This window comes from Plectropomus leopardus, chromosome 3, assembly GCF_026936395.1.
Source record: "Plectropomus leopardus strain MGB_pleo_1.0 chromosome 3, ASM2693639v1, whole genome shotgun sequence".
NCBI classification, from domain to species: domain Eukaryota; kingdom Metazoa; phylum Chordata; class Actinopteri; order Perciformes; family Serranidae; genus Plectropomus; species Plectropomus leopardus.
Genome location: NC_142178.1, coordinates 21,139,681 through 21,283,859, shown reverse-complemented (window position 1 = coordinate 21,283,859; position 144,179 = coordinate 21,139,681). Strand labels below are relative to the sequence as shown.

The following is a 144,179-nucleotide window of genomic DNA, read 5'->3' as shown; positions in this document are numbered from 1 at the left end:
GCAATAGTGTTATGAATAGTGGTCATATTTTGCAGACATCAATTCGTTTCCAATGGGGATTATGCCCCCAAAACTGGGAATTTTAAGCCACAACATGATCTTTTCCTAACCATAACCAAGTTGTGTTAGTGCCTAAACCTAACCACACATGAACAATTGCAACGTTAAAACGTTAAGTTTCAACGTATCCTCTACATAACAAGTTACAAAAGTAATGTGGTTTGCATAAATGTACAATGCCTTACTCTCCTTTCAGGAGATAATATTAGATAATAAGCACACAAAAAGGAAGAGGGTGAAATCTCAATGTTTTGTGTTGTACTGATTACCGGATCTATATGGCATCACATTAAAGTATGCTCCAGTGAGTGATTGTGGAAAGTAAGAATTTATGCGAATAAGCAGAGCTGCTAAACCCACACACCTGAAAAACCACAGGAAGCCTATAGACACCTGCTGTGAGAAGCACAGGGTGAGTCAATATGACGCTAACTCACTTTGCAGTAACTTCCATTTCTCACACAGACACTGAGTTTCCTTTGCCGTTTGTCCTTTCTCTGGTAGCAACTAGAGCAAATGAGCTAAAATCGCTACGGCCAGTCCCACTCTATGGATTCTTTTAGGCCTAAATAAGCTTGGACAATAATGATGTCCTTGTTCCATAATTTGTAGTATCCCTGTGCCATGGACACAGAGAGAGCAATCTCAAAGGGCCGTTAGCCAGAGAAAATATGATGAATATTGCATGGCTTGTTTTGAGAGGCCTTTTAGGAGGTAATTGTTCTAGCAAAACAACTAATGTGTCTGCTTAAATCTGAGACAACCAATGTCCGTTTAAGGTATTCCAAGCATGCAAATGCCCATCGCTAATGCATTAATAATTATCTCACTTCACACAGTGCCACCGTCTCAATTTACCATGCAGCAATGTAAAATGTCCGACCTTGGTATCTCTCAAACAGGGCGAACAATAATTTGTATTTTTCTCATTGGCACAGTGGAAATGTATGCTGCAGCTGATAAGTCAGAACTAATAAATTATTGTCCTTTTTGAAGTAACTGCTGGAGGAAAATAGTGCTTAAACATGTAAAACAGTGGCATTTATTTTTCAGTGAAAGACAATATGTTACTAACCAAAGATATTAACCACCATTTTTTGAACTGGCAGCCAATGTGAGTCCACGGGCTAATTTATATGACCTTTACGTATGAAAATGGATATGTCTGTTTCATATGTTATAAATGCTGTTGCCCTCATACTTCCATGTGTCTGTTATGATGGCACAGATACAGCCAATAGATGACACTGAAGAGTCAAAAATTTCACACAACAAACCTGGTGAAGTTGGAAACGGTCACCTTTTGGCGGTGGCATAGTGGTAGACGCCGGTGGCCTGTAAGGCCTTTAAAATACATTGTGACATGTAGATGGGGATTTCTGTTCATTTAAGTATCAATTTGTTCCAGTGAGCCATTTTTAAAATGTTTTCGTCGTCTCCTATGGTCATATCTTGCTTGAACTATGCTACACTGCCCCCACTTCTATGTTTCATCCCTATCCATACACCTTCAGAAAACATACACAAATAGGGACAAAATGAAAGCAGGGTACAGACAAAGGGTTCCATCCATCTACATATATGCATCTGAGCTCAAAGGCTCAATGAGCACATCTCAACAAGAAGGAACCAACCAAATAGCACAAACTGAGACAAATTACAAAATAAAACTAGTTATAAAAATATAGCTTTTAAACTTGGTTAGAGTAATAAGTCTACAACTACAGAAAGCTTTCAAAATTCTGAAGTTAACGCTGAACTTTTACTGTTCAACCCAGAAGGAACATTTGATTTGTTGATACTGTAATAAACCCCACAGTTGGGCAACATTGCTACAAAGATGTACATTATCTCCAGGAAGGGCTCTCTTGGTATCGAGCATAAAAACAAACTGGAGTGGCTGTGAGTCATCTGTGTTAAGTACAGTACACATTCCTCAGAAAATGAACCACACGGGTATAAATCAGTGTGACTGTCCCTCTATACCGACCCGCAGAGCTCCCACTCATCACATCACTACACTGCGGGGGTCATAACACACAGGCTTTGGTGGGGAATTAACAAAAGCACTACATGATAGGGTACCTGCCACAATGGTTTTAACATTGCAGTGGTGAACAGCTATTTTCTTTGAATGCTCTTTGGTATCGTTTTAGATTATGACCCACAAATTGTAATTATTTTGTACTTCTGGGGTATCAAAAAATGACTCACTGGACACCTACACAAATAAAGGGATAGAGGACAAAAGGTTAGGGAATAAGGAGACATCATGGTGGATTTATAGTCTTGTTATATCAACAAATAATGAACATTAAGGGGATGAATCCATACTCTCCCTCGGGTATGAAGAATTACATTGACATATCTTATGCCAATTCTCTCTGTTTAAAACAACTTTTTGCCATCAAACCACCTCTTTCACTGAAATTACTATCAAAAAAGGGTCTGAATGGATGATTATACTTATAGCAACAAGAATAAGTAAATATGTGACTTGTAGCATTTAAAAAAAATCTGTAACCAATTAACCTCCACACTCAAAATCTGCTTCCTGGTTTTCACTTAAGTGTACAATATGAGGCTATTGTTTCCCTTTTGGGCATATAAAGCAACTCCAGTTATTTCTGTGTTCATCATCTTCCCAAATGCATAGGGGAATATCAAGACGATGAGTCTTGATAAAGATGCCAAACTGTTAAAAAAAACTTGGCATCAATGGCAAACATGTAAATCTAAAATAAGTTTTTAATTAGTACACAGAACTTTGGCTCAGATTATATAAGTCTTCTTGTTATCACTGTTATCATATCAGCCTGTTTGATTATAGATCATATGCAGTTTGTCTTCCTTTTTAGTAATTTTTTGTACAAATAAAAGTGATAGGAGTTTTTTCTTGTTAGTATTGATTTCGGGATTTTTTTTTTTTTGAAAGGGGACTGACGAGCTGAGAAAAACTGTTTCCTTTTTTCTCTTCTCAAAAGTTGACATAAGAACACGTTTACACAGTAGAGCTTGTTGGATTCTGGTAACCCCGTCGCAGCAGTACACAGCCAAAAACGCCTCTTTGTACAGTCACCTCCAGGTTAATTAACACATGGAGAAGGAGCCATCTCCCCTGACTGCCACTCTCAGAATAGTCTCCTGCCAAAAGCAGCTGCAGGTGGGCCAACCAATGAGCACAAACAAATCCTGCCTTTGTAGGTTACATTAATTGCATCCCACTCGAACAGAACATACCAACACCAGGTGCTGCTACCAGATGGGCGTGTGAATACCATCTCACAGCCTGGCGTGACACCAAAATTCAAATGCAGCCTGGGTCATAATCATTTGTCACTCTCTTTGTATCAAGAGAAATTTTTTCTTGACAGGGTGCCAAGAGAGCTGCTGAGGTGACGCCACTACCAAACAAAAGCATTCAGCCCTGTTTAATGTTGTACACATTTGCACTTTTCTCGAAAAAGAAAAAGTGAAAAAGCCTCAAATTGAAGTGTTTTGTTCTGTCAGTATTACCTTATCCAACAATCTACTGAACCTTGTCTGTCCTCTGTGTGTTTGACCTCAAGGTCGTGTCTCATTTTTGATGTGGGACTATGAACGATGCTCCCCCTTCCTTCACCTTACTCCCAGTGTGACCACTGATGCAGTAAATCTTTTGCTGGGGGAGTCCCTATAACAGAGCCGGCCAGTCTGCAGGCTGTAAGGTGGGAGTGCATAAAGAGGACTCATGGAAGGTTTCTATCACTGCACAGTCAGTTCTTATCATTTCTCCCTTTGATGAGAGAAGAGTGGGGGAAGATAATGTCTGAAGGTCAACTTTCAGCACTGGGCAACAACCTGATAAGGACTGAGCTTATACTGAGTAAAGAAACCTTCCAGCCCTGACCGACAACTGACATCTACAGCGCTCAAAAAAAGAGTGAATAGCTTTTTGAACACAGAATCTAACGCTAAGATAAGCAGTTACTGTGTGGATAAAATTATCTTGGACCTAGCATCTGTGGAAACTCTTACGATGGGCATTTCCAACAGCATGTCATAATTTGTGCATTTCTACCGCACAGCACATGACCAAAATGCCTCAGGCTCTAGTGAAGGGACTCAGCGATTCTAAAGTGAGAGCCAATCTGTGAAAACAGTAGACGCCAACGCCTTCTGACCAGGAACAGTGACCCTGCTCACAGAGTAATATTTAGGCAGCTGTTCAGAGTTCCCACAGTCTGAGTGGACTGACTAAACCCTATTAATGATGCAGTCTGTTTTCTTTTGTTTGACAGTATATTGATTTTCTAAATATCCCACAGATTTTTTTTCTATTGTCAATAGTTATGAAGAATGATACAGTTACAGGTACTGTGTATTGTCACATATGTAATTAAATTCAACTTTTATTTAAAACATGCAGAGCCAACATACAATAGCAAATCCACCAGAACCAATCAGCTGTTATAAAGAAAATAAGCCTGTTATTCAGTACTTATTGTATCCATATTCAAAGATGTGGGCTGTTCTCCAGTGATAACAGATAGTGCTGGAATAATATTATCTCTCCCCTTTGTATTTGAATTTAAATGTATTTGAATTACAATGGAATGTACGATATGCCATTTCTAAAAGATATAAAGGACATTTCAAAACATTCAGATTTGTGTTTGTTAGCCGCATCTAATTTATGCATGCATCTCGATGAATTACTGAACTTTTTTTTAAATTGGTGATGCTTCAATCTGTCTGTCACTCACATTTGTAATTGCAATAACACATTTCTATCAATCATGTCTTCTTTTTTTCTTCTTACAGTGCCTGAAATGCTTTCGAGCCAAACAATTGTGAATTCAATTAAGCTTGTGTTATCATATTTCTTTTAATGTTGTCTTTTAGTCCTCACACTGCACATTGCAGCAGTAGTCCTAAGCTGTTGAGGCTAATAATCAGTGGACCTTCCCATAGAGAAAACTTCAGGATCAACTCGAAATTGTAGCCAGTGTTAATAATAAAGTAAAAGCAACACTAACAAGTGCAAATTCCGAGAGGGTGCTATTAATGTCGTATATGACATTTTGAAGTCCAAAGATGTTACAGTAAGTATTAGGTATTAAACCCATCCAACTTAATACCAACTTGTCATTAAGTATCATAGATTAGATAGACAAACACTCACTGCTCCACACTCCTGTCTCTCCGAAAATGCACACTCTGCAGGAGTTTCAGTTTCCTGGTGGCATTTGAGCCACCAGACCTGAATGTTTTTCACCAGCCTGCCCGTGCGGTTCCAATCACTTTTGTGGCACCAAACATGGGTGTTGTCATTCAAAACATGATCCTTTTCTAACCTTAAAAAAGTATTTTTTGTGCCTAAATCGAACCACCCATTTGCCACAGCATTATTGACAAATGCAGCATAGCCGTGGTTTACGTGAAACATGATATGCAAACATTTTTCCGACAACTGGGTTGTTTAACTGCAGGAATTGTGTATTTTTCGGAGGAATGGGACATCAGAGCAATGGATGTTTGTTTTTGTAATAACAGGCTGTTGGAGAAATTGGCTTATAGTCTAATTGGATATTTTTCTGATTAACAGAGCTTCGGAATTTTGTACCGTTGAAACAGTGGGCAGTCCCCATACAACAGACACCTAACAATGCACCAACAAGAGTTATCCCAGGTTACTCAGAGAGCCCAGGTTTACATGGATAATTGGATGGGGTTCAGATGGGGTTATTTTACATATGAGGATATACCGCTCCATGTAATTATCTGATATTAGCCAGGTCTATCATTACATGACATGTAAGAAATCAGCTCACAGAAGAAGGCTGTCTGTAACTTGACGCCTTAAGTACATGTAAACACACTAATGAACAATGTACATAATAAAATGTTGAACAACACTGCATTTAACATATGTGAGTAACACCAAATGTTAACATAACTTTTGTTTGATTTTAGAAAACTTAACTGAGCACCTTAAGAACACATTTGCTGGTAATTACCACAAGTGTTTCTGCAGCATTGTTGTGTGTTTTTCTTGCTGTCTAATAAGATTTGTATCATGACTCAGGAACAGTTTCTCAATATTGATGTGCTTTAAGCTTGACCTTTTAAGGATCATCATTCAACTAAATATGTCCACAGTGTATCCACCAGTCACAATTGATCTACACTGTAATCAACTCAGTGTTTTTATAATGCCATAAAGACAGCAGGGCTCCATTTTGTCATTCAGACATGAGCACATAACACAATTTGTGTGAAAGTGCAGCATCCAAACCATAATATAAACCGGAAAAGATGATGTTAAGGGATGACTTTTTTTTTTGCCGTGTTGCATAGAGCTGACCATTTTAAAGTCTAATATAAAAAATAAAATGGCATTCTGGCCCTGTTTACACTATTTGCACTAAATACAAGCGTAAACAACCACCAAAACACATTATGAGCCGTTCAATCAACCACTTACAGCAGTGGACTGGGATACATTTGACCATGAATCTTCTGTAGTGTAAACATAACCGTGTCCTGATGCATCCCCAAAAAAGACTACGTGATCAGTACAGAATGTGGTAGATGTTTTGGTGACAGGAAGCAAGTTGAAGAGTGTTCGTAACCATCCATCATTTTGACCTACGTGAAGAAATGTGTTGAATTCAGCTAACAGCAATATCTCCAGCTGTACCACTAACATGACAAGGGAGCATGCGAGAAAGAGGCTAAAGAAAGCAGAGACATAATAAATGTGCACAGGGCCTCTTGACCCTCTAGCGTAAGTGACATAGGCAGAAACAAAATCTGAACACACACAGAATGAATAAGTCTTTGCATTCTTGATTGTATGTGATATTTCTTACCATTGACTCTTATTTCTCTGACTTTTGTCTCTCGTCTCATCTCTCTCTTGTGTTAGTATCTCACTCACTTTAGTCGTAACGCACAGATTTGATTTGCTGAGTAGTATCACATGAGATGATTTAATGCATGCATTTGGTCTGTGAGTTTCCTGGTCGCTAAATCTGTGCTACAATGCTGCAAATGCTAAACAGTCTGTCAAAATGTAATGATCCTCAATAATTTATCACTTACAAATCTGGGTCCAGATAGGACGGTGTGTGGGTCAGCATGTGGGGAATGGAGAAGGATGACAGGGGACACTTTTTGGTCATTTTGCTAACAAGAAGGATGGCATTCCTCCTGGTCCTATCTCAAATCCATCACTACCTTCTACATGACAGTATCCATTATAATTTCCCCAAGACCCTACTGTTTGTGTTTGTATGCTTGCTTTTTGTTTGGTTGGTTGGTTGGTTGGTTGTTTTGGGTTTTTTTTTGCTCATACCTGATTCAGATTTTAGTCTGATTTTCATTATGTCCAAATAACTGCCAATAATTCCTCATCTATTATGACCGATGTAGTCCAGATGTGGACAACAGTGGTCATAAAATGTGAAAAAAAACAGCACCTGAAGTTGACATTTAAGCAGCAGTAAAACTTCAGAAGTAAAACTCTTGGCAGGAAACAACCACCTATCTGTGAGGGAGTCGGGACTGTGTCTGCTTTCTTACCAGGTAGACAGTTTTTTTTTATGGGCTGGATGCTGGAGTGAAAAATAGAGTAGGACGAGGGAGGAACAAAATACCAATACTTGGACAGACTGAAGGAAATAAATGAGAAAGAAGAGCAAAGACAGGGATACAGTGAACAAGAGAGCCAGATAATACCTTATCTCAGTGCAGTCAAGGGTACTTGCACCGCAAAGTCTGACACTGCAAATAATCCCAGCTGGTAACTCTTTAAAGTTTCAACTTTCATCCATGAAACTTTATTATTCTCCTTCAATCTATTTTCTTTTATTTACATAGACATTCTTAAAACTGACCTTGCAGTTTTTGCTGCGTGCTGTGTGATGAAATTGGAATTGATTTTATTGATCTGAGGTCCATATGCATCTGAGTTTCACTCTGCTGCAGTTACCATGGACTGAGCTGCAGTTTCTGATTTAAACTGGAAAACTTTTGTGGGTAATGATCATAATATAGATCAACTGATGAGCATGAGGCATCCAATAATTGAAGAGTCCCACATTAGCATTTTACCAGCCTAATACACCCGGCAAGAAATTTTTGGGTTCTCGAAATGTTCTTAAAAAGTTACAATGATATGTTCCAGTAATGTTTTCAGCGGCAAGTTTTCTGTTAGAACATAATGCCCTTATATTCCTAAATGTTTTTAGTGTCAGGTTTTTTAATGTTCACAGAATGTCTTTTTAGAGCAGGTTAACATGCTTTTAACACATGCAAATAGAAATGTTTTGTGTTTTTTGTAACATTGTTAGAAATCCATGCTGTAACATTCTGAAAACATTTTATAGAGTAAGAGTTCTTTCACTGTTAAATAGCTTTACATGTTCAATGCAACATTTGACAAGTGTGAGGGATACACAATATTTAGTTTACATAGCAAGTGTGTCATTCAAAGTAATATTTGTTATTTTAGCCAAACAAAAACAAATAACCCGCAGTATTCCACACACTCTTTTGTTTTGTATCAGTATGAATGTATATAATTCAGTTAGTCATACAATACTAGTCTAAATATGTGTAGGCCTAGTGACAGTAAACGCCACCCCACAACCCACTGTGCATCAGCGCTTACACATGCCACGCCTCCAAACATGCAATATCTAACGTTAAAACTCTCTTTTGACCATGGGTAGCATTATCTAGATTATTGTTAAGATTAGCATTTCCCAGGCTAAATTCAGGACAAGCTATCTAACATTAGTTATGTAAAACACGGAAGACGTGCTAATGAAATAATATCTGTTGCTGAATCTGCATAATTTCTAAATGTTTACATACAGTGAGTTACATCATTAGCCTATCTTACCCTTTTGTAGTGTGTGGCCAGGTCCACAGGGAGAAACATAATAAGCCTTTCTCACAGCTAGCAGTTTGACTTGTCATAGTGGGCACAGGTGTCACTAATAACACTAACGATGGCTCTGTAATATCACAGTGTTCAGTGAGAGTGACAGTGAGCAGGTATGCAGGATACAAGGATCCTGAAATCAAAGCAAATAGAGGTCAGCCGTCATAAATTTCATTATTTACACCTGTGCTTTTTAGTTCATCAATATTGATGAAGTTAGTATTGTTTTAATATAACGTAAGCATTGTGTATGGCAATTGAACACTGATGTAACTCACTTTACATCATGTTATGTAACAAACGTACCTATTTTAGCCCCAAACATGGTCTTTTTTTTCTTCTTCTTCTTTTTTTTTTTTAAACCTAACCAAGTAGCTTTGTAGCCCAAACATAAACATGACTGTTTCACAACATTTACCACGTCTTACGGTGTGCATCTACTGTGTCTCACACAGAGACACTAATGGGTGCCCTTTGCATCGTTATGAGATGTATTTGACAGTATTTGACAAACTAGGAATGACATAAGGTTGGGAAATCATAAGAGTGATACTGAATTTCATATCATTTTTTAATCAGCTGGTAGGCTCCTGTGGGGCCAACATAGTGAGCACACTGGCTGGTGATGACAGCCAGCTCACATGACAAGTTACATTTGGGATGTCTAACTTCCTTAAATTTGAAATGTTTGTCATTCGACCTCCTCTACACTTAACTATCTGTCCCACACAAAACTGTGATATCTGACAAGCCTGGAAAAAAATCTGAAATGCAAATTATTTTCAAATGTTTGCAATTTACAATATCTGCCCATGACTGCAACTATAGGGTTACGGTAAAGGAAAGACTATGGTTAAGGCAAATAAATTCTTGTCAAGGTGAGGAAAAAAAGCAAATGATACTGGCATCTCTTTTGCAGCTCCGGCCTCACACCCCAATCTCTATACTTCCTGCATCGGCACTGAATGATGGAGATTGTCCTCCCCCAAAACACAGCAGTATCAGTCATTTGAGCAAGTGCCCCAAAACAATATTTATTTTCAGGTAAGAAAGCCCTCTAGTGGCTGTGGTAATTACAACATGAGCAATAGAGCTGCAACAATTACACGACTGATTGGCTGATCGAAAGGATGTTAATGGCCAACCATTTTGATAATTGATTTCCAAACCTGTCCTTAAGTACCCCTTGTCCTTTGGCAAACAAAGCAAAAGCAGAGATGGGATCCATAGAAGGCAATAGAACTACAGAAAGCCACACTGGACAAACAACCAGAAAATACGGAGCTATCCAAGGTCGGATATGTTTATATATGCCAGAGATGCGGACAATATCCACAAGAATACTACTAATTGAACTAATTATAACAATAACAATAATGATAACGTTATTTATAGAGATACACTAACTGCACTTCACAATTTTCCTTGTACAATGACCATCCCATCTCCAACAGACTGACATTTCCGTATTTGTACCCGTAAATGTTGGAAAAATGGTACAGACATGTACTTTTTCTCAGTCTGGTACTTATATGTACCCTTTCAACCTAGAAAAGGTATATGATAGTATGTTATGGACCAACTATGACCCGTTGACGGTACATCAACTGCAGTTGTACCTTAAAGAACATGAATGTACCCCAACCGTACCCCTTTTTCTGACAGTGTAGTATGGTTGTATGGGTACTGGAATGCACTGACAGCTTATGGTGAAAACCAAAAAGAACCGAAGCCCTAATGGCTTGAAGCGCTCACTATGTAGCAGCTGCATCTCTCTGACATCCGTCTACAATTATTGACATGCCTACAGGTCCTGTGTGTCAATGTGTGTATTTTTGGTGTAACTCTGTATGTAAGGATTACAAGAGTGAAAAAAATGAGTTTTCCCATTGAGGGATTAAGAATTAAAAATATATTATTGTATCAATATTGATTCAAGCTAAAAAAATATAGAAACATAAAACACAACAACGACAGGAAAAATAAAAATGGCACTTACTTTTTGAACATCTTGCTGGGCAGCGATTGCTCAGTCTGCAGGGACTTGACGTGGAAACTGGAGGATTGTGCCCTTGAGCAAGGCACTGAAGCTTTCATTGCTTGGAGCTCTGACCATTTTTCAGCTCCATCAGTCTGACATATCTCTACAACTAATGCATGTCTGTAGGTCCTGTATGTGTGCGTGTGTGTGTAATAATGTAATGGCAAAATGTAAATGACATCTCATGGCAAGATAGAGGATATATAAAGATATAGTCAGGGCACGGCGGCCATATATAGATAAAGAGGAATGAGGAATAGAGATCAACAGAGAGATAGAGAGGTAAAACCAGCGATAAGGGATAGTTACAGTGATGGGAGATGGATAACCATGGCACGGCGGCCATGATTAATAATGAAACAGATCAGTCGACACGGCGGCCAACCAAAACCACAACACAGACTTAAAGAAAATAAAAATAGCCCTTACTATTCGTAGATCTTGTTTGGCGGCAGTAGCTTGGTCTGGTGTGGGAACCAGAGGGTAGCAGATTGGAGTCCAGAAGTCCAGCATGGACCATGTCTCTGAGTGTGGACTGGGAGAAAGACAAAGAATAAAGAGATTAGAAGGGCAAAAACACAACACAGACATAAGGCCCATTCGCACGGGACTATTATTACCTAGGGACCTCATGTTATGTCGAAATGACCCCCCTATATCTATTATGCGATGGCTGTGTTTTACCCAAATTTACTGTCAATATAATGCTAAATTTGTAACACAGTAAATGTATAATCATAAATTCATGGCTGATTTGCATTTCTTGACATAACAAACAAAATGTGTCTATTTAAAACTATGTATAATAAAGAGAAAGCAACTTTATGTATCCCCCACTACATCAGCTGAAGACAAAAACAAAAAAGGGGGAAAATCAACAAAATAAACATCTAAAGACAGACTGGAAGAAAAAACATTGGTGTCTGTTTAAAAAACGGAGAATTTCTGTGTCATTCAAATGTATATTTTATATATATATAGTGTGATTGACGTGCACTTAAAACAGCTTGTTGTGTTAACTTCAACACATGCTGCTAACAGCCTATGTTACATTACAACCAGAAGACTTATGTTCTTTCTGCGGGCAGGCTGATGAGACTTTAATCCTCTTCTCTCTGTGTAAAATAACAATGAATTTTTGGTCTTATTTAAGTTCTCATGTTGCCAATAACTGTAATATCACTCATGATTTTACTCATACATATGTAATCTGTTACAACGATTTGAACTATGTTATTATATTTGTTATTTCAGTGGAGAAATTCTTTATCCATGAACAAAAAAAATTAGGTTCACATCCCTTTTTCAGTCTTGAGTGGATGGATTTAAACTCAACACTTTACTCTTGCTTTTAAATTTTTTTAAAAAGAAAGATTTTTATCCTATTACAACATTTTAGCTGGTGAAACCTTGTGATGTGATGAGTGTGAATTTTTTGTTTGTTTGTTTGCTTCTGTCAGTGTCCATTATTTATTTATTCTTTGTTATTTTATTTTATTGTAAGAGTTTTACTGATTTATGTGTAGATACTATTGATATTGATATTATTCATTCATCCCTCAGCCTTCCTGCTCACCAAAATAACCTCCATTAGCTAATGTAATTGAATTAGTTAGCCAGTAATGTAATTTGCAAAAGCTTCTTTGACATAATATTTATAATATCTTCATGACCAGACTTATTTACCTACCACAATTAAAACAATAGCTAACGTTAGCTAACTGTTAAGAAGCTAACGCTACACTGACAGATTTAATTTGGAAACAAAGGCTTGGTAGCGGGAACGCGCATCAGGCACGCTGAACGTGAACGCTCCCCACCCCCACTAACAGATACATATTGGCATCTGTGGGAAACACTGTAACCCTACTTTACAGTCACATTAGCTCGATAGCTAGCTATCTAAGGTTAGCTTAACTATGACGCAGCACCGCATCAAGCAGGCTCACGTCAGTGGTACTGAAGTTACTAAAATAGTTTCAAATTGTCCGAAATATACTAGTTTTCCAATCACAGAGAAACAGCCTGAAATACATCAGTAACACATCCAAAAAAAAATAATACTGCCTTTTTCAACCGCAATAATGACACCGAAAATGCTCTAAGATTTCTGAAATACTCACCGAATGAGAAGGATTCCTTTAGAATGTTGGCGGTCCAGAAAGTCAATGGTCCACTTAGTTAAAGTCCAGAAGGTTCCAGAACGTTAATGGTCGGAACATTCAAAATCTGGCGGTCCGTATCTCTCTCACTGACATACGCAGTAGGCGGGGTCAGGCTGGGTTGTTATTGCGCAGTTTAGATTTGTTCCATAAAAAAACACACACACATCTGGATATCAAAACCCACCAACTTTAGCATCCAGCCTTTGCCTCTTCTTAAAAGAATAGTCAAATAAATACTTAACTTTATGCTAGTATCTGTGTTGACATATGAATAAATCAAAAACAAGTGATATGATTGCTTTGTCGCTGAGCCTGTGACGATGACGATGAGTCATGTGACCGTGAGAATTGGAAAGCGCCAAGACCGAGAAAATGGATAACAAATGGCGGACCGGGGGAGCAGCATATCGAGGGCAAAGAGAGAACAGGACAACAGCTTAAAATACGGGAAAATATTTGCTCAATTTCAGCTTCTTTTTCACACTCGCCTCTCTGGAAACGAGAGAAAAGAGGAGTATGGCGGCGAAGAGGACGTATGTTTTTGAGCCTGATAGGGTGGATGTATTGCCGGATACTAATGTGGAGGACCAGACGGACGCGGAAGCGGATGGCGGAGACCCGTTGGCAGGTAGGCAAGGAGTTTAACAACCCCACGATTTATCATTTTAGCGCCAAATCACAACGAAGTCATATAAGGGCATTCTTCATATAGAATAGGTCTAGACCATGTTTTTTTAGTGATTTGGGGACCTGGTGCCCAGGCCCAAATGCTTTGCTTTGATTTCACCCATTCTCCAAGTGGGAATGATGGTGGGCTGTTAGCAGCTGTAGAGGAAGTTATGCTGTTCTCTACACCCTCAATGCAACTAATATACACTAGTGCAGGTGATGAAGAGTTGAAGGAAATTTGTTTTAAATCACATTTAAAACCTAGGACTCAACACAGAATGACAGGCTTTTTCCAACTTGGCAGTCAGAGACTCTTCCTGGCTCTACAAGACTGAACTTGGTAAATTGATTAATTAATTAATGCAAATACAGTGTGTAAATCCTGTATGGCAGATGATATCTACAGGTGTTGTCATTAAGGTTGAGATCACAGGCAGCAGCCTATGATCACAATTTGTGTGTGTAAGTCCTGTATAAAGTACAGGTGTTTCCAACAGATTATACTCCATGCAAAAACCTGTACTAGTAACATCATAGTACAGTGTGTGTGTCTATGTGTGTGTGTGTTTGTGTTAATGTGTGTGTATAGTGGAGGGGGGGGACTCCAAGATTTTTAATCGGTGCCTGCTGGATTTAATTGTATAGAATTGGAATGACCTAAAAAGACCTAAAATGTTCATCCAAAGATGTCCATAAGCAGTGTTTATATTTATATTGTATATTTAGCCTATGTATTTATAGTGTTCAGAAAACTTACACATTTGCTGCATAAGACCGTATTTTCATTGGTGTATTTAAATTAGGACATAAACAGAAAGTCTAAACACAGCCCAATTTTTAACGTCTATTTTTGGGCTGCACAAGGACCGAGTCAGACGGTCTACAGATAGACCAATTTTCAACTTCTTTTTTTGGGCTAAATTAGGACCAAGTATCAAAGTATTGTTATTTTTATTGTATTACTTGTAATTTATTGTATTCCATTCTGTGAAGTATTTCTCTGAGCCCAGTTAAGTTTCTAACATTTTTTAATGTGGTGAATAAATACAAATAATAGAAAATGAAATAAAAGTCAGACGGTCTAAACACAGCGCAATTGTCAGCATCTATTTTTGGGCTCAATTAGGACCAAGTTAGACCAGTTTTTAAAGTCTTTTTGGGGGCTAAAATAAGCCGACCAGATTTAGCCAAAAAAAAAAAAAAAAAAACGTCCAAATGACACCTGGTGCTTGATGGGTAGTCCTCTGCAAATAGGGCTTTAGAGAAAATAAAAACTCACTTACACTTCCCTGAACTAAACAGTTTAGTGTTTATGCTCAAATATTAAAGTCCACTTAGCTGAAAACATATAAAATAGCTACATGTTTTGCTTATGTTGCAAACCAGCATATATAAATATAAATATTTAATTACTATCCAGCATTGCATCTCACTAAGTCGTTGATAACATAGTCCAGCTCAGACCACATTACAGAGTGTGGACTGGCAGCTGGAGAGGTATGACTGGTATCTTATAGGATATGTGACTTGAACCCGCGGCCGCTGAGGCACGGACAGTGCCATTATTCATGGGGCGCCTGCTTTATCCACTAAGCCACTGGACGCCCCGCAACATTAGCATCTTTGACAAATTAGTTTAATGTCAAATATGTAATCCCTAACATGGTTGTGTAGAGATCTGTACTCCACCATAGATGATCCGATTTTTTGGCCAGCTGAGACAGTATTACAGATCCGTGAATATGTCAGTCATTTTTTTTTTGTATCTGCAGTTCCCTGAAAATCTGTTGATGGTATTTTTTTCCAGATCTTTGATCTTTGTGATATACAAATCTGCTATCCTAACGGATATGTCACAGATATCATATGCGTAAAACATCATATTTATGGATCTGCTACGGATCAGATCTTCCAGGATAATCTCCGAAAGTGTTATGGATATGTGGCAGATCCAAAAACGTATATACTGTTGGATCTTTTCAGATGCAGGTCCTTTTTCGTCCAGTGACAAACAGTCCAACTGAACACAAGCGAGACAAAACTAGGATAGAGTTAAGACCTCTGCCTGCTGCAGCACAGCTGAATTAAATGATCAGCTTGTATTGAAGCAGCTCCTGGAGTTCATAATAAGTTGATCATTTGGATCAACTGTATTGGAACAAGGAGACATCTTAAACATGCAGGACAAGTGGTACTTGAAGTGAGGTTTGGGACATGCTGGATTAGTCATTTCAGTCATTTTTCAAACAAAATGTAGCCCTAATGAGCACTGACTTTATTATAGAGCGTTTAAGTCTGCAGAGGGAGGTCAGGGTGCATGGATGGGTCAAGGAAACATAAAGACACAAGACTGTTTCTTATTTTCATTCGTAAGTCAACGTTTTTTTTCTTTCTTTTTTTTTTTTTTTACTTTTTTTAAGCATTACCATGATCGCCCCATGTTCTATGCACAAATGATTTATTCATCTGTAATGAGTCTTCAAATACTCAGGAGTAATGACATCCCACTCTGCTGAAGAGTCATTCTTTATCTACCACAGTAAGTTCAGTTCTAATTAATTTGCAGCTCATATTCTGCCCAGATGGTCTTCTACATTATTAAGGAAAACCAAGGAGAGAAACCACTGAATGAGGAACAACTAAGTTTAAAGTTGCTAATTAAGCTGCTTTCTGTTCTGAGACCAGGGAGCTGTATGTCACTGATATTCACAAGATCTGTAGGAACCTTTGAGATGACAACCACTCAATAAAATGTGTGTATGTGAGCACATAATTGACTGAATGCACGACTTTCTAATATTACAAATTCTTTTTTCCTATTAAAGCGAACATTGTAGCTTTTACAACAGCCATCATGCCTCACTACGACTTTGCTTCACTGTCTTCAGGAATGTTTCAATTCAATCTATCTGCTCAACTGCCTTACCGCCCCTCCCCAAACCATTTGCATGTGCACACACCCACACACTTTTTTCCATCAGCGGTGAGATAGGAAGATCACTTATAAGAGGCTCTCTGCGCCCCCTCATCCCTAATATCAGCCTGCTCTGTCTCCACTTGATTCGAGTAGTCGGTGGCTGGCAGCGAGGAAATTTTCTCTGAGCCTGGGGTGATGCCAGAGATGCTCTGCGGTGGTTCCGTTTTCAGTTTTACCACAGCAGCCTATTAGGTCGTACATTTATTACTCCTGACAGGCCAGGGGGGAGAGGAGCAGTAGGAAGAGATGAGTTACCCAAAAGTTAAAAATTTCTTATGAGGATAAAATCGACAGAATATAGTAAGAGAGGAATAATGCAAGAATGCGTCTCCTCTTGCCTGATACATTTTCCATGTTTCCCTACTGGGCTGACCTGAGTGTGTGTGTGTGTGATTCTTGATTAAAGCCCATCAGCCTCCTATTCACATTACAAGCTGTTTAGATGCAAGTTGAGATGTGGTACAGGTAAAGTATAGCAACTAAAATAATTAGATGAGACTAGGAAAAGAAAATGGTCAAGGCACAGTCAATGTTAAACCTAATGTGAATTTTGAAAAATTGAGATGTGTTTCTTCTATCTAGACTCCCTCTTAGCGATTTTTCCCTTAAATATCTGTCTCTTTATCTAGTAAATACTCCCCTATGTGGGACCTTGACACTTAGCTTGGTTTAGCTTTTAGAGCTTTATTGCTGAAAACAGCTACCTGCTGTTGAAAACAGTGACTGTGACTCTCATTGCTAATTTCAGTGTGTTTTCACTTTAAACAGTACAGCTGCTGGGCTAAAAAACAAAACAATACAAAATAAATGCTTTAATAATGGTAAAGCCTGACCTGACTGCAAAGAATGATGGAATTTAGTTCAGCTTACGTGAAGATAAATTCAGTTTTGTCATCTTGAAGCATAGCAATGATGCCCAAAAAATGTGGGATTTGTGCAATCATCATTATTATGTTTACATAACATAATTTCTTGTGGACCACATTGCATGTTCGACACAAGTACTGAGGCGTTTGCTTTGACAAAGCTTGTGAGTAAAATTAGGATTTTATAGCACATATCCTGAGCACGTTTGATTAGTTTCTCATGCACACAGAAATGAAAGTGGTTACATACTAAACCACATCGCAAACCGAAGACTGTACGACTTGCAGGAGAGATTAAAGCACCACTTGGTGGAGATGATATGGAGTGATTCCCATAGGCTCTTTCCCCCCTTTCAGCAGTGATGTGCAGAGGCTCACAGGTCGACGGTGATAAATGTTCAACATTAGAGATTATAGAGTAGTCAGTTTAATGATAAGTAGTGTTTTCACCCAAAATTACTTCGATCTATTTCCTGAGGCTCATCTTATTTATTAGTGAGTACATGGGCTGCATAAATCAGCCAGTTAATCGCTGGTTTCACATCAATTACTTTTTTTTCCCCATCGTGTGATCTGTATCACACGCTGTTGGGACCCTGATCTCAAGGTGGGTCGTCATCACGGGTTGCTGGACACGTGGCAACACTATTCCATTAATGGTTGACTCATGTCTGATGCGGGTCAAGGACTTAGTTGAAAAGGATCTCTCACCACGGACTAAAGCCTATGGGAGTATATACAAAACTTTACAGTGTGTCATATTAGTCTGTCTGCAAAGAACCTTTAAAATGTTTTTATATGGAAATTGAGGCTTGTGCAGTTGACATCAGGATGAACCCAGCTTTGTGTTCGTATGGTTTGACTCTGCCACGTTTATAAAAATAAAAAAGCTGAAGAATTCCCTTTGTTGTGCAGGTGTACAATTTCAAATGACTTCCTGCAGTACCTTTGAGATTTGAGATTTAACACAGCACATGGTGAATAATGGCATTTTGATGAGTGTTTTGCCTGTTTGAATTTGTCCTCCATCATGGCATGTGAATCTGTATTGAGGGGCCAATGGCTTCTAGCGGAGGCAGTGCTTAAGTTGCTCATTTGATGTTCCAGTTAGAAGTCTGAATATCGTCAGAGGCAGAGGGGAAATGTAAAGGACTCATTAGGTTTAAATCCAGGGCAGGGAGCAAGGGAGGGAAGATGAGGGAGAAAGTGAAAGGGGGGAACGGGAGGGATTGACTTTATAGTTTGCCTATGACAGGAAAAAAATGATCCAAGAGGGAGTTGGAATCGAAAAGGAGACAGGCAAACTTCCTAGGGGTAGAGGGAAATGATTATGGTAAATGATAGACAGCTGCGGGGGTTGGATGAGCTGAGATGATAAACGATACATAATCTGAGGCACATGGAAATCACGGGGGCCAAGTGACTGACAGATACGCCAATTGGTGGCCGACGAGTGGGGAAGGCAGGCTACAAGTCATGACTAAGTCAGAGTCCGTCATTCCAGTTCCCGATTTATTTGTCAGAGATAAATCTGTGTGCTCAGTATGACAGACGGAGTGCGTGCAGCACTCAGAATGATGGAGAAAGACCGAGCACACCAACTCTGTAATGTCCACACAGGAGTCTTGTTCAAAGGTCTAACCGAGATAAATTATGATGCGAACAGTTTTGTGAGGGAAGTGCAAAAATTACAATGCTCTCACTCCACGCAAATTTCCTTTTAAGTCACAGTCATTTCAGATAGTTTTGTGCACAGACCTCTTTTAGTGATGAAACACCTTTTTATGTCATGTAATACAATAAGCAAATGTTATCACAGCCACTGAATAACACTAAACATTTCACAGTTAAGGGATTAATGGAAGCACTTCAGGGCCGATGTGCAGGGTAAAGCCTTTATTAACAGAGCGGCTCTAAATGTTTTTCATATTAAACTGACCTGCCTGACACAAAGTGTGCGGATGGAGTGTGCACTTCACATTCCAGTTTCACGGCTGTCAGTTTTTCAAGCACTTCTTTTAAAATTTATTCAGTGAACGTTTGTACTTAAAAATTTCATCCAATTGGTGATGTACTTAATAGTCAGTAATCATGCAATGCAGCAATTTGAGCAACATACTTGCAATATATAGGGAATGGACACAATAACAATGCAATATAATACTGTGCCATCGAATAACAACAGTAGCATTATTGCACGGCTATTATATTTTTCTCATTATGGATTTTGTGGGTGGTTGCTTTTGCTTTTCTGTGGCTTGAATAGCATAGATGTTATTTTAAGCACAGTTTTAAATATTGTTTCTTATTATCTCCAACAAGGAGGTCATGTTTTCAGTTTGGTTTGTATGTAAGCAGGATTACAGAAAAAAACTACTCATCCATTTTTTATGAAATTTGGTGGAAGGGTGAAGCATGGGCCAAAGAACAAGTTTTTAAATTGTGGAGCAGATATGAATCACAGGGCAGACACAAATTATTTTTTACTTTTGTTATTATTGCGAGAGGGCATTTGGCTGAAGTAAGGGCTCTTTGAGTGCCCTTTTAGTTATATTGTATTGTCCGTACAATGTTGTATCCTAGTAACAGAGCATGAAATGCTGCCAATATGGACCCTATGAAATGAACTACATGTGCAGTGTTCAACTATGACAAAATAACATAATATTCTGAAAGGCTCCTTGTGCAGGTTTTGACCTTTTATAGTGCTATGGAATTGTTTTTCCATGAGTGGTCCAGATTTTATACATTTCATATCACACCAGGTGTTTTAAACGGTAAACACATTAGAGCGCCTCTAACATGTGCTTTTCAGTTAACTACTCTCCGGGTAGCTACAGCATTCCCGGCTGAATGCTGGTTTAACGTTTCCAACTGATGCTCTGTAAAAACCTCAATGTCGTATATGATCTTCAAGTAACATTTAATCACAAACTCTAACATCCTCCCTTCAGACTAAAATTAACCACTATTTACATTTCAAAATAACAATTGTGCAACTTTATTACTTACATTATGCTGTAATTTACAGTTAAATAGTGCCACATTATTTCAGAACAGCAGGCCTATATTGTCTACCAACCTAGCAATCATTTTCAAACTATGTAAAAACAATTACTTCTTAAATAACAAAACATGGAAAACCTTGATAACCCTCGGGCCCTTATCAGCTTCATCAATTTTGAAAGACACTTTTACAGCGCAGCAGAGTTTTTCTCATTTTTATTTTTTTATTTAGCCTTTATTCAAACATGGGAGGCCATAGAGAGCAAGCTCTCTTTTACAAGGCTGCTGTGATTACATTACATACAAAAACAACAAAAGCACACCACAGTATACATCAAAATATAAGAAATGTGGCTGATACAAAAGTGCACTCTTGCCATTTTACAGGTGGTATTTCACCCTTAAATTAGGCGAAATCCATGTTTACACTGGACGCAGAGGCACTCCGATATGTCAGTTGCCTGGTCGTTCTCACCACAAGCGCATTTCTCCATGCGGTCAGCAAGCAATTCTGCTCCTCTGCTCTTTCCAAATCAGATGTAGAGCTTTGTCTTTGTCTGCATGTGTGTGACAGAAAATTAGTGTACTTTGCAGTGCTTCTGCATCCAGTGTGAACCCAGTGTAAGCAACTTGAAGGGGACAAATAATTATAGCATTATAGCATTTAGAAATGCCTGAAGATTGAGTACAAGTATACCTGACCACTTGTAATACACAACATTCAAAACCATTTGGTCAAATAAGGTGATTAACGATGGATTCAAAAGAGTATCTATTATTTCAGTTCAGTTTCAGTGGTTTAATCTTATGCAACTTGTGTATTCTTACATTTCTACAAATTTGCCTTGTAAAGCTTTAGTCCTTCACTTAGTGTGGAAACAGCTGTGTTCACGCAGGTTCACTGCTGTTTATTTGGAGTCATTAATCAAGTGAAGCCTATAGTAGCAGTATAATATATCATTCACCATAAACACACTTCCTGCTTTGTTACTCAGTAACTTTTGCAGAGCAGGGTTTAGAGCTTGTATGAGCATCATGTGATGTGGAAATTAAATGGTATGATTCATTGTATTTGTGGCATCAGGACATGAAAGAGACGTGGCATTTTTGGCAGAATGGATGTTCTGTGAGTAACATATCAAACAGCGAAAAAAGTCCATTGTATGGCAGATAAAAGACGATTGCCTTAGTGAGTAATTGCCTCACCTTCTCCAAACATCCCTGCCCAAAAGGTGAGGCTGATTCTTATCAAGGAGCAGGGGAAACTCAGAAGCTTTTCTTTCAGGTGACTTGTACTGTTATTTGATCCCAGTGGAAGAGTAAATGAGCTGTGAAGGTGAAGCAAGAAAAGAGAGGGATTGACACCTCTCTGACCACGGAAATGTGTTTACACTAAACCCCCCTTACATAAGTCAGCAGCTGGGTAGTCCACACAGTACACACACACACACACACGCACCGTTCTAGCAGATGGAGACTTCATTATTGGAGGAAGAAACAAGCCTTTGTTAAGAGCACAAGCACAGCAATTTCAGACCATAGTGGAAGACTGGCAGTCAATTTCCAACAGTAAATGAAGTCAGTCTGCTCCATGTGATCAGCCCTTTGTGACAGTCTATTGTAGCTTATAGATGTGATCACAGGGATATTGCATTATTTCATAATGTTGATTTGTCTTTTGGAAGAAAACAAAAGTGGGCACCTCATGGAGATTTTTTAGAAAACTCTCTGCTTGCAGTGGTATTGTTTATTTTAGAAAATCTATATACTGTTGAATATGGGTTTATTTGTGTGTGTTTTCTCTTTTTTGCTGTCTATCGGCAGCTCTGTAGTGTATGGCTGGCAGTCCCTTAGCAGGTGGAACAGCAAGCTGCTCTGGGATTCTGCTCAGATGTTGCTAACCACAAATCTGTCCCTACAAGCAAGAAACAGCAAGGAAATAGATTCTCCCTTCATCCTGCACACTAGGATGTACTGGTGGCTGCAAGCATGCAACCATAGAGACCATATTTTATTACAACCATACACGTTTCTATTGCAGCACCTCTGTGGGGCCAAACATAATTACAAATATATGATGTAGTTCTAATTCACAGAAGATATACAGTACAATGCAAGACTGTTTCAGGAGACATCAGCTTAGAAATGTTTCAATGTAAAGTGTAAAGACCTCATCAACTTCTGTGCATTCTCAGGAATACATTAAGCAATATATTACAATATGCTACAAGGAGGCATTGGTGTGATAAAATCTGTGACAAGTATTCATTTGTATAAGATTTAATTATCCATATTACTGCAGAAGGTGCTGATGAGATCAACATCTAAGCTTAAAAAGAAAAGGACACGTCCATAAGCTTCATGTTTGTAATGTATATATTAATATTGTTTGCACTCAAATTCACCCAGGCATGGCAAGGAAGTGAATTTCACACTTCAAATATGAAATTAAACATAAAAGAATAAAAAACACTTTGAAAGGCATTAAAGATAAAAACAGAAATAAATCACGGTAATTCATGATGTAAGAGCAGGATGGATGAGGGCTCACACAAAAGTAGTGAAGACCATAAATATTTTTGGTCTAGTTTTACAGGTAATAAAAGTTGGGGCTCATCTTTATATCTTTCAAAGTTTGTTTCAGCTCTGTGGAACATACTTTTCTATGTTTAGTGTGGACTTTAGAAACTGTTTCACTGTACTAGACAGTCAGAGATGTGTTTTGTGCTCGACCATTGAGAGATTTAGAGAGGGGAACTCAATGCAGAGACTTTAGAATAGCTGGGATGTGTTCACTTTTCTTCGCCTTTGTGAGGAGACTAACAGCATCTTTCTAAAGTTTCCTGAGAGTTTCTCTTGGGAAACCTGAGAAAATACTGTTGCAGTAGTTGAGCTTACTGGAAATAAAAAAGTCTCTAAGTCATTCCCGAACATGACTTTTCTCATTCTTGCTAGATTTTAAAGATGGTTAGAAATCAGATCTTACTATTGATTTGACATAGCCATTAACAATGTGACTATCTCATTGAATTTCAAGAAAGAAAACTTCTTAGCTCTCCTCTATTTGCATCTCAACAGGTCTCAGTTTTGTCCTTATTTAGCTCAAAAAACAGTTGTAATTCATATCCAATTATTAATTTGTTCAATTCACTTGCAATAGGAATAAATGGGGACGTAATTACATGGTGACAGAGCTTTGCATAACATGACACCATGAAGGCATGTCGAATAAAAGAGACCCAAGGAATGAGCCTTGGGGAATGCCTCATGTCACATTTGTGTGCTCACATACCACATTGTGGGTCTGAGAGGATGGGTGGATGGATTGACTGATGAATGAATGACTAGTCAGAATGGATCTCTCAGTGGATGTATGAATAGATGAACGCAGACAGATGCATAATTGGATGAATGAATTATTGGATGTATGATGGCTAGACAGACAGATGCAGTAATCCTCTTTGTCTCAGTGAGAGATGGGCATCAGTTGTAGTGACTTATTGAGACTGAGTCATGTTGAAAACAGCAGGGATAAAGTGCCACTTGTGTGTGCGGGTGCTGCCCCATGAGTACCATTGTATCTTAACAAACCTCCTTTCTCTTCTTCAGAGGCAAACAAGTGATTATGCAGCTAACTAAGCTTACAGGCAGGATGAAGAAGAGTCTCTGAGGATATGTGTCTTACCACACAGAGCAAAGCTTTGCGGTGTCAACACAAACACACACCACATAAATGCAAGAGCGCTTACTTTACAATAAACACAACCTACCGTCTCTGAGAAGACAGCGACACACGTTTCTAATCTCATTATTTTTGAAAAGGTATGCAGGCACATTTCTGTATAATACTGGGAGGTTTCATGTCTGTAGTTGATACTACCTCAAGCAAAATTTAGCATTTAACGGTATTTATGTATGAGTTAAGCACTTCATGGGTAGCTATTAAAAAACCTGACTTTCAAATCTCATGCAAATTTTGTGTTTGGATTTGTGTGAGAGGGGTCTGACTGCAGTCTCAGTAGGGCGTTCCTGTGGCACACGGCTTACGTAGGATAGGAATGCTCAGTGTCATGACTTGCTTGTGGGGAAAAAAGGTGGTTATTTACAGGCTTCTGCTCATCTACCATCAATGCACAGCGGGTCTGGATTGTACTACCGTTATCTATTACTTCATTAGAAAAGATACACAAAGAATGACTGCAGACAACAGTAAACCAAGATGAGGTTCTCATATTATCCTTATCTTTTAAAGGCTATATGAGGGCATTTGGACATTCATGGTGTGCGTTTAAGCACACATATTACAAATTTTAAGACACATAAAGGCTGTTCAAACAGGACTCCATGTCCACTGATGAAATTAATCACCTTTTTGGGTAATATAGCTAAGCAGAACCGGGCTTTGAGGCCAATGTGACATAGTGGTGAAACCATAAAATTGCAATTTTCAGGTCCATCACAGGATGTCATGGGGCTCAGAGACTTTTCCCTAAGACTTACATCAAGAAAAAGACATGCAAAGCAGAATGTGTCTTTTTTGAGGTACATCAACTTCCCAGTACAAACACTTAAAAAGCCCCTATTTAAATCTTTATGTCAGAAAAGTGGTAGCTACTAATATAAAAAATGTTAGTGAACCCGAGAATGAGTGGTTGGGTTGGGTTAAAGGAAGTTTAGTGTACTTGTTCTAAGGGGGCCGTGGATGTGGAAAATACAGGTAATTTCATATCTAGAAGTTTAACATTTTGGCCACAGAGCAACTTTTATCGAAATTAGTTGGGCATAGCCGACACACACTTATACATTCATAAATACAACCTGCAAAATGAAAATGGTAAAATGAAATAAAACATTGACAAAAAAATGAGTTAAATTATACTGAAAAGTGAATGCACAGCCACTAATTTCCCAAACAAATAAGAACAGTAACCAGTGAAGTTACAGGGCAAAAAAAAAAAAAAGAAAAGAAGAAGAAAGGCAGTCAGTAGTTGCTGGGCGAGCCTATATTACGTAAACCGATGATCTATGTGTTTTGGAGTCAGTGCCTTGAATTTTTTTGTTAAGTGCGAGTGTACATTTGTGTGTTTTTGTCTAATGCTTCACACTAACTAGTGCAGTGTGGATGCTGTGTGTTTAATGGTCCATTGGAAGTGCATATGCAGAGAGGTCACCAGCAATGCTCCTGTGCTGCATACACATGCTGACAAGCTCAGCCAGCTGCTTTCTGCCACTGCCAAGAGTGCTCCTGCGTGTGCAACGCATGTGTGATGAGATTATATATTAAAGGTAAACACCTATATCGCAGATTTTAGTTCAGTGATGTGAGATTTACATAGATTTTAGCTTTTACCATCCAGGGGAGTGCTTGTTTTAACGGTGAAGGTCTATGTATGTCTGTGCGTGTGTGTCTGTGTGCATGCGTGCGTGCGTGCGTGCGTTTGGTTTTAAGAATTATTTGGCAAAAGTAACTGTTAAAACAACTTCATGGCTTGTTTGTCACGCAGCAAGATTTACTCTTGCCCTAAACTTTTCTAGTCAAGGTTATTTATTTTCTTGATTTTCAGCTACAAATATGCAATATGTTTTTACACTTACCACAAGAACTTATAATTCTGCTTGTTCCAAAGCAGCTGGCCACTTCTGGGATTGAATCAGACATCAAACTATACTCGTGTATGTCCAAACTGTCAGCGTCAGCTTACATGTTAGGACTGTCCTTTGATGTTGTGCCTTACAGCTGTGACTCTGTGATCTTCATGGCTCAACTGGCACCGTGATTCACAAGATATTTATGACTGGAACATAAACAGCTTTTTGATACCTCAATACATATTTCAAGTGAACTTCGCTGTTGGATGCACTAAAAATAATTTGTACCTCGAGTGAAAAGTTTAAGTATTTAGGTTGTGTCAGTGCCACCTTTTGAGTTTCAGTACAGTAACTCTGGACAAGATGAAATATTTCTGGGGTCCCTTTTCCTAAATAAAATAATCCTACTAAAAGTTTAGTGCTGCGAGCCCTCTCCAGCTTTTAATGCCAGGAATCATCTCCTCATCTCTAAATTAAAGTCTAACTGTTACCTCCATCAAGGAGGTTAAAAGACAAGGCTAAAACATCTCATATGTTTCTATTTGGCAACAAAAGCCATTCGATTAGCAGCACCAACAACATTTAAACTTATTAACAAGTATTCTCTTCTCTTCTGTGTGGCCACAGCTGAATATACTATAGGGATTTTTGAAGTGTTGCTGTATGAGATACTTATCTATAGTCTGTTTATAACATACTGTTTGCAGAAACAGACACAACTCGCACTCCAAAGCTCAGTGTTATATTGCTGTGTATGGGGCTTGACAGCAAAACATATTTTAGTGTCTTAAAAAAATGGTCTACCTAAAAAAATCTATATCAGTCTAAGTGGCCTACTTAGAAATACTCTGTCTCCATGGTATACAATAGAGTAGAAGGACTTTTTGCAGAGGGAGACTGAGAGGGGAATCTTCTGTGGAAACTGTGGAAGCTGTGTGTGCAAGCACAAGCTAACTGTGAACTGTAAACCCATGTTCATGGAGCTACCATTGCCTGGACTTGATTACAACACAACCTCAGGATCTTACTGAATCATAAGATGCCAGCAGTAGTAATACAGAAGTTATACGGTTGAGAAAATGTTGCGTCAAAGGAAAGGGTCGTCTGACAGCAAAGTAAAGCAGTGAAAATACTCAAAATATAGCATCCACTTAGATTCATATTGACCTTTTTTAGAGTGCCCAAAATACGTTTTGTTGTAACTGCCCCTTAATAGCAATGGATTGCTCAGTTCTTGGAGGGTAGTCCTGTGTATTTCTGCAAACAGGGAGCACGCCAACTGCCATCTACTGACTGTAGATAAATAGCTCATACAACCCCACTTTAAAAATCCCAAACTATCCCTTTAAAGGAAAGGCTGTCAATAATTCATTATTTTTCCTATTGGCAACCAAAGCCATGAAAAGTCAACTACAAAATAATTCTACCAGCAAGGTTTCAGTATGCAGGCAAAGCTTCATATAGAAACTTATTATTAGGGTGCCCAGTAGCTCACCAGGTAGAGCAGGTCCCCCGTGTACAGAGGCTGTGTCCTTGCTGCAGTGGCTGCAGGTTCGACTCCAACCTGCAGCCCTTTGCTGTTGTTCCTCTCTCCTCCTTTCACGCTTAATCTGTCCTATCTGTAATAAAGGCAAAAGCCCCAAAAATAATCTTTAAAAAAAAGAAACTCAATATTACCTTATTCCTCTGTGCCATAGACCTCCACTAAAAGATTAAAAAAACACACCAGTGAACCACAGCATTGACTGGCTGACATGTTCCTAAATTACATTGATAATAGGTACTGTGGTCTGTGGTTTGATTTTGACCCAATGCCAAAAACAACCTCCTGATGCCCTGAACCATCCATAGCTGAAAATAGTCCCCAACAAACTTACTATTTCCTCCTGTTAGAGTACCATTTGCTATACGCAGGTTGCAGCTGTTTCATGAAATTACAGAACCTTTTTTTAAACAGTCAAGCTACATATTTGTGAGTCGTTTTTAAAAGCTTTATGTCTTCAGTGGCAACCACTGGGCTTGGGGCTGATTGCCACAGACAGGATACATGGATGGAAGTCGAAGATTTTTGACGCTATTTCTGACATGTTGGTTTTGGACTCGGCACAAGTATCCCGTGATTGTTTAGAGCTATATTTTGTGTGCAGATTTGAACCAGATGCTGATTTTTTTTAATTCTACTACAATAGTGAATGCAGAGGGTGGTGCACTCTTGGCAGAGGTATCCAGTGTTTCCTGCATTTGGTCTGTGTTCATGGTCACAATGGTTCAAGTATTCATTTTCCCCAAAAATATAAACAATTAAAAACCGGCAAAGCTGGATGTTGGTTGTGACTACAGATTCTCCAAACATCTGTTAGTCAGATGGCAAAAACTATGATTCTGACTGCAGATTTGGAAACAGTATATCGCCAGTCACTCTCTGCCACAACCATTGCAAACTTTCACTCAGTACTGGTGTCCTGCCTTCAAGCGCCATGGCTAATTTTCTGTGGCTGCACCCCCCTTTAAGATCAAGCCTATCTTGCTACATTGTAAAATAACGGCCCAAAGTAAAGCTCAGGTCTGGAAGCAGGCAAGAAGTCAGAATGCCTGTGTTGATGAACAGATGATTGTTGAACAGTATAACAGTGGGATATACTGTACGAGATTATAGTGATCACATACACATGTAGGCGGCCATGAGCAACACTGCTGAAACTGTAATCAAGTGCAGTGGGGTGTAAGATCACTGCCCTTACCACACCACAGTGTAATACAGTTTTTATGTGGGAGTTACCGATGGCCAGTGTTTCATTTTCTCTCATACAGCTTCAAGCGTCTGTGCCATATCACTGACCAGCCTGTGACTCGTCCACACACACACATACAAATACAGACATCACACATACATACTGAACAGCTGTCTTACAGTTTCACACTCCCTCCAGGCTTGTAGATGATGGATGTGAGCAGAATGTAACCTTATTTAGAAAGCAAATAATATTCTCTCGATGGGAAAAGCTGACATTTTCACTATCTGAACTCAGATCTTTTAATGGTTTTGAATGCAGTTTCAGTGCCGCTTTGAAGACACATTACAAACACCGTCTAAGTAAAAATCTGTGGGGTCTTATATTTTGTGAGAAGCTCAGCACCAACTTGTGTTTATCTATCCGTCTGTTTGAGGAGTAATATACAATCAGCCCTTTCCTTTTATCTCTCAAACCTGAATTCTCATTTCCATAACCAAGAAAGATAAAATGAATACCACATACCGCAAAGATGCAAACGCACCAATGCGTTAATTAGATATTTTCTGACATAAGAGACCCCAAATGTTTTTCCAAAAGATGAATGATGCTGGAAAATGTATCTTTACTCTACCCTGAGCACATGGCTATCAGAAAAGAAAATCAGGTTTGTCACTCACACTGAAGTGAAACACTTCCCTTGACTCAATATGACACGTGTTTCATCAGGCTAAACGGCACAGGTAGCTTCTTATTTCTAACTGGTAATTGCTTTTGCTGGCTGACCTTCTGCCAGCAGATATTGTTAGTTGTAGCTTGCTGACTAATAATCGTAACTTGGTTTCTGTTTCAAACAATGACCCTGTAAAAAGGGTCTTAAATATGCACTCAGTGGCTATATTCATATTGTCATGCTAATAAAAAAATAGGCTAAACATGTCCCAAGCACAAATCTGCATCCTCACGAGTTATCTGTAACGATACGGCAAGCCAAAACATTATAGCTAGGTCAAGATACCTTTTGTGATTTTATCCTTCTTGTGTCGCTTACTCCTTTCCTATTGCCACAGCTTCCTCCGGCAATGGATAATGCTGATGATACCGCTCTGGTATTTATTTGCTTTGCAACAACTCTCAGTCTGTTTTTCTTCGCCTTGAGTGCCTTATACTCATGAATTAATTTCAGTAACAGCTCCACCTCATCAGCAGTCCCAGCAAAGAAATCTCAGGTCTTACTTTTCATCTCCTCCGTAGTATTTTCTGTGCGTAAGCAACCAACCACAGAGAAAACAATTTGCTTCCAGTTTCAATGTATTCTCATACAACGGGTTATATGCTATCCTACAAAAATGCATGCACAACAGTTTGTATGATATCATACAGATTAGTGCCCTATAAATAACATTATATCCTTAACATACAGTTACATAATTACATGACAGAATATAAAACCTATAGCTATCAGTGAAACTCTCCATGTGTCATATTTTATTTATTTTCAGTTCATTTTATAATAAATACTCAAATATGATGATATTTGTATGACACATAATGCTATCCTTTTAATATTAAGATAAAATGAGATAAGATAACACAGTCTTTATTAATCCTCACAGTTGTTACAGCAGCTCAGTGTAACATTATAGATATAAAACAGATGACCTGAGTTTAACAACTATCATAGTGACAGCTGCTAATTAATGCTATAATATGTAGTAATGGTCTGATTGTAACACAGCAAGAGTCTGACATTTTTTGTTACAGCACAGTGTTGTGCAGGCAGCGCCTCCCTATATCTTTGGTATTGGTATGTTTGCTAATGGTTCAGTTGTTGACATTAAGTAACAAGCCAAGTGAGATGATGTCAGTGTATTCTCCACAGGATAGATTAAAGCAGATGATCAAGGGATCCAAAGAGCAGAGATCGCATTAGAATGAATTGTTAATTAATTAGGTCTATCCGTCATTGCCACGAATATGCCGTGGGACTGCACAGAATATGTACTTGTTGATCCTGGTAGCGGCAGCTGTGGGGGTATCAGATTTCCCCGGAGTGTCCGTGAGGCTCAGGCGGCTGAGAAAAGAGCGAGCGTCTGGTGGCTGAGGCGCAGACAGACGCGGCCTGCTGACCTTTGAGCCAGTTGCTGATTCTGCTGGCGGTGGCATGAGGGTAAATAATGGTGACGTGCCTGTCACCTCAGGGTACAACTGCTCGGAAGTTTTGGGGGGGGGGGGAGCTGTCATAAATCCACCGGGGGCCAGATTGGGTGGTCCGCTGCCTCAACTGAAGGGCATTTCCATTTAGCTGTAGAGGAAGCTTAATGAACTAAATGCAATGACAGGAAAAAGGGCATTTTGAACATATCTTTCATCATTAAACATGGCTGCTGAGGCGCAAGCAAACGCAGTGGCTGCTTAGAGTGCAAGAGCCACCAGGGACCCCGAATGAAGAAATTACACGCTCTGTTCTTATTTCACTCGTAATTTAAAGCTTAATAAATCAATGTATTTTATATTAACATTGACTAAAATGACTATGTGTAATATGGAAGGGGTCACTCATAGTGACGAACCTACAGATAAACATTAGCGTTGCAGCTTTATGGAGCTTTTTTTCTGCCTCTTAAAGCTGATTGCTTTGCTTTCACTCTATGTCCAGGTCACATCTTTCTCAAACCAATTTTAGCAGCAGAGGGCTGTTTTCAACAACCAGTCCCCGATACACTGACTCTACTGTAAAACCTCCTCCATCCTCCATTTAAGAATTACTTTACTACTTTTCTTCAGAGACATGGGAAGAAGTTACAAGTGACTACAATTTCCCTGAAATCAGGCAAAAAAAGGTAAAACAAAAAACAAAACAAAATGAATAAAAATGTAGATAAAATAGTTAATAATAATTGTACTTATTGTTATAAATATGATTATGAGGACTTTTTAAAATTATTATATTTGAATAATTTCTCTGTCTCTTTCCCTTTGTTAAACCTAATTTTCAGGTCTTTTTCTTTTCCTAATTTCTTGCAATATGCAGGACCTCTCTCGCCAAGTTGCTCATTGCCTTTTTAGCCATGTTTTCAAATAAATCAAACCAACTTGCTCAGGTTTCAAAGGTTTTAATGCATGTGAAAGGTGTCTGAACACAGCACAAGACTACTGAGGTTGTTCCAGGTTTCAAAAGGGACCACCATAGCTGACATACATAGTGCAATATCTGCAATTTCCAGTGCCATCCTATGACCTCAAAAGATAAATGTCTAAATCCAATTCACAAAATCAATTCAGTTCATTCGTCTTCTTGGTCCCAGCACCAACATGCTACTTAGCAACTTCAGTAATCAATAGAAAATAAAAGCCTGACAAAGATTTATGGTAGAAGCACCATCTTAAGAATAAATGAGCTGGAGGAAAAAAGGAAGTATGTACCCTTTGTTCACAGACTGCGGTCAATACAAGGGAAACACTTTATAAGTTGTCGGTGACAATATAATTGTATTGTGGCAATTTTCCACTGCAAGCAAACAGCACCAATTTTTCTTGTCCCAGTGGAAATGGAAAGTTGTAATTTCAGATTCTTATCATTGATATGGTTGAATTGGAGACTCTAATTGTTTGATTTTTTTTTTTACTCTGTAGATAAAACTCAGACACCATTTGGCTGATTTAATCTTGATAAACACTGACAGGGAAATCTAGTTTAAGAGATAAACAGTTGGTGTAAAAAGCATGTTACTGGTGTAAAGCACATCAAGATTTAGCAGTGCTGCTTGCTTTGTGGCCAGTTGGCAACTACAGTTTATTACTGATGCAACAGCCGATGCCCTAACCTTCATAGGTTACTATTATTTCTCATAATAAGGGCCAGCTGACAGATAAGTGAATAGAGGCCAATTGAAATATGGTTTCAGGGCATTTTCACATTTGTTGCACATAAATAATAAAGAAATGCATTACCAGGGGTTTCTGTGATATAATGTTGAATGGGAAGGCTGCCAGTGAAATCTGTTGCGTAAATTAAGATCTTCATTAAATCAAACCCCCTTTTTGATGATATATATGGTCTTCCTTTTATCAGCAATAGCCATTACATTCTGTAATGACTTCTCTATACAGGAGCTTTCATTGATAGGAGAGGAGAATGCCACTCATGTGTTGGCTTCAAATTACCTTTCTGCTCTCAAGGGATTCACAGGGGAAAAAAATGCATGCAAGCAATCCAGCGTTACTGTTTTTTATCTTATTGCATCTTATCAGAGTCACAGCTTCCTTCTATAATACTGCTTACACAAACATTTCCTTCTGTAACATTAAAATTGTTACAGTAGCAAGAGGTGGTTTTTAACAAGAGGCAGTCACAGAAAACACAAAGTATATGTCACTGGGGTTTGCTCTGACTATCACTCACTGTCAGTCAAAAATGTATCTTCAAGACATGGTCTTTTCTGCATTTTTTGAAATGCGGATCGGTTTTTAATATTGGCATTGGCAGTCACCCATGGACTATAAAAATAATGCATGTAGCCATTGGTTATGGACTCCCATTTTGAAGCCTCGAGTTTAGCATTTTGGCTTTTGCCATCTCAGGTTTTTTTGAGTCCTAAGTGTCCATATTTGGATGAGAGGCTGGCGCTGTGGAGGAGCAAGCGGTGGGTCTGAACAAGGGGCCAAGGACACTATCTGCAGACAGCCTGTCAAATATGTCATTCTGCCCCTAATCATGCCTAATTTTAAGCCTTTAATGTAAATAGGTGAGTTGTATAAGAGTTTATCCCCGTACAGTTGTAATGAATGTTGACATTAGCTATGGAGACCAAAACTGTACCAGGTACACGTGTTTATTTCTGTTGTAAAGTGGGGCATTTTAACACGGGGGTCTGTGGAGATTGACTCTGGTTCAGAGCCAGCCACAAGTGGCCAGTCCACGACCTACAGTTTTTGGCACTACTGGGATGATTTCATTTTTCAGCCCTGTAGTTTGCCGCTCCAGATGGAGCTTTAAAAAAGAAAATCTCGGGTTGCAGTCTGGATAATGTTCTTGGAATTATGATACCAGTACTAATATCAGTGCCATTACAGTGATACCAATACTGATAAAGTACTTCAAAAGATACGTTTTTTTAATTTTATTTAATTTGATAACTGTCATGTGAATGAGTGCATTCACAGCTGTGTAGTGTAGAGATACATCTGAACCTTTTGTTGGCATCTCTGCAGAACTTTCAACTCTGAAACACACCGCGCTTGACTTAACCACACCACAGAGTTTAGGGGTTGCAGCTGCTGCGGAAGTGGGTCAATCACACGTCACATTAAAATGAAGAATACTTGCTGTGATTGCTTTTTTTTCTAGATCTGGATAAAAAAAGGATTGGATGTAGGTATTGTTTGACCTGAGGAGTTTCAGTACTTGGTATAAGGTTATTTTGGTCAATACCTGCAAGGTGGCGAGAACCAATACCCAGCCATAAGTGTGGAAAGAAGTGAGTTTACCAGACCTCTGTCTGCTCCCTGATTTAATAAACAGTTTCTTAAAGTAGCCATCAAAATAGTCCCTGAACCACATGACTAGCATTTCAATGTGTTATTTTTAGAAGGGACCTAAATAAAGGAACATAATAACATATGGCTGAGCATAATGCCCAGATGTCACTGCGGAAGCGTTGCCCTCCTCTTGACTTGTGGGTCACAACATGAGCATCTGTGAAATGAATTAATGTATAACTGTATTTGCAATTTGTTGTGTCTTACCATGAACCCACAAGCCTAGGTCGTGTGCTCATGATCTTTTAATGACACGCCTTGATGCCTGAGCCCCGGCCGTTCACACAATGAAAAAAGACTAAGGTTATAAACATGCCAGAGAATGTAAAAGGTTGAAGATTGGACCTCATGTGTCACTAGCCAAGGGCAATTTCAGGGTGGAACTAAATGAATGATGATGATAATAACATTGTGGGTCACCCCTGCAGTCCTGTGAAATGCTTCTGTTCTATTTAATGTATTTTTGATTCTCCAGTATCAGCTATGTCCAACGGCTCTCCAGTCAGTGGCGCCCAGTTTGCTATCTATTGTCAGACTGCGCTGAAATGAAAGGATTAAATATTCACTGCTCTAACTTTGCAAAGGCACTGCAATTTTCATGATTTCTTTACTGCTTATGATAAAATAGTCATATTATTCTTTATCAATATTTTAAATTCCACGCTGACAATTTTTATGCTTTTCACAGAAAGCTTCAGTTTCACATGCTGCACACATTATATTACGAATATTGTTCTTCAAAGCTGAGCTCATATATATTACTGTATTTTGTACTAATGACCATGTGGATGTAATAAAACCCATGTGTTCATTCTGACTCTTTCGTAACGTATAGCTGCAGCAATTCAGTGCTGCATCGCATTACATTCGCAACATATTATCCCTGTATAAAGACGACTTCTTGTCTCCCTCCTTAAGGTCCGGATCTCCTCAGTTTGTTTTCAATCCCAGAGGAGGTGGGAGATAACTCGGTCTGATCAAAGAATTTGAATGAATCATTCTGAAGTCTGTCGGCTTTGGCTCCAGGGAGAGTCACAGCCTGATTGGATTTTTCACTTTCAGGAGCAATCCTCTGTAATGTCACTGACACCTCACTAAAGCAACACTGTCATAGTCTGTTATCTGGTTCAATATTCTCTTATTGGCATTTTCCTCTCAGTGAAGAGCGGGGGGCAAACCAGCAAAATGAGGGAATATTCTCCTTGTTATTTCCACCCAGCGAGAGCGGCAGGAAAAAAAAATTACTGACAGAAATACGAAGCGGCCTCTCTCTGCAGGGAGTCGGTTGTAACAGCATTTTGATACAGGTAGCATTTAACAGCACCGTATCAAACTGTTAGATCCACAAGTACAACAGCACTTCATCAATTATGCTCAGAGACTAAACACGCAGGCTCATTGACTCTCAGGGGAATACTCAGTCTGTTCAGTTAGCTCGTGTGTTTGTGTATTCATGTGGGCGCATAATGGAGTACTGTTTGTGTTCTATTTGTTTCTGCGAGAACATAAATCATGAAGTCTCTAAAGGAAATTTTGACAAACCCACTTTATAAGGGAACTCTTTTAGGTGGAATACGGACGGACTACACTTTTTGTGACTTTAGCGTAGATGGTGTAAAAATAGTCTAATTTCCCGTCTTGCATTTATTCACCTGAAATATGCTGCAAGCTTAAAATAGTAGATGAAAGCTTTGCTGGAGATTATTCACAGCACTCAATTGTACTTATGTTACCTTATCATTTTCCCTCCCAGTTGGTATTCTCCCTGATCATAATACATGAATCTCTGATCCCTTACAAAAATATTGAATTTTGCCATCTCAGAGGGCAAAACTCCATTTATTTCTCTCTAAGACTTCGAGTCTGATGTGATTTTTATGAGGAAATGCAAATGACATTTCCTTGCAAACTTGCCAAAGTTGTGCCAGGAATCTCAAAACTTTTTTTTCCAATTTTCCTCACATGAAAACCACAGAGGATGTGCCGCTTGTGACAAAGTAATATAATAAAACCATTGCTAATGAAGTGGACGCCTGAAACTTTTAAGTGCTAACTTCTATTGTGGAGTGACAAGAGAATTCATACAAAGTATTTCTACTAAAGTATATTTGTGTGTTTTTCATCACCTGCCACCTATATCTAGAGCAGAAGACAGTGGACAAAGGAGCAGAATTAGCTAAAGTGATCTGAGTGTAAGCACACTAAGGTTCTCTTTCTCTGTCTTTGTTCTTTGGAGGCCAGTGTTCGATAGTAGGATTACATTACACTTAGTGATCCCAATAACATGTTTGAAGTTTGGTCAAGGGTTAATACATCAGTGTCTTGTCTGTATGTTCAGAGAAGTGCTAGATGCATTGGCTTGTGATGGACAGTCCGATTCTCTTCACGGTATCGCTTCCTTTGAGTTGATGCGGGTAAATATATTAAACCTCTTGAGTTTTGATACTGTTTGCAAAATATGGTGTCAGTTTCTCTGTGACACTTCTTTGTAGTACATGCACATTCAAGAGCTATAGTGCTGTCAACCACCAAAACGTTTCCTCAATGCACCGAGCATATATTTTTAATGTTCTGTGTTATACGACGGCTGAAGCCTGATGTTTGCACAGCATCTATTTCTATTGTTTTTTCTTCGATTGTTAAACATGGTACATTTTGTTAATATGTTGTGTTCGGTATTAGTTACACTGTGTTCTTTTTGTAGTTACTGTCCCAAGGACTACAATCCCCTTGATGTCTTGCTAGTCAAGACTCAGTGATTGACACGTGTTCTGCATTAAGGTTAATGAAGTGATGTTCTCCCAGCTCCTTATGCTGCGGATTCCACGCTACCTGTTACACCTTGAAGCAGGTCTTCGACTGAAAGCTTGCATAGTTAAAATTATTTTTACACAGATGCGAATGTGCGATGTGCTTTTTTTTTTACTGTTGAGAACCATTCAGCTCCAGTTCCTCAGTTTAAGTCCAAATACCAAGGTGAGCTGTGTTTTTCTAAGATTTCAGTTGTTGATAGTCAATAATTACCGTCCAACTGTAAGACGGCTGTTTAAATAAAAAAATCTCTATTTCTAAACTTTACTGTAAATAAAGGAGACTGTCCTCCTCCAAAATACGGCCAAATAGATTTTTTTTCTTTGTTAATAGAAATTATGACGTGTATTTAAATTTTTCAACGGGCAAGGACTTCTAGTGGCTGTAGAAATTATCATGGGAGCAAAAACCAAAAGTTATTTTTAAAAAAGCGTAGAATGTCAAGTGGCAAACAAACACATTTAAAACCGAACCGTGATTGTTTTTGCTAAACCTAACCGAGTAGTTTGATTCAACTGTGCCCATTTATTAACGTTACCCACATTTTTTAAACTGTGACCATATGGGTTGGAGGACTTTTTGGAATAAAGATGTGAGTGTAGAGGTTTTGGAGCGGTTTAAAGGCACCTTTAACAGAGCTGTGTTACTCTTTGAACATAAAGTAGTTATGTAACATTTTTTTTCTATTGAGTAATTACATAAAGACATTTAATTACCTTTTTCATTAAAAAGTATATGTCATGACTACTTGAGTTAAATTTTCATTAACACGCCCAACACAAATCAAGGCCTTCATTTATCCTCAAATTTCTAATACATCTGCTTAAATGTAAAACAGTTCTTACAATAATAACAAACTCAATTTCAACTTGCTGACTTCTTTCTGGCATCTGTCGTTTCACAGCCGCCTCCTGACATCACAAAGACCAGCCTGGTCTCCAGCAATTTCGTGAAATGAGCACAATTTTTTAAAGATGATAACCTTCCCTGTGCAAGAAAAATGAAACAGTTACAGTTTTCAATCCCAACAGGATTACATAGCAGCAGTGCACCCAGAAAAGGCAATAGTTTGACACTGCAGCTTTACTCTCTACTGCTCTCTTTTCAGAGGTCAGGGGGACGAAAAGTTATTGCATTCTTACCACAAGTTTTCATTTTCACAAAACTTTACCTCTGCATGCTAAGAAGCTTGTGATGATATTACCGGTGAAATATTGCATCTTTTTCATGATGGAGTGTCATCTTATCGCTTGTCCACAATGTGTTTTAAATTTCAGGGCTTGTGCTCGCTTCTCTCACTCCTCTGAGGCAGTTTTGTCGTACTGACAGTGCTGCTCTTGGACTCTGGGAAACTGCCACTGCACAGAACAGCCTGTTCCCAGGTGCAGTCATATCAAGGCTTGCACAGGACAGTGATGTTTGAACAGCATAATCCTCAGCCTTCATTCTTCCAAAACTTCAATAGCCGCCGCTGTTGCCACTTCCCCCACAACAACTGCCTCTGTAATGTTTTGCACACAAACCCAAAGAGGGCCTGAGCTGCAAGAAACATTCGTTAGACCTTCAAAGGGGAGCCGAAGCTGCTTGATGATAAAACACTGTTTTGACCCATCGCTTTGAAGACTGTTACAATACATGAACTGTACCAAAAGCCTGAGCACACACAAACGCTCTCATCCACACACACTTCAACACACATACGTACAAAATGACACAAGGAAAAGATGGATAACGGGAGCGAGTACGGTCCATTTTGCAGCAACCTTCGGATCAATCCAGAAGCGAAAGGGCAGGGTTCTCGCCCTATCAGTATAACAGAGTCTGTTGACCTTTTTAAATGAGTGAAAGATACGCTAAGGTAAAGTAAACAGTGGTTTGTTTGCAGCATCATGGCAAGCTGTATTGATCCCTGTTCTCGGAAAAGGTCATGCACTTGAGAGGTGATTGTTATTAGATAAGCAAAAAAACAGACCGTGAACTTTTCAGTTTTTCGAGCGCAAAGGCAGACAATGACATTTAATTGCATTAGCTCCGCATTAGTTCAGCGCTGGAAGTTTATTTTCATTTCATGCACATTGTTGTGTTATGTACTGTACTCTCGCTTGGCTTGGGCCAGACATCTGTGCTGAGTCAGTAGTTGAGTTGTGTGTGGCAGGTCATTAGCTAACGAGGGTCAGCATAATGTCTGCTAAATAGCTAATAACTGCAGTCTGAGGGAGGGCAGCCAGAAAGGGATGGATGTACTCTCAGCAGTCTCCGCGTGGTGCATTTAATGTCTGTAAAGCTGTAGTTCTTTTGGCAACCAGGTCATCAAGGTAGCTTTGTTTATTTTATTTAAAAATACAGTGAGGAAGTGGATAGTTCAAGAAAAGAAAATCTATGAGTCATCTATCCTTCTTCCTGTCTGACTTTTACTCTTTTTGTCCTTTCTTTTTGGATCTGGAGCTGAAAACATTAATAAGTCATGTCTCATGACTACAAAATTGTTCAATAGGCATTTAAAGGTACCTTCTGTGCCACTGCATTTGCTCTGCAGGGGGAACCCCTCAGGTCCTGTTCCATCTTTGTTCATCTCCTTCTTTCTTTAAAATGTCCTGATGAGCTTATCAGAGTGAATAAACAGAAAATTCACAAATTCTGATGTGACACTGACAACAAAATACAGAGAACACATTTGGAGTTCAGTTAATTTGGATTCAATTAATTTATGCCACATTTCCACTGCATGGTGCAGCTTGACTCAACTCATATCTGGAACTCGATCCTTTTCTCTATTTCACTTTCTACTGCAGATGTCTAGGAAGGAATTTCAATCACATCAACATCGCAATAGCGCCGCTGGGTGAAAGTGCCATGTCATGGTATCATCTTCAACTCTACACTCCTTTCATCTGCAATCAAACACGGAACAAATAATTTTAATTTTATAAATTTAATTATATTTTTAAGACCAGTTTGTGCCACTGATATACTGATAATACAAAGCATAATGATACACCCTTTCGAAGATCAATGAACTTTAAATTCTTAAGAGTATACAGACATTGGTATTGGAATTTGAAAAAAAAAATTAAATAACCCGAAGAAACACAACTCACCATAGTTTTCTTACACACTGTGCCCAAGTCCTTATACTGGTCTGGAAAAACCTGCTGTTTAATCTGGTGTCATGTTAAAAATGTTGGTGACATTCTTATGACAACAAGCATGCGTGTTAACACAAGGCCAGTATTGTATTATTTATTGACATGATCTCAATCATGATAAGTATCTTGAAGTAGTCTTGATAAGAATATAAAGTAATTATTATAACATTATTGTAACAGGCCTAGACAGCCTGCCTGGACCAGCCCGTAGTTAGGCTGACATAGGTTTAACCTGCCGGGGGACTTCCCCTGATACGCTGAGCTCCTTTCCTTCTCTCAATGCCGCCATCAGAAATCATGCATGTCTGTTAACTGCATTGCCATGTGCAAGCTTAGCTTAGCTCTGTGATAGCCATGTGGTACTCTCACTACCTGGGGCTCGCGATTACAGAGCCTGGGTCTGTTGAACTGCACTACGCTAATCCTGTTGCCTTTCGGGAGCGTTCCTGCTCCCTTGTTTCCTAGTTTCCCTGGATCCTGGCCGTAACCTTGACTGTGCCTGACCGTGGTGATAGCTGTGCTGATGCTGCGACCCTGCCTTTGGTTGTGCTCGTGCTGTGGCTGTACTGATTCTGTGCCCCCCGCTCGCCCTGATCGTGGTCTGGTCCTGGTTGCGCCGATGCTGTGATCTTACCTTTAGACAACTCCCTTTCACATATGCATGAGACTGTTATCATCTCTCTCAACATCATCATAGAGAGCAATTACTAATTTCACACCTGCCATTATTGTAATATGACATGCATCTGTTTCTATTATTGCTGTGCCCGCCTCTCTCCCCACCCTCTCTCCCCCTCTCTCTTTCTCTTTCTTTTTTTGCCATGATTGTATTTCATTTGCTATTTACGACATCTATTGCTCGTCTGTCCGTCCTGGAAGAGGGATCCCTCATCATCCTCTACCGCTCTTCCTGAGGTTTCTTCCTCTTTTTTTTCCCCGTTACAGGGGTTCTTTTTGGGGAGTTTTTCCTTGGGTGATGTGAGGGTCTAAGGGCAGAGGGATGTCGTACACTGTAAAGCCCTCTGAGGCAAACCATGTTTTGTGATAATGGGCTATATAAATAAAACTGACTTGACTTGACTTGACTTGACTTGACTTGACAGTAGCTTGGCTTTTGGAAAATGCTGGGTTTGTGCATTATGTCTGGTGTTGTGCCAGTGATGATTTCTGTGACTAATCAATGATCTGCAGCCTTTGAACTCCACCTTCTTGTATCAGCTCAGATCACTCAGAACGTCTGTGGTACAAAAAAAGTTCCAGGTATTAGCCACAGCTTTTGCTCATAAAATACAAAAAACAGTTAGTCGAGTTGGGTCCAGCCGAGCTGCACCATACCACGCAGCGTTTGGTTTCTAATAGCTAATTCTTCCTCTAACATTGCCATCATGACAATTATTGTTTCAAAAGGAGCATATTTAGGCGTATGAACTGAGGTGTGTTTGATCTGGGTGTCTCTGGCTTCCACTCTCAGCTGGTGCTTGTTGCTTGCTTGTCCCCTTTTCCATATTTTAACTTTCAGGCTTCAACTGCCAAGATGACACCAAGCAAATCAAACTCATCTCCAGACTTCAAAACATCTGTTCAGAAAGTGGCATGTGACATCACAAATGAAATATGACTGTTTTCCCAATATGATTGACATGAAGCAAATTCTGATACCAGATGTGAACAGCTGTGACTCTACATAGGATGTAAACATTATTTGGACACATGACATATGAGGGCCGTAAAACCATCTTTAGTCTCCTGCTTAAAGGCACCTTAATATATGAACATGTATTGCACCTATAGGCTTTATTCCGTTTAAACAGCCATATATACGTACAGTGTGTAAACTTACTACTTTTTATTATGTTGATGTGTTGTACTGATAATCAGTTGACTGACACAGCTGCTGTGTGCAACTGCCTGAACTTCTACATCCAAATAAGCTTAATATTACAGCAGCATCTCCAGTTCAAACTGGCTTTTCTTATACCAGCAAATCAAAAACTTACCAATTGAATTACTGGGTAAACCTTCTCCAAAAGCAACAAATCTATTCTGCAACAAGTGTCAAAAATGTCAGCGAGTATTGTGTGTGATGTCATTCTTTTAGGAGCAGAGGGTGGAAACTGATGTATCAAAAATAACCCTAAGCACTGCAAGCAGGCGCATTTTACCCCATTATATCTAATTGAATGAAAGACGAGTGAAGAAAGGGCTTTCACTCACAGAGCGGTTGACGAGCTCCAGCAGAGACGAGGAAGTTGATGAAAATGGAATGAGTTATTCTTCCAAGGTCTTTTTATTCTTTTAAAATGTTTACGTGCGGAATATTGATTTAAGACAAAACGTGACATGATAATGACCCTCAGCGACACAGTTTGGCTGCGTGTGTTTGCTTCTTGTTCATCTCTCTGTGCTGTTTGCCAGACTAAGAAAGAAAGAAGCCCATCAAACATTGATGAATGCCACTCTCCACCTGCTGCTAGTCTGATTTGCATCTCTGTCCTGGCACTGATCTCCAGCTCTTGGTCTTGCAGAGGGGACTTTAACACAAAAATGCACCTCAATTTAAGTCACTATCTCTGAGCCAGTTCATTTATATAAAGTGTTACACACGTCACAAAAACACAATCATGACACACAGAGAGGAACATATCGCCTTACTGCAGGGACAGCGCTGTTAGTGCCACCAGCGCAGCCGTCCCTGAATATATCCCGAGGGTGGATTATGTGCCACCGAAGCACTTTGCCATTTTCCTGCTGAGAATCTGTGAGGAGAAGACAGAGCTGACATCCATCTCACAATGTCAGTTTCATGCACATAATGCACCGTGAGAATACATCTCATGTGCCATGAATTTTAGTAACTCTGGGGAGCAGGAAGCAGGCATGAAACAATATTTCTGGCTGGCAATCTGACCACCATATCAACAGCTGAACACGTTTTAGTAAAGATAAGAAAAAAAATACTGAACTGACTGATCAGTAAACCTCTATTAGTTACTATATGAATCAAGCTTTCTGTTCGTACACATGTACTTTAAAATGATAACATAGGCAGATTTATCACTCAGAATTCTTTGTAATTTTTTAAATAGTGTGTCTGATTCTAGACAGGGTTCAACAAAAGCAGCCTTGACAATTGTTGCTGCCAACAAATGACAAACGACAACTGTCAGTGGCAAATTTTATTGTTGTTAGCTCGCGAGCTACTTATCGCCAGCTCCATGAGTTGAAAACTGTGGCTTGTGTCTGGATGACTTGTTTTAAGATGACAGCTCTGGAAAAAGGTCCCAAATATGGCTACATACATCGTGCTTAAAGACTGGGCCTGATGTTACAAGCCCCAAGCAAAAAGTCATCATGATAATGCATATACAACATTGGAGCAGCATTGTTTGCAGGGTGTAGCACTTGTTACACCTACATCTATTACATATAATTAAGTATTATAAGGTTGCTAACGTGATGCTATACTCTGATACAGAAACTTCCAGAACTGGCACGTACATAGTGGGACTGAAACCTTTTTTTTTCGTAATCCCAAAGCAAAAGGCCATTGCTCCCAAGTCCTGTTTCTCCAAAAAGACACAATCCAATCACAAGAAAAAATGTTCTTATTGTATGTTTCTGTAAACCACAGATACGTTACATTTCTACAATATTTTGTAGCGAATACATTGAGATTATACATTGTTCAACAATGCTGTGGTCAATGTGTAGTGAGGTTTAGGCACAAAAAATCACTTATGGTTGGGAAAATAGCACGTTTTGGCTCAAAATACCCATGTTTAGTGGCAGAACAGCTGCTGGAAAAGCAGCAATGGGAGGGCAAAAAAACCCACAGGTTCGGTGGCTCAAACACTGCTTCAAAATTTTGCAAAGGATTAGGAAAAACACCCACGATTGGTGGCTCAGATGACGCTGAGAAACACAGCAAAGGGTCAGCAAAAAACCCTGGGTTCAGAGGCTCAAATGTCACCGGGAAACTGAAACTAACTACAGGGAGTTTGTATTTTGGAGAGAGAGAGACTTTGGTGCTATGGGCGTTATTTATGGGGATAATGGGCTGTTGGACAAATGGGCAACCGGTTCAATGGGACATTTTTTAGACTAATCGTGTTTCAGAACTCAGGGCCGAACAATGGCATGGCACTGATACAGAAACATTCAGAGCTGGCTCACATGCTGTGAGTAAATATAAAGTGGCTGTTGTAATCCCAAAGGGGTCTTTTGCTCGTGTAACCTGTAATCCTACGGAATAATGCATTTAGCTGATGATATTCTCTTTGGTATTGAAATAGCCAAGTAGTAAGATAGGAAAAAGGGATGATAAACAGTTAATCAACAATTCATTGATTGGTCTTTAAGAATTATTGGAACATGTGAAATCTGATCAATTAATCAATAGGCTATGCAATGCTGTCGCAGTACATGCAACATGTTGCTGTGAGCTTTGAGTGAGGAAGAAACACATTTTGTGTTGTTTGAAATGAGCAAAGGTAACTATTAATCCATCATTAATTTTTCCAAAATCGAGATCCCGGGTACAAGCGACCGAAATGAGCTTCCTCCGTAGCGTGGCTGGGCTCTCCCTTAGAGATAGGGTGAGAAGCTCAGTCATCCAGGAGGAGCTCGGAGTAGAGCCGCTGCTCCTCCGCATTGAGAAGAGCCAGATGAGGTGGCTCGGGCATCTAATTAGGACGCCTCCTGGACACCTCCCTGGTGAGGTGTTCAGGGCACGTCCCACCGGTAGGAGGCCCCGGGGAAGACCCAGGACACGCTGGAGAGACTATGTCTCTCAGCTGGCCTGGGAACGCCTCAGGATCCCCCGGGAAGAGTTGAACAAAGTGGCCGGGGAGAGAAAAGTCTGGTCTTCCCTGCTTAGGCTGCTGCCCCGCGACCCGACCCCGGATATGCAGTAGAAAATGGACGGATGGATGGATAATTTTTCCAGTGATCAATTATGGAAAGTGTTAACGATTGGCAAACCCCTAATAGGAAGAGATACAAACATTTGCAGTTTAGAGCAGAGAAAGACTATCAAAACTTTTGGAAAGGCGACCCCAGTCATCTTCCAAACTGACTGTGCCTAGTAGCGGGAGCCTAACTATGATTGACCAGTCGCTTTTTGGGGAAGGGGCTTAGCAAATGGTTAATTTAGCGTAAAAGTGATCCACAGTTTTTGGTTACCTGTGGTAAAGAACTTACAGACTTCAGAAACAAGAAACCTACATTTACATAAGTTCAATTTGTCCCTGCAGTGAAAATGGACTGAACATGGCCTGTCTGTTTTCCGCTGATGATTACACAAAATATTGTCTGTAGGCAGGGACCATGCACCCATCCTGTGCTGTGAGTCTGCCAAGGACGTGCATGCATTATTCCAGCACTTAGTCACACTCTGTTTTGTACACAAGATGGAGAGACAAAGAGAACGAGGCAAACTTTGGTCCTTTTAGGTCCTTTATGCACTCCCATGAGAGATATGACATCCTCCAGATCTGAGGATTAGGAAGCAGTGTGAGGGCCTCGGGGCCTTCCCTAAACTGTCTAAATCTGAGACGTGATATGGCTCCTATTAGATAAGCAAATGTGTCTGTAAATACATAATACATGACTGCCAGAGGACTATGATTGGCTTGTTTTTGTACAAAGAACGCAACTGAAGAGCGAGGCGGTGTCTTGTGGAGCCCAAATGAATACACTGTGAAGGACTTAATGGTTTTGTTTTATTTGCAATTTTCTGTTTCCCGAGCGCCAGTTTGTTCAAGAGAAAATGTGGGCTGGGTGAGTGAAAGGCAACATCATCCTCAGGGGTTCAAAGCACAATCCTCTGTATCACTGTCTTAAAGCTCTAAGCTGCAAATGAACATACAGCGCTGGGTGTCTGCTGTTTTGAGTGGTTTGTTGACATGTGAAACTGTCCTTGTAAAGCAGAACATTTCTGACTTGGGCATCTGTTTCTTGCTGATATATACAAATTCACAACTTTTATAGCTGTGAGAAATTATCTGTGCTCCCCGGGTGGGAGATGAGTAATGTGTGTTAACATAAAGTGGAGCACGGCATCGTTTTAATGTGCAACAACAAGAGGATGGAGGTTTCTCTACATGCACGAGCCTCCATTACAAGGCTTTACTAATCCATCCATGCAAATCCATGTCCAAAATGTGCCTTTTGTGTATAATCCCGACACAATTTCTGTGGGATTAGGATTTAGTAAGGACAAAAATGACTGGTGGAATACCGTACATCAAAAATATCAGTCAGTGTTGTGTTCAATTTGTTGTTTATCCCCCACCGCCTTTACACATTACATCACATCAAAGCGCTGGCCTCTCAAGAGCTGAAGGAGGTGTGCCTCAATAAAAAAACGTAACCAGATTCTGCATGTTGACGTGCTGCGTATGTGTGACAGTAACATATATGATGCAGACTCAGAGAGTTATTCTGCATGCAAAAGCAGATTAAATTACTTTATCCTAAACCATAACAATTTATTCTACTTCAGTCAACCTTTTAGCCTGGCATGACATTGCACAGATAGGCTGCACTGCATATGGTAAGCAGCCATGATACTGTACATTAAGTACACACTCTTCAGAGATATTATCTCCCCAAGCCTTTCACTCTGCCAGCAAGTCAATCAGCACTCCAGAGTCCAGAGTCTCTGGGGAAGAGGAGGAGGAAAGGTGATTTGACATGAAGCAGGAAAATTACATGTTTCACTGCATCTGAGCTACACGATTAAACAAGACCAAATACTTCTCTGATAGGCTTTGTGGAATAGTTTGAGATATTGGGAATAACGCTTATTCACATCCTAGTTGGGAGACAGGTGTGAAGATCAGTACCACTTTTATGTTTGTCTGTTGGAATATATTGCTACAGTTAGAATTTGTCAGAAAGACTAGTATAAAGACTAGAAACAGGGTCAAACAGCTACCCTGGCTGTGTCCAAAGGAAACAAAATCCTCCCAGTACTCACCAGCTAATATACAAAAATAGTCGTTTTTACAGATAACAGATAAATTTGGGTTTTGTTAGCTTCTAGCAGCATGTTTCCCCGTTTCCCCTGTGTCCAATCAATAGCCTATGCTAATTTAAGACAACTAGCAGCTAACCCCAGCTATATATATATATATATATATATATATATATATATATATATATGCATGAATGTTAAATATGAAGCTATAGTTTAGCATATATACTGGAAGCTATAAATGTATAATAATACTTACATAACGGTGCTCGCCTGGTGCATACACCAAGAAAAACTCTAGTCTCCAGGGTTTATTTTCGGGGTCTACGGCCCTCTGTATAGGGCCTGTGCACAGCAGTGTTTCTTCCAGTGGCTCCTGCAGTGAGTTTCCACTCCACTAATAGAATTTACATTGTGACGACGTAACCGATTTCTAAATTGCTTTAATCAGCTTGAGAAAACTTTTACTAATTTTAAACTTCACTGCAACAAAAATGAATAATAGAAAGAGTCAGGTGGGCCACAGAGGAAAAATTGGAAGCATTGCTGAGCTGCTTTCCTGGAACTGAATTTGCAAATCTGAGGATAGCGGAGGAGTGTCCCATCTTACTCTGCCTCTGATTGGCTTACCCTGACATTCTTACCCTAACCCCAACCAGCCCCACTCTGCTTGCCTAAACCTAACCAATCCAACCAAGGCAACGAGTACTAGGCACTCATCGGGGGAGCAGAGGACGGGTCATTCCTTCACTATCCTAGGATTTGCAAATTTGCTTCCTGGGAGCCGGACGGAAACAGATGAACAGCCCAGTTCTGTCCAATTGTAGCTACCTGCTTACTAGCACCTCTAAAGATCACGAGTAGCTATATTTTACCATTTTTAAAATCCTAACATAAACCATAAGTGCAAATAATATTTTCCAACATGGTGGACTATTATGGGAAATGCACAAAAACAAAGTGCGGCTTAAATGAGATCGACAGGCCTACCACTTCTGTGCAAGACAGTTGTATCAATCATCTCATACTGCTCAGAAAAATAGTGACTGAGCGCATTTCCCAAAATATTGAAGTAGTCAGTTTAATAATATAAACTAAGTAATAAAGTAACAAAGTAATATTACCTGCAAATGGTTGAGTGTATCTTTTAGATAAATGCCAAAATGTGACAAAATACAAAAAATACAAAGAGCTACAGTATAGTAAAATATTAACAATATAAAATCATGTTCAGTGTCCTCTGTCCTCCTGGAGAGACTACACTAGATAGACTTTGTTCTCAGGGCTAATAAGGCGAACAGTCTGTTTACACTACATTTTGAATGCACTACTGTGATCCATCTGGGGACGTCTCCAAGGACAGCCATCTTATTTGGCTTATGAACCAGTGAATAACAAAGAGCTTCGAAATGCAGCCCAGTCTGAGTCAAATGTAGAGTTTATAAGCCGAGAAAGAAGGGGGTTGCTGATTTCCCAGAGGACATGGTACAGGTTTTCATGATAACCTTGCATGCAGAGAGAAGTGCACTAATCTATTTCACACGTTTTATTTTTCCCTTGCATGCTCTCTTTAAGTAATACAACCAACTAAATAATGCAGTAATGTTAACTCTCCAAACAGGTCGCTCCAGATATAGCACGGTGTGTTCTTGTGTCATTTTTTTAGGTAATTACGGAAGCTTCTACAACCAAGGGGCTTTGCTAAGATAATCTCCTGCTTTGCTTGAGGCGGCATGAAGACTTTATTTTAAGAGCACAGCAGTTTGTCTCCAGCTGCAGGGGCAATGTCAATTGTTTATTATTATTTCCCATAAATTTCTCATGTAAGTTTCTAAAAAAAACTCCCCACCCTTAGTTGCAGGTAATTTGTGTGACAAAATAAAGCTTCATTTTGAAGCCCAAAAAAACCCAGCTCTTTGGGTAGTACTGTAGTTTATTTGGAGATAATGTACTCTTTTTGCACAAAGGTTCATCTTAAGAACAGTGGCACCAGCTCTGAGAGGGTCAGTGTCTTTACTCGAGGACACTACAGCAGGATGGATATTGAATTATTCTAATCTCTCTTACAGTTAAGCTCTGCCTCAGGATTCAGATTCTACACAGATTGGTTGGTGGGAGAAACAGATACCTTGGTGCTCTCTTGCTGCAGGCTCACTACAAATCATCTGTATCTTTTCCTGATCTCTCTCCAGTTTCAAGTTGCAGGGGAACCTACAGCTTAGGACATTAGTCATGGGGGGAAAGGAGAAGTAACTCACTCAGCACGGCGTCGTGTGCCCGCTCCTAACATCTCTCAACAACGTGAGGACAATCTGTAGCGGATTAGTATGATTTTAAGTGGAAATTGAGCCTGCAGTGTGTTGCATGAGAGGAAATATGCGGCATACTGTAGACTCAGTCATAATGAGGCTTTTAGACTGAAGACTGGAGTGTTTTTCACACAGGAGAAAAAACTGATGAGTCAGTCATCAGTCTATCATACAACATACAGTCAGAATGACATAAAAAGATAATTAATGTCCAATAAAAAAATCTCCTGGATGCTATTCTTCAGTGCCTCCTGATTTCAAGTCAACGTTATATCTCTAAAGTTTGCATAACTAATAATTAAAGCACCTACAAGTAGTTTTAAGCTGGTTATGAAAGTCACAATTTAATACTAATGCCTTTATATGACCTACATAATGACACCATGAGCAAGAACTTTGACTATTTCTGTTTTCATTTTTAATGCCGTGTCCTTGGGTCCGATTCCATGCATAACAAGAGGATACAATATGTGGCATGTAGACCAGCTAAAAGGGATAGTAATAGAGCACCTGTAAAAACAACTGAACCTTGGTCGGTCATTCAGCAGATAAAAATAATTGTCAGATTGAAAGAATTCAGAATCAATCCTGAATTGGTTCTCTGAGACAGCTATGTAATATGCCTATTTTATGTAAGATATAAAGTGTAACACGTGGTTTTACATCAATTTAGGAATTAATGTTAGTGGCAAAAACATTAACTTTGTTTCATCACTGTCATATTACATTTATTAATCCTGCATAGCCACAAATAAATGCATTACCTCATTGCTACCTTCAAACAGCTGTATTTTAAAAAAGTATTAAAAGCATGTTGTGTCTTTTTTTACTTGCTTCCAAATCAAATGCACATGCTAATCAGATCAAGATCTCTACGACACGAGGTGGTGGTGCTTATGGAAACACTAAAATTTTTGTCCACAAGAGCTGCCAAAATCAACACAAAACTTGAAAAGAGGATTGTAGAGCCAGCACTCAGCGAAGGTATAAACAGTTATGAATCTTTGCAACCACGAGATGACCTTCAGTACACAGTCATACATGTGCACACAAATTATGAGGTTGATTGGTCTAGTAGTTTTTAAGATTAGCTGCGGACAGGTGCCTACGCTCACTCACACGCTCACTCACACACAACTATGCACACACACACATGCGCACACACACACACACGACCAAACACATGATCCCCTCAAGGCTTACGCCTGGTGGAGATAATGAAAGTTCCTTGCAGTTTCTTTTAGGGACTGGAGGTGCTCCCCAATGCAAACACTATACATCCTCCCCATACATATAGGGTCTATAAGGCACCAGGACCTGACCCCCAGCAGCCAGGACTGCAAACACTTGGCGAGATCAAAGCAGAGGAACCAGCCCTGGGCATCACCTGACCTGAATTCAATTAAAGCTTTACAGGCAGATCAGAGGAAAGGCAAGCGAGAGAGGAAGAAAAAAAAACAAAAAAACGCTGTTTCAGATACCTAACATTGTCTAGGACAAAAGCGGGAGTGAGATAGAGGGGAGACCAAGAGAGGAGAGAGATGAAACATTACACACTTGCTCTCTGACACACAAGCTCAATCTTTCTCTCCCTTCCTCCCCCCATTCTTCCTTTTCACTCTCACACACACATGCACACACACTAAACCCATAGGTCTCTTTCGTTTACTCAGCCTGTGGGCAAATGTGACTTTAATGAGCCAGTGCTGAATGGACATTAGGCAGAGATTCTCACGCTGGACCGCAGGCTCCAGCCCACTCTGGCATTTTTTGGCAGCCACTTCACAGCACGGTGTCGAGTGTAGTTGTTAACCACATGTTTTTGAGGAGCTGAATGAAGACATTTGCTTCTCCGATGCTCGAGTACGCTCACTGATCACTAATAAAACTACATGGTGGTTTCTTAAAGAATGCAACCAGTAAACTGGATATGAATTAAGAAAAGCTGTAAGCAAAATTTTAAAATGCACGTGAGGCCGTTGCTTTGATTCTTGGAGGGAATAAACGCAGCTAAACTGCAGACAGTACACTGAGCTGTGCATGCAAGGAATGAGAGAGGCATCTGCGACGTCAGAGCTGAAGGTGCGAAATCCTAGATGCCTTCAAGGAGCTCTGATACCTTTAAACTGTGCGGTTTATCAATTGACTCTCAAGTGCTTTTGGAATTTAAAAAAATGGACCTTGATATTTTTTTTTTTTAAATGTTTTAACTGCTGTTTTTTATTCAAGAAGTGCCTCAAAGTAGGCTATGCTGAAGGATAAAATATGCATTAGACATACAATGCACGTTTTAATTAATTCATTAGACTAAGTGGTATTTATCTGCCTGACAAATAGGCTAATTAGATGTGCAGACAGCTTATAATATAAAGGCTGAATATCAAAGTAATCAATTTCTCCATCAGTATGCTCATGTGGCTGCCTTTCTCAGTAGCTCCATCCCCAGTAGCTCTGTCACTTTTCCGAGCGGGAAGGCAAGAAAATCACGACTCTGTACTGCTTTTTATGTCTTCTCGCGCTCTCCTATTAAGGTTACAATATTTCCGATATCACCTGAAGGCAGCAACAGTATGCAACTCCACCTGAGCCGTTGAGGAGGAAAGGAGAGAGGCAAGCCATAGCCTACAGCTTTACATTATAAAGCCACCAAGTCTGATGACTCTGAGCGGATCGGAGCAGAAAACTGCGAAGGACTAAAGAGAAAACACGGATTCTCACACACACACAAGCCATCCTCGTCTGAGAGATGCTCGCGAAAAGATATTCACCAAAAACTGCCGGGATTTCTATGAAGTGAAGTTTGGAGCCGGCGATCATCCAGCTGGTCTGGTGAGTAGCTCTGAGTAAAATAAGAACACATACGCTCGTGGGTTTGTTTTAAAACGTATTTTACAAACTTTGTTCGCAACTCGAGGCGTATTTTATTTTGCATTAAGGAAAAGTGAGTTTTTGTCGGACTTGTGCCAAATAGCTAAATGCACAAATACGCACGCTTTGTGCCCTCAAACGCACCACACACGCGCGCGCTCACACACACACACACAGGCAGGAGCAGTACAAGTTGACAAGTTGTCTAGCTGCATGCAGCACAGGCTTTCTGCAGGCGCACCAGCTGGATCACTGCAGTCCGGGCAAGAGCAGTGAGACAGCGCCATCAATCGCATAGCAGCCACACTCCTGAGCGCCTGTGGAGGGAATGTAGTGCAGCGTTTGGTCTGGGAAGCAGTCAGGATGGCTGCGAGTCAGGAGGGGGGGGGTTGATGGGATCAGCGCCTTCATGGCGAGTGTACCTCCACCATCAGTCACCCTGCTCCTAATGCCAAAGTACAGAGCCTGGGACGCACTGCTGGACATGTTCAGCCCTAACCCAGCCAATAATATGAGTAAGAATAATGACAAGAAGATAATCTCCACAACTGATGCTAAAACATCTAAATTGCAACCCACACGCGCGAGGAACTTTGTATTTGCAAGTATTATTAGCCCATTTATCATCATCAGGGATGCCCTGAACTACGATTTTATTTGCAAAATAGAGTTTTCCACCCCTTTTTTCATGATGAAGACTAAATTATGATGTGAATTCACGGGTCATTTTGCAGCACAGCCAGCATAAATTATTGTCTAATTGACGCAGTCTTTGTAGTGTTTGTTTGCTTTCCACCAGCTTGAGGTCATTCTGAACTCACCTTATTTTTTTTTCCACAAAGAGCCTTGTCACGGCATGTAAGTGGTTTGGGCTGCAGCTGAAGAGGGGAATATTGGATTAAGGTTAGTCCCATTTGGGCAGGAAGAGGTTTTGCCCTTTGTAGGGACATCTCACGTGCTAATATTAAGACGCTGCTGAATGTTATTTTCATTGAGGTGTTTGCAATGATATGAAAATTAGCATTGTTGAAATAGTATATGAGTTAAAAGAAAAAAGTGAGTAAGGGTTAGGGATTATACATTTTACTTCTGTCTCCTTTTGGGATATTGTACTTTTGTTTGTTTATGATATGTTTGATTTATTTATTATTATTAGTTTGGTTCCAAATAAAGCCTTTCATTCAAATGATGTGGAAAAATAGATGAACTGGAACTAGATTTCCTATTGGCTATGGAGAAAAAGTCACGAAGGGGTCCTTTATTCCTAAATTCCATCTCATAAATGGTCAAAATAAGCGATTTGAGCATAATGGCAGTTTTGTATCATTATATCAAATTATAATAACATGTCCTCACAAGTGGACGTGTTGGATTTCAAAATGTTAGTAACATAATTTCAGCAAAAGGACGCTCCTCATAAAGAAAGGCTACTTTGGGGGCGGGTGGGCATAGGTGAAGTGAATTGGTGTTTACAAGATTAACCTCATTTAGTTGAGCACAGACTTTTGCCCCCATATTTTGGATAAAAATAATATGGGCCAGAAAAAAATCAAAGTAGGCTCCCTGGTTTTGGGTTCAGAGCGGAAAGGTTTTATCCTGCTGCCAGCCGGTAAGTAGATCCGGACGTGCGCAGCGCGGAAAGATACCGGGCAGCTCGAGTGAGTGAGAGAAAGGGAAGCAGTGAGCGGAGAGAGAGCGGCTGGCTGCCTGCTGCTGGTAGATGGAGTAACGGAGAGGAGACAAGTCCACGTACTACCATGCCGAGATTTGGACTCCACAAACTACATGCAAAACCTCCAAATATACGAGATTAATAATAGAAGAGGTACGTGAATCGTTGTTTTGCTTCTCGGTGGTGGTTTGACTTCTTTAGCGTTTCCCTTTCGGCATCTGTGCGACGAGTGAAAAAGTTGAGATAGGTTAGGACGGCTATTGTGAGCTGCGGGGCTGTGAAAGAAACCAACCGCCGCTGCTCTCTCTGCCTCTTTGGGGGAAGTTTAGCCTCGTGGAAACTATTGATTTAGTGTCGTTTTTAACACAGCAAATAGTTTCTGTTGTTTAGCACTCATCCTGACAGTAATTTATGTGTCGTTTTGCGTTTTGTTGGAAAAGTGTAGACCTTTTTTTTTCCCCCAAGCAAATCTCTGCTAAGCGCACGGCTGCCATCGTCTCATGAAGTGAATGGCTTTAGTTGGGGGATGGGGTTTGAAATAAAATAGTCTAAAGGCACCTAAGTTAAAAAAAAATTTTAACACGTTTTTTTTTGTATTTCTCAGTAGAACCATCACATCGGTTGAAATACTGCAGGAAATGTTTATTTTTTGGTGATCTATGTAAAAACAAAAACTAGAAGTTTTAGCTGTAGTTGGAAATTTTACAATGGTCGCCCACAAGCAGATGGTTCTTTTGTAGGCTACCTGCAGGCGATAGTTTCAGATTTAAGGTGTTTTTAGTCAAGACTCTGTTACTTATTAACCCCACATGAAGCATTAATAACTAAACCCTGCTCGGGTCGTTCAGACACACCTAAAGTAAATAATGTAGGTTTTATACACAGCACTCTTGCGCAGACATAGCAACGTCTTGCTTTTATTTGTCTTTGTACGAACTCCCACGCAGCCCGAGACGTTGTAAAGCAGCTGTAAACGGATAAATCTGCAATTTCTTAAGCCGTTTCATACACATCTCCTCTGTGGTTTCATCATTGATTGTAGCTCGACGGGATAGAAAAAGGATCACTCTTGTATATTTTTGCAACTGCAGGGTTTCTAATTGCTGGTCTTACTGGCAGAAAGGTCCAGTATCATTGTAAGTTATTGTATTACATAGTTGTTGCAGCTTGTGTGAATAATGTGTTTGTGTGTTAACTCCTTCGTGGGTGCGCAGAAATGATAATTCTGTTGCATTTCTATACATGAGAAAGTCAAGATTAAAAATAAAATGTGCACATTTAAAATGTTTTTGCATCAACAAGGAAAATATAGTTACATGTGTTTTTTTGCCAGTTTGAGCTTGATAAGCTTTGAATTCTGTTTCTCTGTTATGAAGTGCACTTATGTGGCATCTGGCATTGTGCAGAAGTGGGATCAGGTCACGCTGAGATCTTGTCACCTGACTGCTCTGCTTTATCGTATAGCCACATGTTACCCATTTAGCTATTTATCAGCCCAACCATCACTTGTCATGACATTTAAAGGACTGTGAGAAAGCGCACAGTGAAGAAAGTAATATTTTTTTGAATTTGGATTATATTTCCGTATGAGCTGATAGCAGAAAATGCTGCTTTCATGTGCTTTTTTTCCTTATTTTTCAATTGTAATTGCAGTTATTTTGTGTACGTGCATGATAACCTGTTATAATACTAACAGTCATATTTTTGTTTTGCTTGTTCTTAGGTGGTTCTGTGAAGGACACGGTACGATAATGGGGAGGCACTTGGTTTCACTGCTCGTGCTGCTCCCACAGCTCCTCTGTGGCTGCGCAGGGAACCAAAGGATGGAGGGGGCTGCCTCCATGCAATTCACCCACTCTGTTTACAACGCCACCATATATGAGAACTCTGCTGCTAAGACTTACTTAGAGAGTCACACCAAGATGGGGATCTATATCACAGACCCAGCCTGGGAGATACGGTACAAAATCATCTCTGGAGACAATGAGAATTTATTCAAAGCAGAGGACTACCTGCTGGGAGATTTCAGTTTTTTGCGAATAAGGACCAAAGGAGGCAGCACTGCCATTCTGAACCGCGAGGTGAAAGACCACTACATGCTGACTGTTAAAGCGACAGAGAGGAACACTAACTTTGAGTGTCGCACTAGAGTTAAAGTGCAGGTACTGGACACCAATGATCTGAGGCCTCTCTTCTCACCAACATCCTATAGCATCTCTCTGCCGGAGAACACAGCCATACGCACAAGTGTGGCCAAGGTCATGGCCACAGATGCAGATATCGGTACGAACGGAGAGTACTACTATAGTTTCAGGGAGTGGACGGACATGTTTGCGGTTCATCCAACAAGCGGTATAGTGACACTGACCGGAAAACTCGACTACTCTGAGACAAAGCTGTATGAGTTGGAGATCCTTGCCGTGGACAGGGGCATGAAGCTGTACGGCAGCAGCGGCTTCAGTAGCATGGCCAAACTCACAGTGAGGGTGGAGCAGGCCAATGAGCATGCACCTGTAATCACTGCCGTGACCCTGGCCCCTTCAGATGCAGACCATGACCCCACCTATGCTATTGTGACAGTGGAGGACAGTGACCAGGGACCAAACGGCGAGATCGCATCATTGAGTATTGTAGCCGGTGACCCTCTCCAGCAGTTCAAGGCTGTGAGAAGCAGCCCCGGGAGCAAGGAGTATAAGATAAAAGCAGTGAAAGATGTAGACTGGGAGAGCCAGCCTTTTGGATACAACCTCACTTTACAGGCGAAGGACAAAGGCAGCCCCCCTCAATTTTCATCTGCTAAATTGGTACATGTCACTTCTGCACAGTTCAAAGTGGGCCCTCCTATATTTGAAAAGGCCGTTTACAGAGTCAATCTCAGCGAATTTGCCCCTCTTCTTACACCTGTCACTATGGTAACAGCCGTGCCAAAGTATCCACAGCTAAAGTATGCCTTTAGACATAAATCTGACAAGAACAGATTCACCATCAATCCAGATACTGGTTTAATCAGCACTGCAGGACCAATAAATGCTGATTTTGCCCCACGGTTTGAGCTAGACGTGATCACCAGTGACAAAAAAGCGGCAACAAAAGTGATTGTTGATGTGATTGATGTGAATAACAATGCACCTGAGTTCCAGCAGACATCCTACAAGGCCAGTGTTGATGAGAATGTACCCATAGGGACCAGTGTGGTGACGGTGAAAGCCACCGATCTAGACAGAGGCGAGAATGGGTACGTGACCTACAGTATTACCAATATGAGCCCTCAACCATTTGTCATAGACTACTTCTCTGGTGTCATCAGCACCTCTGAGGTCTTAGATTATGAGCTCATGCCAAGGATTTATAATCTCAAAGTCAGGGCGTCAGATTGGGGAGCACCTTACCGGAGAGAGGTTGAGGCATCAGTCACCATAACATTAAATAACCTGAATGACAACAAGCCTTTGTTTGAGAATGTAGACTGTGAAGTGACTGTCCCAAGAGATCACGGAGAGGGAGAGCAGATAACAACTGTGTCTGCCATAGACGCTGACGAGCTACAGCTAGTACGGTACCATATTAAAGCTGGGAATGATCTTGATCTGTTTGAACTGAACCCAAACTCTGGTGTGCTTTCACTTAAGCACACGCTGAGTGAAGGAGAGGCAGCTAAAGTGTCCCTTCACAGTTTACAAGTCATCGCAACAGACGGGGAACATGAGACTCAGCCAATGGTCATGAACATAACTGTCATCACAGCACGTAAGCCAGTCCAGTTAAAATGTGTCGAAACTGGTGTTGCTACCATGTTGGCTGAAAAGCTTCTTCAAGGCAGCAAAATCCACACACAAACTGAGCCGGATGACTTCATGGACTTTCACTCAGTCAACCGGTACGCTCCGCAGTTTGCAGAGTCTTTCCCAAGTGTTATTGAAGTCAAAGAGGACCTGCCTGTTGGGGCTCGGATTGTCCATTTAAGTGCCATGGACTCAGACAGCGGCTTCAATGGGAAACTAGTGTACGTTATTTCAGGAGGGGACACAGAAAGTCGCTTCATAGTCGATATGGAAACCGGTTGGCTTTTGGTTTATTCTCCTCTTGACAGGGAGACAACAGACCAGTACACCCTCAACATTACAGTTTATGATCTCGGCATACCACAGAAATCCTCATCACGCCTCTTAGGTGTTAAGATCCTAGATGCCAACGATAACAGCCCTCAATTTTTGCAAGATTCTTATGCAGTTGAAATAAGCGAGAGTACACTTGTCGGGACAGAAATCATCCAGGTGGATTCGACAGACAGGGATCAAGGAGCTAATGGAGTTGTGAAGTATTCAATTTTGGGAGGCACGGATCATTTCGCGATCAATCAGGAAACTGGCGTGGTGACTGTGACAAAGCCGTTGGATCGTGAGCTCCATCCAGTTTACGTCTTGAAGATCGCAGCACATGACCAGGCAGTGAACGAGCCACAACTAGTATCTACAGTGCCGCTTAAAATCACCCTGGAAGATGTGAACGATAATCCCCCTAAATTTGTCCCCCCTAATTATCGCGTGAAAGTGAGGGAAGACCTTCCTATTGGTACGGTAATTATGTGGCTGGAGGCTCATGATCCCGATATTGGACCTTCCAGTCAAGTACGATACAGCCTTATTGATAACGGAGACGGGAATTTTGAAGTAGACAAACTCAGTGGTGCTGTGCGGATCGTGCAGAATCTAGATTATGAGACAAAGCAGGTCTACAACCTGACGGCAAAAGCTAAAGACAAAGGGAAGCCCATGTCCTTGTCATCAACCTGTTTCATTGAGGTGGACGTGGTGGATGTAAATGAGAATCTCTACAGGCCTTTGTTCCGATCGTTTGTGGAAAAGGGATTTATAAAAGAGGATGCACTTATTGGGACTTCTGTGATGACTGTATCAGCTGAGGATGAGGACAAAGACCGAGATGGAGAGATTCGATACTCCATACGAGATGGATCCGGCCTGGGGATATTTACCATCGATGAGGAAACTGGTAAGTCTCTTTTGTCAGTGTTTCAAATAGAGCTGTGTGAAGCTTGTGTTTATTTCTGAAACAGGGATGCATCAGCTTGAAGTCATTTGCATATAGAAAGTTTCATGCAGCCAGAGTTTTTTCAGTTTGTGCTTCTGTGTGGAACAGTGAGGTAAGGGAGCATTCCAGGAGACGGGTAAGATTCCTGATTCCAGTCATTTTTCCTCTTTGGGAGAATTGACGGCAGGAACAGATGGACCAGCTGTCTCTCAGACCTGTGTGGACGTTCCTGAGTAGTTGCTGTGGTACTAAGACGATTCTGAGTGATTTCATCTCCTCTTTTCTCAGTCACGCTCTCACTGTTGTGCAAACTCCTTTTTATACTATCAGTATGTTAAATGGTCATATCTGTGGGACTATAGGCAAAAATATATTAAAGGGATAGTTCATGGCAAAATTGAAAAGACATATTTTTACGTTTACCTGTAGTGCTGCTTATCAGCATAGATTGTTTTGTTGTGAGTTGCCACATTTTGGAAATATTGGATGTAGAGATGTCTGCCTTCTCTTGAATATAATGGACCCTGATGGCACTCGGTTTGTGGTGTTCAAAGTGCAAAAAAAAAAATATTTGAAAAACTCAGCAGCAATGTCTCTCCAGAAAATCATGTCCCAATTACTTAAGATAACCCACAGACCTTGTTGTGAGGAACTTCATGTCAGAAGTATTTTCTTTCAATTAAATTACAACTGCCAACCATGTCACAGCACAGAAGGAAGCGTATATCTACTGCTAGCTCACCTAGCAGCACTGAGCTAGCTAATGGTACAATTCAGCCAAGGAGGACACCAGTGATATTTTTATCTCTCTATTGCTATTGCGAGCATGAGCCTCTCGTCCATCAGTAGATACAAGCTTCTTCTGCGCAGTGATAAAGTCGGTGGTTTGAAGTTTGGTTGAAAGAAAAAAGTACCTTCATAAAACTGCTTACAACAAGGTCTGTGGATTATCTTGAGTAATCGGGTCATGATTCCTGGAAAGAGACATTGTTGCTGAGTTTTTCAGATGTATTTTTTGGTGCTTTGAGCACAGCAGGCAGAGTGCTATTTAGTTCCATTACACTGGAGCAAAGGCATATATCTCTATGGGCAATATCTCCAAAAACCTGCAACTCACATTCAAACAATCTAGATTGATAAAAAGCACTACAGTTAAGAGGAAAACTCTGTTTGTGATTTTGTGTGAACTATCCCTTTAATAGCATTGTAACATGCTTAAATGTTTTTTATACCAGCATGTGAAGGCTTGCAGGTTGCTTATTACATTGCAGAAAATATGTTAATACTTGCTCAGCTGCCCAGTATGATTTTAACAGCTGACTCAAATTAGCTCAAAATAAGCAGTCTGGAATTCCAGGAGTTCCTACCCAAAACCTAGCAATCACCTGACTTGGATGTTTTGGACTTTGCTCTCTGCCCTCCTTTTAAAACTTGGTAACCACATTCTCGTGAGGCTTAATGTGACTTTTTTTCCTTATTTGAAATTAAATTTCCCACTGCATGATACATATTTAATGTCTAAATGAGGTAGTGAAACTTAATGCATAATACATTGATTTCTCTTGGCACGTGTAACCTCAGAGGTTCTTATCTACATAAGAAAGTTGGAAGTGCAGTTTGATAGTGTGCTGTTGACTTTTACTGATGTAAAAGTGTGGGTTTTTTTAGTTTATTAAGAATCAGATACATGTGAATTATTCAACAAGTTGACAGGAAGTCGCCGCAGTGAACCTGTTGGGAAATACTTTCTTCTGCCTGGTAAATTTAGCATAAGGAAACAAGCCTTTATGAAGGATCTGTCCTCCAGGGCTGTGTGTCAGCTATGGTGTGTGTGTGATTGTTTCTGTGGTGGTGGTTGGATTCTGATTTGTAATAAGATTTTGTTTTATGAACAGACATGCTGCGAGCTTGAACTTGGGACGTTGTGTGCTTTCATGCAAGAATTACAAGTGCTGTTCTTTGTTTCGTTTTGTGTTTTTTTTGGGGGGGGGGGTACTCCTATTTATGCACTAAACTGACTGTCATGCAAAGTTTAACTTTGCAACAAATAGTATGGATTTAAGGTGGACTGCAGGACTACAGTATTTGCCTTGATCAGGCCACATGCAGGCCAGCGGGTAGTCCGTGTCAAACTGGAAATCCTGTGTAGGGTACAGATTCAGAGAGCTTGGTCTGATCTTCTACTTAATCCCTGAGTCCTATATTAAGTGATTATCAGGAGGTGCAATGATAGGATTGTCCTGGGTTGGGTCCTGTTATTATGGATTACAACTGAGGTCACTAGACAACTAAATACAGCTAAGGTGGTAATGCCCCTCCTATGATTTCACTAGATGAAGGGTGTGGTTGTCAGGCTACCATATACATTTAGAATATTTTGCTTCTTAGAGGAAAATATAAGTAGAGTGCACTCCCCTGCTATATATGCAGTGCTGCAGCTGCATGTTGTGAATCTTAACCAGAATGTTTTTAAGATGGTTCAAAATTAGAAAACAAATGAGAAAGTGGCGTGAGGAAAAATGCCAGGAGCCGCACACCTTCAGTTATGGAATTTGTGTTTTAGGGTGGGAAAGAGTGAGGGCAGTCATTTCCTGTTGTACTCGATACTTGTAATTCTAAACCCATGCAGTTTTTTAAGAGTACATCAGTTTGTTGCTTTGTTTTTTTTTCTGTTTTGTAGTGTTTTGTTTGTTCTATCACCACAGTATAAATCACTGTTCTTTCAGCCATTCCTCTTACAGTGGCATTCACAATAACATAGTAACAACAATACTATTCTGTGGCTAACAGAGTGTTGCTGCGGAGAACATTGCTCTCTGTGGTGGTTGATACAAGAAGACAGTGAGTGGTTCTGTAGTAGGTCTATCTAACAAATCTAAACAAAGGTTGTATTTTAACGCAGGCAAACAGACTCGCTACCCACTTGACTGGCATTCCCAAACCACACTAGGAACAAACAAGTTATTATATTGTGAGACACAGCGAATTTAAAAGTGGTGTCCATGATTGCTGTTTATTGAATGCCATTATGTTTTCATTCAAATCAGTTTCAAGTAAAAGAGCCCTGTTTTATGCAAGCCTCTTCTCCAGATATGGAGTCTGTCAGACTGCCCAGGGAGTCCATGGCAACTGTTTGCCCAGGCATTCTCCATGTTATTAAAAGCTGTGGTCACTGGCTCGGTGCCATCTTAATTTAAATGTACTTTTATCAAGACTCTTTTCTGGGCTTTTTCCCATGCTTTAGACCAAATTTACCATTCCTCGATCATTTGGAACATTTGCTAATAGTCAAGTGATTTGTCACTGACCAAAAATACTCGGAACAACAAAGCTGAACTTTGCTATACTAAAAGCTTTGTAAGTGCTTATTTTTAACATGTTAACCAGCTTGGAGATTCAGCAGAAACAAGTCAAGATTTTGCTGTTGAGTATAAGACCAGCATTAGCTTTTAGGCCTGGTTTATTCAGCCAGTTTTTGAAAAAAATATGAGCATCTCGTAGTTTGCATTTGGGTTCCTCCACCGCCCACCAGTGTACTTTGTTTCTCCTCCATTTTGTGCTGAGGAGGAAGCATACACTTAACTCATGAGAGCTTGTATGCCAAGTGGCTTGCTACAGCTTTACATGTTTGGGCCCTCGAGGTCAACCGATATGGATTTTCAAAGGCTCATGCCAATTTTAAAGAGGCAAGTGTGGCAAATGGACGATGTAATTTCCTCTTCAGAAAGGCTTCGCAGAAACTGCTCTAAAACCATCGAAAACAATTTTTAAAGATGCTAGACCTCCAGGGCTGGACACTCACTCTCAGCTGACAGTATGGCTGCAGAGTAATCCAAAAGAGCACTGCCTTCTGTATGTGGGTCAGTAGTGAAAACAGTTGTGAGGATTGTAATACTGTGCGTAGGGCCCTACTATGATTTCACTCTTGCACATATATAAATAGCAGGAAAAAAAATCAAAGAAAAAAGATTTGCAAACACCACTAACAGTTGCAGTGATACTGAGGTGAATAAATACTTCTAGCTTTCAGTCATATAGACACACTGGCAATAAAATAATTCTTATCGTGATGAACCTGAGCAAGTCTGCACTCCTCTAAGCACACCTGACTCACAGTCACCCAGACAAACCTGCAGACATCAGGCAACAACTACCAGCTACAAAGCAAGTCAAAGTTTTTTATTGCCAATGAGTAACCGTCTTTTCATTTCCTTATGCTGGGATGACTAAGAGAGATTGTGCAAATCAAGACGCTGAGCCCTTATTGATCAAAAGCTCTGCAGACAATTGCAGGAATATGGTCAAGTCAAAAGGAAAGGGAAAGAGCAGACTTCACGGGAGGCCTTTTTCAGCTCTTTTAGATAAATCATGGCATGACTTCATCTCAGGCTGCAGGATGGAATAATGTTAGATGAAAAATGTCTTATGTGTTTGAAATGAAGGATGCTGGACAGAGATGTTTGGCTGGCTCTTTCTTTTGGACAAGTGAGCCACACTACTCAAGAGTCTGCAGTGAAGAATGTTTATAGACAAACACTGCTATTAAATTAGTCCTGGATCAGTAATGGGGAATATGTTGCATAGCTGGAGGGGTAGGGTGGAATAAATGGGCTGTGCTACATTTCAAATAAAGGATAGTAAAAGAATGCTTCTTTCAAGCCAAGTTTTATACCTTTATTTACAGCCTGATGTCAAAGTGAATGTTACAGTTCAGCCAAAACAATCCTTTTAAAACGTTACCTTTGCTTAAACAGTGCCTGAAATGATACTTTCTACAAAATAAGGCACAAAACGAAAGCCAGATATTTCTCCATTATCTGTTTAAGAGCAACTGAGACTGTCACGGCAATTAGAATAGCTGGTCCACCTTAACAGTCCACCTTAAGGGAGCCTGGTCAATTTTTTATGTGTTGCTGACTTTGCTCACTAACTCTGGGGCTTACCTGCTCCATTCAGTCCGGTAGGTACTGTTTGTATATATCGTATCGCCACTTTATTGCCAGTACACAGACATGTACATGAAAATTAGGCATTATAAGGAATGTAGACATACATTTTAGGCCATATTACTCAGTCCTTGAGTGAACAGCAACTAAAGCAGGCCACAGGACAATGAATTTGTGCATCTCTACTTGAAAGGAAGGAGTAACTCAAGGTTGTACTGTCATTAAGGTGATGACATGCAGCTAGACACAACTTACTTTAAAAATGTATTCAAAGCAAGTTTTGTCTGGGCCTGAAGTGAAATCATCTAGTGTACAAGGTGACTATAGCAGAGTGTTCAGTCTAGATGAGACACAGATGCTGATTGTATAATGTATGCATCACCCTTTCTTGTTGGATAATATATGCATTGCCCTTTCACTTGAAGCTGTTTTGCAGCCTGTGCTGTAAATGTGTTCTTTGTGAAAGCAAATGAAACTGTTTAATGCATAATGACAAAGTCCTGTAAGTGTGTTTTCCATTTCCACAAAAAATCCTTCTCTTCTTCTCCCACTGTCCTCCACTTAAACAGATTCTTGACAACAATGAAAAGACGTTTACTTGTTTATGGTCGGTTTTCTGTTGCCCTCTGTCCCTAATTATGTATTCAGTGTCTATAGGTCTGAGATAAAAGTGGGACTGCAAAGTGGCACATGACTCCACATAGTCTTTGCTTGAGTGCTGTTACTGTGGAGACGGGACCAGGAATGTGCAGCTTGACAAAGTTGATTGTAGGTTGCTAAATGAAAAACACACTTTCCCTAGTTTAAAGTATGTTGTTCTCTCAGTCCATTAAATCTTTTTAAAGAAACTTAAGGTTGCCTTGTGCAGGGGATGTGCTTTTATTGTGCGCTAATTGTTGTCATGCTAACACTCATGAATTAGATCTAAACTCTCTATTCCTGTTAATGTACTGTGATAGTATTAACACTTTCAAAGCAGTGTCTTTCACAGTGGGTCCCACTGAGAAGTCAGTAATGATGCTGCGTAGATTTGCCTATTTAATTCAATAAATTACACTGCTAAAAGTCTGGTTATAGAAATCCATTTTCGTTTGTTATTATTAAAACTTTAAGCCACTGGTGCTAAACAGAACCACTGCCATAAACAGCAGTGTATAGCTCTATGTAGTAAAGAGCAGTGTTATTTTGCAAACATTATCATCTCCCCCACAGACACATCTGAGCGTCTTCACAAGGGGCTCTCTAAATTATGGCAGAGATATAAGGCAAACTGACATGCTTTTATCCTTTTATTCAAATTTCAGTGACTATTTCAAGCATTTATAGCCAATTTCATGCTGTCTGCTACTTGACAAGTGACAGCCCTGACCACAAATACACTCAGGTGCAGTGAAGTGGGTGTACTGAAATACATTTTCCTGTCTGTCAACTAATAATCTCTATGTCCGTGTTGGCTGATATTAAAATCGGACTGGGGTCGAATAGGAGACAGTTGGTTGTATACGTTCTAACCAATAGACCACCACAATGCTCCCATTAGACGTGTTATTAGGCCTGCATTTATTTTTGGCAAGTCTCGTAAGGACTAGAATGTTTAATTCAAGAACTAGATTTGGACAAATCTATGATTGCAGGTTTTACTTCATGGATGAGAAGCAAACAGGAGATAATTTTCTGGTCAGTGGAATCGTACCTGGGGAGATAACATGAATGTCCTTTCATATGAAGGGGAAATTGTTTGGTGTTCAATGTCTGCATCCTCCCGAGGCCAGCTGGGGTTACGATTACAATGGGAATATAGACAGAGATATGCTACAGTGTAGGAAGAACAAGAAATATTCAGAGGGGTGGGGGTAGAGAAATTAATGAAGATGGACCATGTGTTTGCTTCATTGTTATCAGAGGCACGGGCAGAGAGCACTGAGGTATAGTAACTTTTCCTAAATAATACTGTGATATTGAATCAAGGAGTATTGCTCTGAGGCCTGTTCAAAGGCCTTTGAAATAACGCTGTTTCCAGTAACAATAGAAGCTTTGTATCTCCAGCTAAGTCCCAAAAAGCTATCTCAACTGGAATTAATAGGCAATTTTTTTTTTTTTTGCGAAGAAAGAATAACCCCATTCAGACATACATCACAGACATGTAAAAGTGTATTAAAAGATTTATTCTGTGTCTTTCCAAAGCTTGCAGTCAGGGCACAAATATATGTTTTTTCAGGTTTTCCTCAGACACCCTTTTACATTATGACCAAAGAAAGTATGGACTTATTATCTGTTCTGGCGTTAAAAAAAAACAAAACATAAAAAAATGCAGAATTACACTAATACACGGAGTATCAGTGTTCTCCGTTGTTAGGCTGGTGGAATGATGGAGCTTGTCTTAAGCACCGTTTTCCCTTTAGCCAGCTGTTGACAGCCATTTCTCTGCCAGTACTGACAGTATACAGCATGCACAGCGATGCATGAAGTGGAAATGGCTTACTGGCTCAATAGGCTGAGATATTGAAGGAGATAAGATAGACATGGATTTTGTTTGATACTTTGTCATCATTATGATTATCTCTGAGACCGATCCTAATGTATAATGACCCCTGTGTGCCCTTCAAACAAAACAGAGGGATTATTGTGAATCCGAGAGCGATGACACTTAAAGGGTCAGGACAGTATTTTTCAACCTTGACCCTATTGTCCAGTGTTTTTGTATCTCAGAGACTATTGTTGACAACATTTTTGATATTGGTCCAGTATTTAAAGCGCACTCTGGCTGTAAGTGGCAAAAAAAAAGGCTGCAATGTAACCACATGGGGCCTTTTTTCGTTTTTTGCCACTGACGGGATCGGATTATTATTTTAGCGTTTTACAACCTTATGGGAAGGTTCCCTGCAGATATAATGCTTTTTGCTTAGTCAGAAAAAAGCCTGAAATCGCAGTTACCAAACCAACCACTACCATGAGCCACAATACCCATTTAGCACAGTTAACTATGTTAGAACCATTAGCCGTGCTAACAGCGCTAACAGAGAAAACAACAGGGGGCGATCACACCGAGGCATTGTGCCAGGCGTAACCGCTCCAAAAAACTCTTGCAAGCGCATCTGGAAAAATAGCTGGGAGCACCTGTGGAGCAGGTGCGTGAGGGTGGCCAAAAGTGACATTGATTAGTGTTGCAACCCTGTGCCTTGAGCAGAAAAGTTGAAAATATTTTGATGCACGCTCTGGCGACACTTCTCTAGCGACGTGTCTCTAGAGAAGTGTCCCATAATTGATAATGCTAAAGGTACTTTTTGGCTCAAAACTTGAGCTGGAGGGTGGGCACATTTTTTTTTAAATTAGAAACACAAAAACAACACAAATCAAATAATAAAGCTTAATGCTAACAAAGTTTTGAATAATTACCTAATAACAATAGCGAGGTTTGCATAATCAAATATTTATAGCATACTAAACTGCATGATTAGCCTACTGTAAAGTAATTTATTGAAACTAGAAAGAGTTACAAAGAACTTTGGAAGGACACAAACTTACCAAAATCATTACACACTAACTATTTATCTTATTTACAGTGACTTAAGGTTTTAAGTCTTTTTTGCCTTTGCCTTACCCCGTCATCATATTGCACTGTAATGATGAAATCAATGCTCTTGGCAATGCTTTGTATAAACAAGAACAAAACATATTTTCTGCCTTGGACCATACTTCAGATCTTTGAATTTTTCAAAGGTTTCAGGCATTAATTCCAACAGGTTGGATGTCTTTGAAGCACTGATCTCAGCTACAGATGTCTGGAAACTTAGGGATGATGTGATATTAAGTTGCTGGGGAACAAAAAGCTTACTTTAGGACTTTTTCTATTACACTAGGCCCAGCAACGTGATAGTGGAATTTGAAGCATTTTGCCCGGGCTATGGAAAGAGACAGGGGCAGAAAGCACTGAGAAAGTTTATGTAAGCATGTGAGTGAGAGGCCTATGAAGGCTGAGGAATGTGGGGTAGGGGTGAGTGGAATTACCGGAGGTAGTTCAAAGCAAGCCCCAATTTTTAAACTGCAGAATGAACAAGGAAGTCCTGGAGTATGTTTTAACAGAAGCACATAATCACATTTTGGGTGAATGGTCAAATGCAAGTTTCAGAGTCAGGGCAGAAATTAGAAAACCAGCATGAGTGGTAATTTGGATGTCTTAATCTTGTAGTGACAGAATATACTATATGTGCTGCCACTTTGTCTCACTAGAGAACTTGTGACATGCAGTGAACAGTTTCAATCTGCTTTTCAAAAGCAAATTTCACCACTTTAAAGTGTGGCTTCACTGTGACTGGAAGTTGTTATAGAATAAATTCATTGTGGGTCTTTGCATGCTGTTGATTTAAATACACTCATATGTAAAATACCTGCTGGTCTTGATAATTTGAAATCCTTCAGCTGTCTGAAGGCTCCACCACACTGCCACTGTGCTCAACTAACTTTGAAGAACAAAGCCAGAGGGAAAAGAAAAGAGCAAGGGAAAAAAACGGAAAGCAAATCTGGCAGAGGCTGGTGCACGCTCTGTTTTTTTTTTTTTCTTGTGGCCTAAGGGCAGGTTTTGCTTCTGCCTTAGTGGGAAGGCTAGGTATATGGGAAGGGTGTGGCAACAAAATTCTTCAGATTCGCCTTTCATGTGCTTTGTTTGTAACTAGCCAGCCAAAGGTTGTGGCAGCTTTTCATACTGTCACACAAATTTAACTTTTCAGAGATAAATATGAACAATGAGTCTAGTGTGCAAGTTGGCATTCAGTTTGATAAAGTGAGAGTGAGGGTGGTATAATTCCAGTTGCAGCTGTAGTTGTTTTCATGTTGCAAGTTTTATAACAGCAACAACATATGAAGTTATCTCTAGAAATGCTGATAGACACAGGGCAAAGAACTGTGAGCGGAAAGCATGACCCTGGAGAAAGTTGAATTGTTCTGCTACACTGGTGTCCGCCAGTCAAACACATGAGCATTCAAGCATGCTTTGGCACAGGCACAAAATATGCCTCATATTTTCCATTTTGTCTCTTCTTTTCTCTTTGTACATTGTCTTATTAGCACATGTGCATGAGGTCACATGACCACATCTGCTCCACTGTACTTCCTTTCCTCACACCATCCCCTCGAACCATTTTTACCCTCCTTCTCATCTTCAACTTCCACTCTTTAATGCCCCCTTTTTAGGGCTATTGTTAAAAAGTTTTTAGTACAAGACCTTGAAATTGCTACCAGCTCCTGAATGACAGATTCTGATACTAATTTTATAAAATCCTTTTCCAAATTACATTAAACATTACTTTACAAATGTGAAATTCATCAGCTCCTCGGCATTTATACACACTCAGAGCAGTTTAAAAACACAAAATATAAAGCATAAATTTACCACAGTGTGGTTTTCTCTTTCAGTCTTTGGTTTTATACTGCAGAGCCATGGCAATTTTCCACTCAAAGCAGCTTTGAAGCTGTTTTGATGTTAAAATCTCACCTGGAATCAGTTTTCCGGAGTGACACTGACCCACCCTCCATCTTCTTTACCCCCAGCGGCCTCGGGGCTGTGTGAGGCCGGACATTTTACCGCACATTCAATGGACCTCCAAGGAGGCGACTGCGGGCTGTGGAGAAGAAAATAAAATAAATAACATAAGTAAAACTCTTCCTGAGTTAAGTACAGGAGGGCTTCTTCTTGCAGTTGAACTTGGAGCAACTTTCTGCTCTTAATTTTTTTTCCATGCAAGTATTTCATTGAATGTATGGTATTGTTAGCCATGGCAACAATATCCTTTTTGCATGTATTGCATTATGGGCTGTTGGCATTAAGCTTGATCAAATGGAGTCCCACTAATTTCTTCATTTCTTTTCTTATTATTTTACACCTACTCATGCAAACCGTAATTGTGCCTCTCAAATACAACAACTTTAATTGGCTTCATGCTTATTGCCTTACTGACACTGATGAGATTTACTCCATGTATGACTAGGCATTTTTGCAAATCTCCTTCATATTACTGAAGTAATTCGGTTAGTGCGATGAAGTTAAAGAGTTTGGTACCGAGCTTTAACCCTTAACTACTGATTCCTTCTCTGTGGGTGTCTGAAACATTTATCCTCCTATCCCGCTGTGTTTCTGCTCAGGATGCCTCACATAAGCATCTGCATTTCTTATTTATGTCTAACATTTGCAATTTCCAACTCATGTCCTTCCAGTAGAGATTCACTCCATGTTGTCAGCTTCAATAAGATCATAAATTAGTCAATAATTTACCTTTTTTTTTTTTTTTTAATTGCAATCACATAATCATGTCATATCTGTTAATCTCATTCTTTGACGTCTCCAAATGTTGTTTTGCTTTGTGCTTATTGTCAGCTTAAAGCCAGTAGTTAAATTATTCAGAGTCATCAAATTTGCATTCTTGATCTACTGGTGGATGTTGTTTTCGCCACGGGGCTCTTGGCTTTTGGAAACATTTGGGAGCTACCTATTTTCCCTCGCCTGACTACCCCTCTTATTACATGCCTCAAGCTAAGTTGAGAGAGCTATAATGATGACTAATGACAAGAGAGGATCTCAGGCCGAAAATGCAGGGACGCCAAAGTAAAGCAGGGCGAGAGAATAAATGAGCTGTACCCCCCAAACTCCCCTCCTGTGTTAAACTTGACAATTTTGTGAAAAGTCATTTGGAGTGTTATCTCTTTTCTGAAAGATCTGTCTTTACCCAAGGCTAAAGGTTTGGCTGCTCTCAGTTACACTCCTTCATGGCAGCTCATCAAGTTACAGTGAGCGAACAAAATCAGCAGCAGCGAAGAGATAGTCTATGTACACTATTTCTACCTTTGAAATGTGTCCTTATGGGTTTGGTTTAGTGGAGGCTCCCTTATCTGGGCCACCAGTAAGTATGTTATAGATTCAGGCTAGAAAATGGACAACACCCATACCCGGTAATCATACGGGTGTGTCTGCACCATGATTCACTTTGTTAGTATCAGGCAATAAAATCAAATATAACCATAAATTTCAATTGCACCTACAAGGTTGTAGAGATATCACAAATAACACGAACATGAAAATGGTTGTTATTAGAAAGGTTGCCAGGGTTTCCATTGTGTGGAAGATATTTTTGTGTTTAGGTTGCCCTTCACCGCCTCGTATTTATGCTTGTTAGAATAATAGAACCCCACATATGCAGTTATCTAAATAATATGGTGTTGTTTTATTATCAGCAGCTCATTTGCCCTCTGCTTTTTGTTCGTGTCCCCACAGTTTTTTTAACAAAAGAAAAGCATATCAAAATTTTTTCCATATAGCATCAATCAGTTTGTTTACAGCGATTGCCGTGAATAGCCAATCAAGGTAACTGCTATATAATGGCATCCACATGCCTCACAGTTAATTGATTCCTTCATTTTATGCTTTTGTTTGATAGTCAGACGTGATGTGTTTGAGCCATCAGAAACGTAACAGCATGAGCGGCTTTGTTTTGATGTTGATGAAAATTGATGAAGGCTGATGTAAATGTTCTCGTTTGTCAGTTTTTATTTTCAACTCAAAGATGACAGCAAAATAACTGTTTACACAACCATTGCATCAGGTTCATGTTGGGACATTTTTTGTGCTCATAGAAAAAAACACCTAGTCTGGTTATAATTGAATTATTAGTGTGCATGTAAACACGTTAAACAAATTCTTGCCTCATAAAATAATTATTTGTATATCAGTTAGTCATGCAGTGTTACCTTGAGTTTGGGAAGAAAACTTTGTTTCTCTCACATAATTCCAGGAAGAATGGTGAACAAATTGATTTTTTTATTTATTGTGGCTTGCTCAGTACGTACATAAATTTCCGCCACAACTGTATTGTTTAAAGCTGAACTGAAAGTAAACCTTTCTATGCTCTCTTCAAAGCCAGACTCCAATACTATGGGTTTTTAGTGAAAATGCATTTACGTACGACTGAATAAATGTAATTATACTGCACAAGTTGTGTGAGAGTTGGTACATAGATGTTCTGATATAGTTTTGCTATCGTATCGTTGCTATTTTACATATCAGCATGCGAAAAAAGACAAAAAACATATGTTTTTTTACTAACACAGCATGAGTTATTATGTTACAAAATGTAATTTTGCGGCTGACGTATTTTTTTTTAAGTTTTCATTGGAAAACAAACACAGACGTGCATGCACCTTCTCCCTGAAACACGCCTATTTAAACACACACATGGAAACTTACACACACACATAGATCGACACTTATCCTTTTCCTAAAGTTCAAATGTACTTACTGAGCACCTGGTGAGTGCTCGAAAGTGGGCTCCGGTGGGGATGAAAAGCACTAAAGCAAATTAACTCCTGGGAACTTAGCTGTTAGCTTTTCCTCAGAAAGATCTGAAAGAAGATTCACGCTGCTTGTCAGTTTCAGCCCTTTAAACATCTGAACTAGTGTTGTTCACAGAAGTTAACAGGTCAAGCATGTGTATGTGTCCAACAGAACTGCATTGTTTTTGCAGTAAACCGATTACATAACATATTATGACATTAAAACATGCCTTGTTGATACAAAACTTGTGCCTCTGGTCTTTTGCCTCATTGCATCAGGATGTATTTACACAAAACATGAGCTGTTTTTCCTTTCTGCATGCAGACGTTTTTATACTCTCATTAGGCTTCATAGATCCGCTAAGGGCTTTCAGATTTCCAAATGTACCCAGCCTCCGCTCTTTCATTTAACCTTTGTTAACTTATACAACTCACAGGCCTCTGAAAGCTCTTTGTTTGCTCAGCTGAAGGCTGCAGCCCCCATATGGCCATAAAAAAAACTTCCCTGCCAGTGAATGTAAACAGGAGAGCACTGACTGGTTGTTGTTAATAAACCAACTTGACATGTTTCAGTCAAGGTGCCTTCAACCAACCCCTATACCCGCCTGCTCAGCGGCAGCTGGTGCTCAAGCTTCTGTTCTCCTCACTGTTAGAAAGTGATCTCAGAGATCACCTATAGTGCGGGCAGCGATGTGAGACTCATGGCATGTGTTCCCTGAAATGAAGCAGGCTAACAAGTTTGTTTCTGTCCTTCTCATCTCTCAGGTATTATTCGAACACAAGAACTGTTGGATCATGAGACAACACCTCACTACTGGCTCACAGTCTATGCAATGGATCGCGGCGTGGTGCCGCTCTCTGCCTTCGTCGAGGTCTACATCGAAGTGCAGGATGTCAATGACAATGCGCCACAAACCTCAGAACCCGTCTACTACCCCTCAGTCGTGGAGAACTCCCCTAAAGACGTGTCGATCATCCAGATAAATGCAGTTGATCCAGATGCCAAGGCCAGTGACAAACTCACCTACAGGATCACCAGCGGCAATCCCCAGGGTTTCTTTGCCGTTAACGCCAGGACAGGTAAGATTGCAGTTACTGTGATGGAAATTTATGCCACTGTAAATTGCTTCCTCAGAGCAGGAAGTCCCTGCTCTGAGTTATGAGCTTACATTGTATTCCAGGACAAGCTGCTAGCTTGAGAAAGAAACATCTACAATGAAATCACCTCAGATCAGGGTAACATTTTGAAAGGTAGCTCCCTATCCAGTGTATTGTTTACCTAATAAATGTCTAAATTATTAAATATTAAAAGCAAAAGCTTGTTTTACAGTCTCACTTTGTGAAGGTCACATCTTATTATTTTCATATAAGCACAGATCAGTTGGGATATCCTGGCTGATACATATACATAAATTTAGTATGAAATGTCACGGGTGTTGGCCTCTTAACTACTTTAAAGGCCATGAATGTGGCAAAGCTACATAAAGAATTGAACTACATATTAAAGGATCCACTGAGACCAAGTCAGGTTTTAAGAATATGCATCATTGCATGGCGATAAGCTGGTGAGCTTCTGTGAGGATCCTGTTCCCCTTTCTTGTGGAAAAAACAAGCAGTGTGAACACAATATTTTAACCCAGGACAGGAGTGGGTTGAGCCTACAGGGGTTTTTCCTCTCTAACACTCTAAAGTGTGTTCTCATATGGTGCTCTGCAAATGGTGAGATGATTAATATTTCATTGGGCTCTTTTAAAGTTGCAGGGGCTGCCTATGTTTAGTTGAATAGCAAAGAAAATACTTGTAATAGGTGCAGAGTCAAGCTCTGCGTACAATTAGGGCCTCTCTGTAAAGTGACATTTTTATTCTTGTTTTGCTGGCTCAGAATTGAAGTGTGATTCCATTGAAGAATTTGTAGTTTGTACAAACCCACTCAGAGCCATGATGTTTACACCAGTCGTCCTAAAAATATAAAATAAACCAAGGACATAAATTAGTGTATATTTAAATGACTTCCATTTTGACAAACATAAATCAAAGAGGCAACATGAGACATTAAACTCTCAGCCGAAAGTGCCAATTACTGAATTTGTTATTTTTCCTTAACTAGCTTAGATTCAGGTGTCTTGTTGCTTTGAATGCATGAGCTCATTAAACTGAAATGAGGAACAGGCAGTGAAGCAGTTGCTTTGGTTTGTCCTGCCTGACGTGTGTGGTCCTGTTTCCCAAGGTTGTCACATCAACAAACTGGAGTTATTTTTGTTGGAAGTGGCAACGTGAATTTTCTGACCAAATAAGGATTCATCATGTAGCATGCCTTTCCCAACAAGTCTCACAGTAATGCTGGGCACTCCCCAATAGACAGGAAAAGTAAAAATAAATGATAAAGCGGGAGCCTTAGGTATGCGGACACATAAGGTTGGTCTGCATGCATGACAAGATCAGCTTTCATTTGTTGATAAGGACTCTGGGAGGCTGAAAAAGGAAAGTGCATGGAAATCAAATATTTATCTTCCGACAAAGCAGTCATACATAACACTGTTTTAACAATGTAGGCAGACCTGGAGCTGTGAAGAAAATATCTTTGCAATCATGTGTCTTTTAGATATTTTCTTTTTTCCCCCTTTTATGGATGAGTAACCTGTAATAATATGGGACCATAGCTGGAAAGGAATGTTTACACCAAAGCAGCTGAACTGAATGGCATTGCTTTTTGCTATTTTCCACACAAGACTGTGTATGTATCCCTTTTTCATCTGAAGAGGATCTCAAGAGGATGAATTCTTCTTGAAATATTCTGTGATTTTGTTGTGTTTTTCTCAGACAGGTCTGCTATGCAAGTTGTCTAGATTTTTGGTAAACACTTACAGTAAACTGAAAGTGCATCTCTTATCCAGCAGTCGAAAGTCTTCTTAGCCCACATATAAGATAAGAAATAATTATTTCCCACTCGTAGGATTACAGAGTTTTTATGAAGCTTATGGTGAAGCCCACTGTGGACAAAGCCTCTTTACAGTAGAATTGGCAGTATATTTGCATGGCTCTTTTTTTTCAGTGAGTATCAGAAGAACTCTTTGGGAAAAAAAACAACAACTGGTTTTACTGACGCATAAGGATAAGACCCATTCATGCATATCAAAGCATGTTAAAACTTTTATCAATGGGACACCAGAGCCCCTCGCGTCAGGTTCAACAAAGAGCGGGTTGGACAAAGAAAACTTCATTAAATCACTGCTGTTTTGCTTTGATTTACTTTCTTCTTTGTTTTTGAAGATTGCAGCAGAGAGTGGAGGAAGACAGGTGGGTGGGAAGGAGAAAAAAACAAGAGAAAACAGGGAGCTGAGTGTAGCTGCCTACTGGAAAAGACAGTGATTTATGCAGAGCACCAGTTAAAATGACAGCAACATGTTCAACTAGCCAGTGTTTTTAGTGCAGAATTGGATTGGATGTCTTGAGGAGTGATTACAAATTCGATTTTATTTTCTGTATCTGTGGTATTAAATGAGATGAAAATAGGCCTGATATCTCTCCACATTATCAACTCAATATGGCATTCTCGCCGCATATTACAGGTTTTTGAAAATGTTTAAATTTACAACATGTAAGTCTCTGTAATTACATGTTCTAAAATTGCATTGGAAGCATCGGCCCTTGGCATATCTACAAAGCTCTACAAAGGGGTGGGAAAAAGGAAAAGACGTTAAGGCCTATGTTTTGTGTGTGGCTTTTGGAACGTGCATGTGTTCCAAGCTAACTAGCTAGCCCTCTATCATGGGCTGTAGCCTTGTGCAGCTTTCCAAGCAGCCTGTCAAGCTTCAAACACATATGAAGGCTTCACTTGACGCCTTGGGTGGCGCTGGGTGCCCTTTTTCCGCACAGACCGACATTGGCTCAGTAAAGCCCAGGATGAAAGGCTTAGGCCTACTTTATTTCTGCCAAGTAAACAAGTCCTGCTGTTTTGGCTGTTTTCTGCCTTTAGTTTGTCATTAAAGTGCAAGGCCAGCTCTTCTCTCTCACAGACACTACTGCAACGTCTGAGAGTTTAGAACTCAATGGTTTGATATAGCCTCGCTTTTGAGGGGATTGGAAAAGGGAGAGAGAAATGGACGCAGAGCCACGTGCAGTGAGAATTGTGCCAGTCAGCTGGATATAAATTATGTGGTCTGAATCAGTATGAGATCAGTGAATTAGAATAATGCTGTTTTGGGTCTGGAATTTTTTAAAAAGATGGACCAGTGCTCAGTTTGTGATGGCACGGATCATCTCATCCCACCCACCGGCATGACCACGGTTGTTCCAGGCCTTGATTTGGCAGCTGAGGAGAATTGTATTACCTGGAGAAAGACTCACAGGCTTGTTGTCAACAGATCGCAACAGGATATGGGCTGTGTGAGACAGACAGATAGATAATCGTGTGTGTGGTCTGTGTGAAATGTGTAAATCAAATGATGTGCATTACTTAGGTAGAAGGAGGACACTTTGTCCGCACATACATCACTTGAGACAGCCAGCCTGCTTCTTTTCGCTTCATAAAGGAGTTGTCAGAGCTCTGAGCTAGTTCATCTGAGGTTGACATGAGTTGCCCACCTTTTACTGTGGGAGAGTGAGCCGTGTTCATTACCTGGTGAATCACTCTCTCTCTGCTCTGAAACACGGTTATCGTGCTATGACTTGCTGGACTTTGAGCCGAGCTCTTGTGCCGGAACACGCATGTGTTAGGAAAGGGCAATCAAGCAGAACATGTAGCAAGCACACACACACACACACACACACACACACACACACACACACACACACACACACACACACACACAGGAAGTTTTTCGCATCTCAGCTAAGGAGAGGGAACTGGAGCAAAGATCAATACGATAGCTATCTTGCCAAATGCTCATTACTCTATTTGCTGTTGTACCTATTCTTCCATTTTTGTGTAGTTTTAGTACTTTCTAAAGCTTTTCTAATTGTCTCAGTGTTGTCCATTGACTTTTTAGAACATAGTGTTATTAGTCTGTGGTGACCTGACATATGAGATTTGTGCTCAACTCCACCCTATAATGATGGCGCTTATCTGTATTCATCACCAGACAATGGTGTAGTTATAGCTGACAAGAGCGTGCCTTTTATAAGATAAGGCTCTCTCTACCTGATTGTATTTGCCCTTTAATGGCAGCTTTCATTCCAGTGGTTTAATCCAAATGAAGAAAGATACAACCAAGTGAATCCTCGTATTGAACAATTTTGGCCCATCCTTTTTCTTCGCCTGCAGTCAGCAACTCATTGTCATCATTTTAAAAGGGGTGCCTTGGGTAATTCTTTGGCAAGCTTGTCTACCTTCGACAGGTTTTATGTGCATTTGTCATCCTGGAGGTTAAATGAAAAGGAAAGGGAAAACAGCCGCTGGGACTGACGCTGCGAATCATCCACTTTTTGTGGTGCTCATATCAACTTTCAGTAACGCCTTTTCGGTTTGACGGAGAAAACACACACCAGTGTTATCAGTGGTCTACCAAAGCCCCAACCACTATCAGGGGAAGTGAGATAGGAAATGGATACTTCCAACAACTTCCTGATGTTTCCCGTTATTTGGAGGCTGAACAATTGTTACAGCTCTCAAGAGAGATTTAGAGAAGAGCATGTGGAAATGAAAAATTGTTGATTGTTTCCCTAAAACTTCAAAGAGTGGTCATGGTGGCTTAGTTGGCGTAGACTCCGTTTAAGTATCTTTGAAACACATCCAGCCTGAGACCTTTGCAGCATGATATCTTTTTTAGAAAATTGTCACCATTCTCCCTTTTTCAAAAAGTGAAGAATGCCACTTCTTGGCATTGTGGGTGCCCAAATTTATAAAGATACTTGACTGATATGGAGCTGAAAATCAGATTGAATACAATCTGGAAATTCAAGCAAAAATGAGGGATACGTAAACAAAATTCTCAGCTTTATAAAAGCCCCACATGAAAACTGTGATTTATTCAGTGCACAGTAAAGCCAAACCATTATGTGCTGGGTAGCCTACCTCCTGACCTTAAAAACAAGAAAAAAACATAACCTGACCCAGTAAGCTTCTTTCTATGTAAAAGGAAGCATAGTAACTATGACAACCATTTGTGGCATCAACACAGACAATGTGACGCCTTATAATCAGACTTTTTTTTGTTTGACACTGGCAAACCCATCTGGGTTCACAGAGACTGCAGTCAAGACACTGTATTGACAAATCTGTCATAACACTGTCACTGTTAAAAGGAGGTCGAGTGAGGCAAAACAAACCGTACAGATTAAACACTGATGCGGACATTATATTACCACAAACTAAAATTACAATGTGCAGTGTTTTAGTTTAAGTGTTTTGAAATGTTCCTGCTCAAGGGTTAATGTGGAAGCTCTCTGAGACAACTCTGTTAAATGGACCAGGTTGCTCTTGTTAGTGCATACCATAATGCCTCACCTACTCAAATGAACCATACATACAAGCACTTTAAATATGGAAGGGGTAGAATTTCAAAGCTACAACGTGTAGACCTGTATGTGCATAACTCTGTGGACAGCACCACATTTGACTGTAACTGCATTTTGTGTTAGTATACAGTTGCATCCAGGACTCATTTATTTGGAAATATGAGGTACCTTGTAGAGACCTGGTCACTCCGAAGTTTGCACAGTCAGTGTTATTCATGCATCCTCTTCACTTTTTTGGTCCTTAAAATTTGGTGATATAGTTTGATGATAGTGTTTCCCACAAAGTTAGAATCTTTGTAGTGGATGGCTTCTCCCTTCCCTCAAACGTCAGCACCATCAGCACACTTTGCTACTGCCCATCAGGATGAACATGTAGGTCAAAGACGAACAAAAGTTTACTTAACATAACAAAAAAGCCCAGATTTTCTGAGAATATCCAAGTGTGCGAGACATCCAAATTTATGTATTGCAAGGAAAGGTAAGCATTAATGTATGAACACACATATCTCTCAAAAAACATTTGCTTAAGGACTCATGAAATGAAAAAATCCATGTGACATCTGCAAACTTCTGCAAAGAATTACATTTTGTATCAATTATCTTCCCTTCCACAACTCATGTCACACTCACTTGTGAGCATTTGATTGACCGGTGGTCAACAGTGTAATTAGGCTTACAGATTTATTCTTCAGACACGACCACAGCTAAGTGATTTTCCATGTAAATTTGACAAATATCTAATGACCAGTGTGAAATCCACGAGGTCTATGAGAAAGAGACGGGCAAATCACGCAAACAAAATATGCAAAAATATGTAATAAAACCAAATAATCTGCCTTGTGATATCAACAAGCATACTTCCACGCAGTCTCTTACTATCTGTAGTGCTTTGTCTTTAATACCTCCCATATTTCATGTGCACATATCAAAACTGACAAAGGTCAAAACGACCAGTATGCACTATTGTACCTCAGCTGCTCCACTGCTCCCAAGCATCTCATTCATGTAGACAACTTCCCATAACATTCACTTTCAACAGCACTTGGGAACCTGAATCCCCCATAGCCCCAGGTCTTCCATGACGTGCTTGTCTTTGCAGATTACAAATAAGCCTGGCAGCTGTGAGGTGCTGAGATACCTCAATCCTAATGTAAGCATTGCTTTGCCGCTAAATGCCTTTTACTCGTTTTCACAAAGATGGTATGATTGTGTTTACAATAGCTTACATGGCCTCTTTTGTTGCATTTGTCAAAGTCTATGCGTCCTGGACAACAGGACAAGACGTTAGTTAGAATATTCTGCTTTTTAAATGGTTTGCTAAGCATTGCTTTCCTTTTCAATAAAACAGTCAGTGGCTGTTGTTCAGCAACATATTGGAGACTACGTTATAAAGAAAGAAACAACTCCCACTTTATTGCCCAAATCCCTTCTTAAACTCCCACAGTCCTTTTGGATGTTGCTCTCCCACAGTTTTCATTTGAGAGTATAGATGGCATCATGAGCAGTGAGAACTGATACATTTCACAGTGTTGTTTTAGGCTCGGGTGGCAGACACTTAACTCATAATGAAGCTGCGGATATTGATATAGCTGTCTGGGGTTGAACGTTGGGTTTCAGGATAAGAAATGTTGCAGTCTACAATCATTATTTTCCCCACACGAGAGAGAAATAGCAGGCGTTTAAATAATGAGTTTTCACAGCATAGTGTCAGTTCATAAACAACAATACTAAATATCTCGAGGACTTTGAAATAGCACAAGTCCAGCCGCTGCAGACACCCGGCACATTCCCGATTGTCTGGAGTTACAGCTAAATGTGTGTGTCATAAATATGTGTGTCACTCTAAAGACTGCTAATCACAGCAGCAATGTCCGGGTATGAGCTGGCCCAACAATGTCCTGGACTCCTTAACTCCCTCCAGGCCTCCATTTTGGAGCAGTGGTTGTAGTGCTCAAGGACATGGTTGAGAGTGCCACCGCTGCTTTGCTGTTGTTTTTCTCCCCCTCTCAAAACAGCATGGCTATAATTACTGTCGGCCCAGCTCAGCCCACGCCTGAGGATGGCTTTTGTGTGTGTGTGTGTGTGTGTGTGTGTGTGTGTGTGTGTGAGTGTGAGAGAGAGAGAGAGACAAGGGTTGCGGGTTGGAAGTGCAGACTTCTCTGGTAAGCTCTGGCTTACCAAGCAATCATTTTACAGTTCCTTAACGTTTAGGTAGAGACAGAGAGGTATGCACCTTTACTGGCTGGAACTCAAGCGCCAGCAAAGCTTGTTTTAGGAGTGATAGGACCTCCATGATGAGTTTAACTAGAGTTGGATTTGTGATAGTTTTGGTGTTTTGGAAACAAGTTGTTTCCAAAAGTGAGATCAGTGCTCAGATATTAGAGTGGGCGGCGAGTCACGTGGTCAAAGATCTGGCAGTGCGCTGGCAGCATGTCAGATAAAAAAAGAACAGAAGCAAACAAAAGCAGTTTAAACCACAACACAACATGAATCAAAATAGCTTTTCTCATCTGTAGTGGGTGCAGTACATTTTTTTCGTACATTTCAGATGACTCTACTCCCAGACATCTCTACATCTTGAAGTGGATGTTGGTTTCATGCACCATCAAAATTCTAAAATACTTAATTCTTGAAAATATGAGAGAGCAAAAAATTTGAGCTTGTGGACCAAATATATACATCAAGAGGCCGTGCCCCAAAACCGCTTAACTTACTATTACAGAGCTGAAACAGTTAGTGAATTAATTGATCAGTTTATCCAGTGAAAAAATAGATCTGCAGCTTTTTTGTTAGAATTGGTTAATGGTTTACAGTCATCTTGCCAGAGAAAAATGCAAGACAGTACCTACTTTTAGTTTCTCATATTGGAGGATTAACTTCATTTCTGTGTCTGACATTATAGTACACTAAATAGATGTCTCGTTGGACATTTCTGACATTTTATTGAACAAGCAACAAATCTGTTAATTGAGAAAATAGTCGCAAGATTCATCAGTAATGAAAATAATCACTTGTTGCTATGGCTACAACGATACATCGATCTGGGCCGATATATATACAAAGTGATTCAATAAAACAATGCAATGTGAAAACATTAATACACAGTTTCATTTTTAAGATATGTCTTCATTTTGAAACTGAATGGCACGTCCCTGTCCCCATTTTCATACAAGTACACGTTTCCAAACCTCAAACATTGCTAGTGGCCAAGTGTCATGCAGACAAACGCAAGCAGCTTAGACGAAGACATTGAGGATATTTACTGACATTATGTCATATTTATCAAAATATCAAAATGATAACTTTAGTAAATATCGTATCGTTGTTGAATGTGTGTGTGTGTGTGTGTGTGTGTGTGTGTGTGTATGTATATATGTATGTATGTATGTATGTATATATATAGCATCATAATGAAAATTGTGATTTACACTCCTACTTATTTCAGTCCCAGTCGACTCAATACACCTGTGGGACAGACTTTATTCGATTGAAAGGACGAACATGGAACAGACCACAGAGTTAAAGGCGGCTTCTCTCTACATGATGGATTGTCTGTTGAATTTTAGACCCGTGTTAAGAATACACAGTTTGGCAGAGCATGTTGCTGCCCTGCTGTAAAAAGATCGCCCTGCTGTTGTTTAAGGCACAACTGTATCTGGAAAGAGTCCCATATTTATCAAATATGCTTGATACTTGTGACACCTTGCCAATTATATGACCTCCCCGGACAATGGAATTCCAGCAGGGCGTAGTACATGAAATCTGAGCGTGCTTACTACCTGAGGTTTGCTGTTGCTATTTTTACCTCAGCAAGTAACCACAGTGAAATAATGACCAAATAACTTTAAACTTCCTGTTTAACTTAACTCACCCTCTTGCCTGTGCACTCTCTCCAAATTTCTTATTCCTATTTTCAGCTGGAGGTAGCACTCTAATTTTTGTAGAGAGAGAGTGAGAGAGAGATCACACCAGAGTGAAAATAGACAAGATTTTTGAACAGGCACGTATACCCACAAACAAAAGGCATCCAGTGATGTGTCATTAACTCATCTTCTGGTGTGCCCGCTGTCATGGCGTCAAGGTGTAAATTATGTTTGAGAAATGGGACTTCTTTGCAGTCCTTAGCAAGGCATAACTAAAGCCAAATTTCTATTCTTCAGCGTGGGCTTGGAATTAAGGTCAGTTGTTCTGTGATTTTGTTGCTTTTGTTAATTTTGCAGCTTCTCTTCTGAAAGTAAACTGTTTACATTACAATCACTGCATCTGCTGTGATATCTCACCGAGCTTTGATTAGGCAGCTGATTTGCAGAGGAATTATAAATCGGCAGACTCGGTGTGGTTAATGCTGTCATCTGTATTCTGCTCTATAATACATGTACAAAGAGAGGAGTTACCTAACACAGCACACAGGGGAGCTTAAAAACATTATCATCCATCAGCTCCAGCCTTGCTAAAGCACATGAATAATTAGTCAGCGTGGTCCGTTTTGATGTGGCACAGCAGAACTATTAGCTTTGACGGTAATAATCTACAGCTTACTAACTCATGTAACCTATGCTGATCCTCTGCAAACTTTCTTGCAGACATCATGCAACACTGCAAAGAATAATTCCTGCAGGCCATATAAATTTACCAAACTTGAGTTGTCAGTAGCGGCTATTTTCACTCACTGGGGAGGGGCATGCAACAGTGTTGAGAAAGCCAGAAGTGGCTGATTTTCATTATGTTAATTAAATTTTTCTCTCCCATTTGCACCTGCAATAGGTGCTGTTTTATATGACTGTAAAATTAACATTTGAATTTGTTGCCCAACAACATGAATCATTTTAAAGTAAGCAATGCAAAAAATGAGTTGCACCTATAGGAAGTGTTTGGTGTTTTCTATTTTTTCCATCCGAATATCAGCAGACGTATGTCTTTGCAGCTCACTGTGAAGATTAACTAAAGCCTAAGAAGGAGAGGATAAAAAGGGGGAGCAGAGCGCCTCGCTCATATGCCTCAATTGCAGTGCTGAGGGAGGGCTATTTCAGGACCTGTAAGTTGTGGCCTGCTATTCTCGTTGCAGGCATATGTGCCATTGATGGGTTTGGGTTTCGGAAATCCTTTGCTTTATGCTAATCAGGCGCAGTGTGGCAAGCAGACAGCTCTGCTGCGGTTGAAGTTGGCATGTCTACTCTACACTCAGTGTCTCTGCAAAGTTGCAATTACATTGGTAGTGAGAAGAGAACTCTGCTTATAACGTAGCCATGTAGCAAGATCCTCCCCCCCTTCTGCTTTCTTTACTTGTTTGTGAATTAGATTCAGAGCTGCATTTGCCAGGAACTCAAGACTCAAGCTTGTTTATTTCTACTTTTGTCAAAGCCTAGCTTAACAAAGTCTCCTCTGTGTGACTGATGTCACGAGATATCAACTGCCCTACTTAAAATGAATGATAGAGCGCAAAAAGACCACTGAAACACTTCAGCTAGCAGCAGGATCTTTTCTGAAGTTTCCTTTTCTGTTTTTCAAAGAGTGCTCGGGACTGGGGGCGATGTCTAACTGGCTCGCTATTTATTCAGCTTGCAGAGGAATTAAAAGCAGAGTGTCAAGGCTATGCTGCTGTTTGGGCACTCTTTGCAGACCTCTGTGATATTTCACATATGTAAGGAAGTGTGGTGGGCTGTCTGGCAACTGGTTTAACCAATAAAAAGGGAAGACCTACTGGGAGAGCACTCCTCCAGATGCAAACTCTTAACTCATGGGTGACTGATGAGATAACCAGCGGGGTTCAGGTTATGTCACCCAATACTGAGTGGAAGGATTGTTATTTTACAGGTTCATGAACCGGATATTGTTTCACAGTTACCGACGGTTGTTTTCTGAAAGTGTCTCTTTGTCTCTCAACCTTATAACATGAGCTACAAATTTAGTTAGCTCGCCACATGGTCTACTGATATGAGATATTTGATTTGATTTATTACCTGAGAGTTACAAGAATCTGATATCAACAAATATGTAAGGCAAATATAATTTTTTTGTCCATAAACACATAACATCAACTCGTTTTAGAAAGTGGTCCTTAAGATTTGGTTATTTCAGATTTTTACTGAGTGAAAAAAACTACTATCTGCTGGATCATTTAAGTGTCAAGTCCAGCATTTTTAGTGATATTTAAGTCATGATTTCATTATTGCTTCATTATGAAAAAAAAGTAAATTAAACTCATCAATAGAAACTGACTTGGTTGTCTCTTAATGAAATGAATTCTATATCTGTATAATTAATGTCATTATTGATTTTCTCCAACAGGTCTGGTTACAACGACTTCAAGAAAACTGGACAGGGAGCAGCAAGATGAGCACATTCTTGAGGTAAGCACTTTATTTTGTCAAATTAAAAGCTGGTGACAGGTCCTTGTCAGCCTCTTTTATTTATCTGAAAATAAATTCATCATTTGATAATCAGAAATCTTAAAAAAAAACAATAGATTTTCTGTCTCTGATGTTTGGCATTCCTATCCAACTTTGGCTGAGTGCCACCGGCTGCCAAGGAAAACAAGTCTTCTTGTATATGCAAGAAGGGTCCTTTTGGAATAATTTCACCTTGTACTGATTTCCGGACGGGGTAGGAAGGAGAGGTGGGAGGCGTGCGGGAGATCCTGGTGACTGTTCCTTTGTTCTTTCCCACTGTTCCGTCTCGTGGATGGAGCAAGCTGGGACAGGAAGCTGTTGTCAGACCAAAAGGCCAATGTCTAAACTTGTGGGTTTTAATTGAGCTGGGCTCTGTTCTCTCCTGATGCTTCGCTCCCTCATTCTCACCACAGCACCGAGGCTGATAATAGCCGCTTTAATTGTGTTTCCGGTGCTGACAGGCAGCAGATTGGACGCCTTTTAATTATTGTTAGAAGTTGCACAATTCAGTGATCACTGGGTGACGGTTAATGCTGGTTCATTTGGTGCCAGAGCAGTGTTGTATTTCATACTTTGATTGTACATTGCGCCACACTAATTGCATTATGGGACTGAGAGTAAATGATAGGGATAAAAGTGGGAAATATGGGAGACTGTGTTTGTTTAAAGAAATGTTTTGCTGATGAGCTGAAAAATCAACAAAATTGAGTCTTTTTTTGCCACACCTGTTGAATATTTGAGGACTATTGGGTATAAGGGTCAGAAAAGGTTCCCGTGCAAATCCAAAGCTCCTTTGAGCGGTTTCCTGTAGACATAGAATTGCTACTTCCAACATGTGGTTGAAAGCTGCTGAATTACTAGGTTGCAATTGGTGTCTGGTTCAAAGTCTTCACGTCTGTTGAAAAAAAGGAGCAAATTCCCGCATGACTTCATGAATTTGTTAATGTGTCTCATTTGATGAAATGCCTCCAGACAGACATTTAATAACCACATTAAACATTCAGTTTAAACTCTGGTCGACTTAAATGCTTCGCCAATTTCAACACGCCTGTTCTCTACATGCTAATATTCCTGCTTTTCTTTGTAATGTTTATTACTAAAGCTTGCAATGATACCAGAAACTATAATTCCACCGAACAAAGAAGTAACATTTTTTTCTGAAAAATAAATAATAAAAAGCGGCTTTTGCACAGTCCCATTTAATTTGAATATGAGTTGGAGGGATAATTTAAAGCAAGTAACTTTTGACCTAAATAGGTAGAAAGCGGCTGAGTGAACGCAGCTTGGAAAGAGCTGTGTAACCATGGCAACTTAAGAAGTTTGTGTGTGTTGGTCATTGGTTATTGGGAATCCAGCAGGAAACTCTTTATTGGGCCAAGCAGTCACAGAGCAGCACAGATCCTTTAACCCTACAATTTGCCCTCTCTACACACACACACTCACACACACCTCTCAGTGTATCCGCAGGGCAGCTAATCGAGGGATAATCATGACTCAGAAGAATAGATATGTGTGCGCACATGCCTTTGTGTGTGAGCTGGGTGCTGGCAGAGCAAATCAAATTGGAGTCCTAACCAGTGTTGAAGTTTTTGTACAAGCTTGTTGTAGAAGAAACGAAACATGTGGGGCCATGTGGAACATGTGGAGCAATTAGGGTGGGGGCTGTGTCAGCATTGTTTGCACCAAATGCCAAGAGGAGGTGGAGGGAGCGCAGGGGGCCTTCAGCTTTTATGATGAGAAGGATGGGGGTTGGTAGTTGTCGTGTGCCTGTCTGTGTGTGTGTGTGTGTGTGTGTGTGTGTTAGAGAGAGAGAGGGTTAAGGGCAGAAAGGCAGTGGGGGAATTTGAGAAAAAGCAAAGCAGCTCCTGATGGTCTGAGTGTGGGCTCTAGCGGCAGGATGAGAGGGCTCTGTCCCAGGAAGGAGGGGGGTGGGTAAATAGCAAAAGTGGGACATGCCAGGACATGCTTAGGATTCAGGCCTGGGACTGTAGAGAGCGAATATTTTAATGGAAAAACAGAGGTGAATGGGCTGTTCACATCTGTTGTCTGGAGCCTATCCCAGCATGCAGTTGGCAAGACGTGCGGCACCTGGGCAGGTCAACAATCTGGCCTGTTTGACTTGGATACTAGATCCTACTGAGTCTATTTTTTGTGATCAATCACTCAATTTATAAAATGTCAAAAATTGCAAAGCAGACAAAAAATGTGTGTCATAAATTGAATTGGTTGTTATGTCCAACCAGCATTCAAAAACCCAAACATAATTAGTTTACAATAATCTAAAAGAGAAACCCTAACATATGAGAAGCTGTAAACAGTGGTTATTTAGCTTTTTTTTCTGCGATCAAAACCAGGGCTGTGTGTTGGTAAGAATCTAGCATTACGATTTGTATCACAGTATGGGGTAACCATTCAGTTATGTGCATGATATTGCAATACTGTAAGCAAAACAATATATTTAGATTTTTAAAAAATCTAATTTGTTATTTGTTCAAATCTAACCTGTTTCATAGGACTGTGTTCTTTGTGTTAACACTAGCGACATGTTTTTGTACATGAGAGTGACAGAGTTAAATGGCCGAAAATAGGTTACAACAGGTAATAAGGTCGGATCAAGCAGTTGGGGGTTTAAACACGACACAAAATGAACCACTTCCAAAATTCCTTGCATGCAAATAATTTATTACATACCGATAGTTTTTTTGAGAATCAATACAGTATCACTAAAGTGTATTGATATTTTTTTTACACCCCTATTGGAAACATCCTAGGATTAGCAATCTTGTAACAATGAGACATAGCACACGTAATTCAGCAGTTACAGGGTTACCCCAAAGTTTTTTGTCCAGATGGCAACTATCTTTTCATTTGGCATGGCATGATGGACAAGTATCTTTTTTGGTGGGAGCCAGAGACAGACAGAATGCAGCTATGTTATTTAAAATATTTTTTATGTGTAAAAGGTAGCACTTGGTCTTATATGCATATGGAATATGATCCAGATTTGTTTTTTATTCATGAATAATTTCAATAGGGTGACAACACAAGATTTTGCATAGGGCCCCCAAAAATACAAACATTGGTGCTAGTGGGTGTGTCTACATGACAAGAAGCCCCTGTCCTGAGGAGACATGCAGCATGTTGTGAAGAGCAAAATCCAATGGCGAGATCTCATTGCAGCCTTAAGTCACACAGGAGTTTGTGAGTGTGTTTTTTTAATTAACACTGAATGCATTAAAACAACAGCACTTACATGTGGTCAGTCAAAAAAAGCTAAAAGTTTTGCAATAGATCATCAGAGCACAAAGGATTGGCTCATCTCAGTTTACTTAACAATAGCTCTGTACTGATGCAGTGAGACAACGTCCCTCTGGTGGAACTTCTCTGTCTTTTGTGTGGTTTGCCTAATTATCAAACAAAGGCTTTTGATGACAATGTTCCAAAGAGAGATGTGTTGTAATGAATAGCAGGGTAGCTGTAATGTTCACGCACACAGTTACACAGTTTTACTGGGATGCCATGCTGGGACATTTCATTTCTAATACGTCTCTGTCCATTAACAGAGAGCCCCTTTAAAGTATGTTATATAATCAGGGATATCAGGTACTTTACCTTCATATAAGAGGATAGAACCCGTGTGATCATAAAGGTAATGTTCATTACGCAGCACAGGATGGGCGCCGTATCCAAAGTAACATATCCTCCCAGAGAGAGACATTCATACTCAGTTTCTTGTCAACCCATTTAATTAATTCTGCTCGTGTGAATAGTACGGACAGCTGCAGACACTGCAAGAAAAACAAAAACACATTACTTTCGTAATTGAAACTACAGCACCAAATGTTGTGTTCCTGGCCCTGGACTCCTCACTGTTTTTAGTGAAGCACTTAGCAGATGGTTTTAAATGACTGTGACATTTGTTCTGCCCTTCTACAGTATTTTGCAGCTTGAAGCTAGAAATGCTCACATCTCTGCCAGCGCTCAGCCGCACAACCCTTGAGCCCATTTTCCTGGGACTAGATGAAAATTGTGTTTGTTTAGGTCAGCCTGTGGCTCTTTGCTTTTGATTAAACTCCTCAAACTGTGCTCTCAAATGTCCGAAGACACAACGGAGTGTTAATTCATGGCACAAATTACAAAGTGCTAGCATGCCACCAGTACCGCTTGATGTCATGATTTAAATTAGGGCCCCATTAATGATGCAGTTGTGCGACAGCATCTTTTATACTGAGCACTTCTGGGGTTTAAATAAAGCCCCCGGCCTTTAGCAGAGTGCAGTAATGTTTATTAGCAGTGCAAAATCTTTGTTTGCAAGTTTGACACACGGCAGCGGAGTCAGTGCAGCTGGTGCTACCGTAAAGAGGTGCAGCTAATTAAAAATAATTAGCTCTGGTGGGTTGATGGTGGAGCAGCCATACAAGCTACTGTTATCATGATCACAGGCAGACATAATAAATGCTATTTCAAATTAGTGAACTTTTTAGTTCATCATAACAGCATGCAGATGAAACAAATCATGTTTACCTGAACACATCATCCCCAGCTAGTGATTCCCCAGGGGCAAATATGGCTCTAGCATTATTTTTTAAAAAATCAAAAAATGTCTCTCTTGCTAATTTATATGGGCTTTTATTAATTCATTTCCAAGGTGCATTAGAGCTGATACTGAAAAGTGCCCCAAAATAGCTCCAAATTGATTTGGATGCTTGTGACAGTGTACCTTTATGCATTAAATTAGATTATTAAATTTGTATTTTTCGGGTAAATGAGGGGCTAAGGACTCTGAAAGCCCCAGTAGTGTATTCTGCCTCTTACATTCAACCAGACAAAGGTTGTTTGAACTGAACAGGCACATAACCAAGAGACCACAATTGCTGCTATTTAAGTCCCGTACTCACTCAACAGGGATAAAAAAAAAAAAGAAAAAAAAAACATAAAATCCAGTTTAGTCTTGCATTTCCCTGCTGGAGAAATTTGCCTTACAAGACTCAGATTTGTGTTTCTGAAAAAGTCCCCCTTTCTACCACATCAAGACATTTCCAGTCAGGGAAGAAGCATGCTTTTTGGAGTACTTCCTGAGTGGATTCATTTATTACACTGTGGAGATGTAAGTTATTAGGTTACAGCCTGATGTATATTTGTGTTTTTATTTTAAGAATATGTATCAGAAAGGACCCCCTGCTAGCAAATCTCACAGGGAGCTGCCTTTTAGTCTGGCTGCTTAGTTAAGTCACTGAGAAAGAAGTGGAATGAAAGAGCAATAAAGGGAAAAGGACGCTTACCCCCTTTTTTTCATCTCTTCTTTGATTAATTTTAGGCTTTGAAATGATGAGTTTCTAACTCAGCTGTATTAATCTTGATCATTTTTCATAACGTTCAATGACTTTTTTTGGAATTATGGACCTTCTCCAAAATATTTACAGCTACTTGTTCCAAAACTTAAAGAGATCAAGGTCTTAATGTTACTATACAACAAAAAAACGGGGGATGATTTCAAGTTCACAACATCAGATTGTCTTTGCTTCCTTGTAGTCAGCCCCAAGCCTTTGACTTTTTTGTACTTCTTGTTCTGAAGTTTTTATTCTTTCTCCTCAGATAACAGTCACTGACCATGGTGTTCCGGCCAAATCCACCACCGTCCGCGTCATCGTCCGAGTCCTCGACGAGAATGACAACAGGCCGTTGTTCCTGGAGAAAATCTACAAGATCAAGCTCCCGGAGCGAGAGAGGCCGGAGAGAGAGCGAGCCATGAAGAGAGACCCAGTGTATCGGGTCATTGCATCAGACCGTGATGAGGGACCTAATGCTGAGATCTCTTACAGCATCGAGGAGGGAGATGAAAATGGAAAGTTCTTTATCGAGCCCAAAACTGGCCTGGTGTCTTCCAAAAAGTTCTCCTCTGCTGGAGAATACGACATTCTCACAGTGAGTATCTAATCCCAGGGCTTCACCCTGTCCTCAGCTTGATAGTCTCTGAGTGAGCAGTAAATATTTACAACAGATTCTTGTTTTTTTCTTTTACTGTGTTCTCATCTTCCTCTCAAGTTTTCTTACCTCCTTTGTGTCTCTACCCAGCTTTTAGGTTTTGTATTTAAAAATGCAGCAAGAAAAGTCTCTGTAAAAGAGACGAAGGGATAATTGGTCCACACACATCGTGGTGGAGAGGGAAATTACTTGCAAAAAGCATCTACTGTATATTTTAGTGAGCATATTCCAAACACCAGCCCAGACTATCCAATTAGGATGTCATTGTTACAAAGTAGTTCAGTATGTTTGCTGTATTACTGTAGTCTTATTATGCTGCATTCCCTCTGTGTGTGGTACAGCACGGCTCTACTCAACTTGACTCTGCGGATAGTTTCCTTTTTTTTCTGTACCACCTTCGTCAAGCCTCAAAGTAAGCTGAGTCGATACTTGATACTGTACCAGACTCGGTACAACTTTTTTTCCATAATAGAGTTTGAACAGGGTTCAGCAAAAACTTTAGGGTGACACCAACGTTCACAGAATATAGTAAATATGCCAAGTTAGCCCTGCGAGCTAATGCACACTAACTACACTTACAGCAGACTGTCCAGCAACATTTTTGCTGACACAACATTTCAAACAAGAGCCATAGACTGTATATTATTAAGTTGCTGTGAGCTGTAAAATCCTAACTTCTAAGTTAGGATTTGATAGGCAGATGATAACATTATCCTGGAGCCTAACTAGGCAAAGCTTCTTTTCCTTTGGGCGGCTGCCTCCGACTCACTCAGACTCACCTTGGGTCTGGGTTCAAGTGAAAGAGAGGAGCGCTCACTCTGAGGCTACATGTTGGGACTGAAACACCCCCAAAAGCACATTAACTGACAGTCTCATTCGGAGGGTCTCCGACTAATGATTGGAATCTCTGACTCTCAGAGAGCAGCTCTAACTAGGTGATGGAGTTAAAACATTATAAACCACTGATGGTCAGAGAGAATCACTTGTGCAACACGGGACATCCTGCACAAATATGCAGTTTTTAAATAGCTAAAAGCTGTCAAAAGTGAACGCAATTTTACACGAGACTCAGATTTTAAAAAATACAGACAGCACGTAAAGCTACGCTGTACTCTACAGCAAACACTAAATACTCTAATGTACAATTGAGGACATGCAGATGTTCTTATGTTTGGTTGCCGATGAAAGGACCTTGTAAGTGTCATGTTAAAAATGATGTCACAGCAGTTTCAGTCAGCGTCACTGGTGGTGATCAGCCGAGAATCTCACCTACACTAAGAGGACACTATCTGCAGTGGTGAATGAAGCAGAGAAAAGGACCTGGTGAGAAGAGCTGAGTCAAGTTGAGCTGTACGATGCAGCTGAAATGAGGAATTACTGTAGTGCCTGCGTCATCAAAAGCCAAATATGTCAGTCATTGATGCGACTTGTTTTTGGCCATTAACAGACTTAATTGCGTGTACAGCACTGGAAAAAAACCTCCTCTCATCATGGCAGCTGTTATGAGTGTCTTAGAATTACTGAGGAATAAATGTGTTATATGTGTGAGAAGAAAAGCAAGAATCTGACTCTAGTTTAGTCATTACAGTTGGCTGTTATGGCTCTTTTTTTTGGTTTAAACTGATTTTCACCCTAGATTTTATGTCCCCATATGTCCAATATTGTGTCTCTTGCTGTAAGAAGATGCTGCTCACCACAGTTTACAGGAGCTGAAGTCCTCACAAAAGGTTAAATCACAAAAGAATACCACACAAAAGGTGTTTTGTTATTCAAAATGCCAGCTCTATTGCTATCTTGACAGATCGCAGTACAGAAAAGCTTTTACAATTGAAACAGAACCCATTTTTTGGATTTGTGTCACAAATCAGTGGTTCTACTGACAGTACATTCAAGATTTAATAAAGTTTTTTGGTGAATTTATGTATTTTCAAGTCATATACTGTACATAACCAAACTTCCCTGTACATTTGCTTCTGAAGAGTTCCAGGCAGAGGATCCACAGAAACTCATTTGCAACAAAATGTTACATAACATTGTGTAACGTCACTCGTTCTCCCTCTCTCTCTCAGATTAAAGCTGTCGACAATGGACGCCCTCAAAAATCCTCCACTTGTCGTCTGCATATCGAGTGGATTCCCAAACCAGAATTACCGGCTGATGCAGCGCCCCTGCTTTTCGAGGAGTCCCCCTTCACCTTTTCTGTAATGGAAAGCGACCCCGTGGCGCACATGGTGGGAGTCGTCGCCACAGAATCCTCTGATGTTCCTGTGTGGTTTGAAATCACAGGTATTACCTCCTTCACGTGCATCTGTCGTTATGTGTGTGTGCATGAATACTGTAGAGATGCTCCATGTCATAAAATGCATCGTAGGTAGAAAAGCTGTTTTGAGGACTAACATAGTGTTTGTGTGATATATCTCAGGGAAAAATGGAAAACTACTGAAAAAGTGTCATTTAAAAGATAGTAATCTTTTATAGTATATTAAGAGTTTAAGTTCCCAGTAGTGTGTCAGTGAGCGACTGAAGGTTTTTTAATCTGCCTAAACATGCATAAAATGAAGGCAAGGCCAATTTTAATTGTTGAGTTGTTTGTCAGCCAGCTTCAAAGATTTCACCATTTTTCACAATTTCACAGATTTTGTGCTACTGCTCACTGCCTTTGTAGAGAAGATTGGATGACAGAATTGTATCATCAATTAATAGCTCACAGACAATAAATCTTGATAGTTTTCCTGCCTTCCCTATGTAAACCAGCTGATATACTGTATATGTCCTTAAAAATTTTAATTGGCAACCCTGCTTTGAAGTGTTAAAACTTAATTTGTCTTCTCATGAATGTGTTTTTTTAACGTGTGATAGGCACTGTATGCATGAGAAGACTTACTTAAATTGACTGCTTTCAAAAAGTGCTTGCCTCTTCTTCCTTCCTCCCAGCCTGTCCTCCCTCTAATCAATGTCTGACTGACACGTCTCCTTTCTTCTCTTCTCTCTTTCTGTGCTCTGCTTACCGCTTTCCTCTTTTCTCTGGAATGTTTTTGTTTGGTTGGATTTTTGCAAGACGGCGTAGAGGATACTGAGATGTTTTACATCCTTCAGATGGCTTGTGACCACAACTGTACAGCAGAAGGTAGCTGCTGGGATCTCCTAATAGGCCGTGCCGTGTTAAGAGATCATCCTACACTGTGTTGGTGCTGCCTGTTGACTGTGGTTGAATTGTGTTGTGCTGCTGGATTGATGATGTGCCACATTTCCTCCATAAAACTGTGACCTGATTACGAGTCTCAGAAGAGAAAGGGAAATCTCCTCTCCTTACATTTTGTGAATTAGAGCTCCATTTTATATCCACTCTTGTGTGGTTGATCCTTGAGTGTTAAGCATCCATTATGCAAAAATATGTCAATATTAGGGGTGTAACGGTTCACAAAATTCATGTTTCAGTTTGATACAACACAGTGGTGTCACAGTACGCTATGATGTTCGATACAGCAAAATATTAGAAATGCCAGAGAATTTTTCTAGATTTTTAATTAATAATAATTTAATTTATTATTTATTTATCATCATAATGTATGATTTTTTTTTTTTTTTTTTACTTTGAACAATTATGGAGCAATACCTGAAGGACCCATCATCTGGGGTGTCTTCCTAGGATCATATAAAACAAAAACAGCTCCTTATGAAATATAAAATATGTAATTGTAGTTACAAAACAAAACAAAAAAAGAATCGATTCTTTGATTTTTTTTATTTTAAATGCATTAAAACTAACATCAAAATTTGGGCTTTTGTGTTTGGTACAAAGCAGGAATTACTGTCTGGCTGAAATGGGCTTGTGAATGAATACTGTTACGGGGCTTGAAAACATTAAGCGTGTTCATAAAGCCTGCGTTTTTCTCTGCTGAGTACGTGCCCAAATCCGTGGCTTTAAATGTAGTGGATGCCACAGCCATTTCATCTTCCGTGTTTGAATCAGTAGAGAATGGCTGCCTAAATGCTGCGGACATACCGTTGGCTTGTAGCTTGTGTTGCTCATTGTTTTCATCTAGTTCCACCTTTAAACACACTGAGGTGTAGTCGGTGTAAATTAGTGCATGTTTGTCGTGTAGCAGACGTGACCACTGTTTTTTTTTATCCTCTTAGCACTGTCTTCATAATTCACTGTATTGCAATGAGCTAGCTTAACATGGCGTGCCTCCAAAAATGTCTCACTTGAGCAGAGTATTTTGGTTTGGGGGGTGGGAGGGGTCCATCGTGTGTGCTGCCTGAAGGCAGCACACACGATTTGTTGAGTGCAGTGGCACTGAGGACATTATGTTTTAATTTAAGCTGTATATTTTAATTTATAAATGTAATAAGATAGTTCGACGTAACGTTTGGTGTATCGAACCGAAATCCTCGTACTGAACAATTCAATACAAATATGTGTATTGTTACACCCCTACTTAATATGTTATGTAGTTCAACATTCACCATGTCCCTATCCTGGAGTGTTGGGTCGAATTGCATGAAATAGCTATTATGTGAATCATTTTAAGATAAACACCAAACCTGCACTGAAAGCTAGTGATATCTTCGACATCAGCACGGCAGAAAATTGATGTTTATATGCTCATCTCATCACCCACATCTCATGTTTGTGTAACCTTGCTATATATGCACACAGCCAAGCGACGATTTGTCACTTATCTTTGTCTTTCTTTGTTTGCACTAAAAAATAATTCCACAGGTGGTAATTATGACAGCCGCTTTGACGTGGGCAAGGCCAGTGGAACCTTGATTGTTGCACGGCCCCTGGACGCCGAGCAGAAATCAAATTACAACCTGACGGTGGAAGCCACAGATGGGACACGAACTGTCAGCACCCAGGTAATTGAAACACTAATGAAACGTTTGGAAGCTGATGAGGCAGTTGTCATGGTTCTGTTTTCCCCATGTTAGAAATAGCAGGAGGAGAGGGACGGGTAATGAGTGAGGCATTTGCCAAGCCGTCCTGTTTGTTGTGATATGTTTATGTTGTGATGTTATCATTGCTCTCAACTGGCCCGGGAAATTGACCGTTGTCTCATTACATCCTTACATGACCTGACTTCTAAATTTCTAATGTGAACATGAAAAAAATGGACCGATGATAAAAAAAATATGGTATATGATTCTGTAAGGCTGTGTTGTTTTAGGGGATCTACTTATAAAATGGGAACTGGTTCTTAATTGTTAAAACCTGGAAGGAGTTATTGGTGCTGATATCATTGCTTTCGGGAGTGAGATTTCCATAGTGGAAAATAAGGCTATCAGGCAGTTGATGTCAACATCACAAACCCTCTGTCTGTCTGTCTGTCTGTCTGTCTGTCTGTCTGTCTGTCTGTTTGTCTGTCTCTCTGTCTCTCTGTCTCTCGGTTCCTGTCTTTGTGTGACGGACGTGGTTGTGCTTCTACACACACTCACACACTGACATAAGCCCTAGTAAAGAGTGAGGTTATACCAGCAATTTATAAAAACATTTGGTGCTCAAGCTTAACATCAGTCGGCAGAAATGCGTAGTTTTTGAGTGTTTTGCTAGCAGCACTCCATCCTCATTCACAGCATTTAAGGTTACCCATGCCATGTTGAGTTTGCTAGGCTAAAAGTTGTAATAAAGAATAAGCTAATAAATGAAAGCTAATCACTTAACTAAATGTTTAGCTACAAATGCATTTAAAGGTTTTTTTAATAGATGTGGTCGCTGCTCAATACAAATTATATGATTCCATAAGAAAAAAAGCAGTCTTGATTATTTTTTAATAAAATAATCAAAATGAGCTGATAGAGTATTAATAGGAGTAGTGTAATGATAAAATCCTAATAATATCCATCCCTATTAAGAGTGGAAATGGGTGAAGGCCTAGCTCTAACAAAATCCACCTGTCAGCCCATCTAAAGCTTGCTGATTAACATGTTTTATGTTGGTTGTTTTATCTGTGCAAACACCAAACGTAAAAATGACAAGTTGGTATTCTACAAGCGTTGCAGTAGTTTTTGTGACCTGGTTCAGTGCTTCATTCAGCAATGGCAAGACACCCAAAGTAGGTAGATTTTTCACCCGACAGTGCCATTTTCCTTGTTTCCAATCGTAATGCTAAGCTAAAGTAACCACTTCCTGGCTGTGGATTCATATTAACTGTACAGCCATGAGAGTGGTTTTTATCTGCTCATCAAACTAATATCAGAAAGCAAATAAGAATATTCCCCCAAATCCACAAACCTGTCCGTTAACCCTTTGAAACATAAGAAGATGGATTCTTTATTTCAGAAGACTGGAAAGAAGGCAATGAGCATTTTTAAAAGAAATGGCCAAAAAATTAGCGAGAAAAAGATCTTAAAATGTTGCAAGAAAATTACCATAAAATCAGCAACACAAATGAAAAGTAAAAAACAAACAAGAAATGCCCCTAAAATAGAAAACAAAAATGTGTTTTCTTTAAATACATAATTAATAAGAAATATAGTTATCCTGTCATTTTCCCATTTTTTGATAATGTCTAATAATCCTCAACCCTGCCCCAGATCATTTTCAGGTCATTTCACTTTTTTTTCTTCTTATTTATCAATTTGTGGGACTTTTCTTGTTGAGTTTTTCATTGCATTTTTCCCAAGTATTCAAAAGAAATCAAACCAATTTTCTCAGCATTCAGAGGATAAAATGCTTGTGAAAGGCCTTTGAATACAGCACCAGACTGATGTCAATCCAGGTGTCAAGTCAAGTCTCAGTTGACTTCAATACATTCATCAGTTATGTTTTAACTCAAAGAAAGAAGACTGTTCTAAAGCAGACTTAACGAAGACTCCTTTGTTAACAAAAGCTTGTAAACCATGATATGGACAGTCAGCGCTCCTCCTCCTCTGTTCTCTGCCATCTCAGTTGAGCATTTAACTCCAGGAATCTTCCATTGTCTCATTCCTGACGCAGAGCTGCTGTGATGTTAGAGCCGTCTAGCCAAAGGCTTTTTTTTTTTTAAAGTATACATTCTTGAGCCCCCTCCACTCCCTCCTCTGCTGCGTCTCTCTCTGAACCTGTGCACCCTCTCTTACTCTTCTCAGAGAGGAACAGATTGCCTCTGTCTTTTCTGAATGGACTTTAAATAACTAAATATATTGCACTCATACATATACAAGTGTGCTTATGCTCCAGTCTGGAAACTACAAAATCAGCTGAAGAGATGCTTTAATGCTTTAAAGACGAGCAGTAAGACCCTGTGAACCATTTTGATGAAAGATGAAACTAAAAGTTGCTTCCAAAGAAACTTCCAACGCATACTTGCATTTTAATATATTATTATGCTAATTTAATCCTTCTTGCATATATCTTGCTTCCCAGCTGATACCAAAGCTGAACCGCCACGATAAAAGCTTTAAGCATGCAAGTTGTCTTTGGGTTTTGTTGGGACGGTCATGCCTTGTCCATGAGATTTCAAAGGTTTTTACATGGTAGTTTGGGTCATATGGGATGGTGGCATTCAAAATGTTTTGTCCTTTGTCCTCAAAGGGGAGCTTCAGAGAACTGTAGCTGGAAAAGAATCTATTTGTTGTCACTCCGTATGAATAAAGCCTTTCATCATCTGGCTGCTGTGCTCTGCTGAGCCTTGGATGAAGCGCCGCCTTCACTGGCATTTTGCAGCTCATCCGAGGAAGCGGCACGTCCTTTAGTTTAGTGCAGAACCTCAAAAACAGCCACAGAGTACCTATTTTCTCAGCCATGATTTTTCTCTTCACAGAAGACACTTATTTAAAAGCCCCCTCAGTAATACTGTATGCAGTGACATTTTAAGTCAAATTAATCACATTCAAAGGTTAACTTATTCAGAAGGTCTAGTAATTCTCAGTGGAGCTCAATTCTCAGTGGGACCGACTGCACGAGCAACCCTGTCACATTACAGAGAATGATTTAATTCAGTGTTCATATAAAAATACAGGGTCACTTATTAGACTTCAGAACTTACTCTTACTTTAATTTCTATAGTTCACACATAAAAGCAATATAAATGAATGAAATGCAAAGGGTGTTGTTATGAAACATCATTTACAAAAAAACGTTAAGACTGCCTTACATGCTCACATATCTTTTCAGTGCGACAGCAAACTTTGAAACATGAACTATAGCAATTTTAGAAGACTTGATGACTGGCAGTAAATGTCAAAACCCTGAAGTAGGTTTCCCGATAAAAAAAAAAAACTTGCAGTATATCTAGGGTTCCTGCAGATCCTCAAAAAGTCTTGAAAGGCATTGAATTCATGAATTTAAAAATAGATTACTGTGGAGAATACTGACCAATAATGCCACATATTTCCCACTTCTGCTGGTAAACCAAATAGAAAATATAATATGTTTATTGTCTTCCATGTGTTCCACTGTAAAAAGGGTTGTTTTTCCAACATTCGGCTAAGGTAATCTAACTTTTTCAACTGGTTAAAAAGTCATGTTGTATGTTACAATCAACATTTGGGCAAAATGAAGTTTTCCTTCCTCAGTTTTGCTCATTAGAAAATTGGTCTTAAACTTAAATCTGAAAAAAGCCTTAAAAAGCCTTAAATCTTCCTTGCCTTGAGCTGTAGGAACCCTGATATCATACTTAATACACTACCTCAGATGTTCCTGCTGTGATGTAAAGTTTTACGGTTAGTGCTGCTTGATGATCAGCTTTATCAATCACATCTCTCCAAGCCATCACGATTCAATTGAACCGCCAGTTTCACACAAGAAATGGGTCGAAGAATAATCGCTGGTAAAGCACATCAAATGAAGCTTATTGCCTGCAACAGTGCACTCTTTTGCACTGCCTGCAGATTTTAAATGTGCATATTTTTGAATGTATTATTTTCAAGAGCTGTGTCCGATAGCTTCTCTGGTTGACTAATGCCAGGATTCAGTAAGATTCAGTCCTGCAGACCCAGCTGACCGCTGTAGGTCAGCTCTTTTCCATAGAGGGAACGGATTTAGTGAATTTGTATGCTCTATAAACCACACTTGTGGTGTGATTTAGGCCAGTTGCCTGGGTTTTGCTGAGAGCCAAATGGGTGACTGAATAAAAAGCATACAGAGACTGTAACAATTACCAAAATTTAGTAGGCTAGTAATACATACAGGGAAGCAGAAATGTATTGTAACATAACAGATAATTTTACACACACAAAAAAAAAGCTTTTTAGTCAGAATTTAAGTGAGAAAGTACCATACGTCTTGACTGTAGTGTCTAACCTTCATATTACCTGAAATTGTGATACATCACATACAGCACCAATCGGACCACTCGCACATATTTTGGGGAGAGCCTTAAATGTCCCGTGGATTCAGCATACTGAGTTCTGCATGTTTCAGGAAAGCCATCTGAGTGTTTTGGCTGCCAACTTGTTTATCTGATAACATTGTTCAGCTTTGACAGTATTTGCTTTGTCAGCAGGGAGGGTTAATAGAGACTGTAAATGCACCTTTTGCTGGGAAGTACATGTTTTCTGTAACAGCAAGTAACTCATAGGGCTATGGTTTTGAAAAGATTGTGTCAAACCACAATGAAATGAATTAATTTTTGAGGTAGGTTTCAAGGCAGATAAGTGAGATTGACCCCTTAGTCAATCCACTTGATTACACAGTGGTAGGATTATGATTGCATGTTCTAATCTGTAGATTATTACATAAAAGACAGATTTTGTGAAATCTATTTGTCCATCTCTGTTCTTGCAACATAAATTGAAGCCATAAAGAGGTCATTCAGTAGGAAATCATATGCAAATGAGTTGTTAATTGTTCATTATCAAGTGTGAGTTTGTTTTCTTTGGGGATGGCATTTGTTTAGCTATTAAACAAGTCACACAGAAGTTCACTGCAAATGAAATCTACCTGATTACACACACACGTGCAGTGCACCTCGTGAAAGCTCAAAGTTGGACTTATCTATTCCTCAAATCAAAGTCATGTGGAGGCTGTGCTGCCAGACGGGCTGTCCTATTTTCTCTCTCCTTGGAATGTTTTTTCCCCCCTTTTTGTTCTTCTCTCCTTCTCCCTCTTTGTCTTTCTTTCTGATTTTCTTTCCCTCGCCTTTTTTAGAAGGCTCCACATTTATTGGCTTGGCGTGTGGGGATGATGATTATTCTGTTTGGGTAGAATAGAATGCAAACAAGAGCGCTGGACCTCTGTGGGTAGTGGGCTGTGTTAATCCTGTTTTGGGAACATGCTGGTGTGCTCGGTGCCAGTGCCCTGCCTTTGCCCAGAACCTGCCACCTGGCAGGGGGGCTTCCTCTCCTACACATGGCACAGGAGGACAATGAGCACAATGAAAGGCCCCATGTGTCCTTATCTGGGTACAAAACCCAAAAGGTGTTTCGTAATTTAGAAGGCTGTTTTTGTGATCTCATAAGCACACTTTTGTTTTTGAGTGTCTATTTTAGTTTCAAATGACTGAATTGAAAATAATGTTCAGTCCAACCTGACTCCAGTGGTGATATCAGCATGAAGCTCACGGCCTGTGGGAGGTCTATGGGAAACAGTCGGCCCTTCTGTTATGTGCTTTCCATTTGGCCATTGTAGCTCTGAGAAGGCGTCTCAGAAGGATCAGCTGATGTAGACGAGGGGTGCCGCATTCTAGCTCGGGCACCTCATAGCCAGGAGCTGCGCCAACAAGGCAGCCTCGGCATGCAGCCCAGGCTCCCTTCCCCCAGCTCCAGCTATACGACATCCTCCCTTGGCCGTGCAAGCACCTCAAGCTGTTCTGCTCACAATCTGTTCCTGGTCTCCTGTTTCTCATGTTATCTCAGTCCACAAAGACTCTCTTTATGTCTCACTCAAAGCTTCACCTTATTCACTCATATGTTTTGGGATTTTTTTTTGCCTTCAGTATCAAGGCTGACAATCGTATCTAGGACTCTTTTTTTTCCTTGAGCTACATTTTTTGTACGTGTATTTTTTTCATTCCCACCCACAACCTGTGTTTTCTAAATTTGACCATTTCCCTCAGCTTTTTTTTTGTTTTCTCACCGTCACTTTTCTTTAATACTCTCATCTCACCCTCACAGCACTTTTTTTCTTAAGTATCTCCATCTGTCACGTCTGTGTCTCAGTCTCAATCTCGTTCCTATCCAGCATTCCCAGGAGGAAGCCATATACAAAGACTACCGAGTCTTCTTCTCCACCAGCATTTCTGCCGCAGTCAGGCTGTATCATGCTGCTTTGTGATGTTTGGGGGCAAAGTTCCTTTGAAGTGTTGTAGAGCCTTCTTGCAAAGGGAAAAGCAAGTTTGTGTGCATATGGAGGCTGAATAGCCTTTTGTGTGCTTTCTGAACCACCTAAAATAGTACATTGTGGATAGATGTGGATACTACTGACCCGGTTCCATTCCTTTCTGCTTCTTGACAGCACTATCAGCTCTTGCCACCTTCCTCACTATTCACAAGACGTGTTATCTGACGCTGGCCAGATTGAGACACATTGGGCAGCCTCTCTGTGTGGATGTATGTGTGGAAGTGCACATTTTATGAGCCCGTGTGTGTGGGTGCATGCATGTGCATCTGTGTGTGTAAAAGGTGGATTGTGAGACGTTGCAGATCTGGGGCTATATGATGTCTGGCATGTCATGAGAAGACATGCTTGGAATGAGGTAGCTTGTCAGCCTGCAGACGGTGCAACATACACTAGAGGGCCAATTTCATACGTTTTTCAGGGTTAAGTCCTTATTAGAAATTGTATTTATTCTACATTACGCATACTAATTAGCAGTGTGACATGGGTTGCTCATGACACATGACTTGTGGCAAACAGCCAGTTTGCAGCACCAACAGACAGCATGCAGCCCAATGCTCCCCCTGCAAGATGACATCTGTGAGCTTCAGCAGCATTGCCAACATCACAGCACACAGCAGATTGTAAATGTTATCAGTGCTGTCGGATTGAGTCTATATTTGTCTCTGATATAGGCTCTCAGCGCATCACAAACAGTATTAATGCAGAAAAACAACAGCGGGCAGTTGTGCTGACCACAGATCTGACAAATCCTGGTCAGCTAGTGAGCTGTCATCTGGTCAGGGCTTTTGTTACTATAGTCTCCTTCAGTGTTCCTACACCAAACAGCTCGGCTTCGCCTGTTTCCTTACGGGACATCACCCCCTGGTGTTTGGTATGCAGGTGTCTAATCTAGGCTGATCCCTTTGTTCCCCATGTTTGGCAACGGTAGAAGCCCCTCGCTGGTCTGGGAAGCAGAGATGGCATTCCAGCAGCTCTCCATAATCCTCTGTCGGAAGTCCACTAGACGAGTGGCTGGTGTTGATAAAACATGCTCCCAGTGGAATTTTACAGTTTGGGGATGTTAGATTCTTTGTTGTGTGTGTGGCAAAAGAAACACTGTGACTGCACTTTTTGCTGTCCAAAGCAAGAAACACATGTGTAGAGATTTGTCTCACGGATTTGAGTCTGAACAGTTGTGAATATATTAGCAGAATATTGAATCTGCAAAACATGAACACTAAAACTTGTCTAAACCATCCAAAAACGTACTTAAACTTAGTGCTTTTAGATATGTGGAACAATGTTAATGTCCCTGGAGATGCCCTCTAACTTTCTACAGTTGGCAGCTCATTGTGAAATGGTTTATCACACATGTACTCTCAATTTAATCACCTGCTCCTGTACGTAGCTCACAGTTCATTTAGATGCATTGTGGTTTCTCAGCATTGATTTCTTGTTTCCACTGTTAGCAGTATCAAGTGGCCATTCAGTTAAAATATTGCTTTTGCCATCATACATATCGATCTGGTCTATATCTACACAGAGAGGGGTTTCAAAAGTTGAGTGTGTATGTGTGTAGACGCAGGGAGAAGAGACTTTACATCTTTTGACCATTTGATTGTACTGAATATTTATGTTTTTTAATTATTATTCTCTCCAAAACTATAGGTACATATGCACTTGTAGTATTTTGGAGTAAGTAGTTGATGTTTTGCCTATGTAAACCTTGCCCTTCCAGACACTTCAAGTAGCAGTGTGTAAGATTCAGGAGGATTTAGTTGTACCTAGCTTGAAGATTGCAACCAGCTCAACTTCTCATGGTTAGACTTCCATCAGTGTTCATGTTCAGGAGGTTTTTACTGGGGCTAAATTATCCACAGAGGTTTCCCCCCCTCTCCAAACCAAATGGATTTGATGTTTTATACTGGTATAAACACTGAATAAAGCAGTCACCTTTAAAAATCAGTGTTTTTCTGACCCCTGCCTGTCACAGAGTGGCTGCGAAATACAGTGGCCAGTAAAAAATGTGCATGACCCTTTATAGAGCCAGTGTTTGGTTTGTACGTTCTAGGCTTCTGTAGAAACACGGCGACACAACATGGCGGACTCTGTAGATGAGGACCCACTTTCTATGTAAATGTAAACAGCTTATTCTAAGGTAACAAAAACATAAACCTTATTTTCCGGGTGATTATTCTCTAAAGAAAACTGCTTATTATATGATATTGCATTTCTTCCAATATATCCCCCTGAATCCTGCATATTAGACCATTAACCCAGGATAAGGATCCCTGTTCCTTCTGTGAAAAGAAATCAGTTCAAGCACATCGAAATTCTTGATAAAATGTAATGCATTTTTGGCAGGTTTCATTGTTTAGATGACACTTTTATCATTCACAGTGTGCCCCCAAATATCTTCAAAATCATCCTCTTTATGCTTTTTATCAAACCATAATACATGTTCAACATTAAGTTGAAGTTGAAGAAAGTAAGTACATTTTTCTATGTTTCTTTTCTCCTATAGGTGCTTATCCGTGTCATTGACACCAACAACCACCGGCCACAGTTTTCTCAGCAGGTGTATGAGGTGAATGTCCCTGAAGACAAACCAGCAGGGACTGAGGTACTGCAGATCAGCGCCGTGGACAGAGACGAAAAGAACAAACTGACCTTTACACTCCTGAGCAGCACTGATCCCTTCAGCCTGAGGAAGTTCAGACTAGATCCGGGAACGGGCACTCTATACACAGCGGAGCGACTGGACCATGAGACGATGCATCGTCACATCCTCACTGTCATGGTATGAACCAGTGAACACTGACAATTTAACAATAGTTTGATGAATCATGAGAAGTTCCTATGTGTGGTTTAGTGGAGTTTCTTTTGGATTTGTTTACTACATTGGAAAATGAAACATCCATGAAATTAAGATAAGCTTGTTTTTGCTATGCTTTTCAAAATATGAATAATTTGCTCTTTTATTATGTTACTGTTGAAGAATGAGTTTGCCCCTTAAGGGCTCTCAAGCTGTTGTCTGTCATTGTTTTTATTGTATTTCTCCCTCCTTCTGTCTGACTGTCTCTTTCTAAATTTCTCTCCTCCAGGTTCGAGACCAGGACATCCCAGTTAAGAGGAACCTTGTGCGTGTTATTGTCAATGTGGATGACACCAATGACAATGAACCTTGGTTTATAGGCACACCTTACTCTGGCCGTGTATTTGAATCTGCAGCCGTAGGCTCGGCTGTGCTCCAGGTCACGGCTCTTGACAAAGACAAGGGCCATAATGCAGAGATTATCTACAGCATTGAATCAGGTAAATGCACACAAAATTGCTGCGCAACATGTTTTTTCTCATAGCAGAAAGCTTTCATTGTAAATTCATGCAAATGAAATCAGCTCGTAAAAGATGCATGAGTCATCTTGAGTCCTGCTGCCCACTGAATCTTGATCATGAATGGAATACTTTACAAAGAGAAGGAGAATACTAAGGACTTTGTGTAGAGGCTCTCTAAATACGTGGGAGATGGGCAGATCCCCCCTCAGAATTTCCCACGATGGTTTTCTCCTACAATAAGCTGTTGTATGAGAATAAGTAACATGTGGCGATGAGTTTTTTGTTGAATACATGCATATTTGACATCGCTAAGATGACTTAATGCAATTGAATTGTGTCTTGCTTTGTTTTGAGTAAAACTGAGGGTTTAGAATGACGACAGTGGCTTGGAAAATGTCTGGCATTACTAATACTTATTAACCGTGTCTTCCTGGTATAACACGTAGCAAAATTGTTATTATTATTATTATTACTATTATTTCTATAAATGTAGCATTCATTTTGCAGGCCTATATCACAGGCCTGACTGAAAATCATATCTATTGTAGCCACTTAAGTATGCTCTTCTTTTGTTGTCTCTTTCTTACAGGGAACGTAGCAAACTCATTTGCCATTGACCCTGTTCTTGGGACAATTTCAGTAGCCAAAGAGCTTGATCGCACCAGCAAGACCCTATTTGAACTCACCGTTAAGGCATCAGATAATGGAATTCCTCCTCTGTCAACAACAGCCACTGTCCACATTGTGGTTACAGTTTCTGACAACGCAGCCCCCAGATTCACCGAAAAGGAGTACTCTGCAGAAGTCAGCGAATCAGTCCATCCAGGGAGTTTTGTGAGCTTGGTTGTAGCTGACAGCCAGTCGTCTGTTTTTTATCAAATCAAAGGTGGCAACATCAATAATGCTTTTGATGTAAACCCAAACTCAGGAGTAGTTGTGACCCAGAAAGCTTTAGATTATGAGACAACTTCTCAATACAAGCTCATCGTACAGGGCACCAACATGGCAGGACTTTCAAGCAATGCAACGCTTCTGATTCACCTAAAGGATGAAAATGACAATGCTCCAATCTTTCTCAAGAGGGAATTCAAAGGAGTAATCAGCGAGTCTGCCCCCGTCAACAGTGTCGTTCTGACCCGTGAAAACTCCCCTTTTGTCATCCGTGCCTCTGATGCTGATTGCGACCAGAATGCCATGCTCATCTATCAAATTGTCGAACCTTTTGCACATAACTATTTCGCCATTGACTCAAGCACCGGAGCCATCAGAATCACAACAACTTTGGATTATGAACAGCAGAGTGTTTTCCACTTCACGGTTCAGGTCCATGATCTAGGAATGCCACGCTTGTTTGCAGAAACGGCAGCCAACGTGACCATTGAAGTAATTGATGTTAATGACTGTCCACCAGTTTTTAGCCAAGAACTGTATGAGACAACTGTCATAGTGCCAACATACAAAGGAGTGGAAGTCATTAAAGTCAACGCAACAGACTCAGACTCTGGGCCAAACTCCAAACTTCTCTTCTCCATCTCTGAGGGAAATATTGGTGATAAATTTAAAATTGATCCAATAACAGGCATAATCTCTATTCAGAATGTCACACAGCTCAGGAGCAGATATGAATTAAAGGTCAGGGTTTCAGATGGTAGATTTGCTGCTGTTGCTACAGTAAAGATAAATGTGAAGGAAAACAGGGAGAGTAAGATAAAGTTCACCAGGGAGTCTTACAAAGCCACTGTCCAGGAAAACTCTTCTGAGAAGAAAACACTTGCAATCATTGCAGCTGTCGGGAACCAGGTGAATGAGCCCTTGTTTTACAGAATTTTGAACCCTGACAGCAGGTTTAAAATCAGCCGCACATCTGGAGTAATCTCAACAACAGGGATTCCTTTTGATCGTGAGGCACAGGATACATTTGATATAGTTGTTGAGGTCACCAAAGAGGAGAAATCTGAAAACGGGGCTCATGTTCTAGTAACTGTGACAGTGGAGGATGTGAATGACAACAAACCTATGTTTGTGAACCTTCCCTATCACGCCCTGGTCCAGATGGATGCAGAGGAAGGCCAGGTCATTCGGCAAGTCACAGCAGTGGACAAAGACATCGGACAGAATGCAGATATCCATTATCACCTGAAGCAACATCAGGAGCACTTTCAGATAACCACCTCTGGTGAAATCTCCCTCAAAAAGAAATTTGAGAAGGACTCACTTAACACAGACTTTGTCATTGTTGTTATTGCAGAGGATAATGGAGAGGTAGCACTCTCAGCAGAAGTAGAAGTGCCAATAACAGTAGTGAACAAAGCAATGCCTGTGTTTGAGAAGCCTTTTTATAGCATTGAAATCCCCGAAAACATTCAGTTACACACACCTGTGCTTCATGTACAGGCCAGTGATTCTGAAGGCCCTCGTATTGTGTACACCATCTCTGAAGGGGATCCTTTCAAACAGTTCTCCATTGATTTCAACACAGGTGTAATTCATGTGATTCAGCCTCTGGACTTTGAAACACATCCCGCCTATAAGTTAAACATAAGAGCCACAGATTCTTTGACTGGAGCCCACTCGGAAGTGTTTGTTGATATCATACTGGAGGATGTAAATGATAATGCCCCTGTATTCCTTTCAAAGGCCTACTATGCCAATGTTTCAGAGGCCTCGGTCATTGGTACATCTATTTTGCAAGTTGATGCCAAAGATGCTGATACTGGAAATAATCAAGAAGTGTTCTTTCAGCTGGTTGAAGAAAAGGGGAGGAGCTCAGATTATTTTACCATTGGCCGAGACACAGGAATAATCTCTACAGCTCAAGTTCTTGATCATGAAGAGATCCAGCAGCACAAGTTGAGGGTCCGTGTTGTGGATGGAGGAGTTCCAGCTCTTTCTAGTGATGTCATTGTGACAATAGACGTTACTGACCTGAATGACAACGCTCCAGTATTTACAGAGCACACGTACAAAACTACTATTAGCGAGTTGGCCCCACGTGGATACTTCATCACCCAAGTCCAGGCATCTGATGCTGATAGCTCAGACTCAAATAAGCTGGAGTTCTCCATCATATCCGGCAATGAGGATCAGAACTTTTCCATCGACAAACACACAGGCGCCATTGCCATTTCCAACCACCGTAGACCACATATGCAGCCTCTTTACAACCTCAATGTATCAGTCACAGACGGTGTCTTCAGAAGCTCAGCCCTTGTTATGGTAACAGTTACTGGTGCCAACTTCCACAATCCCACCTTCTCTCAGGTGGATTATGTGGTAGAGCTTGTTGAAAACTCACCTGCTGGTACCTTGGTAGCAGAGGCAAAGGCGACAGATAACGATGAAGGCATTTTTGGGCAAATTACATACCAGATTGTCAATGACTTTGCAAAAGACAAGTTCTCGGTCAATGAAAACGGAGAGATTTTCACTCTTGAGAGCCTAGATCGAGAGAACACCATTGAAAAGGTTATTCCTATTTCACTCATAGCGAAAGACGTCGGTGGAAAAGTGGGCTTTTCTATAGTCAATGTAATTCTCACAGATGTCAATGACAATGCCCCGCAATTCAGGGCAGCCGAGTACAAAGCCACCATTGCATCAGACGTCCCAAGGGGAACCTCTGTGGTTAAAATTGCAGCTTCAGACATGGATGAAGGAAGCAATGCTGACATTGAATATTCAATCGAAGCAGATGTTGAAAACGTGGGTGAGAACTTTGAGATCCACCCAACCTCTGGGGTCATTATAACTAAAGAGAGTCTCATTGGACTTGAAAATGAGCTCTATGCATTCTTTGTGAGGGCGAAGGATACTGGGAATCCACCCAAACATTCTGTTGTACAGGTTTACATCAGGATTGTTGCACCAGAGACACCAATTCCCAAATTCGCTGAACCACATTACCGCTACACAATTGCTGAAGACCTTCCCATTGGTACAGAGATCGATGTAATCCAGGCTGAGAGCGAGCAACAAGTCATTTACAGCCTTGTAAAGGGAAATACTCCTGAGAGCAATGAAGATGGGGTTTTTGTTGTAGACAGAGATAGTGGAGCCTTGAAGCTTCAGAAAAGTCTCGACCATGAGACAACCAAATGGTACCAACTCACTTTGCTTTCTCAAACCAAACATGAGAATTATGACATTGTGGCATCTGTAAATGTAAACATCCAAATCAAAGACCTCAATGACAACAAACCTGTCTTTGAGTCCGACCCCTATGAGGCTGTCGTTGTGGAAAACCTTCCAAGTGGGACTCCAGTGATCCAAGTGAAAGCTAACGATCAAGACTCTGGAACCAACGGCCATGTTGTCTACAGCCTCGACCCCAAGCAGAACTCACAGGAGATCTCCGAGCTGTTTGCCATTAACGGTGAAACTGGATGGGTGACCACCTTAAAAGAGCTGGACCGTGAAAAGATGAGCAAATACACAATCGCTATCCTCGCTACAGACCAAGGCGACAAAGTCCAACACGTCAACGGCACCAAAGTTGAGGTCACAGTCGCTGATGTGAACGACAACCCGCCCCGCTTTACAGCGGAGATCTACAAGGGCACAGTGAGTGAAGATGACCCTCCTCCCAGTGGGGTGATTGCCATCCTCAGCACCACAGACGATGACTCCGAGGACATCAATAAACAAGTGAACTACTTTATCACAGGTGGGCATTTATTATTTTGCGCAACACATAATAAGTAAGCCCAGAGAGTTTAGTCCCCACTCCTTTGTGTAACAGTTTTTCATAAACAGAGCTTAGGGGGGGATCATCCATTTACGCCACTTAATATGATGATAATATCTCATTTTTGAAACATTACACAGTCCTATTATCTGTTAGGAGTCTGAGTTATCGCCTAATCTGCCAAAGCTCAAGGCAAATATTAAGGTCATCATAATACAGAAATGTATAATTATCTGAATAATTCTTTGAAATAGACTGGGGAAAAACACTTCCTCTGGTGTTAATTAGCAAGTGTGAATAACTATGCCAAGTCTGGGAATATCAAGAGGAATCAGCATCCAGCGCTAGTTCATGTTCATTTTCTGTTGTTTGCTTGTGTACCAAACATATTTAATTTAGAAAGAAAGGGTTTGCTTTGTGAAGTAGTGATGAGCACATAAAAGATGATTTCAGTAATTATTGATAGATATTTTGTGGAGTTCAGTTTAAAATTCAGGACATACCCTAATCCTTGTGTCTTTTTAATGACTCCGGCTGCTCTCCTGCCTCTGAGTTGTTGATCATTCTGAAGTGGTATATTTCTTTTTAACACCAAACAGGAGGGGACCCTCTTGGCCAATTTGCCATCGAACACATTCAGAATGAATGGAAGGTCTCTGTCAGGAAGCCCTTGGACCGTGAAGAGAAGGACAATTATCTCCTCAACATTACTGCCAGTGATGGCATCTTCACTGCCAAGGCCGTTGTGGAGGTCAAGGTGCTGGATGCCAATGACAACAGTCCAGTGTGTGAGAAGGTAGCGCTTTTCTTTAATCGACTTTGTTGTAATTTCAGCTCTTAATTCACTGTTCTCTTTTCTTTCTGGAATTCATTTTAATTTATTCTCCCCTCTGTCATTTTCCTCTTACATCCCGCAGTCACTGTACAGCGAGAGCGTCCCAGAGGACTCCCCTGCTGGCAGACTTGTCCTGCAGGTCTCTGCCACAGATGCTGACATCCGCTCAAACGCCCAAATCTCTTATGAGCTCCAGGGAGCTGGATCTGAATTGTTCATCATGGACTCTGATACAGGTGGGTATCTGCAACAGGAATGGATGCAAATGCTTAAAGAAGTATTTCACTGTTGGAAAGATGGCCTTACAATGAAACCAGGATGTCCATGCTGTGAAATGATGCATATACTTTTAAACTGGTGCTACATGACCAGAGGAAACAGAGGAAAAGGAGGGGTTTGCTCAAGAGGTCTGTCTGTCTGTCTCTTGACCTGCTTGTATACTCTTTGTGGCAGCATAGATGGGGTGCAATTCAAAAATGCTGAAGTACAGCCTTTATTTAGAGCCCAGGAGAGCTAGCAAAAGTCAGCTGGATGATGTGTTTTGCATCAACTTGCGTCATTGGGCTGAATTTCGCCGGAGGGGGGAGGAGGGGTATTTAGGCGCTGGTTAAATGGAGGGAAGTTTACCACAGTTCATCTACACATACTACTCACATTGGTTTGATGCAAAGCTGTCTGAACGTATCCCTCTCAGTCTAGAATGTGAAGAAGAGTGTTGATTGTATGATGTTTTGTGGTCAGTGTAAAATAGTAATTCTCTGTAAATGATTACTACATTAAGACTTTTATTTATTTCTGAAGGCTTTTCGTCCACAGTCTTCAAGTTAGATTGCATTCCAGCAGTGTTGTAGGTTATTCTGAATATAGCAAAGCAGTATGTGGGACACTCACATTAAAGTCTCTCATGAAACACTATTGGCCCTCTGCTTCGAGCCACAAAATCAAAAAGGCAGCTCAGCTTGACAGCAGTCTTACATGCTACACTCTTAAGATTTGAGAATTGTGATTCCTCTACAAAATGTTTTTTGTGTGTGTGTGTGTGTGTGTGTTTCTGTATGTGTGAATCATTATCAGCAGCCGAGGAGGCAAGCGTGTTTTCTTCTGCCCAGTTGTTATTTACTTATTCATTTTTAAAGAGCCGAGAGCATTTCCCCACGGGGCAACAGAAAGACCCACAGTGGCACTAAAATACAGAGTTGCACACTTAAATTGAATTTATGACTGCCATACTTCTTGCCTGCAAATAATTTCTTCTGGGAGACCCTTTAAATCAGAGATTCCATCTGGCTGTGGGGATAAAAAAAAAAAAAAAGAAAGCAGTGAGGGGAAAAGAAAGGAAAACAATGCCAGTTAATCACCACCAACCTGTTTTTAAAATAAATGCAAAGTTAAAGCATGAACAGACAAAACAAAGTAAGCCAGTAGATTTAAACAGCCATACAACACGTCTGCTGCTGCATAGAATCCCAAATAATCATGAAATTCAGCTTTAATATGCTGAGAGACGGAAACCGAGGCAACAATACCATCCAGCTGTCTTTTGGCAACCTTCAATATTGAGTTTCCAGCAGCAGTGCTACTGTTATGGAGAGGGGATGTTATTTTTTTCTTCAGTGCAGACAAGTAGGATTATTGCAGATGAGGACCGCCAAGAGGCTCCGGAGTTTTCCAGAGAGGTTGTGGTAATGTTGGCTGCCTCGCATCCCAGGACACTTCCAAGATGCTCTGAGCTGCCAGCTCTGATGGTTTCCTTCATCCCCCCCACTCTCTTTGCCATTTTCTCCCTCCTCTAGTGCCTCAATTACTTATTTATTCCCCTCTTCTCTCTCTTGAAAGCCATCAGTTGTTTGGATGTTTTTTGCTTGGTTAGTAGACAGCTGACAGCGAGGTCACAGTTTTTGAGAACATTCATGGTTTGTACTCTTACATATGAACACAATCTCTAGGTTGCTTACATGGATTTATAGTTCTGTTTGTACGTTAAATGTTTTTGATTCTATTTAAATAGCAGATGACATCCCTCTATTCCCAAAGAGTGACTGTCTTTATGTCTGTGTATTTTTTTCTCTAAATTCTTCTGTCTCACTTTCAGGGGAATTGAAGACGTTGCAGCCCCTGGACCGAGAGGAGCAGGATGAGCACAAGTTCAGAGTGCGTGCGGTGGACGGAGGAGGGCGATACTGCGAGGCTGACATTCACATCACTGTTGAAGACATCAATGACAACCCCCCACTGTTCTCATCCGATCCCTACACCTTTACGGTTTTCGAGAATACAGAGATAGGCACATATGTGGCCAAACTGCTGGCAAACGATGTTGATACTGGTGAGTTTGACATGCATGCCATTCCTAGTATTATAGTATCTAAGCCATGTTTTGACATTCGCAGCTCGGGGGAGAGGTTTAGGGACAGTCAATTAAATGAAGGATTTGAATTTTTCTTAATTTTATCACCTGTCAAATGCTTTATTCGGGCACTTGAAAATTAAATGTTGAAGATTTTGTTTAAAAGGGAAATCTCCTGCATGGCTTCAAACCACTTATTGCATATTGTTGCTGTTAGTGAAATTATGTAAGGTTGTAGAGCGTGTATATCAAGACACATGTGTCTTGCTGATAGTACATACAACAGGTATGTTAGGGTTAAATCCTGAGCCCTAGAAGTCAGATGGAACACAGACAATCATGCAGCACAGCTAGAAATGTGAGCTTTTAAAGGTATACCATAACACAGGGATTGTTACTGTTTGTAAAAATGCTCGCCAGTGAAAGTGAAGGAAAAGCCAACCCTCGATTGACTCTCATTTGGCATTTCACCTCATTATGTATGTGTTTTTTTCAGTGCTTTGTCTTTTGGATGCCTGCTGCTTACAGTCTGGCTCCTAGATACCATTTTATAAAGCCCTGACTTCACCAGAGGACTGTGGCAAAACACACACATAACTGTCCCAAACCCAGAAAATAAGAGAAAATCAGAAAATACAGGCAAAGGACATAGACAAAAAAAAACAAAAAACACTTTGCACCTATAGTGGGTCATAAGTGATGATTGAGAGGGATTACACTTCTGTATGTATCATTGTTTTTTCAAGAAAATCCTGCATGGTATATCTTTGTGAAAGGAAGTCTTCAGGCAGGAAAAATGCAATTGAATGTCTTTCAGTACGAGGTGCCTTAACATTATTGCTGCAGTGCAGTTAATAAATAATGAAATGTTGAAACTATGTTTTAGGTTAACTTTTAGAGCTTTTGCTGTGGCAGTAGAAAGTCAGTTGTGAGGCAATAAGCTCACAAACAAAGGCATTAGTCAAGGTCACAATAGAAAAGCATGTGTGATTCAAAACTATTTTGAGCATCATGGTATAAAGAATGCATATACATATTGGCTAAATGCTGACTCACGATCCTCAGGTCATTATCTTTCCTTTATGCAACTGCATTACACTAAATGGCAAGAGGGAAGGATAACAAATGTGGAATTTCATGAATGATCAACCCCTCAAATTAAAAGCTCCATTACACTCTAATGAAATTCCTCTCTCTTCAAGCTGAATTCTCAAAAGGGCTAATTGCAATTTTCCATTTGCCTGGTGCAAAGCCACAGCACCACATATTTATCTCTGACGTCTTCACCTTTAAGCAAGCATTGCCAACCTTTTAGAAGCTAACTTGTGGATAAGACAGAGAACTTAAACCATGTGCTTAAACAGTCATTTAAGCTCTTGGAGACTTAATCCAGGAAACTATTGGACCTGCCGCTCCCGATTACACCTTTAGTTTAGTAGAGCAGGAACCATTCAGGCCTGTTCCCTGTCAGAGAGTCGATGCCTTCTCTTTCTATTTCCCTTTTCCAGTCCCTCGTTTTGGGTGGACTGACAGCTTGACAGAATGAAAGGGATGCTAGAATTGGGTCCCTCAGAGAGAAACCTTAAATAGTGAAAGGAAATCACTGGTATTAAGACATTTCTTCCCCGAGGCTTTGCACAAAATATGCTTCACATTTTGAATATCAAGGATAAGGGTACTTGAAGGAGGGGTGGAGAAAAAAAGGTGCTTCCTGCAGTTTAGCCAGGGGCAATAATTATTTGGAGTTACACTGAGTGAAAGCAGAGGAGGATTTGATTAGTATTTCACCCACTAGTGTGGGTATCGCACACATCAGGAGTTCTTTTTTTATGTGTTTGACTAATGTTTTTTGATTTAGGCGCAAGCTTGAAGCACAACTGGCAAGTCCCAAGCAACGTGTACGAGAAGAATAGGCATTGTAGCTTTGACCCAGTTCACTCAGGCTTCAGTCAACTGTCTTTGCAGACAACTATCAAAATGTGAAGCCAAATGTAACCCTCATCCAAAGAGAAAAGAGTTGCTTTATCCACCATCGATATTTGACTCTGCATATCTCTGCGAGGACTCATTCTTGGCAGCGGCTGCTGTGTGCTACTGCCTCCATGATCCGTCTGCCCATTTGGCTGGAAGATGTTTGATACTTACCCACATTGCTGCTGCTCAGTTCAGCCTGCTGTTACAATCTCCGAAAGGCAGTACTTATCAGTGCAGAATGGTTATGAACCAGACAGACAAACAGATCCAGACTGATGGCCTTGATCTGTGATAAACTAAAGTTATGCAAGCACACATTCCTACTCTGATTCTGCTTTATCCTTTATCACTCAGCCTCGTTCCGAGTGTCTTTTCTTGCTCTCTGCACTTCCCTGCTGTTGTTATTTTCTTCATTCAATTTCTTATCTTGTTCCATTGTGGAAGAATTTAGTAATTTCTGCTTTTTCCACCATGGTGCTGCACCAGATCCATACATGTTCTTGACCATCTTGCCCGCAATACTGTAGAGAAGGGAGTCTTAAATTGCCAGCTGCCAAAATCTGTCCTCTAAAGATCAGTGTGCTTTTAGCACATTTGCTCTCCGCAATATTACATAGATTTAACTTTAATGAAAGTTAACCACGCAAAGTCATGATTAAACTGTTTTAGACTTGGCACTGGATCCTCAATGCAAGAAACAATGAAGTAAAGATCAGGACAGCTCTCCTATTTGAATTTTGAATTTTGCCTATGAAGGTTTTGGGCAAGATGCCCTTCTTCAGCATGTATGTTGGCAATGTTGGAAACAGAGTACACAGGTAGGGTTATTAGTTATATGGTTACTTATGATGAACCCCACGTGTACTTTGTTTCTAACATTGTCAATATACACATTGAAGGAGGGCTTCTTGTCCAATATGTCCATATGGCAAAATTAAAAATTCAAATTGGAGTGCTGTCCTGATCTTAACTACACTGATGAAAGTGCAGTCTTAAATTTGGGCTGCAGCTACGAACTAGGACTGTGCCCAACTCAGAATTTTGTCAAACCTGTTAGATGTGACTGTTCAATACAAATATTCGACTTGCTGTTTTTCACACAGACTGTCAGGCATCCCTGTTGCTTATGTTTCAAGTTGCGTTCACATGGAATCAGGCACGGTAGAGGGCGGTTGGAAAACACCTTCTGGGTGGCACGGAAAAAACAAACAGTTTGATGTAATGGCGGGATGGTAAAACGAAACATGCATCATGATATGTTGCGATTGTGGTACTGTCCAGCTGATGTTTCGAATCTTCGATTTTCAGGGGGCAGCCCTACTAAGATTAACTAAGATTATTTGGTTAATTGTTTGTCAATAAAATTTTTGAATATAATTTTTGACCTCCCAAAGTATTGTATTAAAATTTCTTGTCTTTTTTTTTCATCAATAAGTGCAAAACTCAAAGATATTAAGTTTACTATAATATATGACAAAAAAGTTCCTTTTTTTATCAATCAACTAATAATTTAGGCTTTACTTAAACATCTCAGCCATGGGACCAAGATGAGCATACAGTCATAAACATACCCATATGAGGCAATACAGCCAATCAAGATTCAGCACAATTCACTTACCCACCATTAAGCAATTGTCTCAAGGATGATAAGACCTGATAAAAGTGATGGGAAACCATATAAGCAGGGCTCCCTGTGGTAGTCTCTCCTGCACGATAATGAGATCCACAGAGGACGGGGGCACTTACCTGATAAATGGGGATATAATAGCGTATTTCAAATGGGGGCCACCTGCAGAAAGGCATTATGATTATTATTGTGATCCGTCTCTGTCTTGTTGCTGGGAGCGTCTTGCTGGTGGGAGGACGTGAGTTATGAGGATGGCATGGATTAGGCGTTTACAGCCTCTGTTTATCAGAGGCTGCGTGAAAGATGGATGGTTCAGTATGAAGACAGAGGGGGACAATTTTAATCATTCAAGAATCAATACATCAATATAAGAATCAATATGCTTGTTAGGTCCTGTATTTTTAGTCTTATTGGTGAGGACAGCATTTTGCCCAGCAGTTAAATCGCTGAATGAGCAGACGGACAACCTGCCAGCTTGTAGACTGAGAGATATCACATCCCAATGAACAGGAGTGATTGTTTAAATTTTAAATATAAGATTCACTTGCAAAAAACCCTGAAGTGTCCTTTTTCTGTCTTACCAGGTCTCAACAGCGACATCATCTACTCACTGGCCGATTCTGTTGATGGATTTTTCTCAATTGACGAGCACACTGGTGTGATAAGCCTGGAGCGCCCCCTAGACCGGGAGGTGCAGTCAACATATGAGCTGAGGGCCCGCGCCAGTGACCAGGGCGCCCCACGTCTGTCTTCGCTGTGCCAGGTGGTGATCTCCGTCCTGGACATCAACGACAATCCACCAGTGTTTGAGCACCGTGAATACACAGCAACCGTGTCTGAGGATGTGGCGACGGGCACACAGGTGCTCAGGGTGCAAGCAGCCAGCCGGGACACGGAGGCTAACACAGAGATCTCTTACAGCATCATCAGTGGGAATGAACATGGCATGTTCAGTGTGGACCCACGCACTGGTATGTAGTCACATTAAATAGATGACTTTTCTTTTTTTATAGTTTTAGCTTAGATTTTACTGTGCTCTTAGCTTTCTCACTATTGGTGGTGTAACAAAGAATTTAGTGTTATTTCCAATCCAATTATATTTGATACTGAATTTAACAAAGAAGGAAAAAAATTGAAACCAATTTAAATTATGCATATACAGTATTTCCTGTTACCACAGGGGTTAAAGGTAACCTGTGCAGATTTTGACCACTAGTAGTGCAGTGGAGCAATGTTTTATGCATGGGTTCCTGTTTGGTTCATATTAAGTATGCACACAAGGAAGCACGTCAGTATTTCACTGATACTGATTTGGTGATTTGGTGTCGATGGCAAAAGAAGCAAAGCAATGTGCCAACAAAGGCTATGAAGTAGATGACTGCTAAAGCAAACATAGATGTAAATGATGCACAACTAAATTAAGGGATGTACTATGTTGGATTTTTACCAATATACAATATGGCGATATATTCCAACTCATTTTTGTAAAATGCCACTGGTGATTTATGCACATTTTTTCACAGTATTGCAGAGAACATCAAGTCTCTCATGTAGAGGAATATTATAATATATAATATATTATTATGATTACTTTTATTTTAATGGCCCGCTGGCAGACTCAGACAAAGAAAACAAAACAATGCTTTTTAAAATGCACACATTCCATGGATAGAATATAAAAAAAAACTTTATGTTAGGTGACATGTAAAATGTGCCAGATTTACATTTATGTGACATTTTCAAACAAAACTATAAAATCCATCCTACTTTCACACACTTGAGTGACGCTCTCCTTGAGACAATCCTGACAATAGCCACAACCAAGTCAAAACTGACCATTTCAACTTATCAAAGTTGCATAATTACAGCTTCATCTAAATGGTTTATATATTATATAAATGGTCATATTGGCAAAAATGTTTATTTTAGGCCAATGTCAATATTTGGGTTTTTTTTAGATTATTTTTGGGGCTTTTATTGCCTTTAATTGATAGGACAATGTGAGTGTGAAGGGGGAAGGGAGGGAGGGGGAGACATGCAGCAAAGGAGTGAGGCCAGACTCGAACCAGCGGCTGCTGTGGCGAGGACACAGCCTCTGCACATGGGGCGCCACTCTATCCACTGAGCCACCAGGCGCCCCGTCAATTTTTTTTTTTCAACCCTCTATCAGTCAATACCAATGACATGCGGATATAATTATGCATCCCTAACTAATAAATTCAGAAAATCTGCTTTTTGTAAGTATTTTGCGAGGAAGGAAATATGCTTATCAGGTTTTTAGGCTTTAAGGATACACACAATACAGAACTTTTTTTCCCTAAAAAAGTCCAGAGGACACAGGGAGTTTAAACATCAATAGCTTTATCGCACATGCCAGCTAACTGTTGTTGAGTCTACACAGTCTGCATTCCTGTCTTAACATTATCATGGCATCATGCTGAATTGCCATGGGGACAAATGAAAAAGGGCCAACACCCTACCACGAGTATCACCGCATTTCACTTGAATTTCATGTTGAACTGTGATTGGCTGGCATCATTGTTGCAACATGATACCAAATGAAAAAGAAACACACTTTCCTATGGTCTGGCTGTCGGCAGTTCTGCAAGTTAGAGCAGCGGAGTAAGGGATAGCTTTTGAATTTCAAATGAGAGTCAGTGTCGGGTGACGATTTGACTTCTGGTTTGCGGTTCATTTCAGCTGAAAATGTTTGCATGTAGAGTTGCAGACCAGTTGACAAAATTTATGACGGGAGCAAAATAAGGAAAGAGTCACTACTACCCCTCTGCAAAAAATGCGCCAAATATAATGCATCAAAATTAAAAAGCCCAGTGTTCGTCATCAGGTTTTGTTCTTTGGTGTGTTGTGGTGTCATAGTAGTACGTTGAGATATCGTAGCGATATTGAAGCGTGTGTTCTAACGTGACACCAGCTCTGCCTCCCTCTCTGACCTTGTGCTGTCTCTTTTTCCCCAGGTGACATCTTTGTGATTGAGCCGTTGGACTACGAGATCTCCCATGAATACTACATCACCATTGAGGCTACAGATGGTGGCTCACCTCCGCTCAGTGACATAGCCACTGTCAACATTAACCTGACTGATGTCAATGACAATAGACCTGTCTTCAGCCAGGACATCTATACCACGGTCGTCAGCGAGGACACTGAGCTGGGAAAGACAGTGTTGGCGGTAAGAATATATCTGTTGTGGAGAAATAACCCATAGTTAGAATTTAACTTCATGCAGGGTGAAAGACATTTTTCATCCTTCTTAACTTTCCTCCAGTCAAATCTGTTCATTCACCTTCCTTCATTTACTCCCCTCTAAGCCTCTCGCCTCTCTGCCCATTACTCACTGCATACACTATCACATATCTGCACCTGTGGCAAATCACCATCTGGTGGCACAGCTAAATTAGCACCAGTGCTCTTCATGCTCACTGCACCCCTGTTCTCATGCATTATCTGACACACATGCTCAAACAGTTTAATTGAAAGGCATTTGACTCATTAAGCCCCTTTCCAAGATAAGGCTTTCTCTACCTTTTTGCATGTTAAATTTTCACTCCATCTATTTTTGTCTCTCCCCGCTGCCCACCTCTCCTCCCTCCCCTCATAAAAGACCTCTGCTTATGGCCATTTATCCATGTGTCTAATGCACCAGAATATAAATTACCCATCAGAAAATTAGATTTTAATACCTGCCATTGTCTCCGACTTGTAAATCTTCACTGTCTGCTGATTTCCCAGGGGATCCCTTTCAATATGTGACGGTTGGTGGGTTTTAGGACTGTGTGTGTTTTGGAGGGAGGTGCACAGGAGAAAAATAGGCTGTATGTATCTATATGATTGTAGGGCTGCGTTTAACAAATGTTTTCATTGTTGATTAATCAGGAGATCACTTATCAATAAATCAATTAGTTAAGTTTGGGCAATGTATTGATATTATATTGATATTGTGATATGAGAGGAGATATTATCTGAGATTTTGGATATGCCATTGTGATTAAAGAGGCTGACTGAGACGATTTGTTTAATGGCCTTTAACACGTGTTGACATTTAGGTTGTCAAAAGCATTGACACTGATACTTTTTTGATACCTTATGTTTAAGACAATTCAATCTCCGTTAATTATACATCCCATAGTATCAAAAGTACCAAAGATATTCAAAAATTAAAAATGGATCTACACTTGGATTTTCAACTCAAGGCTGCACAGATGAAACAACGGGGAAGAAAATCAGTCAGTCTTCAGTCTGTGGCTGTGAGAGTATTTTCTCAAGGCTGGAAGTGTGTTGTTAGACTTTTCTGTACCAGCGCTGTGTAGAGGTTGTTTAAAAAAAAATGAATCTTTTTGCCATGGTATCGAAAGAGGTATCTATTCGGAAGGAATGTTGATTGATAGTTTTTGTTTGTTTGTTTGTTTGTTTTTTAATTGATCCACAGGTGATGGCAGAGGATCTTGACGGTCCCTCTTTCGATCACGTGCGGTACTCCATTGTGGACGGCAACCAAGGCAGCCCCTTCACCATCGATCCGCTCAGAGGAGAGCTTAAAGTTGCTCGCCAGCTGGACAGAGAGAGAGTAAGAGAAACAGCAGATACAGTGCTGACTGTACACATAGACTTTAATCCACTGAGGAACTAATTGCTCTCAATGCAGAATCCAATCAGAGTCATGTCAGGCCTAATAGGGAAGCTTGTTTACTGATCTCCGCTGTATTATTGCTTACAAAAGCAGCTTTGCCTTTGTATGGTAATTCTCTCCTTCTCTTCCTCAGACTTCAGGGTACACCCTGACGGTGGTCGCCTCAGACAGTGGGGTGCCTCCTCTTTCCAGCAGTGCCATGATCAACATAGACATCTCAGACGTCAATGACAACCCACCACTTTTCTCCCAGGCCAACTACAGCCTTATCATCCAGGTGAGAGGGGGAAATGGGTCAGTGTAGATGGCTGATTAGAGGCGGAGAGGATGAGATTGAGGAGGATGGAAAGGGAGAAAGAGAGGGGGGGGGGTAGCAGTGGACACAGAGAGAGGGATTAACAGGCAGGAATAATGGGAGACTGTGCGACTAGAATGTCAAGAAGCAAGTAGGAGGTTGGAGCAAGAACAGAGGTAAGGACAGCGGAGGGAGAAGGGGGGCGAGGGAATTAAAAGACAGAGGCTGCATGTTAAGTATAAGAATTCAGATAAGAGATGGAAGAGAGAGGCTGTAAGACAGGAGTGATGAAGAGTGGGAATGTGCAAGATGCTGAGCTGATAATAGATGGTTGACTGAAGTAAAGAGAAAATGTGTGAGAATGAGAAGAAAGAAAGGAGATGCATCTGTATTCCAGTTTGGGAGATCAAAAAAAATAATGATTCCAAAGGTCGGATGGAAGATGATTTCGTTTCCAATTTTCCTGTCTGTTTAGAAAACTGAAAAAAAGCAATTTAAAAGATACTGTGGGGAGGCTCCGCACACATTGTGCACAGCCCCAGCACTTCAGGATGAAACATTGTTTTGCCTCTGAAAAAATCCTGACTGGCTTTATTTTACTTACTGTGGATCCTTGATCAAAGTGAAGCACAAAATCACGCTAAAACAGAGCAATAAAGAAACATAGGGCACACGCTGTAAACACCACCAGGAATATCAAGAGGTTTTTGTACTTCATACTTGAGAGTAAAAGTGAGTTTTGAGTCATGATTCTAAAAGCATCAACAGAAAGGACAGATCTGAAGCCAATTCAGGGACACAGAGACATTAAAGGCAAAGCCTTTATTTTGAAACTGACTGGCCTTTTACTGCGATTCATCAGAAGCTGAGCCCTAACATCGTGAGCCAGTGGATACTTGTGGTGGTGATCAGTGTTATTGAGTTAAAGGAATATTTCACCCACAAAATGACCGTATGTATATCAGTTACTCACTGCATGGCAAAACTTTATCAAGACATCCATTAACAATCTCTCACACAACTTGTGCATTTTAATCAAAGTCTCATTTATCCAACTTCACTTGAATTTTATGCTCAGTACTTCACAAAGACATGCATTTTTGCTAAAACTGTATAATTCAAAACACGGCTGCATAAAGGCACAGACAAATAACACGGGGCAAGAGCCTGAACTCTGCTCAGTGAAAAACACAAGCAGAGATCAAACGCACAGGCTTGCCCATGCTGGTTACTTACATGTTGAAATGTTTTAAATGATAATATTTTACTAAAATTGCATGTGTTTTTGAAGCGCTGAGCAAACGACTGGATAAATGAGACTTGGATTATACTTCAAAAGTTGTGTGAGAGTTTGTTAACAGATGATTTCATGTAGTTTTGCTGTTGTTAAACATGGCCCCGCTTTACTTCAGTTCATCAAAAATGTTTCCATTTTTGGATTCTTTGTTCATCATTGAGGCATGCAGAAAAAAACATCATACTGGGTGAGTAATTGACATATAAATGATCATTTCTTGGTGAAGTATTCCTTTAAAATAAATAGGAAAGCTTTGGTTTTTCCATTTTCAGCTATAAAATGTCTTGTCAGTTATTGTTGTCGACAAACCTGTTTACACCTGGTATTTATATGTGTCATGAGAGATCTGATAACAAGTGTACGGTGTGTAATACAGGTGTAAATGACTACAAAGACGCATTGTGATCCTTTCACTCAAACCACTTGTTGAAATGGTCTGGGGTGCATTTGATCACATCTTCTCTAGCTTAAAACTCATGCGTCCTGATGCATCTCTGACAAGGATTAAGTCATCGATGGTGGTTGCTCGAACATTTTACCACAAGGTGGATAAAGAGTTGCGTGATCGTTCATCATTTTGCCCAATGGAAGGAGACATGTTGAATGCTGCCGACATCCATATCTTTAGTTGTACCAGCACAACTGCTAACGCGTCTTGCAAAGGTGTGGACAGAAACAGTGTGCACAAGGCCCTTTGACCTTCTGATATAAGCGACGTAGTCAGTAATGAAATTTTAACACAAGTAGTCAGCTAGAGACACATGATAGACAAAGGTGTGCACCTCAGTGTGTTTCGGCTGACCACTTTTGTTTGGCTTTAAAAGAGAGTTTCAGACAGTCGCCGTTGAGTTTTCTCTCACATCGCCCAGCATTATAGAGCCGAAGAGCATCAGGAGAACCACCTCCTCTCATCACGAATATTAAACATGCCTCTCTCGTATCCCACAGGAGAATCGACCAAAAGGCACAAGTGTTCTTCAACTCACCGTAACCGATCGGGACGCTTCCCACAACGGCCCACCTTTCGCCTTTGCCATCGTGGATGGGAACGAGGGCGACGCTTTCCACATCAATCAGCAGGGAGCTCTAGTGTCCGTGGGGGCGCTGAATAGGAAAAGTAAAGAACACTACCTACTTCAAGCGCAGGTGAGTCACAGCGCTGAGGAGAAACCACAGTTGAGAGGGTGTATTGATTTAGCCGTCATGCCACAGCAGCCTGATCTATTTGTCTTCCTTCTCTGTACCTTTTCTCCATCATGCTCACTCATTGCTATCTCCTACTCTGTTCTAGTCTATGTTCATCCCTCCATCTTTTAATCCTTTCAACAGCAAACAACTGTCTATAAGAATTGAAACAGGCACACAGTAAAGCTTCTGCATCACACAGGAGAATCATAAATCAAAGACATTTGCTTTGGCATGATGGCGTGTGTTGCTGGGTGTTGATGTCGCACCTTAGAGGAAAGAACACAGGGAAAAAAATGAGTGGGCAGGCTGGATATGAAGTGTAAGTGTGATGTCTTGTTACACACGAGATGAGTCATAGTTGTTTTTTCCTGCAGAACTGGTGTGAGAGTGTGAATGTTAAAATGCATGATCTCTAGATGTTTCGCTGGCTTTAATATCCAGTGAATCTACAGTATGTAGACACCATCAACTATCAGTGGAAGAGCTTGATTGCCCTCTGCTGTTGGAAGAATAAAGCTTGCAGATAGAGTGGACATTATTTCCTCATGTCTCCTTTCCCTCTCTCATGTTCAGGTGTCAGACAGTGGTAAACCTCAGCTCTTTTCCACCGCCTTCATCAGCGTGCGCATAATAGAAGAGAGCGTCTACCCTCCTGCCATTCTTCCACTGGACATTTTCGTGACCACAGCTGGTGATGAATACCCCGGAGGTGTCCTGGGCAAGATCCACGCCACCGACCAAGACATCTACGACACTCTCACCTACAGCCTCGCCCCCTCTTCCTCCTCTTCCTCAGAGGAGAGCGGTGCTTTGTTTTCAGTTTCCGCCTCTGATGGGAAAGTTATCGCCCTGCGACCACTCGATGTAGGCCACTACCCTCTCAATGTGACGGTGACTGATGGGCGCTTTACCACGGCGGCCGACGTCACCGTGCACATTAGGCAAGCAACTCGTCAGGCTCTTGACAACTCTATAGCAGTGCGTTTTGCAAATATTGCTCCAGAGGAGTTTATTGGGGACTACTGGCGCAACTTCCAGCGGGCACTGAGGAACATCGCTGGAGTCAGGAGGAGTGAAGTCCAGTTAGTGAGCCTGCAGCCTTCAGAGCAGGGAGATCTGGATGTTCTGCTGGCTCTGGAGAGATCTGGCAGCCCGTACCAATCTCAGGAGGTAAGAACAGCCATGATTACATTTTATTTCTTGAGAGGTTTATTTGTAGCAGATGGTGCCAAACTGTTATTTTGTTGTATGGCTACAACATTCATCAATCAATCAGTCTATAAAGGAATGTGAAAGGTGTCAAATGCAATTTCCAAGAGCCCAAGGCGATGTCTTCAAACTGCTTATTTTCTCCTATCAGCAGTCCAAAACCCAAAAACAATTCAGTTCGTGATGGCATGAAAAGCTGATGTTCATGTCTTAATTGTCTTCAGGTCGTCTTCCGTAAGCTGAATTCCTCCGCAGCCGTGATCGAGGAGATGACGGGGGTTCGGATCGTGCGGGTGGTGCAGAAGCTGTGCGCGGGTCTGGACTGCCCATTAAGCTTCTGCGATGAGGTCATATCCCTGGACAAGACTGCTATGTCCACTTACAGCACAGCTCGCCTCAGTTTCGTCACCCCACGACACCTGAGAACTGCAACCTGCCAGTGTGAAGGTCTGCTGATTACACCACACACACACACACACACAGATGCACATTCACTGTATGTTAGAAACTCCCATTCTGAGTGGAATCATGTTGTCATTCAGGTGGCAGATGTCCCGTGTTGAACAACCTGTGTGAGAACAATCCCTGTCCTGAGGGGATGGAGTGTGTCGCAGATCCGAGAGATACCGTGTACAGTTGTGTGTGTCCAGAGGGCAAAAAGGGCAAATGCTCCGGTAAGACAAACCATCTCTTAATCTGTCTTCTCAGATACCTCAGTGTCCTTCATCTGTATCCAGCATCTTCTGCTTGTAGTAATAATGAAAATAATGCAAAGTTATCATGTTATCATGATCCTGAAGCCGCAATGCAATATTATCGTGATTTTAATCGTTTTGCGATATGCTGAGTATTGCAATAACATACACTGTGATTCATTACCTTTTTTCAGCTGCAAATTATGCCTCCAGAAAAGAAAACTTCAACATCTGTTTTATCTAATAAGGAAGATTTCAGCATCTCACTTCAATCATCAGTCAGTTTTATTGCAGCTAAATTTATGTAGTAGACCGAAACAGCTGTTGATGTTATTATTCTTGTAGGCCACTAAAAGTTTAACTTGTATTTGAGGTGGGACCAAGTTAATGGTTTGCAAGTCATAAGTAAGTCCAAAGTCAGGTCCCAAGTCAAGATAGGCAGGTCCTGAGTCAACAAATATTTTGATATTTATTTGCAACTGGCACTCTGATGTTTATGTAACATTAATTCTTCATGGTTCTCTCTTGTGACTTGTTTGGATGCTGTCAGATTAGTCCAAATGAGGTGGATCATCTTGGGAATTAAGTGTCGCCTTGCTGGGAATGAACATTGTTAACATTAGTTGATTCAGGACATTCAAGAAATTAATTGATTTGTTGCACACTTTCTAAATAAGTTTTTACATTTTGAGCTTGGGAGAAGGCACTGAGTAATTTCAAGTAAAAGGCTCAAGTCCAAGTGAAGTCACAAGTCATAAGTGTTTAAATTCAAGTCAAGTTGCAAGGCTTTTTTCATTATGTCAAGTCAAGTCTGTTATTTGCAATATTGATATGACTAAAAAATCAAGTCATGGTGTCCTTATGCAATTCTATTCTGTATCAATTTCCCCCCACTGCTGTTATTAATACGTCTGTGACTTTCTGTCAGATGGCCACTCCCTGACGTTCAGCGGCAGCGGCTATGTAAAATACCTTCTGATGGAGAATGAGAACAAGGAGCTGATGAAACTGTCTCTGAGGCTCAGAACCTTCTCCAGCCATGCTACTGTCATGTATGCTAAAGGAACCGACTACAGCATCCTCGAGGTGTGTGTGTGTGTGTGTGTGTGTGTGTGTGTGTGTGTGTGTGTGTTTGTGTTTGTGTGAACGTATTTGTCCAGCCTTATTACTCAGATGTAACCTTGCCTTTATTCCTTCAGCATCTTAAAAACTGAAACGATAACCTTCGCTTATCATAATTAAGTCTAGACTGACAGTCCCTCTGCATTTCCTAGCTTGTCTCTGTATTTCTACCCAGCATTTAATATCAGAAGGGCTTAATAAACACATAACTTACCCACCCTCCCATGAGACCATCCAGCCATGTGTACCAATCAACTATGCTGAAGGGTTCAAAAAGCCATTTTCATACCCCTTTCACATGAGGGACTATGGGAATGTGGTGGTGGGTTGAAAAAGATTTTGCACACAAGAGCTATTTTAGTGCTGGGAGGGGAACAGAAAGCAGTTTTCCACACATTCCTTTCAGAGTCTGTCTGGTATAGCAGTCTGCATGCCAGACTTTAGGCTAAAACCTGGCTGGCTGAGAGGCAGTAATTGTTTATCAGACTGCGACACAAGGCTTTTAATATCTCCTAACTGTTTGGAGAATGGCTTGTTTTGTTTAGAGGCATGAACAGAAGCTATAATGTTGTGTAAAGAGGTTTTCCTGTGAAGCTTGTATGGCAAGTAGACATTAGTTTGCCTCCTATCAAGATTCAAAATGATTTCATAGCATGGTAATAAATTGATGCACACTATATTTTGTTTTAGGGAGGGATTTATGACTTTGATTTATAACCCTGACTTGATGATTTGATTATGATTTCTCCACCTAAGTTTTAATCCTGAGGAGTTTTAATTAAAAAAGGGAAACAATAATCTCCTTAACTCTGCTATATACTTGATGTTTATCATGTTCTAATTCTGTATTCTCTGCCTCTGGTAGATTGTGAACGGCCGTCTGCAGTACAAGTTCGACTGCGGCAGCGGCCCTGGCCTCGTGTCAGTCCACAGCGCTCAGGTTAACGACGGCGAGTGGCATACTCTCACCCTGGAGGTGGATGGTAACTACGCTAAGCTTGTGCTGGACCGGGTGCACGCTGCCTCCGGGACAGCACCGGGTACCCTGAGGACCCTCAACCTCGACAACAGCATTTACTTCGGTGGCCACGTACGTCAGCTCGCCTCGGCACGCCTCGGGCGCAGCCTGCCCGTCACCAATGGGCTCCGTGGCTGCATGGAGGCCATCACTCTGAACGGCCAGGAGCTGCCTCTAAACACCAAAGCTCACCGGGCCCACGCCGTGCTGGAAGACATCGTGGACGTGACCCCGGGCTGTGCACTGGCACCCGCTGAGAGTTGTTCCAGCAACCCCTGCACCAACGGAGGGAGCTGCACCTCGCTGCCTAATGGAGGTAAATCACTGTGCTGCTCAGCTCATTGCACTCACTCAGATTCTCACTGGAGTAGCTCAAGTTAAACTTCAAGTGGTCCATTTTTGCATGCTTTACTACCTGAGTATTAGTACAGTATGGTAGATCACAGTGAGATTAATAGGAGTTTTAATTGTACCTAATCATGTGTCTGTGCCTTAACCACAAATCAAACATGGCTTCCTTTCTGCTGCATTCAACCTAAGAGATTAACCTCTCAGAGTCAGGCATCTTTTATCATCATTTTGCACGACCTTTCCCTGTTTTCTTACGTGTCCCCGTTGCTTTGTTTATTTGCAGTTCGTGCTGTTTGCTGTTATTGCCAACTCAACACTTCAGCATCTGTTTCACATTAAAGTGCTGCCAGTGGTTCAGAGGGTATAGTCCCTCACCGTCCCTGGAAGGCTTTTTTGTAAAACATCTGCAGGATGTGTTAAATTTCAATAACATCAGCTCAATTTAAAAAAAAGTAAAAAAATCACACTCCAGAGAGTGTGGTAAGCACATCACTGTGCTAGGGGAATTCATATAAATTATGCAAATTTTAACAAGTGAATGCATTCAAGTAAAACAGTAAATTTTGTATATTAATGTCTTTGCGCTAGAAGCATTATGTTTTCAGGTTGTCCGTCCTTACATCTGTACATATGTACGCACATCCCATCCTCTTCAGCACAAGGAGATTTCTTCAAGTTTGGCACAAACGTCCACTTGGACTCATCGGTGAAGTGGTTAGACTTTGGTGGTCAAAGGTCAAGGTCACTGTGACCTCAAAAAACATGTTTTTAGCCATAACTTGAAAATCCATCCACTAATTAAGACAAAATTTCACAAAAATGTCTAATTCATAAACGATGATAAAAGGTTAAATTCACTGTGACATCATAAATTCTTTCAAAAGCACTTTTCTGGCCATTACTAAACATTGCAACTCGGGAACAGAACAGGAGACATTTGGTCAGATACTGAAATGGTGAGACTAATCTTGGGTGTACACCTTGACACTGTGCTGATTGTATAGATCTGTGCTGAAGATGTGTGTGAAGCATCTTTGTTTTAGAATTTGTAGCTTCTTTGCAGCTGCGTATGACTTTGGACAGACATGGATGTTGATCGTATCTTGTCTTGACAAGTTCGTGGATGCATACAACCACAAGCTAGTATTTCTAGTTTTCCCCTGACTTTTATACGTGAATGACCTTTAACTCTTTTAAAAGACGACTCCTTCCGGTGATTCATGCCAAACTTATTTGGATTTGAGAATTTACATCAGTTTCAAAATGTCATCGTCTTCATGAGCCTTTTTTCTGTGAATTCTACAGGCTACTTCTGTAAGTGTCCTGCTTCTTTCATGGGCACCCACTGTGAGATTGGCATAAGCCCGTGTGCCTCCAACCCCTGCCTGTACGGGGGCACCTGTGTACCTCGTGCAGAGGACTTCTACTGCCAGTGCAGAGGGCAGTACTCAGGACAAAGGTATTACAACATTTTGCTCTTTAGTCTAGTTTTAAAAAGTAAAAGTGACCAATTTTCACTGCTATGTATCATTAACACCATGTTGGTAGAACAAACTTTATAACCCTCATTGCACTTTTAATACTGAAAGAAATACTTAATACTAACATTCAATGTTAAGTTGTAGTTTGAATTTTGAACCTGCATTTTCATGCCTGGGGGAATTTGTAGATCTGCAGTCATAAATTATGTCTTAAACGTAACCGCAGTACAGCCTGCAGCAACGTAGAATGTACGTTTGCAAAAACACGTTTCAGAAATGTAGTCTTCATGTATGAAGATTCATGTATGAAGATTTTGAGATTTCTTAAGTGAAGTTGTTTTGAATTCAGGTGCCAGTTGGGTCCGTACTGCAGAGACAACCCCTGTAAAAACAGCGGGAAGTGTATCGACAGTCTGGATGGTCCAGTGTGTGAGTGTGAAGCAGGCTTCCAGGGAGACAGGTATGTAAATTTTGTGTTCATATTCATTAAGTTAACTCTCTAAGTGATTGAATATCTCCAGCTAGGCATCTCTTGCATCAGCGGTTTCTAACACACCTCACTAAATTCCATTGTTTTGCTCAGGTGCCTGAGCGATGTTGATGAGTGCATCAAGAACCCCTGTGCCAACGGAGGCCAGTGCCAGAACACATACGGCTCCTACAAGTGTAACTGCTCGCTGGGTTTCAATGGACAGATGTGCGAACTCCGCGCCGAGGTCCGCAATGAATTCATCTCCACCTCCTGGAACATTGGCCTGGAGGAGGTGATTGGAATCGTGGTCTTTGTGTCCAGCATCTTCATCCTGGTCCTCCTCTTCATCATCATCCGCAAGAAGGCGTGTCGCAGGAAGTCAAAGACCGACAACGACAACAAACATTTGGGAGGTTCAAACATGCCTCACTCCTTCCTCCAGAGACCGTACTTTGACGCCAAACTCAACAAGAACATCTACTCCGACATCCCTCCTCAGGTTCCCGTGAGACCCATCTCCTACACTCCCAGCATTCCAAGCGACTCAAGAAACAACCTGGACAGGAACTCATTCGAAGGCTCAGCTATCCCGGAGCATCCGGAGTTCAGCACCTTCAACCCAGACTCTGTGCACGGACACCGCAAGACTGTGGCCGTGTGCAGCGTAGCACCCAATCTGCCCCCTCCCCCTCCCTCCAACTCCGTCTCAGATAGCGACTCCATCCAGAAGCCAAACTGGGACTATGATTATGACGGTAAGTCCTCGACTGCTTTACTCAAAGTGCCTAGGAATGGATCCAAATGACTGCTATTATAACATTCATTGCATTTAAGGCATTAACAAAAGTATTATTGACTTTCAGTGGAATCCTGTCATGATGATGTTTAGTTATAATTCTGGCTAACGCTGTTTTATGGGCCCATAATTACCTAATAATCTTCTTGAAGTGTCCTGGAAAGGACAATGTAATTTAGTACTAATTACATGAAAAATAGAGGCAATCTTGAATTGGTACACTTCAGTTAATTACTAGTTTAACTTTGCCTCCATTTCCTCTATAATTGTGAATCAAATTATGTAGTTCTTGCCAGGAAACTTGCTACATTAGCTGCTGAACTGTTAATCCCAAACTAAATTTAAAGAAAATTGTGGTGGTTTTACATGTTTTTATCCAATTATGGGATTTTTGCCGCGTGCATAACAGTGGAGCACAGCTCATCAAACAAAAAATCCATTATGTGATTTGGGAGATGTTTGCCATATTGCAGCATATAGTGGGATTTACATTATATGTCACATTCACACATTCATACACTGATGCAGAAGCTACGATGAAAGGTTCCAGTCCGCTCATTAGGATCTCATGTCATCTAATCATTCATACGCACATTTGCACACTGATCGTACATCGTGTAGTTTTGCTTCAGGTCAGTGTGTGACATTTTATTTACTGTCATGTACATCTTTATTTTTCCCTCCCACAATTTGTCCCTCCTCCCCACTGAAGTGTTTGAAAACCGCCAGGCAATTGGGGAAAGAAAAATGATGAAGTGACAGTGTGGTTTAGCATGTAAGGTCATGATTCTCAAAATTTCCGTACTTATACTCCAATCATATTTTGAAATTGCACCACATTTTTGAGACTGAGCTTTTGACATGGGCAGCTCAGAGCTTTAAATTGCCACTCGGAGTGCCGACACACACTTTGATTATGTTTAAACTGCTTTAGAAGGAAAGTATGGTAGTTCAAAGGTACGGATCATTTTCTTTTCATTCATTAGTTTTTTCAATTAAATTAACCAGTTAGTTGATCAACCAAACCATCGACTTCAGCTCCTCAACTCTGCGAGCTCTACTGCTCTGTGTCCTTGGGCCACCTATAATTAACATTTGGAGTAAAATAATGTACAGTTCAGTTCTTGTTATACGTTTGATTGGTTATGGAAATTTTTCTCATGGTTCTTGAAAAGCAATCCATGAAAATGAGTAGAAACCATGTTTAAATGTACAAAAATCCCAAAGAAATGGAAAAGCAGCAACAACCCCCGCAAAAGTTGATATTGTGTTTTTGTCTATTCAAAAATGTTTTTGTTGCATGTCCCCACACTAATGGGTTTCAACTATACTACTGAGTCCCATATGGGACATTTTTAGATCTTATCCATATCTGTGAGTTTTCACTAAAATCTGTGCTTTCTCTTTTAGCTAAAGTGGTGGATTTGGACCCGTGCCTGACCAAGAAGCCTGTGGAGGACAGCGCCTGTCACCCCTACAACACCAGGGGCAGCATGTCTGAGGTCCAGTCCCTCAGCTCCTTCCAGTCAGAGTCCTGCGACGATAACGGTATGCAGCCATTCAGCATGTTAAATTACTGCTCTTGGCCATAAAAAGGAAAACCAACAAGACAACATATTTTGAGAAAAAAAGCCATATTTTTACAACACATACATTTCTGAGATGTTTTTGCACTTGTTTTGAGTTATTGCTTTTTCCTTTGTTTGATCAGCCTGCAGGGTTTTGCAACAGCTACCTTTGTCTTGATTGATTGTCTTGATTTTTTATGCTAACTCTGTTTCTTTGCATGCTCAGAATGGATGGCCCAAATGGTGTTTTTGGGGTCACATGTTCTTTTCTCTTTCTTTTTGCTGCGGGGCTTCAGCTCCCATATGGATCAAATCAGTCCACAGATCCAGAACAAGGTTTTAAATAGGGGGGTCCAGTCTGTAAGTCCTCAATCACTATCTGTACAGACGGAAGCAATCACAACAACTCGTACTGTGGAATTCTCCCGGGATTATATATATAAAAATATATATATCCAAAAAAAAAAAAAAATCCAATAGTGTTTTCTAATCTGCCGCCTCTCAATTTACCTGCGTTTAAAAGGAGTTTGATGACTTACTCAGAAAGCAGTTATGTTCATTTAAAAATCACTCACAAGGTCATTGACTTTGAAAGATGCTTTCATTTCTTTTTTCTTTCTTTTATTTACAGCATGCTTTTTCTTCTTGTTTTGTTTGTCTTTTCATTTTTTTCTCCCCAAAGTTTAGCTACAAATGGATGTTTAAAGCAAACATCAAGGAACATATTATAAGGGTATACACGCATACATTACAGTTATTTCACCTCATATCTCACTTATTACCCTGTCATCACTGGGATATCATGGTGGGGATTATGCTGCTCATAAGTCATCAAAACCTTCATTTCCTGCCTCAAAAATGCAAATGATTCCTAAATTGAATTAGAGAATATTTCCTAAACGAGTCCTCTCTGTTTCCTCATTTTCCTCAGTTTGTTTTCTAAACACACACAGGCTTTTCTGTGTGTTAGGGTTGGAAATGTGTTCATATCTGCGGGGAATTTCACTGATTCTTCCATCTGTACTGTCAATGGCACCCCGTAGCATCTCAGTATGTTGTGTGTTATCTTGCACAAACAAAGCCAGACCCTCCCTCCCACTGTGTCGCCTCCCACCATTGTCTTGTGCCCAGCCATGAATCCCCCCCCGGCATTCAGTGTCGATATAGAACAGGGAAAAAGAAAAAGTGTCCAGCAACAGGAACATCGATGTTTATGGGAAGTGTAGCTTGTGTTGGCATCACTCCCACCACCATGCACTCCATATGTGTTTATTTTTTATTTTTTCTAAATGCTAAAAGCATTTGTACTAATGCTCGCTCTCTTCCACCCACTCTCCCCTCTCCTGCCTCTCACAAGCCTCCATAGTGACTGTAATCCACCTTGTCAACGCTGCTGTTGACACGGTGGAAGGAGAAGGTACTCTTTTATTGCTTCCATCTGCCAGTAGTTTTGTCCTTGGTGTTGGGATGTGAAGTGCAGGTTATAGAGCTGCCATTATCTTACTCTGACAAACCTCATCCAACCTCGACATGTTTCCTTTTCAGATTCAGCCGCTAATTAAAAAGATATGCAAATAAATCAAACAGGCACGGAAGTGTTGCCTTTAAGTCCCAGTATTGATCTTTGCCAACTTTAGATTACACACCCGAGAAGTCTGTTTAAGAAAATGGCGAAGCTGTTGTCCATTAATTAACCTGCCACTTTTTTTTTATCATCATCGTGTCTTTCATTGTTTCATTGTCCTCATTTCATTCTCAGGCGATTGTTCGTTCTTCTCGGGTTTTAAACTTGTTCTTTCTCTCTTTCTCCTCCTTCTTGCCTCATATAAAGAGTCTTTTTTGGCTCATGATCTCAAGAACCCAAGAGGTGACTTTTTACATCTTCTGTTTGCCTGATGATTACTGGTGTTCCCCCGATCCCCCCTCTAACTCGTAACCACTAACCCCAAATCTTAATGAGGAGAGGTTCAGGTCAAGCTGGTGTGACGCTAAGCACTTTCTGCATCATTTGCCTCTTAAGATGACTCGTCTGCCTCACTTAGATTATTTATCAGCCTAAAAACGTTCTCATGCATGGCTGTGATGCTGTGACAACTATAAAGACATTTTAATGTGAGTATTATATGATCAGGGGTATTGCTAAGTAACTAATTTTTTAATTTAACTGACGGGAGGCGTCTGCATGTGTGTGTGTGAGTGTGTGTGTGTGTGTGTTAAGAGTTTGTCACAGCCTTTACAGTTAACTGTTATAAACAGTTGAAACCCTAAAATTGACAGTATGTGGAAGCGTTTTAGTTATCCTGAAAGTTTCATGATATATTGTAAATACGATTTATTTGGTGACGTGGTGGAGGGAACGAGAACTCTGTCCTTGTAAAAAAAAATACACGGGCGAGATTTAATTACTCGATGAATTTAAATCAAATCCTATAGATAAGGACGAGTAGAGTTTCGTTTGTTGAACAATGTGAGCTAGAGAATATTACAGAAAGAGAAAATAGAGAATAGAGAGATTTTGCTTATTTTCACTTTTTTTTGCATATAATGAGATAATCCCAGCTGGCACCAGATGCAGTGACAATATTTTAAACGTCTTAACAAAGGAAGAATTTCACACGGTGTCAACATTAAAATTATTATGTTATTTCTAAATAATGGGTTTCGTCCTCCAAACTTTATTCTACGTCAAATTGACGTTGGCATTAGACGTTGAATTTTGGTTAGCCATTGTAAAAACCTACATTCAACCAAATACCAAGATCTGGCAACACTGGTGGCCGGCTGGGATAGAGCAGGTAACACAGGGAGCCAGAAACAGAATATTAATTATTCGCTCTATATTATTATTTCTAATAATATATATATATATATATATGAATAAATGTAATTTTTTTTTATTTCACTGTCCCTTTAAAGTCTGTGAATGTGTTAAAAAGTTCTCACAAAGTGGCGTGAAGTTTTTATTAATGAACAACTCCTTGTGCTGGTGTGACGTGTTGTGTTTCTGTTGCATGGTGTGGGTTTTTAACATTAACATGATGTCATTTGTTAAATGTTAATATTTGTCTGTGCGCTCTGGTGCAGAATACTGATGAGTGTCTTTGGGCTTTTCCTCATTAAACAGGATATCACTGGGACACATCTGATTGGATGCCAAGTGTTCAACTTCCTGGAATCCAGGAGTTTCCACAGTATGAGGTTGTGGAGTCGCCCGCCCCTCTGTACAGCGACCCGAGTGCCATCGACACCGACTACTATCCCGGCGGCTTTGACATTGAGAGCGACTTCCCCCCACCGCCGAAAGACACCCCTGCAAACGACGACCTGCCGCCTCCACCTTTGCCGGAGTACAGCTGCGACACGCTGCGGCCCAGAGATTTTGACCCGCCCGCGACCGGTCCCGGCAGCCCGGCTGGGGTCCGTCAGCGCCCGGCCCTGCCCCAGCTCTACAGCCTTAACCAGTACCTGCCACAGCACTCCTACCCAAGCGACGGGGGCGACACAGAGGGCCATGGTGCGACTTCCACCTCAGGCACCACCACTCCAGCTTCCACCATGGGCACCGGGGGCTACAGAGGGGGCTACCCTTTAGGTTGTAGTCGGGACTTTGACTCCTCAGCTCTGGACAACATGTCCATGTCTCTGTACACGTCCACAGCCTCCTGCTCGGACATGTCGGCGTGCTGCGAGGAGTCCGAGGTGATGATAAGCGACTACGAGAGCGGCGATGAGGGTCACTTTGAGCGGCTGGCCATCCCGGCGCTGGACTCCCAACAGCACACTGAAGTCTGACACTGGATCCAAACAAAAGTGCCTGAACCCACAGCTACACCTTATGTTAACCCCTCACACACCACCCACACCAAACATGCACAGTATGCGTACACAGAAAAAAAAAAAAAAAAACACACACACACACACACACACACACACACACACACACACACACACACAGGATGAATTGCGTCTAAACACAGGGGTTGTTGAGAATGGTTGTGAAGGCCAATCGGCTGAGAAGATCTCATGAAGCTATCGGAGAGACTCTGTAGCATCTCAACATCTGCTCAGTCCAACTCCTGCCCCGCTGAGTTGGCGGTGCCATCGCTTTAACTGTCATCATTCACAGGAAGTGGATTGTCTGAAGGGTCAACATTTCAATGTACAACAGGAAAAGCATCATGAGAAGAAAAAAAAAAAGAATAATTCACAACAACATCTTTGTTTCTATAAATAAAACCAAGCAAAATGTTTTTATACAAGTCCTTATTTTCAATGTAAATTTAAATGTACAGTTTTGATTTCAAAGTTTACTAGGTTTTGTAGATATTCTATGCTTTTATTTTCAACAAAAAAGAGTTAAATGGTGTGACATTATCAGCCTTACTGTGCTTACATTCACAAAAAAAAGAGGAAACGTTAAAAAAAGAAAGAAAAGAGAGTGGCTTTTCCGAACACAGTGTACTCGTAAAGTTTATTGTCTCCTGCTCATTTCAAAAAGGGTCTTCAATGAACGACTGCATATTCTTGTGTTGTTTTTTTTTATTTGTTTGTTTGTAAATTTTGACTTTGGAACCTCTTTATTTTTCCACCAAGAAAATGGGACCCAATATATTTATAGTGCAGAGTTATCCATGGACACGTGACTTTTTCAGGTGTCTATGTGTGTGTGAGCAATGCTATGGTCTTGTTAAGGTTTTTATTGAATACTGCCACAAGCTCACGCTTTCCTACTGGCAATAAATTATTCCTAAAAAATACCTCTGCTGTCTGTGTGCAGTTATTTCCAAACTGTTTTTATGAAGACAACAAATGTTTGCTTAAGCTAGTATTGTTTGTGCAAAAAATAAAGCATAAATGTAATATGTTTGGTGCACTGGAATATCAATACGAACTTTTTAGCTGGACACTTGTCATGTTATTTGTTAAAAATGTATTGTAAATGAATCAACTATTCAAAAAAATCATTGTCAGACGAATCTGTAATTAAAATAATATTTAGTGGCTGCCCTACAATCTATTGCAACATATGTGATATTTTATATTCATAGTAACATGCTTTGTTCAACATTGGGTGAAGAATTTTAAGTGTCAAACGCTTAATTTCATGTATTCTGGAGAAATTTTTTGCCTTTTTTGCATCAATTTATGGTGTAAATGTCTTTAATATTTTAAAAATAAAGTAATCTGCTACTTTAATGTTATATTAGGGGGAACAAATGCACATGTTCTAAATGTTGACGGAGACACGCCCCTTGTGTGCCTGTGCAGACACATTTATTTTTATCAGAGCAACAAACTGTTAAACTTCTTAACAAGCAACCTGATACTACAAAGAGCCAAACACGGTACATCACTCAGAACTTTATTGACATTTTTAATACGATGGGCTGATGTATATAAAATGATACGGAAAACATTTGAAATATATGATGGAAGAATTCAGCAATAAAATAAGTTTTGTTTGTGAATATTTCACTCTGCATCAAGGTTTTTATAGTCAACTAAAATATTTTCTTTTTCCTCACTTAGCTTCAATTATTAGTTCAGTTTCAGTCATTTTTATTTACAAAACTAGCTAAAATGAAATACAAATATACAGGAAATGTCAAATTTTAGTATTTTGTCATTTGATCAAATATGTTAAGTTTGACATCCTGCTGAGGCATTGGTGCATGTTTATTGATAACTGGGATGGCTGCATGACATGAACCGCCATCACAAAGTGTTTTGTTTGTATTGTAATACCTGTTTCTGAAATCCCAAATTTTGCCCCAGACATATACCCCCATTTTATGATAAAAAAAGGACTAATGCTAAAAAGTAAAGTAATTAAAAACTAAACTTAAACTAAATATTTTAAAATGGTAAAAACTTAACAGAAATGTGAAATCTAACTCAAACTAAACTGAATTAAAAAAAAAATTAAAATACAAAAACTGTAACAGCTCTGCTCATCTTTAGAACAAGCTGGTCCAGACTATATACAGTGCATTCAGAAAGTATCCAGCTTAAGTAGTTTAAATCATTTTTTTTTTCCCTAGTCAGTCTACACTCAATAATGAAGAAACAAAAACAGGATCTGAGACCTTTTGCAAATTTATTAAAAATGAAAACTAATATATCACACCTTTAAGTATTTAGACTCTTTGCTGTGACACTTGAAATTTAGCTCAGGCACCTTCTGTTTCTCCTGATCATTTTTGAATTTTTTCTGCACCTTGATTGGGCTCCGCCAACCGACCGAGAAAGGCACACACCTGTACGAGGTCTCACAGCTAACACTGGACATCAGAGCAAACCGCGAGCGGAGAGACGGGACTGTGTCGAGGCACAGATCTGTGAGAAACAAGATTCTCCAAATTCTAAAGACTGAACTGTTTGGTCTCACTTCTAAGTGTCATGTCCGGAGGAAACCAGGCATCGCTCATCACCGGCGTGGTGGTGGCAGCATCATGCAGGGGCGTTTCTGTGACAGAGACTCGGGGTCTGCTAAAGGTGAAGGAGAAGCTGAACAAAGCAAAGTACAGAGATATGGTGATGAAAAACGGGGCAGAGCATCAGGACTTCAGGCTGCACTGATCCAGGTTTTTCTTTGTCATTATGTGGAACAAGTAATTGAAAAATTTAACCCTTTAAATACCAATTCAATGTCACTTTTCATGTGCTGTGTTCAGTGTTCCCTCTCACAAGCTATTTAACCATTGAAAACCAGAGCAAATTGGTTTAAATTGGGGGAAAAAAGGCAATGAGCAACATGGCAAGAAACGACCCACAAATTGCAGGATAGTAAGTGATGAAGAAAATGACCTGAAAGATTTATTTAAAAGGGTGTAGAATTTGTTGAAAATTAGAAAACTAGGTGAAATGTCCAGAAAAATATATTTATAGTCTTTATAATTCTAAATTTAAAATTGTGTTACAGAAAAATAAATAAATAAATAAATATATACATAAATATTCTGCACCATTTTTGTGTGTTTTTGTTATTTATTTATGTATTTCTTTGTTTGTTTGCTTATTTTCAGATCATTTTTTGTAACTTTTTATTGATTTCTTGCTAGTTTTTTGGGCCATGTGGTAAGTTGCTCATTGCCTTTTCCCCATGCTTTTGAAAGAAAACAAACCATTCTGCTCAGGTTTCAAAGGGTTAAGGCTACAAGGTAACAAAATGTACAGTAAGTAATGGAGTCTGAAGGCTTTCTTAATGTGTTGCATGATATAAAAAAATAGTGCAGACTAAGATGATTTTAACAAAGCGTCAGTGCATGAGGGTAGACTAACTCAGTGGAGATAAAATGGTGAACTCTGGATGCCACTCTCCAGTCTGACAGCTCTGTGTCAACTCCCTCCTCCGACTCCCTGCGGCTGCTTGTATCAATAAACCCTGGTTGTCTCACACGAGGATGTAAACTAACATGACCCCGATACCTCTGGGCCTGTTGCACCACTCCAGTCCTCTGTGTTTTCTCACTCTTTGCTCTCCGCACATTGCTGACCTGGTCAAGGATCCACACTGGACTGACTGTTCTTCTTCGGGGCGCTGCGGTGGACGGTGACCTTTTGACCTCCATTCAGGGCTGCAGAGTCACTCAGCATTATGCTGTTATTGGCTGACTATTGTCCAGATGTATCTCCCCTCAGCCTCTATAATTAATCACTCTACCAACATGACTGACGAAAACCTTTATTTACCGCTTTATTTTGAGACATACTTGATAAGGAGTGTTTTTAACCCCCTAATACCTGGATCAGCATAAGTTTTCTAGTGCTGTGCTGAGATGCCCTTCACAAGGTATTTAACCCTTGAAATTGGTTTGATTTCTCTCAAAAAAATGAGGTAAAAGGCAATGAGCAGCTTGGCAAGAAATGTCCAACAAATTACACAAAAGAAAATAGTGGTGACAAGAAAATGACCTGAAAATAAGTTTAAATAAGAGGAAAACTGGGTAAAAATATATATATATTAACCATATTTTTAGAATTATATTACAGGAAATAATGCATACTTTGTTTTCATTATTTTATATTGAAATATTTTATATTTTATATTTTTTTGGTTTTTATGGGGTCAATTTGTTTTTGTTTTTCGCTGTTTTTGTGCACTTGTTTTCAGGTAATTTTCTTGTTGCTTGATTTTGGTCTAACAACTCCAATGCAATATCTGTCAAAAACAGTTGCAATAGGATAATTTTGTGTGTATTTTTTACATTATTCAAATCCCCTGAGCTGATATGATTATTCAGATCACCTGTTGTGCAGGGTGTGGTACAGACTCCTAATTAAGGATTGAGAGCAACTTGGTGCGTTTTTCTTCCTGGGCCAATCAGAGTGTGACAACGCCCTTTTTTGGATTTAAGAAGGGTAAAAAAAATGGACACCAGGACACTCTGATCTTTCCTCAGCCTAATGCAGACCTCGTGTTGGCAGCAGCCACGATCTCTGGCCTGTAGGCTCTTCTGAGACCTCTTTGTTGTATTTGATGTTCTGGTTGAGGGAAATTTTTTTTTTTTTTGGGTGGAGGGACTATTAAAGAACATATTTACATTTGGTTACCTGCACCAAGATAGTTCTTAGTGTGTTTTGGGCAAAGGTTTTGCATGCCCAACAATCACCTTAAGCCCAAAGACTTTTTTTGTTGTTATGATTTTGTTTCTTTTGTTTATTATTATAACCTCTAACCCCTTATATAAGAATTTTTTTTTAAAGACAAGGCATTTGTTAAGCACTATTAAGGAGCCTTTCTGTTATTGTGAAGGCTCTTGTGAGATTTTTTTTTCCAAGTAAATATTTTTTTGTGTCATTTGGTTGGGAACTGGTTCTCAGGCTTCTTCCTGACCAGCTGGAATGTGGCGTAACGCCACAGCTGAGTGCACTGTGGTGGCTTCAGCAGCAAACCTGATGGATTACTGACTGACTCGCTTTAATCTGCAGTTAATAATCTTTGTAAGTTATTAATTAAGCGTCAGTGATTTCTCAGTCTCCAATTATCTGTCAAGACTGCAGTTAGAATATTTAAAGGAAAAGTTCAACATTTTGGAAAATATGCTTATTCACTTGCTTGTGTGGGACCAGTTAACAGAGCCAACAGACCCTCCAGTTACTGGTCTGGGCCAAAATGTTAAATAAATAAATGCAATTTAACATGTTTATTAGTTTGCTTTAAAGGTGCTGGTAGACTGACTTTGTTTCCTCTGCTTCGGTTTTCTTTTTTGTCTATTTTTTTTTTTAGTTCATATAATCAACTAAGCTAAGGGTCTCATAGATCACTGGTTCCCAACCTGGGGCTTGTAACCCCCACTAGGGGTCGCCAAAGCTTTATGTGAGGTCACAAGGCCTTTCTGATTTTAAAGGGTGTATGACTACTAATATATATATATATATATATATATATATATATATATATATATATATATATATATATATATATATATATATATATATATATATATATATATATATATCAGCAAGCCTCTATCTCAGCATTTCATTTTTAAGATAATTAAATTAAATTGCTAGTTTTATTCAGATTGTTTTTCAAGATACATCCTTGAAAAAAAAATCTCTCAGGATGGGGGCATAGTGAAGACCTGGACACAAATAGCCTTGTCCTGCATATAAAAATTACACACTTAAAGAGCTAACAGAATAAGGGTCAAACATCAGGAGCAAAAAACACTGAATTTTTTTTAAAGAAGAAGCCTGTCAAATATGTATCATTGTTTAAAAATGTTATTTTACACACACAGTTATTGCCTTCACTATTTGGGTTCATTGTACAGTTTATCAGTTGTTTTTGTACTGTTATAAATTGAATATAATAATAATTTCTATAAAATTTGTCAATCATCAGTCATCAGTTTACTCATTGTTAGGAAAGGGGGTCCCTTAAGAAAAAAAGGTTGGGAACATCCGTTGTAGTTCTAGTTATATATCTGTTGTATGACTGGTATCAGGCTGAACTCCTAATACATTTGAGTATTTGTAGAAAAGCAACTTATGCTGCCAGAGGAACTTATGAAGCAAACTGAGTTTTCACAGCCTGGTAACCATAAAGTTGTCACACTTGCTGATCTATGAAGCTTAAATAAACGACTTATTAACTAAAAACAAAGCCACAGTCTACATATTTCCTTTAAAAGGCATGCCTCATTAGAGAGCAGTACAAAGTTGGTCATACAGTCAAATAGTCATTTAGGACTTCCTCAATTCACAAACTAAACCAGTCCTCACAACATGTTGATCCTATGTGTTCATTCAGATTACACCACACTCAAGTCTTGCTACTTTTTATTAAATTAACTTTTAAAAATAGAGCACTTTATGTGTGCCCCCCCCCCCACACACACACTTTTGGAAGTAGACGACATCATGGCTGCAGATTAATTTACCCTCCAGTACACATGATTAGGTTAAGTGTAATTGAGAGAAATTCACAGATTCACACAGAAAATGGGCTCTGTAATTCTTCACCCGCTTTCCCATAAGTC

At 40.3% G+C, this 144,179-nt stretch overlaps 1 protein-coding gene across 8 annotated transcripts; it reads left to right on the top strand.

Annotated features, from left to right (window-relative positions):
• The first annotated feature begins 52,375 nt into the window (after positions 1-52,375).
• On the top strand, positions 52,376-138,449 carry fat1a (FAT atypical cadherin 1a). Of its 8 annotated transcripts, XR_015776254.1 has the most exons (32): positions 54,369-54,513; positions 56,084-59,370; positions 73,440-73,754; positions 85,419-85,480; positions 91,115-91,444; positions 93,574-93,790; positions 94,563-94,631; positions 96,231-96,370; positions 105,274-105,549; positions 105,854-106,064; positions 106,675-110,748; positions 111,369-111,565; positions 111,687-111,840; positions 113,697-113,930; positions 118,137-118,523; positions 120,528-120,742; positions 122,000-122,137; positions 122,334-122,477; positions 124,741-124,938; positions 125,554-126,150; positions 126,414-126,636; positions 126,732-126,863; positions 127,813-127,970; positions 128,872-129,340; positions 130,681-130,834; positions 131,206-131,316; positions 131,440-132,083; positions 133,535-133,672; positions 133,989-134,052; positions 135,050-135,109; positions 135,524-135,559; positions 136,817-136,844. XR_015776254.1 is itself a non-coding variant. In XM_088075862.1 (30 exons), exons 2-30 carry the CDS (start codon positions 56,112-56,114, stop codon positions 137,482-137,484), a joined length of 13,950 nt encoding a protein of 4,649 aa, XP_087931988.1. In that variant the 5' UTR covers positions 52,376-52,649; positions 56,084-56,111; the 3' UTR covers positions 137,485-138,449. The 8 variants fall into 8 exon arrangements, 6 of the variants coding, with proteins under 6 accessions (XP_087931988.1, XP_042340457.2, XP_087931990.1 ...); XR_015776253.1 differs by lacking the exon at positions 135,050-135,109 and having other exon boundaries at positions 136,817-136,921; XM_088075862.1 differs by lacking the exons at positions 54,369-54,513; positions 133,989-134,052; positions 135,050-135,109 and adding an exon at positions 52,376-52,649 and having other exon boundaries at positions 136,817-138,449.
• Positions 138,450-144,179: the final 5,730 nt, after the last annotated feature.

Coding starts and splice junctions, on each gene's coding strand:
- fat1a (XM_088075862.1), top strand. CDS start 56,112: ATGGGGAGGCACTTGGTTTCACTGCTCGTGCTGCTCCCACAGCTCCTC. Junction 110,749..111,368: donor AGTGAACTACTTTATCACAG/GTGGGCATTTAT, acceptor AACACCAAACAG/GAGGGGACCCTCTTGGCCAA. Junction 126,864..127,812: donor CAAAAAGGGCAAATGCTCCG/GTAAGACAAACC, acceptor ACTTTCTGTCAG/ATGGCCACTCCCTGACGTTC.